This window comes from Brachypodium distachyon, chromosome 2 (assembly GCF_000005505.3).
Source record: "Brachypodium distachyon strain Bd21 chromosome 2, Brachypodium_distachyon_v3.0, whole genome shotgun sequence".
NCBI classification, from domain to species: Eukaryota; Viridiplantae; Streptophyta; class Magnoliopsida; order Poales; family Poaceae; genus Brachypodium; species Brachypodium distachyon.
This window is the reverse complement of record NC_016132.3, coordinates 37,823,582-37,945,202: the sequence shown is the minus strand read 5'-3', so window position 1 is coordinate 37,945,202 and position 121,621 is coordinate 37,823,582. Positions and strand designations below refer to the sequence as shown.

The 121,621-nt window shown below is 43.7% G+C and overlaps 17 protein-coding genes, 3 long non-coding RNA genes and 2 other non-coding genes across 32 annotated transcripts in view; 12 read left to right on the top strand and 10 right to left on the bottom strand.

Moving 5' to 3' along the window:
• Positions 1–1,176: 1,176 nt before the first annotated feature.
• Positions 1,177–6,008, bottom strand: LOC100828894 (floral homeotic protein APETALA 2). 2 transcript variants are annotated; one of them, XM_010233483.3, is made up of 11 exons: positions 5,694–6,008; positions 5,022–5,592; positions 4,871–4,896; positions 4,708–4,738; positions 4,462–4,549; positions 4,181–4,326; positions 3,810–3,854; positions 3,567–3,670; positions 3,313–3,440; positions 2,859–2,969; positions 1,177–1,924 (listed from the first exon to the last, which is right to left on the bottom strand). In XM_010233483.3, exons 2-11 carry the CDS (start codon positions 5,567–5,569, stop codon positions 1,670–1,672), a joined length of 1,482 nt encoding a protein of 493 aa, XP_010231785.1. In that variant the 5' UTR covers positions 5,570–5,592; positions 5,694–6,008; the 3' UTR covers positions 1,177–1,669. The 2 variants fall into 2 exon arrangements, with proteins under 2 accessions (XP_010231785.1, XP_014755092.1); XM_014899606.2 differs by lacking the exon at positions 3,810–3,854 and having other exon boundaries at positions 5,022–6,008.
• Positions 1,700–1,792, top strand: MIR172D (microRNA MIR172d). The gene has a single exon (NR_126828.1). It is a non-coding gene; the product is annotated as a microRNA MIR172d (primary transcript).
• A 6,806-nt stretch (positions 6,009–12,814) lies between the features above and the next one.
• On the bottom strand, positions 12,815–19,414 carry LOC106866170. Its single transcript, XR_002962800.1, has 3 exons — positions 17,519–19,414; positions 13,741–13,802; positions 12,815–13,479 (listed from the first exon to the last, which is right to left on the bottom strand). It is a non-coding gene; the product is annotated as an uncharacterized LOC106866170 (long non-coding RNA).
• A 15,541-nt stretch (positions 19,415–34,955) lies between these two features.
• Positions 34,956–44,214, bottom strand: LOC100845893 (protein FAR1-RELATED SEQUENCE 5). Its single transcript, XM_024458870.1, has 5 exons — positions 43,783–44,214; positions 41,412–43,528; positions 40,617–41,324; positions 35,376–35,731; positions 34,956–35,276 (listed from the first exon to the last, which is right to left on the bottom strand). The coding sequence occupies exons 2-3, from the start codon at positions 43,524–43,526 to the stop codon at positions 41,298–41,300; spliced, it is 2,142 nt and encodes a 713-aa protein (XP_024314638.1). The 5' UTR covers positions 43,527–43,528; positions 43,783–44,214; the 3' UTR covers positions 34,956–35,276; positions 35,376–35,731; positions 40,617–41,297.
• Positions 39,039–39,609, top strand: LOC112270770. The gene is made up of 2 exons (XM_024458874.1): positions 39,039–39,368; positions 39,450–39,609. The coding sequence occupies exons 1-2, from the start codon at positions 39,039–39,041 to the stop codon at positions 39,606–39,608; spliced, it is 489 nt and encodes a 162-aa protein (XP_024314642.1). The 3' UTR covers position 39,609.
• A 2,194-nt stretch (positions 44,215–46,408) lies between the features above and the next one.
• LOC100845584 (transcription factor IIIA) lies at positions 46,409–49,820 on the bottom strand. 5 transcript variants are annotated; one of them, XM_014899840.2, is made up of 8 exons: positions 49,390–49,515; positions 49,131–49,293; positions 48,769–48,903; positions 48,163–48,305; positions 47,511–47,790; positions 47,175–47,410; positions 46,946–47,089; positions 46,409–46,820 (listed from the first exon to the last, which is right to left on the bottom strand). In XM_014899840.2, the coding sequence occupies exons 4-8, from the start codon at positions 48,250–48,252 to the stop codon at positions 46,668–46,670; spliced, it is 903 nt and encodes a 300-aa protein (XP_014755326.1). In that variant the 5' UTR covers positions 48,253–48,305; positions 48,769–48,903; positions 49,131–49,293; positions 49,390–49,515; the 3' UTR covers positions 46,409–46,667. The 5 variants fall into 5 exon arrangements, with proteins under 5 accessions (XP_014755326.1, XP_003566649.1, XP_014755327.1 ...); XM_003566601.4 differs by lacking the exons at positions 48,163–48,305; positions 48,769–48,903 and adding an exon at positions 49,699–49,820 and having other exon boundaries at positions 49,131–49,274; positions 49,390–49,551; XM_014899841.2 differs by lacking the exon at positions 48,769–48,903 and having other exon boundaries at positions 49,390–49,516.
• Positions 49,821–49,999: 179 nt separating this feature from the next.
• LOC100845282 (thylakoid membrane protein TERC, chloroplastic) lies at positions 50,000–55,410 on the top strand. 2 transcript variants are annotated; one of them, XM_010233481.3, is made up of 14 exons: positions 50,000–50,308; positions 50,598–50,713; positions 50,849–50,925; positions 51,472–51,559; positions 51,643–51,723; positions 51,807–51,863; positions 52,313–52,394; positions 52,590–52,639; positions 52,910–52,966; positions 53,054–53,132; positions 53,334–53,392; positions 53,710–53,767; positions 53,873–54,008; positions 54,855–55,410. In XM_010233481.3, the coding sequence occupies exons 1-13, from the start codon at positions 50,071–50,073 to the stop codon at positions 53,977–53,979; spliced, it is 1,149 nt and encodes a 382-aa protein (XP_010231783.1). In that variant the 5' UTR covers positions 50,000–50,070; the 3' UTR covers positions 53,980–54,008; positions 54,855–55,410. The 2 variants fall into 2 exon arrangements, with proteins under 2 accessions (XP_010231783.1, XP_003566648.1); XM_003566600.4 differs by having other exon boundaries at positions 50,002–50,308; positions 54,900–55,410.
• Positions 55,411–55,455: 45 nt separating this feature from the next.
• On the bottom strand, positions 55,456–57,920 carry LOC100828595. The gene is made up of 4 exons (XM_003568982.3): positions 57,779–57,920; positions 56,988–57,082; positions 56,599–56,813; positions 55,456–56,097 (listed from the first exon to the last, which is right to left on the bottom strand). The coding sequence occupies exons 2-4, from the start codon at positions 57,075–57,077 to the stop codon at positions 55,815–55,817; spliced, it is 588 nt and encodes a 195-aa protein (XP_003569030.1). The 5' UTR covers positions 57,078–57,082; positions 57,779–57,920; the 3' UTR covers positions 55,456–55,814.
• Positions 57,921–58,674: 754 nt separating this feature from the next.
• TRNAE-CUC lies at positions 58,675–58,747 on the bottom strand. The gene has a single exon. It is a non-coding gene; the product is annotated as a tRNA-Glu (tRNA).
• Positions 58,748–58,895: 148 nt separating this feature from the next.
• Positions 58,896–65,459, top strand: LOC100828290 (ribonuclease II, chloroplastic/mitochondrial). Of its 2 annotated transcripts, XM_003568981.4 has the most exons (14): positions 58,896–59,234; positions 59,956–60,115; positions 60,260–60,373; positions 60,450–60,527; positions 60,598–60,726; positions 61,213–61,431; positions 61,563–61,745; positions 61,826–61,888; positions 62,002–62,108; positions 62,181–62,330; positions 62,459–62,618; positions 63,059–63,454; positions 63,662–63,886; positions 64,604–65,459. In XM_003568981.4, the coding sequence occupies exons 1-14, from the start codon at positions 58,996–58,998 to the stop codon at positions 64,730–64,732; spliced, it is 2,352 nt and encodes a 783-aa protein (XP_003569029.1). In that variant the 5' UTR covers positions 58,896–58,995; the 3' UTR covers positions 64,733–65,459. The 2 variants fall into 2 exon arrangements, with proteins under 2 accessions (XP_003569029.1, XP_010231782.1); XM_010233480.3 differs by lacking the exon at positions 58,896–59,234 and having other exon boundaries at positions 59,974–60,115; positions 60,208–60,373.
• Positions 65,460–69,010: 3,551 nt separating this feature from the next.
• LOC100827675 (kinesin-like protein KIN-5A) lies at positions 69,011–75,434 on the top strand. 3 transcript variants are annotated; one of them, XM_014899103.2, is made up of 23 exons: positions 69,011–69,289; positions 69,946–70,164; positions 70,255–70,384; positions 70,511–70,672; positions 70,759–71,247; positions 71,349–71,446; positions 71,535–71,691; positions 71,779–71,848; positions 71,932–72,008; positions 72,114–72,167; positions 72,253–72,333; positions 72,427–72,538; positions 72,756–72,842; positions 72,920–73,095; positions 73,189–73,350; positions 73,441–73,548; positions 73,634–73,792; positions 73,869–73,952; positions 74,098–74,303; positions 74,386–74,487; positions 74,567–74,676; positions 74,747–74,898; positions 74,997–75,434. In XM_014899103.2, the coding sequence occupies exons 2-23, from the start codon at positions 69,998–70,000 to the stop codon at positions 75,234–75,236; spliced, it is 3,183 nt and encodes a 1,060-aa protein (XP_014754589.1). In that variant the 5' UTR covers positions 69,011–69,289; positions 69,946–69,997; the 3' UTR covers positions 75,237–75,434. The 3 variants fall into 3 exon arrangements, with proteins under 3 accessions (XP_014754589.1, XP_014754588.1, XP_010231780.1); XM_014899102.2 differs by having other exon boundaries at positions 69,011–69,293; XM_010233478.3 differs by having other exon boundaries at positions 69,011–69,293; positions 69,890–70,164.
• A 9-nt stretch (positions 75,435–75,443) lies between these two features.
• Positions 75,444–81,024, bottom strand: LOC100827985. The gene is made up of 3 exons (XM_010233479.3): positions 80,866–81,024; positions 76,663–80,740; positions 75,444–75,805 (listed from the first exon to the last, which is right to left on the bottom strand). Exon 2 carries the CDS (start codon positions 80,722–80,724, stop codon positions 76,702–76,704), a length of 4,023 nt encoding a protein of 1,340 aa, XP_010231781.1. The 5' UTR covers positions 80,725–80,740; positions 80,866–81,024; the 3' UTR covers positions 75,444–75,805; positions 76,663–76,701.
• Positions 81,025–82,662: 1,638 nt separating this feature from the next.
• LOC100844974 (protein SENSITIVITY TO RED LIGHT REDUCED 1) lies at positions 82,663–83,911 on the top strand. The gene has a single exon (XM_003566599.4). It carries the CDS (start codon positions 82,783–82,785, stop codon positions 83,641–83,643), a length of 861 nt encoding a protein of 286 aa, XP_003566647.1. The 5' UTR covers positions 82,663–82,782; the 3' UTR covers positions 83,644–83,911.
• Positions 83,912–89,523: 5,612 nt separating this feature from the next.
• Positions 89,524–93,411, top strand: LOC100844667 (WEB family protein At5g16730, chloroplastic). The gene is made up of 3 exons (XM_010233477.3): positions 89,524–89,744; positions 90,175–90,493; positions 90,593–93,411. Exons 1-3 carry the CDS (start codon positions 89,722–89,724, stop codon positions 93,086–93,088), a joined length of 2,838 nt encoding a protein of 945 aa, XP_010231779.1. The 5' UTR covers positions 89,524–89,721; the 3' UTR covers positions 93,089–93,411.
• LOC112270907 lies at positions 93,317–99,828 on the bottom strand. Its single transcript, XR_002963510.1, has 4 exons — positions 99,479–99,828; positions 96,844–97,015; positions 94,720–95,077; positions 93,317–94,607 (listed from the first exon to the last, which is right to left on the bottom strand). It is a non-coding gene; the product is annotated as an uncharacterized LOC112270907 (long non-coding RNA).
• LOC100844363 (kinase-interacting protein 1) lies at positions 94,722–99,112 on the top strand. The gene is made up of 2 exons (XM_014898136.2): positions 94,722–94,856; positions 95,708–99,112. Exons 1-2 carry the CDS (start codon positions 94,763–94,765, stop codon positions 98,869–98,871), a joined length of 3,258 nt encoding a protein of 1,085 aa, XP_014753622.2. The 5' UTR covers positions 94,722–94,762; the 3' UTR covers positions 98,872–99,112.
• A 9-nt stretch (positions 99,829–99,837) lies between the features above and the next one.
• On the top strand, positions 99,838–101,815 carry LOC100827376 (glycine-rich protein A3). 2 transcript variants are annotated; one of them, XM_003568978.4, is made up of 3 exons: positions 99,838–99,955; positions 100,729–101,045; positions 101,299–101,805. In XM_003568978.4, exons 2-3 carry the CDS (start codon positions 100,772–100,774, stop codon positions 101,574–101,576), a joined length of 552 nt encoding a protein of 183 aa, XP_003569026.1. In that variant the 5' UTR covers positions 99,838–99,955; positions 100,729–100,771; the 3' UTR covers positions 101,577–101,805. The 2 variants fall into 2 exon arrangements, with proteins under 2 accessions (XP_003569026.1, XP_014753621.1); XM_014898135.2 differs by lacking the exon at positions 99,838–99,955 and adding an exon at positions 99,974–100,102 and having other exon boundaries at positions 101,299–101,815.
• Positions 101,816–102,486: 671 nt separating this feature from the next.
• LOC100826544 (glycine-rich protein A3) lies at positions 102,487–104,838 on the top strand. The gene is made up of 3 exons (XM_003568975.3): positions 102,487–102,645; positions 103,554–103,923; positions 104,269–104,838. The coding sequence occupies exons 2-3, from the start codon at positions 103,590–103,592 to the stop codon at positions 104,571–104,573; spliced, it is 639 nt and encodes a 212-aa protein (XP_003569023.1). The 5' UTR covers positions 102,487–102,645; positions 103,554–103,589; the 3' UTR covers positions 104,574–104,838.
• A 272-nt stretch (positions 104,839–105,110) lies between these two features.
• On the bottom strand, positions 105,111–106,580 carry LOC100844064 (UPF0014 membrane protein STAR2). The gene is made up of 2 exons (XM_003566596.4): positions 105,880–106,580; positions 105,111–105,776 (listed from the first exon to the last, which is right to left on the bottom strand). The coding sequence occupies exons 1-2, from the start codon at positions 106,426–106,428 to the stop codon at positions 105,465–105,467; spliced, it is 861 nt and encodes a 286-aa protein (XP_003566644.1). The 5' UTR covers positions 106,429–106,580; the 3' UTR covers positions 105,111–105,464.
• A 282-nt stretch (positions 106,581–106,862) lies between these two features.
• Positions 106,863–109,859, bottom strand: LOC100826856. The gene is made up of 2 exons (XR_001406201.2): positions 109,696–109,859; positions 106,863–107,300 (listed from the first exon to the last, which is right to left on the bottom strand). It is a non-coding gene; the product is annotated as an uncharacterized LOC100826856 (long non-coding RNA).
• A 6,452-nt stretch (positions 109,860–116,311) lies between these two features.
• LOC100843761 (UPF0481 protein At3g47200) lies at positions 116,312–118,758 on the top strand. Its single transcript, XM_014898466.2, has 3 exons — positions 116,312–116,766; positions 117,257–117,603; positions 117,762–118,758. Exons 1-3 carry the CDS (start codon positions 116,520–116,522, stop codon positions 118,620–118,622), a joined length of 1,455 nt encoding a protein of 484 aa, XP_014753952.1. The 5' UTR covers positions 116,312–116,519; the 3' UTR covers positions 118,623–118,758.
• Positions 118,759–121,074: 2,316 nt separating this feature from the next.
• The window catches only part of LOC100843453 (UPF0481 protein At3g47200), a 1,999-nt gene continuing 1,452 nt past the window's right edge, over positions 121,075–121,621 (top strand). The window contains exon 1 of the mRNA XM_010235070.3: positions 121,075–121,621. This exon is cut by the window's right edge and continues 131 nt beyond it. Within this exon, the coding sequence (XP_010233372.1) occupies positions 121,153–121,621 (469 nt within the window). The 5' untranslated portion in view covers positions 121,075–121,152.

The window sequence follows — 121,621 nt, the reverse complement described above, 5'->3', positions numbered from 1 at the left end:
GAAAGGTCAAAGGGTACTCTAAGGGTCACCATGTTGCACCTCTAGCGCCAAGTAATTTTTTTAATTTATAGCCGATTAGGGATATAGGAATTAGGAACCCAAATTTCTTAGAATAATGCGATATGAAAAGCAACTAAAAATAGCTCCGTCTTGAATATATTTTCCGTCCTCCAAATATATCAAAATTTCATGTCAAACAGCTTATGTGGAGACCAAAAACAGCTTGGGTCGCTGATCTTGCAAGTGATTCCCTCAGTAGACATGAATTTCCATGTCGATTAGATCTCATCTTGCTTCCCTAGTAAAGTTGACAAAAAAACAAATGCCAACTTGGTGTTCCCGTTTGTTCATTGGTAAACACCTTTTTAGAGGCATCTGGAAGCAAAAACAAAGGTTAACCATGGGATTGGAGGATGCCACTAGAGATCTAGCACCATGCATGCATCTTGAGCAATAGAAATTAAGTTGGGTGATACCAAGGCTTGTATGAAAAACCAGGGTTTTCACAGTTCCCTGCGGAATCGAACTGTTTCTTATGAAGTTCCATTTTTCACGGTTCTTGATGGCTTGATGCAGTCCCATTTTTTGGAGGGAATCTATCTATCTTTATACATCTCTTTCAGGAAAAAAAAATCTACTGTAAGTCTTATCTGGTAGGTAATCTTAGTACCATGTATGATGGCTGTAAGAAAATTTGGCCTTTCCGGCTGATATTTTGGTCGTCCGGTGATCCGATCGATGCCGACAGATTCCGTCGGGTATATCTCACCATCCCCAACAGAAAAGGTCAGGCTGAAAAATCCCAACGGCGTCTCTTTGGATTTAACAGCGGACAAGGTCATGTGACAGAATCTGCAACAAATTGTGTCTGAAACTGTTCTGAATTTATCGAAGAAATTGCGCAACGAGCTGTCTGAATTAAAAGCTCCAGTGTTCCTATTTTTGTTCCATGCATGTAATTTTGATTGATGTACACCTGAATTGATTGATCATGGTACCAAACCCCAAGGGGGAAGCTAAAGCACACTCTTCTTCATGTCCTCCTACCTTTCGATCAGCCATCCATTTCACGATGGTATTTTTCCAATGGGAATTAACACCTTTTTCTTTTGAGGAATTGTCATTCTATTAATACATCAAAGTAAATAGGCTGAGACAATCTAATACAGAGAGAGAGAGATAAAATCATGTATGATTGCATATGTGAGTTGAACTACAAGCATTATATATTCTTGCAACAGTGAAAGAACAAACAACAGTACGACCCAGTGTGGTAGTTGGCTCCGAAGCAATGAGAAGAGCCAACTGACAGCCAAGAAAAGGAAGTGGAATAATTCCCAAAGTAAAGGTTCCACTTATCTCATGGTATCTGTACTGTTGAATTTGTATGGCAATTTCTCTATCAAATTTTTTATAAAGTAATCTCAGATGGTGAGATGGTGGTGAGGTTAGCAAGTGTCCGACAGCGAGAATTACCGGACTGGATGACGACACAGAAAGCCATGGAGAGAAGGAACATATTTCGCTTGGGAAGCAATGGAAAATACAGCCATGAACCCAATCCACTACAAGAAACCGCCCCGGCGCAAGACCGAAAACCGCTGAAACGCCGGAGGGGTGAAAAAGGGCACCGGCTTCCTGGTAAAAAATTTACAGTGTTGCTTCACTTTCAGCGGTGGTGGTAGCTTGAAGACGATGATGGAGCCATCGGGTCAAACCGGAATGAGGCCGGTGTGGCGGCGGGGGCAGCTGTCGTGGTGGCAGTTTTGGAGAATCCTGATGATGCTGCAGCGGACGATGACGATGATGACGAGAAGAGGGGCAATGGCAGTGTGGGAGGAGGGTGGCTCACCCTCCATGCCCAACTTGGAACACCCCCAATGCCCACCTCTGGCCTCCTGATGTGTTGTTCTCTGGCTGCACCCTACATAAATGAAGAGCAATTTTAGCATGCTGATTATGTAGGATAAACTCTCATTAATAAAACTGGTGTATTTTCTCTGTAAAATTTGATACTATTTATTTATTTTTGTAAAATTGGTCTCCATTCATGTCGCTTCAATCGACATAAAGGTGAAGTAGACATGCCCAGCTGAACCTTTTTTGTACACGAAAAATAATAATAAGAAAACGACATTTGTGAAGATATTCCTGAAGTTTACCAGGTGAGAAGTCATGAGAGCAAAATTTTGAAAAAGAAAAGGGAATGGCAAACATTGTTTTTTCTTCTCCAAAACAAATGGAAAATTTAGTACTCCCTCCGATCCTAAGTTGTTGTCGAAATATTACATGTATCTAGATGCTCTTTAAGAATAGATACATCCATATTTAGGCAAATTTGAGTCAAGAATTTAGGATCAGAGGGAGTACTATTCATATTATCAAACTATTATGAGGTTTCAACTTGCTAGCTTTGTTTTGTGCCGTACTCATGCTAATATAATAGGATTTTCTTGTGAATAAATAAATAAGCTCTTACTAGAGCACTAAAACGTTCTTAGCCACAGGAAGGAATATTGACCAAACTGTTTGAGTAGGTCAGCTCAGAGTTGTCAACCCTCTAGGGTGTTCCTTTTGGAGGAAATGATCATGCAGTTTTATAATCCTAATACTAATAATAATGCTACCCCAATTAGACAGTTTCTGAAAACTCTAGATCCTATATGTGAACCTTGTGCTAGGCATTAATGTCTCCGAAATCGACAGGGAACAGGTGGACCGTGGAGTCTAAGGAAATGACATGCAACTGATTCAAGAATTAGCTAGTTAAACTGACAGCCACACAAAACAAATGCAAGTAATTAATGAGGCTAAGTACAAGGCCAACTTTGCTAATGTACAATTTAGTATCAGCTCACCTCATTATTTAAGAATATGGGGTATGATTGGCCAGGCCAGATTGGTGGATGTTCTGCCAGAAGGGGGTACTGACGATGAGGGAGCGCGGCCAGCTCAGAGGGAGCATCAATCTGTACAACAGGCACAAGTTTTTCAGTTAAAATGTGAACTAAAAATCTTCTCGAGGTAAACATGTTACTATGTGGTGAAAATAATCTGGGCGGTGGGACAGACGACGGCGAAACTTAAATTTGGATAATAGCTGCAGGTTAATTGTGCCGTATGAAGTACACTAGGAGAGAGACTTATTAGAGACAAATAGGGCATCATACTGCAGTCACTAGCATGGTGACAGCGAAATATTCAATTATCAATTCACATAGTGCATCAGGTTTCTAGCCATACAAATCCACAAGTGAAAATTTGACTGATTGCGCAATCTTTAGAGAAAAAAGGAAAATTGTATAAACTTGCCTTGGCTCTCTTCACCTCAGAGCCTTGAAGTGATCCATGGTGGAGTTGCAGGCCATGGCTGTTCTTATCTCTTTTGGGACTCTGGGAAGCAGGTTGAGATATGCTCAAGTTGAGGTCGACATCTGCGCCTGCCCAATCGTTGTTAACCAAATTCAAGTTCATCAGCCAATCACCAAATGGAAAATTATAGATCTAGACATGAATAGGGGGGGAAACAAAAAGATTCAACCAAAATTTCTCAGCATGTTAATTACCTTCAGAAGTGACTTCAGTCAACAACTCCCCCTCATATGTGCTAGGCTCAAAGTTGGTCACAGCTTCTCTACCATTGCATTTGATCGCCGCCTTGTCGTAAGCCCTGATGTTCCCAAACAAGAAAGGAAAAAAGGAAGAAAAGAGAGGAGATTCGAGTCGGTACTTCGTCGAATGAAGAAAAAAGAAGAGAAAACAAAACTTTTTTTTTGCATCAATTGCAGATTGAATCCAAGCTCAAGAACCTTGCAGCCTCTACTTCATTGTCGAATAGCCCAAGATATATGTACCTGCACCCAAGCATGGCTTTTTGAGGAACTCACCTATCCACTGCCTACTACTTTTGTTTTCATCTATGCATCGCATTAACCTTAGCTAATACTACTTTAAACTCACTAACAATGAATCATGGGAGTTTTGCTTGATCTAATCAATCAACACACTCTTTTATACTAGATTCAGATCAGATTGGACAGGCAAAGTCACATCCAAACTTGAACATATACATCTCAAACAAACAAAAAAAGAAAAAGAAACTTACACATGTAACCGCATGAATTTTCGACAAATCAAGAAGTAAAAAAGCTTAGTAGAAACAGAAGAGAAGTGTTCTCACTTCTTGCCGAGGAACTGGCCCATGCGCGCCTCCCACCGGCCGCACTTGTGCAAGGTGACGCCTCTGTACTTGGAGCTGCCACGCGAGAAGCCAGTGCTCTGCCGCCGCAGCACGTGGACGAACTCCTCCTTTGACAGTCCCTTCATCTTCCAGATCGAGCATGGACCAAATACAAAAACAACAGAGTCAGAATTCCATCTGTTTCATCAGTTACAACAGGTAATAATGCACTTCTGAAGCTAACTGAACGAACACTTGGTATATATTATGCATATAATCACCTGCTTCATGTCGTCCTCGTAGTCGCTGAGGTTGAAGTTTATGTCGGCATCGACGCCGCGGAACTTGATCGCCGCTCGATCATACGCCCTGCGAAAACGTCTCAGAAGATCAACTTGTTTGGCCCGATGGGATGAAATGAACAAGGTGGAATATACACAAGTTTCAGAGTTTCAGACTTTTACGATACAGGATCCAGATGATGATCACAACAACTAGTTCTATACATATGTGCTGAAATTAATTACCTTGCAGCGGCATGAGCAGTGTCGAATCCACCTGCACGTGTCGATTTGGATCGAAAAGAATCCATGGATTAGAACACGTTTTGGTTCCAGATCAGTGACAGTAATTACTTTCAGAAAAATTCAGTAGAGGGAGGAAGTGACCAAATTTGGGTTGTTTGCTCACCTAAGTACACTTGCTTGCCGCAATCCCTGCATTATTACGGATGAACAGGAGCAGATTTGTGAGAATTTAAGAACTGATTTGTCGATAAGTACTGGAACAGAATTGATTGATAGGAAGGAGGAAGGAAGGATTAATTGGTGGCTGTACGGACCAGATATGGGATTCCCAGCGGCCGGTGCGGCGGTAGAAGGTGACGCCGCGGTACTGCGAGCTCCGGGAGCGCGGGCCGCGGCGGCTCTTCTTGGCCGGCGGCGGCTGCGCGGCCGGCGGCGGCGGAGGAGGAGGACCCGGCGGCGGGGCGTGGGCGTGCTGCAGGAACCTGACGTCGACCGGCTGCGGCGGCGGCGGGCGGAAGAAGCCGAGCTCCGCCCAATGCTGCTGCGGCGGCGGGCCGCTGCCGGCGGCCATGGCGGATGGGAACAGCTCGCGCGTGACGAGCTGCTGTTGCAGCGGCGGCCATGGCGGCGACGGCGTGGCCTCTTCTTCTTCGTCCTCGTCGCCCACGTCGTTCTCGCCCTCGGCCCGCAGGATGCTGAACTCGAGCGCGGCCCGCATCGGCGGCGGGGGGGTCGAGCTCGACCCCTCCTCCGCCGCCGCGGATGTCTCCCCGTTCAGCACCGACGACTCCGACGTCCCGGACTCGCTCCTCGCCGCCGCCGCCATCGGGAGCTTCTCCTCCACGTTCAGATCCAGCTCCATCGATCTCTCCCAATCAACGACACCTATATTATATATACGTACCAAACTCAAAACAATCTCAATCTCGAGCTTGCTGGCTGGATCGATCGATGTGCTGTGCTTCTAGTCTTTGAGGAAGAAGAACCAGAGGAGGTAGAGGTAGAAGCAGGAGAGTGCCGACTCGTTCTTCCGGTACATTTATCCACCTCCACGATCGCCGCCGCAGCCAGCTCCCTCAGTGCTCCTCCCAATCCTCCACCATCGGCGACCGATAATCGTCGCCGGCGAATACAATCCGGCCGAAAGGCGGCAGCTTTCGTGCTGGGGTGGAAGGATATTTGTATATGGCCGGGGAGGTTAGGGGGGTCCGGCGAGCGGCGGGGGGAGAGGACCGGAGCCGGGGAAGAAGGAGAAGAAGTAGTGGAGCGGGGCAGGGCAGAGAGGGAGAGAAAAGGAGGCCTGTATATATAGTATGCAGGGTCGCCGGAAGTAGCCGGTGAGAGCCGGTGATCCTTAAAAACCTTTCCTCATTTGGCTGTCCTTTACTCCTTTTTTGTTTTTCCGTCTATTACTACTAGTGGTATGCTATTATCTCTCTCTTTTGGTATTTTGGGTTTTTGCCCAAAATAAGGAGACATGAAACCTAAGAAAGAGTCAACTATCCTTTCAACTTCAATTTTACTGCTAGTAATAATGCTTTCTTAGTTTTCCACCGCTCTCTGGGCTGGAATGCTGGATAACTACTCCTTCCGTTCCAAAACACAACTCATATAGATTTTTCTCATTTGTTCCAAAACACATCTCATTTTTTTCTTGGTACCCGCACCCGGCCAATAACTACTCACATCCATTTATTATTAATCCGATATGAGTGGTCAGACACTAGAAACGAGAACTGTCTTGGTCCAAGTGCATAAATCTATATGAGTTGTGTTTTGAAATGGAGAAAGTAGTTAGCTATAGTCAAATTCATAAAGTTAATGTGCTATAAATGTATCTAGTGCGTGACGGAAACTTGTACAGTGCAGGTTGACTGGGGGCGTAGTAACGGAATGGCCACGTCGTGTCTCTATGGTCGAGCGCTGGTAGATGCATGGTTGGAAAGATAAGGCAAAACAAAATAGCAGTCGAAATGACTGCGGAAAAGCAACTATATATATGTGAATGCCCATGCGTCATGAACTCATGGCTCATAGATGGCGGTTTCTTAGACCGTGTGCTTTATTTTGTCTCCTAGTTTTCTGTCGCTCGGTAGTTTGGATAACAGCTCTCCGTCAAACTCATAAACTTGAAAGTGCTCTTGATGTATCTCGAAGTTGCATGGTCGGAAGTGTTAGATCTTTTGTAGAATTTTAATGATTGAAGGTTAAACTTATTGTTGATAAGTAAATTCAAATAAGGAAAGCTAGTGTTCGGGAGAATCCTTTTTTCAGAAGAAATCAGATAACATATCATCACGTCTTGAGTCATGCCGCAGGGTCCATTTGGACTCTTTGCTCTTACATATTAGTAATTTTCGAATTCTTATAATTTCGAAACTTGTAAGGACCGGGGAAGGTAAAGGGTAATTGACCGCAACTTGTGTTGCTTGAGAGTAAGTAGTGTCTATATGGTGATACTAAACGCTCGTAAGTATTAGAGAAGATAAGATGAAACCAATCGATAATCGAAAAGATCAATTACAAAAAAAATTACTATGCAAACCTTTTGCAATAAGACTACAAAATTTCCAAAACAGAATAATCACTCGCATGATGTGAGGTGAATGCATGCATAGATGGATCAGAGGCGCTCCCGGCCCGGCCATTGGAATTTACAAAACCATGGACAATATTTTTTTTTGACAAAACAGCCGCATCGAGCTATTTATTGCCAATAAAAAGGTAAAGGGTTGAGAGAATCAACCCAAAAGAGTACAATTATGAAACACTGGAAACAAACACTAGACAAGGGGAGAGTACAAGTCGAAAACCATGGACAATACTAGTAGATCAAACAATTAGGGCTTGTTCGTTTGCATGATTACTCCTTGGATTGAGGGGGATTGGGAGGGATTAGAAAGAAAATGAACTACAATCCCTGCTAATCCCTCTGATTTTGTGGGGATGGGACATAAACGAATGGGGCCTTAATAGTGCCCCACAACAGAATTGATACGCATATAGGCCAGTATATGTGTATCAATTCTGTGCACCCTCGATCGATCGTGTTCACACAACATTGGAAGTTCCAAAATTTTCTTTTGGAGAAACTAAAGAACTACGAGCAGCAGTGACGTGGACGTCTCCTAGCTGTGCAATCTCTTGCATTTTCTAATCAATCAATCCTATATAAGTTGTTGGCCAGGCAGCACACACATATAATATAAGTAGGAGTACTATTTACTAATTGGACCACGAAGGATCGGAGGAGCTGGCAATGCAAAAACCTAGCTAGATCATGATCGCACGGACCACATGGCAGCCACTTGATGCAATTTGGACGGACGAACAGCTCATCATCATCATCATCATGGATCGATGGATGGATTGATCCGACGTTGTATCCTCGGAGCTGACTCTGTCTAGCTATAGGGTTTGGATCCGGCCGTTGGATTTCATGCTCTGATCCACATCAGGACTGGTCGTTTCTTCATTTCTTTACCTGTTCTTTTGCAGGTAGAAAATTAAAAAAAAAACACATCCATTGCTTTTTTTTCTAGTGCGATGGATGATTAATAACTTCCGTTGCTCGATCGCTTTGCGCTGGCAATCTATTCTACAAATTAATGGATATGTGTAGAGTGAATATCATAATTTTGAGGTGGAACGAACTCACTGTAGTGTGAGATCGATCGTTCGAAAGGGCGGCCTGCCTCTATATGCATGTGCAGATCAGATCCTATAGCTAGCTAGAGTTAATCTGGAATTAGGGCACGTGATAATTGCGCACGAAATATAAAGAGGCACAACCAATCGATCGAATAGGAAACAGCAGCAACCATTGCTCACACGTTGCTCTCCATCCACCTTAATTAGCTTAGCTAGCTACCTACCTAGAGTATATAAACATCGGCATCCAATAATAAATCTCTCTTCAGCCGAGCTGGAAACAAGCTTAAGGTGAACTCTTTGCTACCACACCATTATTACATTGATCCATTTCCCCTTCTTAATTTACGGTCATTTCTGCTTTATATACTCTCTCCGTTACATAATTCTTGTCTCAAATTTGTCCAAATATGGATGTATCTATTCCTAAAAGCGTCTAGATACATGTAATATTTCGACAAGAATTATGAAACGGATGAAGTATATCCCTTTTGTTCTTTTTCGAAAATAAAGACGTTCTACATTTTTTTGTCCTAAAGCAAAGCATGGACCAGCTTAAAAACGACACCAAGACCTTATCACCAATGCATAACACGGAGCTGTGCACAAAAGTACACGTAAGTACGCTATACGGACAATATTGCAATTCATCGCATGTGTGAGCTAGCTAGCCCGTCGTGAACGGCGAGAAAACGAAAGTTAATTTATTCATATTTGTTTCGCCAATCAAAAATATTTCTGACAGGGATATGTAGCATGAATATGATTATTTTACGTACTCCTATGTGTATATATATATGATTTAGACGCGTGGAGACTTGACATGCAACCGCTTGGAATTAATTAGTTGGGTGACGACTAATTTCAATTAATTCGTTCGATTATCAGCGTACAGTGCGAACAGTTGGGCGTTGGATAGGGGTAAGTAACGACTTGCCGTTTTGGTCCCGTCCGGCTACGCACGAATGTTGATGCACGTACGAGCCCGTCGAAGATGAAAATTATCACAGGCTCACTCCATTCCTAAACTTTTGTCGCGACCATCATTCAAAAAGAAAGAAAACGACCTTCACATATGTATCACGGTCTTTTGGTTAGTTTAGTTAATTGTTAGGTATTCCCTCCGATCCTAAATTGTTGTCGAAATATTACATATATCTAGACGCTTTTTAAGAATAGATATATTCATATTTGGACAAATTTAAATCAAGAATTTAGGATCAGAGGAAGTCAATTATGACGAGTCGACGACACAAGCATTAATTTTGAACGAGTCAAGCAATAAGAAAGAAAACTCCATATATATATAGCAACGCACCAAATCATTCAGCTACTATACACAAAAAGCTCCGATATAGATATATACATCGTGCTAAAAAAAAGCATCCTGTAAAACTTTGGTATCTTTTTGGGTGCATCATATCGCCAGCATAGAAAAGGAGAAAAGATGCAAGAAGAACCAGAGCTAGTGAGTGTTGTCCCATCAGGCCTTCTTCCTCCAACAGTAATACAGTACAGCCACTATACTAGATGGATATGGAGTACAAGTATGTTGCCATATATGTGCCCCAATAATTGAGGTAGGTTGTCCTAATCATACCACACGTTACCATTTTTGGAGGGAGGGTTTGACCCCACCAGGGATGCACCCAACAAAGTCCACGTCAGCATGCAGCAGTCCACTGAAAAGACAGGCAGTGTAGTACTCCTAGCTCTGCCACGTATCTTATAATTTAACTTTGAGCAATAATTAATTAAAATCAACGGTTGAGTTATGTGACAAAAAAATGTATTTATCATTGCACTATGACGTCTGTTTGCTTTGAAATGTTAGCTTTAATTTCCTCTAACCCTTGAAAAGCTTTAATTTCCTCTAACCCTTGACATCTGCTTGTACACATACGAATCCTACAAAATGAAAGTTTACACCGGATATGTCGCCTTGTTCAATATTCCACCGAGTGTGGCCCTGGATTTGCTCAATAATTTTACCTTAACTTGGTTGGACCATTTTTTTGGGGCATCAACTTGGTGGACCATGTACGTAGTACGACGTCTGTGTACAAGCAGGACATAATGGCAATTCAACGGTTAAATCATATAGCTAGGCGCATCAAATGTCCACTTAATTGAGCCGGATGGAGGCCCACCGGCCACTAGTGGTACCTTCATCGTCACCTTCCTTTTCGGGGTACTTACGGGCTGTTTGGATTAGCACTGATGCATGTATGTCAATATTTGGCACGCCAAGGTTTCCACGGCTGCTACTTGGTTCAGCACCCGCACGTTGGCGAGCCAACCCCGCGTCCGCAGATTTACGCCCAGGGGAGCCAAATCGCTGGCAAGAAATGGACGGCGAGAACGCCCGTCAAGTCGCTGGCGAGCCGGTGTGTTGGGGCCGAAACCAAACAGGCCCTTAGCTTATACATATGGCCGGGTCATGCTGCTGTCAAGAAAAAAAACATATGGGTCATTCCTTAATTACACAATTAACTAGGCAACACATCGTGAAAACACAAAGAAAATATATACTCTCTCCGTCTCATGTCAAGTGATTTTTTATTATATGTATATAGACGTTTTTTAGACATAGATACATCAATATTTAGACAAATTTGAATAACTTAATATGGGACGGAGAGAATATACAGACAGAGTACACGTCTTGCTATGAATTTGATAATTATTTCGAAACTCCAGCAACAACAATAATCTTGGCAAAATGACACCATGCATAAAGTTGATTAAAACATAAATTCTTTTAGCAATGGAAGGATAAACACTTTGAGAAGACAGATAGACAGACAGACATGGTACCTAGCTAGCTCGAGATCGTGACCAAGGTTGATCGATCTTATTACCCAAAATGTCTTACATGTACTTGATCAAGAGATCAATCAATTTCCCTTTCATCCTGTCTTTCATTGTCCAATACACATCCCATCTTTTCTCATACGCTTTTGGAATTTTTCCCAACCTTTTTCTTGCCATATGCGATATCTCACCCTTTCCTTCTTTCGGACAGTCCTTACCAGTGCCCGTACGCCACGTCACGTCGAATTGGATCATGTCGCAGGCCGGCGTGTGACGTGTCCCTCTCACCAGCCAATGGCCGGTCGACAGGTCACCTCACCGGCTACAGTGGCGTGGACAGCAACAGTGAGCAGCTGCCAATTATTCATTCACTGCTCGAACGAAATGATGTAATAATTAACTGACTTTGCTGATAATTATCGATCCCCCCACTTATGTGGGAAAAAAGATTATTATCTTTAGAGAAGATTATTATCTTTAGAGAAGATTATTATTATTATTATTATAGTGCTGTTGTACTACTGATGCTGCTGCAGCTAGCTAACGTTGTACTGCAGGAATCTGGTCCATCGGGGGAAGGAAGAAGCCATGGATTGCGTACAAATGAAAAATAAAATAAAATAGAATCTAGGACATCGGGCACATGCATGCGCCCAATTCCGATGGAGATATTTTTGATTTCTGACTGGCCGGCCGGCTGGCTCTTGAGATCTCCAACAGACAAGAAGAGGGCAGCAGGCAGAAGATTGGATCAAGGGGGAGATGTGGCCCACCAGCAGGGTCTCAAATCTGGCATATGGTTGGCGTGCCAGACAGGTGGGCCCAGGGTCTCAAGGCCGAATTTTCTGTAAATTGCGTATATATAGGAGTAAATGCCATCTTGAATATTCGGAATTTTTGAATCTCTCTGTGGCATTTACTAAAAAAAACGTACAAACTGATGACATAAATTAGTGAGCTCTCTGTCGTGCAATACCGCATGGCTTTTCGCGTGCCCCATTAAGCTATACTCGTACTCCTCTGGAGGCTGTCTCAAAAGACGGTCCATAGTAAAGTCTGATAAATGTCTCAGCTTAGTTTGCAATTTGATATATCTCATGCCTTACTAACATATATCGTGTTTATATTGATCATAGAACGAATGAAGAGGCAAAAAATGGAGATATGCAAAAGTAGCTTGAACAATAAATTCAAAACACAAATCTACATAGAAGCTACTACCATAAGAAAAATATGTTCTACGGACGTTGCACTTTGGTCCCATAAATGTAGCTCGTTGTCTGTGAAGAACATTATGAATGACTGGTCCATTATGATCTCCCATTTGGTGAGAGAAGGTTGTAACTATGCTGTAACCTTGTACATTCTCCCTCCACGTCTCCTTGTAAAGTTCTCCGCTCTTTTAATGAAAGTTGTGCAGGCTGGCTTTCGTCCGCCGTAGTTCGGGTCAAAAAAATAAGAAAAATATGTACGCCTATAGATTTCTGAATCTTCCTCTTCTTGTGAGAAAACATAACTTTTGCCCCTAGGAAAATAAAACAAATTAATTGTGCTAAAAAAAGTCAACTAACATAACTGATCTGTTTTTTATAGAAAATGTAAGCAATAGAGTAGTCAAAAATAAGTCTAGTCAACGCAAAAATGTTCAAATCTTCCAACTTTTTGTGAGAAAATATAATTACATTGCCCATAGACAAATAAACAAGTTAAGTATTTTGAAAGGCCAACTCACATAACTGATCCCATTTTTAGTTTACAAACAATAATTGCCTTAATTGCCTTGGGTTCCTGTTACACACATGCAGGATCGATCGATCCACTTGAGCAATTAATACTGGTGTACGTGATCTGCATCACTAGTATTGTACAGGTACATTATCAGAGGATCAGCAGGGGTTTAAATTCACTGGGAACAGCAGTAATGATGCTTAGAACTTGCTGGTGTGATCGATCGATCGAATAGCTATAGCTGGTGATGAGACATCTGAATCTACAAATCGATCCCCCATTGATCAATTTTGTTATGTCCTGTTTGTTTCGATCTGCATTGCTGCAGCGCCATAATTCCCACATCTAATGCCCGGCCTGTTTGTTCTTCAGCTAATCTGTCGGACCAACAGGTAAATTATTAATTCCGGAGAGATATAGAGAGAGATCTCTTGAGGAGGTCCATATTGATATCCAACCAAATGTGTCTAGGTTTTCTTGAGCTTTCAAGAGGCGTCGCACTCACAGCAGCTAGCCATGCTTCTCCCTTAGCTCCAGCTGGCATGCAGGACCACCGCACCATTGGCCTAGCTCGCCGGCCTGTAAATTGTGGCACGTTTATATAGTTAGTTTCCATGGCGTGTCGATGGCCGGCTCATCCACCACCTCTGACAATATGCCGCCGCTGTCGGTGCACGTCTCATGTCGACGAATAAACCGATAACCAATCGAAATAATTTCCGAAAGAAATGGTTTTGAAATTTTTAGCCTTCTTTGTCGAAGTCGACATATATGTAGGAACCTTAACTTGTTAATGGCGAGGTTCGAAAGAGAAAGAAAAAAAGAACTCACGATGGATACCTCTGGGCTGTACTTGCTCTCCCCGTCGTCGTAATCAGCGTCTTCCTCTTCCAGCTGACAACCTGACATTGACGTGTAATTGTAAACGACCAACCGTAAACGGCACCATGAAAATTAAATTCAGTTTTGTACGGTAAATGAGTGCACGAAGTACATACAAGAATAGATAAACATGCATGATTTTTTTTTAAAAGGGTTACGAGAGGAAACAAAAGCTATATATATACAGCTTTCAATCAAGCACGCAGCGGCCAGAGATGTGACCATCTAGTTTCTTATCCGGCCCCATCCAACAGTATTGCTACGTGCTTCTGGATCGATCTCGTTAGGCAACACCTACTGTATATGCTACTGTAGCATCTTTACTTTTTGGTTAGTTAGACTTTACAAAAGGAAATTAAAAAATAAATCTAGAGATCGATTTCATCATAAATTAGTGAGCACTCGAACTGATCGATCCCATATGCATTCATCATTTTGTTTTTGTGTACGTTTTGTACAAAATTTAAGTTAATTAGACCATATTTGATATTTAAATATATATATGCTTTTAGTATAGATCACATGATACCACTTTTAATTATATCATAATAACCTCATACTAGTCGTCCAATTATTGGTCAAATTTTATCATAAGATCCATGCCTTAAAATTAAATCGGCCATGAGACAGTAATTTTTATTTAGTTTTACTTAATATACAAAAAATATACTACTATGGTCAAAGTGCAGCCTCGTGGAATGTGTCAAAATTGTAAGCTGACATGTGCATATATTAAGTAGGGTACCTATATGTTAATTAATTTCAGGAAGGACTGATGGAGAGATATACTTATAAAACAAAGGGAAAAAGAAAAGGAATGGATGAAAAGCGAAGAGCGTGCAAACCATCAATGAGCAAAAACCCTGTAGAGATAACAAAAGATATAAAGGATACAGGCTCTTTGATTATTATACAAATTTGTTCTGTGGCTGTTAATATCTGTGGTCGACGTGTACGTACAATACAGTGTCCGTGTTTTCGTCGTCAGACTTTATCAAATCAATTTAAATTAGCGTCCGAAATGGGAAATGGGGTCAATCCATCGATATGGACGGTACGAACGTAGGCATCGAGCAGCAGTGCATACGATGGATATGATCATGTCATATCATCGACCAAAGCATCAAAATTAAGTCAGTCAGAAAAATGAATTATTGCATTATATATTTGGGGGAGGCATGCATGTCAAATCAAGCTTGTGCACGTACCGGTTTGGGAAACCATAATTATGTGCTACCTCCTTTCCCAAGTATTAGAAGTTCTTAACCTTGTCAAACGTACTTTCAAATTTGATCAAGTTATAGAAAAACTATCAATATTTATAACTATAAGGTTCATTAATTCTGTCATTGTATATATTTTCACAGTATACTCCAAACCCGGACAAAGTTCATACAAAAAAATTATTAACATCTAATACATACCAACCAGTACCAGTAAATCAACCATGAAAATATTTTCTTAAATATTTTTTTGACCGGAATATTTTCTTAAATATTAATTTCATATTATATATGCTATCATTTTTATCAAATAAATATTGTCAACCTTTAGTTTTTTAACTTAAAACCTTATAACATACTCCCTCCCTTCCTAAATATAGAAGTTCTAACATTGTCCTAAGTCAAACTTATTTATGTTTGATCAAGTTTATTCATAGAAAAATCTAATAAGATTTGCAATATCAAATGAGTATACTATGAAAATTTACATAATGACATGTTTAATAGAACTAATTTGGAGATCTAGATGTTGGTAGATTTTTGTACAAACTTGACTTGCGGAAAGGTCGAACATGTTATATTTAAGAACAAAGGGAGTACCTAAATGCAAAGCTCGAACATGTTATATTTAAGAACAGAGAAAGTACATAAATGCGAACGAGAAAGCAAGAGTGTTAATATTACACATGCGTAGCTAAGCCAGTCGTATCATGTTTTTTGTGGACAGGAGCAAATCACCGGAGGGCAGGATAGGTATGAATCTCTCTCACTGTCAGAAGTGAAGCGATGGGAGGGGAGGGGAGAAGAGACACTGACAGGGAACCCTAGCTAGGAGGTGGCTAGCTTGGTCCAGGAATGATGAAAAGATCAGCATGGGGATCACCCAAGACAGACAGGGCATCCAATGAAAACAGCAGAGAGACACACACACATAGCCATCCATTATCCATATCCATCAGTGCTAGCTGGAGTGCTCTTTATTATTACCCCAGCGTTTCCATTGCCTGCCGGATGTGGTAAACCTTAAACCTACCACTTTAGTTTTATGCTTCATTCTCTCCTTTTTCTGGTCGACCTCGTATCGTAGCATGTATGATGCCGTGTTTGACAATCAAATGCAGCACCCTACCGTACCGGCTGTTGCCGGTCAGGCGTAGTAGTACGTTGTCATGTACGTGCGCATGCAATTATTCCGGGCTCGACCAATTGGCAGGACGCCTACATGGGACCAACTGTACTGCATATTAGTGCAAGCAATCCTCGGAATTAAGCGCAGTTACTGATTCTGGAAATGCGATTAGTGGAAAAGATGAACGGTCCTAGCTTAATAATTAGCTAGCTAGCTAGGTCTTCCGAATATCTTCCAAACGCATGCAGGGATAAAGTGAAAAGGCCACTAGACCATGACACCATATGACTTGGTAAATTCTATATGATGGCAAAATAACCACATGTTTTGCTGAAAAGATGTTTTTGGATGTTGCAAAACAAAAATGTACTCCGTCCGTCCGCCGATCCATAATAAGCTTCTGGTATTCAGTACAAAGTTATATGGGTCAGAGGGAGTAGACATTTTGGTCTTAATTTGTGTGTGTTACTTGATTAGAGTTCTTAGAAAAAGTTCCTATGCTATCAGTACAAAGTTATATGGAACGACACGGGGAGTTCTGTTTGGTGCAACCCAACGAGGAAAAGGAAGCTATATGCATTTCCTTTTCTGTAGGATTGCAATCTTTCTACTCCTTTCTTTTCTTCCAAAGGCCCCCTTAAAATCGAAGACTTCCTGGTATTTTCTGGAGAAAACAGACTATTCATCTTTTGTGTGAAATTCATGCAACAATATATCTAAACTGGTCCATGCGTGCACTACGGTTGAAAAGTCTGGTTCAAGAGGCGAACACCCATGGAAGGAACATGGACCATCTAAAAGACTAAAACCAGAAGCAGATCTTGAGAGACATTTCTCAGTCCGATCTTACAAACTTATTATAAAATCCAATTCAACTATAGATACCATGCTTCTCGGAATTTGCTATAAATTAATTAGGTTCAAAGGTAGTACAATCATCCATGCAGAGTCCTTTACGCATCCCCACGAACATACTAGTGCCAATTCTCTATTTCCAACACTCTGCAATTTGCACTAGATTTATAACCATATATATAAGCATCGAGGCTAGGCACACTGACCAAGCTGCACATACGTGCTGCGGAATCTTGTTTACTTATATGTGCTTATCTAGTAATGGAGTAGGAGTACAGTTTATGCAAAGCATGGAAACTACATATTTATATACCCCCTCAGTTTCCTTATGCAAGATTCAAGATTATTCAAGTTTCGCAAGTGACTAGACCAATATACATCATACATGCATGTAGATAATATGACAATTTTGTGTCGCGTAATCAATATTTTATAGTACTATTAATCAAATTATTGGCCAAATTTGAATCTTGAAATATGCGGACACCTTACATAAATAAACGTTCAAGAAGGGGACTTAGCTACTTACACTTTTACGTCGCCAAGTTGGCCGTCGGTTGTTTCCTGGCACAAACTGGAGGTACTGCTGGGTTTATAATCAACATCTCTGATTGGTACAAGGATTATGTGCAACGCACACCACCAATCATGCATGTAGGAGAACGAGGATATACAATATTTTTATTTTTCCCAGTCCCCCTCCATGTATGTTGCAAATCAAATATTACAAGTTGCGCGCCAATCAAACAATACCCAGAAACAAAGAGATATCAGAATCTTTCCAGAAAGATAAATATAAATATATACACAATACAAAAATTACTTAAAAATTATATGGTTGGCAACATGAGACAAAGGAAAAGGGGCAATACAAAAGGGGGGAAGTGGGCAAGTTGCTATTCTTGGGATGCTCTGGACAACACAACCTAGGAGGAGCTCGGTCAGTAGTCGTCGCCTGCATATATGGCTTCTGTGGCGCCCGTTTTTTCCTCCTCTGAGTTCGTTATCTTAATCACCACTATATTCTTCTGATAGGTTAAGAAAAGGAGGAGGGAAACTTTGGCATCGCTTTCAGGGTTCTGGGTAGCTAATTAAACACACACAAACAGGTTTCATTTGGCCCTTGAGGTGCACCAGGAGGCAGGGGACCTAGCAGTGCAGTTGTCTCATGGCCCACCGGTGGACCAGTGGCTGATTTACTTGGTTGGGTGTTGTGTGTAATGACCTGTAGGTCCAACTCCTAAAGAGCCAGAGCCCAGAAACCTATGACTCTGTGACAGGTAAGCTAATTAACCACTTCGGAGTATATCTATCAGTACTCCTGGTGTGATACTCTTACTACTGTTTGATGATGATTATAAGGTTGATTACTATTGCTAACAAATAGGAGTACCTTTATTCATTTTGGACAGTCTGTAATACCGTTAAATGTTATAATTATATGCTCAAAACAAATTGCAAGTGCTTTCGATAAGAAACCTGCAGAATCTAAACAGTTTTCTGTATACTTATGATATACCGAGTTCAACAGGAAGAGAAGACTATATATATAATCTTATATGTGAAACAAAGAAAAAGGAATAGAAGAGTATTGGTAGTAGTTTATACTCCCTCCGATCCATAATAAGTGTCACAGATTTTGTGCTAACTTAGTACAAAGTTGTACTAACATTGAGACACTTATTATGAATCGGAGGAGTACTAGTTTACAGCATGCTATTGTCTGCCGACAACCTAGAATAACAAGTCCAGGTAACCGTGAAGCTACAAGCTTGGGAGTACTTTTCTTTTTCTTCTAAGCTCTTATGGGGCTCACAGTCATTGATTGCGGCGGTCTAGAATGAACTCACAAATAGAAAGCAGAAGGAAAAGAAAACTCAACTCAGAAAGAAATTAAGCCTTTGCAAGGTTGTTGAGTGCCAGACAGGGGAGCTCGAATATAGGTAGTGACACCGGTAATGGACACGAACTCTACTGGGGAAGACATGATGATGGCTATATGCAGAAACAGGAGACATATAAGATCTGGTTCGTATGCGTTGCCTGTCGTGCTGAAAACTCAACACTTATGAAATATATGATATACGTGTTATGATAGAAATTCCAGGAATCTTGCTAAAGTTGGGGAGTGCTTTTAGGCCCTGTCTGGAGCACAGGAATTTCACAAGGATTCGAGGAAAATGGTACAATTCCCAGGCTCCAAACAGGGCCTCAGTTTCAACTTACGTACACATCTAGATTTCTTGACCGGAATCTAGAAAATTCAGTGTCCAAGATAACAATGTGAATGTATGTAACATGGCCAGAAGTTGTTTCAACAAAAAGGATCTAATTCTCATATATGAACTAACCATCTGCTAATATAGCACATAAACTTTACAATAAATGAAATATCGCATGAGGCATGGGGCATCTGGATTCTGGAACTTACAGTGTATGCTTGTCATGTGATTTCTGCGAGCACTCTCCTTTGCCGCCCACAGGCAACAGGTGTTAGATGCAATTACTGCGGTAGTAACCAGGAAGAATTCTGTGATGGTAGTGCTGACACAGTGGGATGCAAACACGAAAGGGCCACCACTGGGATGGCCCCCTTTTCATCCACATATACCAGATTAGATTGGAGGCCCAACAGGTCAACAGAAAAAAAAAACTTACATTAATACTTATGAATTAGCCCCCACACTAATACATCAATCACAAACTTTCCCTAGATAAGCTAAGGTTGCCATACCAATCAGTAGTTAATTGTAAGTGCTTCATCTTGAGAACTCATTAATAGAACCAGAACTAATTAATAGAATCAGAATGACCTCGAACGATATACTGGTACTATACTAGAACCAAAAAAGCCTAGACTTTAGTATCTACTTGCACAAACACCTGTCGAAAATAGTAGGTATAGCTTAAATGCCAACTTGGGTAGTTAAAAGAGGATATGTATATAGCTTAAAATCTTGCCCAACATTTTGGTGCTGCATCAAAGGCACCACCACTTGCTTAAGGGGTCACAGGGTGCTGCAACTTGCAGGGTAGTTGCCTTTAGGATAAGGTGAGGGGAAAGCATGAATGCAGCAGCTGGGAGATACAACTGATGCATCAGGGAGGTGTACTTGACTGGCTACTTGCAACACCTACTCTTGTGGAAAAACAAGTTATAACCTATGCATGCCTCATTGGCTCCTCCTCTTCGACAGCGACCCAATCTATCTAATTGGTTCACATTTCGCTATCAAACACATTTGTTTGCTAGGTAGGTAGGCTCTCATCTCGTGCCTCCTTCCAAATCTTGGACAGTACAACTGTAACAGCCAACATGACTGCCAAACAACTAGCTAGCTAGACAACCCATGTTTGACTCCTAGGTTAGAAACATGGCAAAACTTTTGTCTTCTTTCATTTGTGCTACCTCGCTATGTTTAGGTAAATTACATTAGCTGGCTCATCAGTGAACAGATTAAACAAGTAGACTACTGGGCCTAGTGCTTCAGATCAGTCAATTAGACAATGCACCATTCGAAGAATCCGCTTTCCTGGGGAGCAACGTGCACTGTCTCTGGACAGAATCCAGTCTTGATGCATCCTAGTGTCCTTAGATAACTATTATGTTCCGATGCGTAGTAAAGTTCCATTGTCCTCAAATGAATGACAGCAACCAGCTGAGAAATTATTCAAGTATCAAATCACCAAATACAGAAATGCATCAGCACATATGGTAAACATTTTCTGCTTTTTGCATGCCTACTGGGGAATAAGTTATAATGGTCATCTCAGTGTCCTCACAGATGCTAATTATTTCTCCTACTGCTGAAAATGTGTCCTATCAGTAATCAGGTGTGTGTACAAATTTGATGCTTCTAGACGCGTACCCAATTTGGCCAATCATGATAAACAAATCCGTCGCAATAACCGGTCATAGCAGCCCATCAAAATCACACGAAAGGAAGCATAAGGCTTTTGGTTTAATTTGCCAGCAATCAACACCTAGCAAAGTGATCCTTCCTGTCTACCAAGTAGACAGTTCAGTCGCTTCGCCTCAATTGGTTGGTTTGTTCCCCTAGAACCTAGTTCTGTCTTTAAGCTCTCAAAAGTAAACACCGTTAATTCCTTTAGCAGACACTAATCCTTTAGCATATGCTATGAATAGTAGCAGCAGCACGATGTGGGACATATTTTCTCGCATGAGTGGTTTTGTTTCTGTCGGAAGGATTAAACAAGTCATATGATTAACTCCATGTCAGGAGGATTTTACAAAGGAAAGGAGCCCACAAGGTGGCAAATGTATTATTATCTCTGTGGAAATGAAAACAGAAATGCAATGGGGCAGTGATGTGGCGCACACATCATACGAGATTATAGGGGTATATAAAATGGTATTGCAAGACGTGGAAGATTGCTATCCGTTCTTGTAAAGTCCACTACTCCCAGACCAAACGGGTCAGACCATTTATTTTTCCACAAGAAACACCCATTTCTGTCTATGATACTAAATGTCCAATCAGGGATTCTACAAGATTTTATACTTTATTAGGTTCTCTAGTACAAATGGATCAGGGAAGCAGAGTCATGCCTACAAAAGTGCAGCAAAATTATTAGTATTACTTTACGCACAAAAGGTAACTTACATAAAACATGGGCTAATTTGTTGTGCCGTATTTTCCGGGACTGGTGACAACAGTTCATCTGATTGCAAGGATGGAATCCTGCAAATTTCAGGTGTTGCAATGTTATTTCATAGAGATGGTTTCATATTGAGAATACATCCACTATGATCTGGTAAACTACAGATCAAGAAGCAACCTTTGCTCTTCTTTTCCACAAGAATTTCAGAAGGCAGTAATTATGTTAGTAAACTAGGGCACATGACAACATTACTACATTAGTTTTGAGACTTTGAACTAATGATATCGAAAGCAAATTCATGATGTTCATCTGTTTCAAAAGCTTTTGATCCAAACAACAGGAAGACAAATTAATCATGATTTGTTGGAGAATTCTTTATGTTGGTAAGAGTAGCCTTTAGTAAGAAAGGGTATTTTGGCAGCATTTAGTACTCGATATATGCAGGAATTGAACATGGTGACATACAGTTTACTTCTTCACTCCAACCAGCCAGAATAAGCGGGGCTGCTTCCCTTATTCTTGATTCACGCAGAACGCATACCTCAATAGAGACATTGTCAACTTCATGTAGAAAACCATGTGAACCATAAGTCATAACTAACATGTAGCACATCATTTCAATGCAACATGCAAGCAAAGGTGATAAACAAGGATTCGGTTGATAAATTAATGGAATTAGATGGCCCAAAATGAACTGTTTAAATACAAATAGCAGCAGTCAATTGTACCATCAGTTGCTTTTTCACTAAATAACAAACTTATTGCATGTCTCACCAGTCTGTCTTGCATATGCATATCCTGCACACCCGAAATGCCATATTTACTACTCCCTCCGTCCAACAAAGGATGTCTCAACTTTGACTAAATTTGCATGCATCTATACACTAAGTCATGTCTAGATACATCCAATTTTTGACAAACTTGAGACATCTTTTGTTGGACGGAGGGAGTAAATTAATTGAAAGTTGAACAATTTACGGAGAAGTTGATCACAAATCAATAATTAGCCTGTAAGCAAACGATAAGATGTAGCAGTCAGATCCATCACCTATGTTAGTCTTTTCTTCGGAGTGAACAATATGCAATAATAAAGGCCCACTGGTCGATTGAAGGACTTGACCGACTAAAAGTCCAAGACGAGTAAATGGCAGTTGACTGACGCATAATGCTTAGTGTTTGCACAGAAATTCTTATGCAATGATGTAAAACACAAGAGCTGCCAATTGCATATCCATTACGAAAAAGAGCTGCCAAATTATTAACGGACTTTAGCTAACAGAATAGGAGAAGGCACATTTCCAGTGGAGTGAGAATATAGCTTAACTGATGGAAGCACATGACCAAACAGATGTTTCATAATCCCATGGGGAAATGCAGCAAGGATTAAGTTGCCCACTAGAATATAGGGACTGGAATAAGCATTAAAAAAATATTGTTTAACTGTCACCTAGAATTAATCTGCAAATTTATGCTACCATTCTAATTCTTGCTGTCATCGATCAAGTCCAAATTGAATCAATCAAACGACCAAGAACCATCCTTAATACTTTGACGTTATTGGGTGCAATTTGATATGTGCTATGGACAAATTAATCCTGTGGGAGTTCAACAGCAGTATTAAGTCTGTTTTACAACATTCGAATGCAGGCTCATATCTATATTCACGAATAACATCAAAATAACAAGATCAGTACTAGATAGAGGAGAAAAATGCTGACAAAGTGACAACCATGATAGCAGAACATACTAGAGAATAAAGACATACCCTGCAATGTCAGGAGGGTTCAGACGCATCCAAGGAGCTTCAACAGCAATGAGTGATTGTGCTCAACAAGATCCTGAAGCCGCATATAAACCTTCTCAGGCCAATTTGAAATCAACATTGTCGAGACCATGCATCCTGAAAGTTTCTGGGGTGTCATCATGCAATTATCAATTACGCGCTGGAAGGTTGAATGCAGTAGCTTGTTCTAAGATGAGTCAACTGATACTACAAAATTGAAACCCAGAAAAGCATAAATCAGCACTAACTATTACAAAATTCCTCTAAGATTCGAATGGCATGCCCCACATCTCAAAACATCAATCTCCACCAGAACTCCTCAGAATATCAAAATTATAAAACCCACTGATTACATATTTACCATGGTTCAGTTTACCAGGACAAAATAGCAAACAGAAGGTACAGTTCCTACATCCAAAGAAGATACCTATACTTTTTTCTCAATAATTTTCTCTTTAACATGGAGCCCTTCTTTTCACCTCGCAGAATTCATGAGCTTCTTAGCCAAGTTTGGCCGTATAACTGGACCATCTCAAAATTCTTCAATGTCCTCCAGTTTCTGGAACAAAGGGATCAGGAGGAATAACTTCCCAGTGACTAAAAGCAACAAGCCGCATTGCCTGCACCTGAGGTTCTATTCGTAAGCTTCCCAGAGAATTCAGAGCTCTCAGCAAACGGCAAATTTGCATGCACCGTAAACAATGAAGTTGCTTCTTGCATCTCTTCTTTCAGCACCTTTGCTCGGCAATCACCAAGAACACTACAGACTGCACCTAACCGCTCCGTAGGTGTGGTCAATTACCCGACTCAGAGAAGCACATGGGTTCGACAAGTCCTGGCTTGCTCTGAAGCACAGCTGCTCGGCATGCTTCCTTGACTGCATCACTTACTTGCCCGTGAGGGAAATTATTGTACTGGTAAGATTGATTGACAGCATCTGAGTTGTCAGCAAATATGTAGGGCCCAATCATCACCAAAAAGCCATGTATGATGTATCCATGGAAATCTGAAAGCCCAAGACAATGTTGTTCCTTGGTGTCTCAAATCAGAGCATCTATGGATGATCCACTATTACCAATGTCACTGTAATTTTCTTAACCAGACACAGTCAAAAGTCACAATCCCCAATTTCTCCAAGACATGACATATAGTATCTCACAACTTGTGGCAGGGACAAGGATGATCCCTCTGACAGGTTAAGAAACCTAAGCCCTTTAGAAAGAGCTCCCAGATCTGCCGAGTGCTCAATTATGACCTTAAGCATCAGGGACGCCTTGAACATCATGCTCGAGAAAGGCCAACAGTTCTTCGTGTCTGAGTTTCTTCAGCATGTGATTCTCGGCCCTTGACAGCGGCCACATTCCCAGCAGCAGCTACGCTGACAAATGGCATCCCTCCTCAGCCCCAGCATCTCATACCAACTCAGAACTCCTGCCACATGCTTGTGCATTGCATTCCCCTCTCACGGGATCATACCGCGACGACAACACAAACAAATCCTGCGCTGCAACGAAGGACCCCGCTGAAGAAACACTCTGTCAACAACAACAAATATGGGTCCTGGTTGCAGTTGAGCAGCTCTCAATCCGCCCCCTCCAGGACTGGGACTCTGGGAGGCAAGGTGCCCTAGGGCTGGTAACCTTATCGGCCTCGGACGGCAATGGCGGCGCAATCGGCAGTAAACCCCTGGTGCGAGCTCCCCCTCGGGCATAAGCCTTGCCACTCTGAATGCCTGGGCACCAGCACCGATGGGGAACGGGGTGTACTCGATCGACAGGCATTGTCATCACCACCTCTGCGGGACGCGAGGGAGGATGAGCGCCCGCCGAGTCGGCGAGCCCGCGCGGCGGCGGAGACCTCGGAGCGGAAGCCGATGTGGCCGCGGGCGGGGCGGGGGAGTCGATCGGGTGCAGTGCACAGCGGTGGCCGCTGTGCCGGAGGCGGACTTCGTCGTGGTTTGGCTCGCCGATGCTCCTCCTCGAGCTCGAGGTTGTCCATGGTGCGGAGGCTACCGGCAATCATCGGGGTTCGTCGGCCGCCGCCGCCGCACTGCCATCAAATCTTCGCTTTCGGTTTGGAATGATGGGCCGGCCTTTCGAAATTAGGGCCCTTCTATGCTATACAGCTCCGTAGGTGTGGGCCGGCCTATTGTCATTGGCAATTCCTTCAACGTTTTCTTTTTCTCTCTTCAAGTTACAGCCTTTCTTTCCATCTCAAAAAAAGAAGAAAAATAGAGGTGAACAAGACTTTGAATTCTTAGAGATTCTAAAAAAAAGAGTTTCAATTATTAGAGAGCACACACAGATCATCGTAAGGATGCATTTGCAAACTGATGTTATGTATTATCTGCTCATGAGCTGACTTTGGAACGAGAAGATATGGTTTTTCTTTTCGTTCCTTAAAATTGGCAATGAGAATTCGGACTTAAATTTGACCAACATTTCATGACTCAACAGTTCATCTTCTTTTCTATAAAAAATAACAGCACATCTAAAACGAAAGGAAACATTTATGAATCAAAATCAGCATCAAACCTGCTCGAGCTTAACCAAATCATCTGAAATCGATAACCTGTCGCCAAACAAATCACCGCTACAGAACACATAGGGGCACTCGAATGAACTTTCGGCTTCTCTCTCCCAGCGCTCGAAGTTTAGCCTTGCTATTCTCTCTCTTGAGATAAGACATACTTGGTGTTTAAAAAAAAGAAAAAAAAAGAATAGGCATTAATTGGGCGAGGCACGATAGAAACAACGAAAAAAATTGAAACAAGGCACATTGGAAAAATCCCAAACCCGAAAAATGAAACAAGGCACATTACAGAACAAACAGACCGCGAGACAAAATATGTGCCGAGATGGACAAAAAAACAGACCGTGCAATAATCCAATGGACAAAAAAACTGTGTGTTTACAAATTACAAATCAGACATCTGACAATTAGCAAAAGTGAAATTCAAATATGATATACGGAGTATGAGGCTTGCACTTTAAAATTTATAATCACGGCATTGATGGTTATAATGATCAATATATGTCATCAATCTTATGGTCAACACGATAACTTCATACCAATCCTTCATGGAATGCGTCAACTAGAATACACTCAATCAAGCATAAGTATCAACTCTAATTGATCAGCAATTTGCAGTTCAACCTCAGATATCTTTTGCTAGGGCCAAGAAAGATCGTGTGGAAGATGATTCGTAGTCTTTTCGTTTAGTCTCTTGGAGTAACTGTTGGAGCCAATAAAATATTTGGTTTTCTCCAAAATCTCACTCAAAGTCCTATTGCAATTGGGTGTTTGATGAATATAACTGAACCGTGGAAGGAAAGTGATTTGGACATTGTGATTTGTGATCGGCTGATCGCTCAGAGAAGTGTAGCACATGTCTATTTATATATTTGTGCAGAGATAACACAATATGTATGTAATGATCCAGACGTAGCGCATGCATGAGTTTCTCCAGGGATACCATTTCTGAAGCTGGGTTAAGGGTGACATCCAGTAGCCATGCTCCCCTGATCCCACGAACTTCGCAGTCTCAGGCTTGCAACACCTTTTCTGCCGATTGGAGTAATATCTCAATATCTCATACAAAGTAATTTGATTCCATGAGTACATTATGTGTAGCGTGTGTAGATTACTCTGCAGTAATCTGTACATCAGCGCCTCAGCAGGACTACATGAGAAAACCAAAGAGTTCCGGGTGCGTGTGGGTTCGAAAAGGTCGTTGTGTATTTGCTGGCAGGTAAAAGTACTTGTTGCATGCAAGAACACACAAAATTCACCTATGTACCTACACTTACACTCACCACCATGCATGTCTCATGCCAATTATGTGGAATGTCCACACAACTAAATATATATACCGGCCATTCTCCTTTCACCAAGCTGCATATCAAGCTCGCTAGTCTCCCCAAGTCAATTATTTCTGTGTGTAAAACTTACTGATGTTCATTCCGTTCCATAATTCTTGTCGAAATATTACATGTATGTAGACACTTTTTAGAAATAAATACATCTATTTTTTGGCAAATTTGAGACAAGAATTATGTAAGGAGGAAGTAGAAGATAGTCACCGGAGATGGAACCAATGATCCAACTCGGTTGTGGTAGATGAGACTTTGGAGGGGAACAAATAATCTGGCCGTGCCCGGCTTTTAGCAATACGGGCTAAATGGAATGCATCGCCAACCCTATGCAAGGACGACAAGCTGTCACAGGTCACAGCAAATCACATCAGGCCTCGACAGTGGAAAATTGTCTCTCGACTTACTGATCGAAGAACAACTTGCTCTGGTTGTGCAGAATAGGTCTGGAGGGAGAAAAAGATGGAGAAAATGGCTGGACTGTGGGACAGGTGAAAACATTTCTAACAATTTGCAATTTGATTGCGCCGAGTGGTTTTGAAGGATACATGCAAAAGCGCACTCTGTGTATGCAAATTGTACAGTTTAATATTTACTTTTTCTGTAAAGTAACTTGGATATCATGGTATTGTTTTACATACGCTCTTTCCTGGAGATGAACCATGAATGCCATCTGTATCCATAAGTGGAGAGCATGGCTGAGGTCTCCGACTACAAGGTTTCACATTTGGGATCGGCATCGGGGAAGGAAAACGATACAGTCGATGGTAGTAGATTAGTAGTGTATTTGAGCGACCGAGAATGGGTGTCTCGAGATGGAACGCAGATCCATCTATCATTTCTCTATACCGTCGGATCAATATCTCCTTAAACTTGTATAACTACTTTTGATCGACAAACCCAACGCTAGCATCTAGTAGATATGATCTTGGATTTATTCCGCACTGCTCGTAAGAAAATTTTGTTTTCCATGTAGCGAACCCATCACCACCAAGCCTTCTCAACTACTCTGCGCACAGGACCATCGATCGTACGATCCCGTGTCTTTTGGTCATCCAATCTCACAGTTTTTTTTTTTTGAGCGAAATCTCACAGGTAAATGAGCCGTCGTTCTGAAGGCAGGTATTTCGAGAAAAAAATCTAATCATATCTAACATGCCGAAGGGTCAGCATCTTATCGATCAAGCCATCTTTAATCTTTAATCAAGCACAGTGGATTTTCCTTATTGGTATCGTATTTCTATGTTATTATTATTGAATGATTAGGCAAAATTGGATAGTCCGTCGGCTCAAAGTAGCAAATGCAATTAGTAGCAGAGGATTACTTGAGCAGGATGTGGGGTAATATGGTTTGGTACACTTGGGCAGGATTTATGCACTTGCTCTACCAACTTCATGGCATTAGAGAATTAATTAACAAGCAGCAGCTACATTCAGAAACTCGTGATGGTTCAAAGAAGCTTTATATAAATTCAGATACGATATCTCTCTCTCTATAATTTGTTTGACAATGATGACTTGAGAGGCTTGCCAATGATCAGCGTCATCAGTCTTGCCAACATCACAATGAGTTGATACCAATCCTTCATGAAATGCCTCACCATTTGTGCCGACTCCAATTGATCCAACATACTTTCAGGCTTTCACCAAAAAAGTTTGATGTTGGGGATACGCACAGCTGATCAAGCAACAACAATTTGCAGTTCAAGCGCTGATATGCTTGCCTGTACAAACAAGATCGTGTAGACCATGATTCAGATGGATGAGTCTTTTTATTTAATCTCTTGGAGTATCTTTTGGAGCCAAAAAAATATTTGGTTTTCTCCAAAATCTCATTCGACGTCCTATTACAATAAATTGGGAGTTTGATCGATGAATAATTGAATTGCTGAAGGAAAGTGATTTGGACATTGTGATCGGCTGATCGCTCAGGGTAAGTGTATGCACATGTCTATTTATATGTTTGTGCAGAGATCACACAATATGTATGTAACGATCCAGACATAGTGCATGCATGAGTTTCTCCAGCGATACATTTCTGAATCTGGGTTCAGAAGGTGAAAAAAGAGCACACATATGAATGTGAGATAGGTGCAAAATGGTTTCATAGCAGTGTTTGTTTGTGCAACACAAAGCGAATTCTTTTTTCAGGATCTACCCAACAGATTAGCTGCAAATTAACATAGGCTCCATTTTATTGATATCATCCATTCCATGCCAGTAGCCCTGATCCCACGAACTTTGCAGGCATGCATGAACACGCAAAATTCACCTACATACCTACACATACACTTACCACCATACATGTCTCATGCCTATTATGTGGAATGTCCACACGACTAAATATATATAACGGCCATTCTCCTTGCACCAAGCTGCAGATCAAGCTCGCTAGGCTCCCCAAGTCAATTCTTTCTGTGTGTAAACCTTATTGATGTTCATTAATTACATGGCAGCTCAAAGTGTTCAAGCAGTAGAAGATAGTTACCAGAGATCGATGGAAACAACGATCCAACTCGCTTGTGGTAGATGAGACTTTGGAGGGGAACAAATAATCTGGCCGTGCCCGGCTTTTAGCAGTACAGGCTAAACGAAATGCATTGCCAACCCTATGCAAGGACGACAAGCTCTCACAGGTCACAGCAAATCACACCAGGGCTCGACAGTAGAAATTTGTCTCTCGACTTATGGATCTTGCAAGAACAACAACTTTCTCTGATTGTGCACAACAGGTCTGGAGGGAGAAAAACACGGAGAAAATGGCTGGACCGTATCAGGAGCAACAGGTGTAAACATTTCTAACAATTTGATCGGGAGCCAAGTGGTTTTGAAGGATACATGCAAAAGCGCACTCTGTGCATGCAAATTGTACAATTATTTAATGTTTACTTTTTCTCTAGAGTAACTTGGATATATATCATGACACTGTTTTACATATGCTCTTTCCCTGAGATGAACCATGAATGCGATAAGCATGCCCGAGGTCTCCACCTAACAAGGTTTCACTCTCTGGCCGGCAGGCTGCCACATCCTCGATCCACTTGATGGAAAGAGATCTCAAACCTCAACGAAGGGGGAAAAAAGAGCAAGCAGAGTAGGCGGGTCGGCGACTGGCGTTATCAAGTAAACGCCTTCGGCCATTACCTTTGTTCTTTCTTCTAGGGAAGGCCAACACCTTCGTGTGTCAAGGTGCCTTCCTAGCACTGAAGCCCTCTTTGCCTACCCACGCTGCCTCAGGCCAGGCCATTTCATCCGGAGTAACAAACAACCCATAAGACATCCGGTCCAGGGTTCAAGCGTAATAATTAAGGGTGCGTTCGGTTTCCTACCAAAATTTGGTTAGCTAACATTTTGATTAAGGTTTTGGTTCTCTATATTCTGATCAATGTTGTAAGAAAAAGCTAGTATTGGCTGGAGAACATGGACATTACCAAAGTATTGGCTTCCATGCAAACATGAGCCAATTTTTTTTTTGTCATGACTAAAGAAATTGGCATGGTTAGTTTTGGTTAGCATCCAAACACAACAACCTGGCGCCATGTAACTGTTACAGGCTTACATCGATCAGATACTCGATCCAGCTTATCTGGGTTACATTAGACAGCGCGTGGTGTTGATAGCTCAAACATGCAATGCACCGCTAATCTAATCAAGGCACACGAATGGCTCGATCTACACAACAAACAGAGAAACTCTAGCCACTGAAGAATTGACCACATCCACGAATTCATTTACAGAACAACTAGAGCTACCAAAAATTTTGACAATCAAGAGCTACCAAATTTTTTGACGATCAAGAGGTACCAAAATTAATCCTCAACATTTCAGTCATACTAACAAACTCGGAAATGACAATAAAATTCTAGTCGAAACGCCTCAATGAGAATATGCTCAATCAGCATATGTGCCGACTCCAGTTGATCCAATAGAATTTCAGGCTTTTACTAAGGAAGTTTAATATTGGAGATGTATTGATCAGGCAACAACAATTTGCAGTTCAGGTTGTGACAGCTATGCTAGGACAAGCAAGATCGTGTAGAAGATGATTCACATGGATGAGTCTTTTTGTTTAGTCTCTTGGAGTAACTGTTCGTGCCAATAAAATATTTGGTTTTCTCCAAAATCTCATCGGCTATTGCAACTGGGAGTTTGATAAATAATTGAACCGTGGAAGAAAAGTGATTTGGACATTGTGATCGGCTGACCGCCCAGGGAAGTGTATGCATAGCATGTCTATTTATATATTATAACTTTTACAATGGTTGACGATTTTAGGAACCGTCCAATCTACTTGATCCAACGGTGGAGTACTAAGAAGTACTGGAAAGTACTAAAATAAAAGTACTGGAAAGTACAAATATTAGTGATTTTTTTTTAACTTAATCAGAAGATTGCCTAATTATTCTGTGGGCCAACACTCTGTTGCCGTTCGCGGTGAACACGTCGAAAGATACTACCCCCGTCTCCCTCTCCCAGTCTCTCACCCCCGTCTCCCTCTCCCAGTCTCTCACCCTCGTCGCTCTCTCGATGCAGTCTCTCACCCTCGTCGCTCTCTCGATGCAGCCACCGCCCGGCACTGCAGGTCCGCCCACTCCCCGGCCTCCCCCGTCCCGCCGACGTGGCCTTTGGCCCGACCCGCCACAGCGTGCATGCCCCCCATCGTCCCCACCCCCGGGCTCCCCCATCCCGGCCCCACGCCCCCGTTCCTCTCCCCGGCCTCCCCCGTCCCGCCGGCGTGGCCTCTGGCCCGACCCGGCACCGCGCCCCCGCTCCTCTCCGTCGCCCCCACCCCCGGGCTCCACCCGTCTCGGTGGCGCGGCCCGCCTCCGCCCCCACCGCCGGACTCCCCTGTCCCGGCCCCATGCCCCTGTTCCTCCACCTTAGGCCGACAGCTCCTCGTCTCCTCCCTCTCCTCGCGCCCCGTCGCCGCCGACCGGGCCGGTTGGCCGGATCCGCGCCGTCGATTGTTAAGCATAAGGTATGACCTATTGATCCCGAGACTTGGTAGTCTTGCTTTTCTATGAATATTAATGGTTATGATTCCGTCGATTTCTAAAGTCTCAGACAGTTGTGTGCCACAGATTGGATGTGATTCTGATTTCTGCCTTACAAAAAGACCTAGATGGCTCAGTTATCTTGTGCTGATCAGGACTTTAAGTACAAGGTTTCAAGCTTGCTAACTAACCAGTCAGGATTGATTGAATTATTAGCCCTTAAAAGTCACCAAAGATGAATTTGTTAATTAGTTAATTATGTTTCTTAGAACATGATTTCTTTTTTCTGTTTTTGCAGGGCTTAGAACATGATTTCGCCTTCAATGTTTCATTATAACTATGGTGGGATTCAGGCTAAAACGCAAAATGTAACATCTGAGGGCGAATCAGATGGTGATAATGATATCGTCATTGTGTCAAACTGAAACATAGCAGAATACCTGCCCAAAGCTACATAGGTCAGGCATTTTTTCAACTCAAAGCCACGTAACATTTGTTTTCTCTCTTTCATGACTGGGACGTTCTCCTCTTTGCACCAAATGTTGAGTAAGTATTCTGCAATTGTTTAGTACAACATTTGGCATAACCTTGTCTAAACAATCCAGGATCACTTTGTCTTGATCGTATCGGAGTTCATATATATTCCATGGAAATACACGAAAGAAGGAGTAACTAAACGAGAAGCTATAAGGTATGATACTTCATGCACTCCATCTATAACAATTAAGTACACTCATAAACTGAGAACTCATACAAGGAACAATTAAGGAAGCATGCATGTACTACTGTCACCCATAACTTATCTTATAATTAAGTACACTCATAAAGTGAAGAACATATCGTTTCAAATTGTCACTCCTTATGAACCTCATAGTTCCTTGTATGGGCTCTTTGTATGGCGTCCTGGTTGGGTTTTCCTGCATGCTCTGCCCTCTACACGTTCAGCGATTGCATTTGTGGCAAATTGCTGTATCACAGCGACATGACTAGTAGGTTTAGGTGGCGTAATCTTCCTTGGGCGTCCACGTTTCCGCTTTAGGCAGCTAGATGTCTCGGATTTGCTAGCATCATGCAGAGGGTTATCTTTTTTGCTGGCAGCATCTGGAGGGCTGTTCTCCTTGTTGTTGGCAGCATCTGGAGGGCTTTTCTCCTTGTTGTTGGCAGCATCTAGAGGGCTAATCTCCTGGACATCATTGTCTGCAGCATTGGGTTGAACAAGCTTTGCAATGCTTGCTTCGTAGGCCATCTTCTGTAGAGCAGAAAGTGGTGCGTTAGTTGTATTGTGCAAACGTGACAGATTAAATATTGATGAACCGAATTGCCGGTTGTGTAGCACTAACCGTTATGGGATTCTTATAGGATTCTAGCTGAAGCCGGTTACGATCTGAATGCAGCAGACTTGAACATATTTTCCAGCTAAAAATATGTATCTGTGACTAAATATGATAGCAGCACATATGTTAGTGTAGCAAAATTAGTAACTAGAAGAGTGGAAACAAAATTAGTGTTTTGCTCACCTGTGTGAAATCTTCGCCATCTTTTCCCCATCCCATGACAACATGTATTTTAGTGTGTATGCACCACAAGAATGGCTGCAATGTGAAGTTTAAGCTCAGTAATCTTTAGTAGTTCAGAAATAATTTGTAATGCAACACGTACCCGTCTGTCTGTTGTGGTATGTTGGTATAGCATACTTTATTCCATTGAGAAATGTTGATGGGCACTGGTACTTGTACTAAGCCGCACTTGACTGCATCTTCGATGCACGTCTGAATAGACTCCGTTAGGCTAGTTTCCTTGGCCTCGTCACGAAGGTGTGGTATAGAGTTGAGGACCTGAATCTCTTCCTTATCGAAATTCAATACCAGTAGAAGCCAGTGGGAATCATGTACATTCAATGGGATTTGTACCTGCGGTGAAATTTATGTTGTCTGAGGTTAGGTAAGAATTCGGATATGCACAATAAAAATATAGTTTTGTAGGATCGACGAGATGAAATGCTGCATGTAGTTTCAGATTATGAAATAGGAAAGCGGAACACACATACCTTTCGGTGTCCTACAAGTTTCTTTACTATGCGATCAAGCCAATTGGTATCTCGTCCGCGAGTAATACCCCCACTTTGCCCTAACAACTTCCTCGTTTCTTTTGGGTATACGACTGATGTAGTATCAGTTTCTACATTGCTAATGTATGCGTGTGCATGAATAACCTGCAAAAGTTGCAATCATGTAATATGCCACCAGTTGGTATAGTCATAGGAATTTGCAATGTTAGGGGATTGGCTCATCGAAAATGAATCCGCGGGTGACATTAGGCCTTAGTAGATGAACTTGAAGGACAGTCTCTCCAACATCAACTACTTCAGCCGGGGGCAACTTTGGCGGATGAAAGCCGCGACCTCTATGTCTTGTTCTGTCAACATGTAGTCATTGTCGAATACAGGCATGCATGGTGGGGTGAGTTTGTTGGTGACATCTTTCTCCGGGTGCTTGTTGATTTCCATGTGATCATCACGGGGTGTTGTAGCAGTAGTCCTAGATGGTTCAAAATGAGGAGTTGGTGCAACCTTGCCATTAATAACGTCGTCTTGTTCCTATAAGAATGATTGATCATAAATTTGTTCATATTAGCACGGAATATATGCCTACAATTCTCACTTGGACAAATGCAGCCGTAGACGTTGGTTGCGTGTTGCCATGAACCATTTTCCTAAATCTCTGGACCATGAAATACATGTGATGAGTATATATCCAGGATGTTACATGGGAAGATGCATTTTAAACCGATGTTAGTAGTATCAGATACATGGAATTCTCTTTTGACCTCGATGAGTTTACCCTCCACCTTAGACAACCTTGTTTTGGTAGCATTTTGTGTCCTAATTTCTCCGACCTCCTCAGTCAAGGCAAGAATTCTGGAATCAATTTTGTGCTCCATGTCCAGTAGTTGTCTGCCTATTTTTTTCTCGATTTCTAGTCTTTGCCTGGAGATAGTTTACATTATCGCGTCCATCTGTCACATAAATATCGACATATAATGTACAAAACTAAATGAGTAAGTTGAGTGCGAGATTTTATGGTACTGAACAGAGTGTGACTTAGTTGGTCATACTTGTTGGTTGCTAATACCAAGATATCCTGGTTGTGCTTCGAAGCTGAAATCTCCATCCGCGTGTATCTTTTCATTTGCTGGCATGGTAGGTTGAGCATTGGGAATGTTCATCCGTCCATTGTCATCACAAATGTTCATCGTAACCTTGCAAAAGGTAGAATGCATCAGTCATAAGAATTAAATAAGCTAAAATGAAATAGTTGTGCATATAAAAGTACCTCTCCTCGATCTGGTCCTCCACTAACATAGGCCACCGCTCTTAGTGCTGCGTTGCCTTCATCCCATCTTGCCATCAACGGAGGGGATATAGGATCATAGGAGACCGGCCCAGCATGGACATGCTCCCAGTACCAGAACTACATAAAAGTGGTAGTTAATATACTGAACTTACTCAGGGATATTTGTCGAGTTTATGTACTGATTGTGTTTTACTGTAACAACACTTGTAGCAAAGGTAAATTTCCTTGAAGGCTTGTTCGGTCTAGGTATTGAAAATTCCGGATGGAATCGAACAAGTGAGCCAATGTGAAACATCCCCAGTTAAATTTGGGAATGTGTGCCACATCCTTAACCAAGGCCAAATATTTGCGGTCCACATAGTTGTTTGCTGTCGGTGCTAAAATAATACCAATGGCATACAGAACGAAATGGCTGATGAAGTGATCATCAGGAGTTGTGGAGGTTTTGATCAGGGTCTCAAAGGTTGTTAGCATTAGTCTATTGTCAGTCTGGTAAGCATTAAACAGTACCTTTCAGTGCGGCGTGAGATGATGTCGGTCCTGGAGCGGTGGTGCTAGAATGCGACGAGAGGTGCGATGAGAGGAAGACGCTGGAGCCCGGATCCGATCAGTGTGTTCACTCGAGGTGGGCGGCGCGAGTGCGGCAGTCAGGCTCCTGATGAGGTCGCCCGGGGTTTTCTTGGGTTCGCCAGCCAGTTTTTGTGTAGGTTAGAAGCGAACTTGTAATCCCGAAATAAATGGAAAGGATCATGCAATCCCATAGAGATGCGTTTTTTCAGGTGATTTCACTTGCCGTGATTCAGGAGATTTCAATTACCGTGATTTCTTTCCTTAAAAAAAATGACAGCTATTTCTGGAGGCAACGAGCCCACTATATCCCCACCTCTCTGTTTTGTCCTTTCGTGCTGGGCTTCAAGAGCAGGCCAGTTGGGTCATTTATTTGTCTGTGTTTTTTTTAATTCAAATCTATGTGTTTGCTGTCTTATTGCGTACCATATGTATTTAGACGTTTTTTAAAAATAGATACATTTATTTAGGCAAATTTGACTCAAAAATTTAGAGTAAGAGGGAATACAAGCCATCCGGAATCAGACATGCACAATTGATCATCCGGAACCATGACTAGGACTATTGGACATCCGGAACCATGACTAGCACTATTGGACATTCGGAACCATGACTAGCACTATTGGTCATGCGGAACCATGACCAGTAGTATTGGTCATCCGAAACCATGACCAGCACTATTGGTCATCCGAAACCATGACTCGCACTATTGGTCATCCGGAACCATCACTGGCACTAAGATTTCCCAGGTTTAGCCAAGGCTTAGCTCAGGACCCCACTACTCGTCGTATTTGGTTTGGTATTGCTACCGCACATGATTTCGAAAGTCATGATGATATTACTGAGGAACGACTTTATCAGAACATTTTTGCTTCTCACTTTGGGCAGTTAGCAATAATCTCTCTATGGACGTCCGGAAATCTGTTTCATGTAGCTTGGCAAGGAAATTTTGAATCATGGATACAGGATCCTTTACACGTAAGACCTATTGCTCATGCGATTTGGGATCCTCATTTTGGTCAACCCGCTGTGGAAGCCTTTACTCGAGGAGGTGCTGCCGGTCCAGTGAATATCGCCTATTCTGGGGTTTATCAGTGGTGGTATACAATAGGATTACGCACCAATGAAGATCTTTATACTAGAGCTCTTTTTCTATTATTTCTTTCTACGCTATCTTTAGTAGCAAGTTGGTTACATTTACAACCCAAATGGAAACCAAGTCTTTCGTGGTTCAAAAACGCGGAATCTCGTCTCAATCATCATTTGTCAAGACTTTTCGGGTCTATTGGTCATCCAGAACCATGACTAGCACTATTGGTCATCCAGAACCATCACTAGCACTATTGGACATTCGGAATCATAACTAGCACTGTTAGTGAACCAATAATTTTAAATTTTCATCGGAACTCAAAAATACACGTACTCCCTCCGTTCCATAATTCTTGTCTCAAATTTGCCCAAGAATTGATGTATCTATTCCTAAAAGGTGTCTAGATACATGTAGAATTATGGGCGTAGGAGTACATCTCTTTTTTTTTATCTTTCATAATTCTTGTCTCAAATTTTTAGCTCTGGATACACTAGTACAACGTAGGAGTACATCTCTTTTTTTTATTCGGAAAAAAAATCCTGGGAAAAAAAGAGAATCCTGGGAATACACTAGCACAACGTAGGAAAAAAAAAAGATCTACTCCAAGTCTATCACGATCAGGGGAGATTCTCACGGAGAGGATCCTGGGATTTGTTCCGCCTATTTAGCTAGGAGCAACTATGTCCGCAGTTTTGTTTCCCCACGACCTGCACGGTTGCACGATTCTGCACGTTCGATCGCAACTCGACTCCCATGGAATGCAACCACCATCGTCTGCCCTCGGCCTAGTCCCGCCGCCGTTCCCGCCCCTGCTCCACCGGCCGACACCGGCGGCCTCATCCGGTAAGCCCCTCCATCTTCTGGCATGCCAAATCCGTCCGAATCTCATACCTGACAAACAATACAAATTCAATCAAATACCTGATCAACATGCGGACTGTTGCATCTACTTAATTTCTGATTTTGATTGAAAACATACTGAAACAAATATTATTTTCATGTGATCTAACGTTGTAGGGACCATGGATTCGAAATCTTTGCTCGATGAGATGGACAAGAAGATGCACTTGGAGAGGGAGGAGATGGACAAGAAAGTCAGCAACGAACGTGCAGCCGTAGACGGGGTGATAAAGCATGAGCGGGACAAGATGGACCTCAAGATCAAGCAAATCGATGCAGAGACGGATAAGAAGTTGACGTTGGATCGTCAACAAATGGACATTAAGGTAAAGCAAGAACGTGCAGCCTTGGATCATGCATTGAAGCTAGAGCATGATAAAATGGTCAAGGAGATAAAGAAGATCCGTAAGGACATGGATCAGAAGTTGCGGCAGGTGCGGGATGAGATGGACCACACTGTACAGCTTGAGCGTGCAAAGATGGACTCTAGGAATATGCAGGCATGTGCAGACATTGATCAAAAATTGCAGCACGATCGTCAAGAGATGGATTCGAAATCTTTGCTAGAGCAAGTCCGCATGGAAGCCAAGATGATGCAGGACCGTGCGAGGATAGCTCCAAAGGTATATTTCTATTTTTAATACTTTCGTCGTCTTGTCACGGGAAGTGATACCAAAACCAGTTTATAACCATTGCAGGCTACCGCCGAGCAAATACAGCCCTCCACCTGAAGAACCAGTCTCATATTTTCTCCCGGTAAGTATGTCGAACCGATGCGATGCACATCCGAAATCATGTATGGACATCGTTATATTGTGGTAAACATTAAATAATGGAATGAATAAATGTTATATGTAGGAACTTGTAATGGAATTTAGTGCTACCGTGGATGGGGAAATTTCTTATAGTCCGAAAGGATACTTCGGAGGACGTACCGGTTACATGATTGTTAGGGAACCTGACGTTGTGGAGTGGTCGATGATGATGAACCATTTGCGTGTTCATGGTTATAAAGGGGAGGCCGATTTGTACTACCTTGAGCTTGGTTGCATACCACCTGACGGAATGGTCTTAATGTCAGGCCCAGAGCATGTAGAACAAATGATGCAGGCTCATAAAGGCAAAAAGAAGTGTCAGTTGTACATCATCAGGAATGGTTCACTGTCAGATGATTGTGATGATGGCATGAATGAAGAGGTTACTTATCTTGCAAATGTTCTACATTTTCTACTACCTTACTTCTCTGTTGATTGTAATACTTTTTATGTTTCTGCACAGGGTCAATTCGACCATTTTAATTCGTGGGAGCCCATCGATAGATGGGACGAAGGGCACACGCACAAACATGGATCAGCTCCACTAATGGAGCAACCAGCATCGAAATCTCATAAGAAGGCATTGACTTATAGCAGTGGCGATGAGGACTTGGACTCATAATCATTCCGCATTGAGAGAGAACTAGATTTTTTCTATGGTTTTTTTAGCACGATCTGAGTTTTCGACACTATCCATAGTGACATTTACTACAGCTTATGTTTTGCAGCCAGTGATTGCTTGTAATTGCTTGTTTTTATGGGCTATTTTCAGCATATGTTTTGCAACCAGTTTTCTTCATCATAACTGTGCAGCTCCCAATGTAAACCACAGGGGAGTAAATTTCCCCGCAGTTACAAAGTCTTCTTATTTTAAATTTAGCTCAGTCCTGGAGATGAATCTGCTTGCGTGAAAACAATTGAGCAAACCACAAAGAGCTCACTGATAGATCAATGGGAAAATCCAACATGATAATCATATAATTTTCTTTGATGTTGCACTTCGGGGCATACAAAAGCGACTAAATCAACCTTAATGTCACTTGTATCAAATGAACCTATTTATTTCTTGGAGGGAATTCTGCTTAAACCAAAATCACGAAAAGTCTCAAAACCAGCGTGAAATCCTGCGGTGTATGATGCACTTTTCAGGATACCCCGCAGTAAAAAAAAATCCACATTAAATATTCAGCTCCACATATCAGAGACGCTCTCCTCTTTATTATGGTGGGAGCAAATTAGAAATTTTTGCGTTAAATTAATCAAACTGCAATAGTAGAAGGAAGCCATGCTAATTTTGTCCTGATGTACTGAAAGATTTCTCACAAATTAATCATAAATTCACAACTGTCCAGATCAGACCACATATATTCAGACAACACGAGGAAAACAAATTCTTCTGATTTCTGAAACAAGAAGCTCTGTTGAGCAGATCATTTCAAATTTTCACCGGGCTCAATGAGATATCCGTTCTGGTTTTGAGAGAGAGAGAGAGTCTAAATAAACAGGAGAAACTATGTCGAGCGAGGTGAGAGAATGAGAGAATTAGTGACACGCATAATTTTCGTGCAAGAGGGAAGTGCGCCTAAGAAAAAGAAATGGAGGGAGTACTAAATAAACAGGAGAAACTAACCGTCAAACTCTCCAGGTCTGGAGCAGCTCGTCCTCTTAAGTCATCTACTATTGGAGAAAGCTTTTCTTGCTTAATATTCAATTTCTTTGATACCTGTGAGAGAATACTTGTCAACACGCAGGTATCAACATGAAAACATCATATATACAGGAAACTGCTGGTTTTGACATCAGTATAGGCACATACAAGAACATCGTAGTCATGCAATATGGCCTATTTCCTGATACAAAGACAAGACCGATACAACAAAAAGATATTAAGCTAAACTACTATTGGTTCAACATGCTTACCACGGCTTAAAAACAGGCTTTTAGAGGTAGTAGAAACAACCAGAGTTCTCCGACCGCTTTCTCATTAAGTAGCTGAAGAAGCCATATGCATCTGTGTCTCCAAACACAATGCTCAAAACTGATCAGCTATTATAATTGTCATTGGTACCAGAATAAGAATGACGGCCATTGCCCGGTTACATCGCGAACAATCAAATGTTTTAGGCTGCAGGTTTCAGTCTTGTAGATGACAGCTAACAAACAATGAAACAAGTATGGAATTCATTACCCCATGCCTAACTTGCAATCAGAACCATGCATAAATCCTACTTACAGTACAGCTAAAACATAAGAAAGATAATTAACACCATGCACAGAAGCGGACGAATTAATCCAGGGAGGAAGCCAAAAATTAATCCACGGACGCCAGCTTCTTGTCCTACACAAAAAAAATAAAAAATAAACACCATGCACTGTACTAACTAGTAATCCACATGCATAAATCAACTTTCCAATTATTTCGTACCTCTTCCCACTCGGAGCATTTACGCCGATTGTGACCCTCCTGTCGGCAGTAGCCGCATTTCACCGTTGATCTCTTCCGCTTCTGTGGCTTCAGTCTTTTCTTCGGTGCACCTCGGCCTTGCACATGCACAGGATCCAAAACCTTTTCCAATTCTCCAGAATCAACTTGCGCCGTTTGTGGCAGCACCGGACCATACCTCATGCATTCCTTGTGACCACTGGATGATTTCTTGTTGTCAACTTGTACATTCAAAACCAACTTCAGACGATCATATGCTTCAACGGACTGAGATGCCAAGAAGCATGCCGCGTGACTCAAATTCCGCAGCTCACGGTACCTCTTCAGGCTTACCGAATAATCATACATGTTGTTTTTTCTGGTCTTAGGAAATGCAGCTTTTGCACTCATCGTCCACCTGGTTGGAACACAACACTCGGGAAGTCGTTCTTCTTGTAATATTCCTAAAACATAAAGTATGTGGGAACATGGTGTGCGTAAGCATTCCAGCTTACGGCAAGAACAGGAAATCCTGTCCAAAGAACCTTCTTTCACCTCACAGTGCACTTGGAACTTCTTCTCTCTTCTATCCTTCTTAGCCACAACATACGTACTCAAATTGTCTGCATCTATTATCTCAAACATGGTACAGTTACTTGCAGCATTTGTACTCCATCTGACCAACGCAAACATTGCAGGAGTGAAAACTTGTGCAGCATGTTTCTCGAGACTTGAAGCATCAACCTCTGTAAATGGTACGGACTGCAAGGCCACAATGTCTAGGATCGACTTGTTTAGGCGTCGTGTCAAAAGGCAACGCTCATAATGTTCTAGCATTTTAAACAATGTCATGCTACCATCAAGATGGGTATGCAGAACAGAGTTTAGGCTCTCGCTCCTCTGATTACTGCTCAATCCTAAGAAACAGTGTCCCACCAGATACGAGGCACACCACAGCTTCCTCATCTGATACATCTGATGCAACCACGACTCCTCACTTGTTACTTTACTCCTTTCTAAGAAATCCATCCATTTTTTCTCATGCTCTTCTATGGGAGAGCGATCATATATAACAGATCTGAATTCTTCCTTAACCAAATCATCACCAAGATGACGTAAGATGTTCTGCTGAATGTGCCATACGCACAACCTATGAATCGTGTCAGGCCAGACCACCCTTATCGCTCTCTGCATCGCCAGGTCCCCGTCGGTGATCACAGATATCGGGTGCTTCTGGGCCATGGCAGCAGAAAAGGTCCGTAGCATCCACTCGTAGGACTCGCTTGTTTCATGAGAAATAATACCACATCCAAAAACAACAGTGCTGCGGTGGTGATTCAGCCCAACAAACGGCACAAAGAGCAGGTTGTACTTATTGGTCCTGTACGTGCTATCAAAAACAACAACATCGCCAAAAACCTCGTAGTCAAGCCTGGATTGACTATCGGCCCAAAACAATCCCTTGAGATGCCCCTCTCCATCGACCAAGTTCTTGAAGAAAAAATTTGGATCTCTCTCCTGGCGCGCCATCATGTGACAGATCACCGTTTGGGCATCACCGGTAGCGATTGTTTCCTGCTTATAGAGATGGCAGAAATTATAAATGTCCCTCATGGTACATCCAACTTCATCATATCCACCGTACTGCATCACCAGGATATCCATGATTTTATGTTTGCGGAGCCCAGATATTTCCATCTCTACAATGTCCGCTTTCTGCTCGTCGCTGATTCTTCTGTGCGAATGCAAAAGACAAGCAAGATCCCGTGGGGCAAGAGGATGGGTGTGCTCATCGATGAAATCCTTCACGAACCAACGCCCTGTTTCCTTGACTCTTGCAATGACCAATTTGGCTCGACACCCAACACGAGTGAGATTGCGTGGCCTCCTCTTCCTATCTTCTCTCTTCATGTGCTTCTCTTCACACGAACCTTCACGACTACAGACAAATTTCCTCAGAATTATCTCCTCGTTGGCTTCATCCCACTCAACATAGCTTTTCCGCACACTAAAACCTTTTTCAAGAGCATAACTGTTATAGAACTCGAAACCATCATCCTCGCTACCAAACATCCTCTCGACGATGTCAAGGTACTCATCAACCGACTCATCAACCATGTCTTTAATCACATACAAATCAAGATTATGTCGTGAAAGCGAACCAAAACAGGAACTCTAAAACGGCATTATTGCATTGGAATTATGGAATTTCAATGGATTGAGTTCATCAAGAGCAAGAAATTAACGTAATAATCGATCTTTAAGAAGATTCGGTCATGCCAGAAACCTCAGTGTGCATGAAAAAAGGGTACAAAGTGCATGATTTTTTGGATTTAATTTTACACAAAAAAAATAAAAAGGAAATAAATGTTACCTCGGCGGTGGCGGCGGCCAGGGCGGCGCCAGGCGACACTCGACGAGGGCGGGGCCGCCGGATCCGAACGGGGGTGGTCGTCGGCAACCCGGATCCGGCCAGGGGGGACGTGGGCAGCGACGCGGGCGGAGTGCGTGGCGGCTGCCCGAGGGGAGCACGCGCCGGCGCGGGCGGAACGCGCAGCGAGGGCCGTGCGGTCGGCGGGTGGAGGGGAGGCGGCGGCAGCGGCACGAGGGGAGCAAGTGGGAGGCGGCGGCGGCGCGAGGCGGACGGGAGGAGGAGGCGGCGGCGCGAGGAGGACGGGGGGAGGAGGGGGCGGCGGCGCGAGGTGGACGGGGGGAGGAGGCGGCGGCGACGCGAGGTGGACGGGGGGAGGAGCGGGCGATGCAGAGTCGAGCAGGAGTAGGTCGGGGAGACGCGGGCGAGTCAGCGCACGGGTTCAATTTTAGATCAACCCAATAATCAACGGTCCTAATTAATTCTCACGGGAGTACTGAGAAGTACTGGAAAGTACTCGCCAATCACCGTAAAATAGCTCTTTATATATTTGTGCATAGATCACAAAATATGCATGCATGTGTTTCTCCTGGGATGCATTTCTGAAGGTGGGTTCAGAAGGGTGACATCCAGTAGCCATGCTTCCTTGATCCCACGAACATTTTAGCACGCAAAATTCACAACTTGTTGCATGCATGAACACGCAAAATTCACCCACGTACCTACACTTAGACTCGCCTCCATGCATGTCTTCTCATGCCTGCTGTGTGGAATGTCCACACACAAATATATACCGGCCATTCTCCTTGCACCAATCTAGCTGCAGATCAAACTAGCTAGGCTCCCAAGTCAATTCTTTCTGTGTGTAAACCTTATTGATGTTCATTACATGGCAGCTCAATCTAGCTAGCAGAAATGGAGACAATAATCCAACTCGCATGCGGTAGAAATCTGGCATTGAGACTTTGGAGGGGAACAAACAATCTGCATGTGTCCGACTTTCAGCAGTACAAGCTAAATGAAAGGCAAAGGACAGCATATGCAATAACAACTAGCTCTCACGGGTGACTGCAAAGCACACCAGACCTTGCTAGTGCAAGATTGTTTCTTGAGTTGACGGATCGTGCAAGAATAGCAACTTTTGTTGATTCTGCACAGGAGGTTTTGGATCGAGAAGAAGACTAGCCCGAGGAATGCATCAAAGCTTGTACCTGCGCGAGCATCAGGCGTATACATTTTCACAGCTTCATTTTGTCGACTGGATTTGAAGGAAGCTTGCAAAAACACTGTGTGTAAGATTGTAAACATTTTGACAGCTTCATTTCACATACTGGCTTTGAAGGATACACGCAAAACACTATGTATATATTGTTTCTTAATTAGACTGTACAGTTTAATTAAGATTTTTTACTTTCTCTAAAGTAACTTGGATAAATTGTGGTATTATTTTACATACTCCATGCTTTTTCCCTTGAGATGAACCATGAATGCGATCTCTATATAAGTGATCTGGGATCGGCATGGAGGAACGTTGATGCTGTAGTGTATCTGAGCGACCGAGAATGTGTTGCCCGAGAACGGAGTAGTTCTAACTATTTTTATTTTCTCCAAATCTCTTAACAATGGCTTGTCTTTTTTCTTCTTCTTTGCTTCAACTTTGAATTATTATGATTGAATTTGTCAGTTAGTTACGGGTGTATCAGAACATAGAAAAAAATCCAAAAAATATGTAAGTGCTCGTATGATAAATCTTGGGACAACTTAATATTCGAAAATCTGCATGCAGGCATGCAGCTTTCATGAAAGCCAGCAAAATCTAGAGACAAGCTTGTTCCGGTAATGCTAGGGAACATGGGGCCCAATACACAAGCTAGAAACGTACTTCTACTCAATATAATACACAGTGATACGGACTGCTACACAATGAATTCACCCACGAAAATCGTTATATAGACTATGGCCTATCTGGGTTACATGAAAACAGGGTGTGGTGTTGATAGCTCAAATGTGCAAATGCATCACTAATCCATCCAGCTCCAGAGGATCCGAAATTCTCATGAATTTAGATTCAACGATTCCCTTTTTTCCACATAGGTTTGAGACTTGCAGAAGGAAAGGACAAAAGCGGACACAATAAATTGTTTCAGCAATCAATATACTTTTGTTGTAGCAAGCCTGTAATACCCACAGAATCACCGTGGACTATAATCCAGCTTTGACAAATGAATCGACGAGCAACTAAAGTGAGCAAGTCCAAATTTCAGGAGGATGGAGACCTGAATTGAATGGAATTGAGCCCTTCAACCATGAAATTTGTATCAATGGATTCGCCTATAATTTTTTTTGCTGATGATCATGGTTCCGTATCATATAACTTACATATTAATAGAGTAATTGTTAGTAAATGATTTCTCTTAACAAAACAAAATATGCCACCCTTTGTAAAAAGGAGGAGTAACATTAATACACCAAACTACATAGAATTATATAGTTCCTCCGTCCAACAAAATATGTCTCAACTTTGATTAAATTTGAATGCATCTATCTATACACTGAGTCATGTCTAAATACATACAAATTTTGACAAACTTGAGACATCTTTTGTTGGACGGAGGAGGGAGTACAAAAGTTCAGATAAGTGGCACCATGATTAAGATTCCTGTTGCACAAGAGAAAATAGCATCTTATGTATACACCTAGAGTAGGGTCGTCGCCTCTAAACAAAGGTTTGGTAACAGGAAGGACATAAAAAGAACTTGCCGACTGCAGTCTTATCTATACATACTGTTCTGGCCTATTTCTTTACTGTACCTACATACAGATAATAATCTCGCGGATATTTCAAACTACAAAAGGCTCGATCATCCAAAACTAACATAGTATATCTGTCAACCTGACAAAAGCCATCTCAGATACCCCGTTCCATCAGCATAAGTAGGCACATCACCAGGAGCAGCTACCCTTTTCCGCGTAAAAGTATCAACGGGGATGGGTTTCCTCTTGCGCCCGCCTGGATGCGGTCCAGATTCCACGAAATCGCCCTGCAAAGATTTGATTAAAAGCTTTGAACATCCTAGTGCATTTAGATTTTAGAAGTTAAGAGCGAGAAAGGCATGGTACACAAGAGGTAAACTATGTGGTATGGGAGTGATTGTTTTGTGTTTACCTCAAAGTACACATGAGCACTAGATTTTTCATGGTTGTCCCTAACATGCTTGTAAGAAAACTTCTTGCCGCACCCAGCGAATCCACATGCATAAGGTCTACTTTGCTCATGGACTGCCTTGATATGCTTGTCCAAATTGGATTTCTGAAGTCCAAAGCACTTTTTGTAATCTATCGCAGAGAAACAAATACATACAAAAAAATTCAACATGTAAGTTTGCAAATCACACCTTTGAAAATGAGCACTTGCAGTCCTCAAAGTGGCATTTAACTGTCTCAGCAACACGTGAACCTTCATGCATCCGCTGATGACGCTTGAAATTCTTCTTTAGCTGTTTAGTGTCACAGACATCACACTGAACATATCGATGGCATGATTGGTTATGGGCCTTGAGGCATTCCACATTAGTAAAAGTCTTCATGCAGCCTGGTTCGCAGCAGATAACTTCAGTGTATTCCAACTTGGCTGCACCACGAGTATTGGAAATATCAATTGACAAGATTGCAAGGGCTAAGCAAATTTTAATACAGAGCAAGAAAATTCTATGAAGAGTTAAGTTTCTCACCATGTGAATCCTCGTGCTTCTGTAGCTTGGAAGCAAATTTGAAAGCCTTCCCACAATTAACCTCTGGACAGATAAATTCTTTCTTGCTTTCACAAGGAGAGCCATCTTTATGCATTTCCTGAACATGTCTCTGCATATTGCCCCTGGTACTGAACTTACGATTGCACCCTTCCATAGGGCATATAAATAGCTTCCCTTGATGGGTAAGTAGATGGCGGTTCAGATGGTCCTTCCTGCTATAGCTGAAGGGGCAACCATCTACATGGCATGCAAATGGCCTCTGCAACATTTTGAAAGGATATACATAAGAACAATCTTATCACATATCCAAAGCAAATTTCACTTGAGATGGTATAAGTAAAATTTAAACATACATTTTCATATAAATGCCCAACAGCACAAGCATAATCTTTCATGTGCACATGCTAAACTATTTAGTTCATCATTTGAACGTAAAACCAACAAGAAGCTTACTGTGTATATCACAACGACTAAGAAAAATAAATGTAATTGGCTGACAAAGACTGCATGCAAAGACACGACAGTTTAGTAGGTTAAGAATGCTAAGTAGCATGTAGAGATCACCTTAACAAAAATAGCTAGGAAGAAAAGGCAATTCTTAGAGTGAACAGTTTGAAATGAACGAGCACACCTGAAGAAGCACGTGAATGAGGCAGTCTTGATGGAGCTTCTCAGGAGGGTCTCCCATCCCGATACTAGTCCATTCAAGGCCTTCCTGCATTTTGGAGTTCCTTGGGATCCAATGCTTCACATATTGATATCTTCATAAGTAGTCTGTGAATATCAGCAAATCAAACAACGATACATCATGCAACAAAAAACAGAGCCAGATGGCCGCTTTTACATATCAACACAAGCACATTAAAAAGGGAGTTCTGTTTCTTGCAGGAAATATTTGTTGGGTGACAAAAACAGATTGTTACCACTGCAAAAGAACATCATGAGCTCATCATTTCAGTTAATGCATGACTAAAATTCTAAAAAAGTGTATGCTAAGTAATGCAAGCATAGCTATTTTGTTCCTGCCAACTAGGCAAAACAATTTTGGTAACTGTTTGAATGTAAGGCTATAAGGTGGTAATGGTGGTAGATATATGGAAAACAGAAATACATGCAATCCTTTGACGAAGGTGGTGAATGGCAAGACATAATAACTCAGTAACTTCAAAATACTAAAGGGTACATCACATGTAAGATGAAGAACAAACAGCAAGTAGTTGACAACAGAAGAGAAAACCTGAAGAAGGGCGTGAAAAAAGGCGTTCTTGATGGAGCTTCTCAGGAGGGTCTCCCCATCCTGGTACTAGTCCATTCAAGGCCTTCTCACATTTTGGAGTTCTTTGGGATCCAATGCCTCACACATTGAGATAGCCTGTGAAAATCAGCCCAATTCAGCAAGCCTAACAACTATACAACATCCAACTAAAAGAAATGCCCATACTCATCCACCAAGTTCACTGCTGAAAGTGGGTTGCAGTCACCACTCCTAAAGAGCAGTTAAAACACTTGCAACAGAACGCATCACTTGAACCAACCAATGAGATGGTATTATGGCCATTTTAGTGAACAAATAACTAGAGTACAGAACTATGTAGATACCTCGGACGAATGGCTCTGCATATGTTGCTTCAGATGGGCCGGCTTCTTAAACCTCGCGCCACACTCCTCGCAATCATGGGTGATCTCCTTGCGCTGCACACCACCAGCAGCTTCATTGTACTCCTCCAAATCATCCACTTCATCCTACATCACGTAAGGGGCACTAGTTCAGGCCACCCGCAAATTCACAATTCCCCAGAAATCAGCGGCACAAGAGTTTTCACAACGACAAGTAATCTAAACAGAGGGAAAAAGTCACCTTATGGTGTTCCAGGACGTGCGCTCGGATCAACTGCTTCTTGGAGCGGACGACGTCGCAGAACTCGCACTTGTACCGCCGTATATCCCTCACTGGCGCCGCCGCCTCCGGCTCGGTCTCTCTCGCTCCGGCGTCACCACCATCAAAATCCCTTTCTCCCATCTGACAAACCCCCCCCCCCCCCCCCCCCCCAAAATTCGCATCAGGAACACAAACACGACGCAACCCCGATTCCAACAAGACCAGCGGCAAATCAACCGAAATCTCCGAAATTAGCGTTCCCAGCAGCATCAATCGCCGAAAATTTACCTCGAATCGTGGAGGAAATCGCTGAATTTCGCACAATCGCGAGGGGTCGAGAGGTTCGCGGCGCAAGGGAAGGGAGAGAAGAGAAACCCTCGAGACTCGGACGGGCGAATGAATGAGTGTTGAACCACTGCCACGTGCCCTCGAATTATGGCCTCAGGCCCTAATGGGCTTCCGTTTCGGATTCTATTGGGCTTCGTACTGCGAGTTTCGTCTGGGCTCTTAATAGGCTGCCGGCTCAATCTGTAGGTAGCCCATTAGCACGTGTGGTCCGTTTCCTCGGCTGTAGAGTAGACCCCAGCTGCTGTGGCTGAGGCGCGAGAAACGTTACAGGTGCAGTACAGCCCTCCCCCACCCAGCCTCTCGTCGCCGGCGATGGCCGCCACAGCCATGGTCACCGCCGCAGCACGGCCCCTCCTGCAGCAGTTCTCCGCCCCGTGGATACGTCACGGCCGCGTGGCGGCGCTTCGTCCCTGGCCGGGGCGGGCTCTCGCGTTGCTCACGGTGGTCGCCGCGTCGCGCGACGGCGGAGAGCGGGGGAAGATGAGGAGGAAGAGGAGGAAGCGGCGGGCCACGGGGTCCGACCAGGAGGACGGCGTCTCCCTCAGCTCCGGTGAGCCGCCGCGTCTCTGCCCAGGCTCCCGCTCTCCTAGTCCTAACTAGCTATGGCTCCAATTAGTATCCGCGCTTAATTAGCTTGCTCTGTTGTAATTTGGAAACCACGAGCCTAGAATTGTTCGAGAACTCGTAGAGACTTCACTTAAAGATGCTTAGAAATTGTAGGATGATTCCACTATTCAGGACATAGATGTCCTGTCAATTATAAGAGCTTTATCCACTGGGATAGTGGGCATATTGGTGGTGAGCTACTGAGCTTCCCCTTGGGAATGTTGTTTGTGCAGAAATTGAGGCAGAGAATTCCACTCCACGTGCGCCCATCGACGATGGCAGCGTGAAGCTTGCACCAGAAGCCAGCATTACCCCGAAAGACTCAGCTATTAGGAGAGTTACTCTAGTGGTTAGTACCTACATATGTTTTTCTTTTTCTTGTTGAGAAACCTACATATGGTTTTGGCAAAAAGTAATTTGTTGATATAGTAGTGGTTCAATTTTTGGTGGGTCGGTTTGGGTTTGAAAATTGTCTTTGTTGCAGGTCCTCGCTGCAGTGTTATTCGGCGTTAGCATCGCCCTAAAGGATGGGGTCGAGAAGGCGTCAGAATATTTTGCAGGGTGTGTGTTACGCATCTCGACTATTATTTGACATTGAGGCTCGTTTACAGAACCATTGGAGGTGTGGTTACTTTCTGCATTAGAATTTTCAGGACATATAAGAGCCCATTTTGGAAGCAATGCATCATTGCATTTGGCTTAACTAGATGCATGGCTATTTTATAGGCATAGACATATAGGAAAAGAGATAGTAAAAATAAGAATGCATGAAAGCACATGGATGGATAACTTTTTTTAAAGAAAAAAATAAGGGAGACCCTGACAATATAATAGGAACCTAAATTCGCATCCATGAGGACTTGAACCCAGGTGGTGGGGTTGTTGTACATCCACTCCCCCAACCAAGTGAGCTAGGCTCACTTCCTCATGGATGCATAACCTCATTCCATGATTTGTGCAAATTAGTTTGCTTAGTTGCAGGTTTTATTGTCTTTACATGCTTTCTTAGGAAAGCTTTACTTTTTAGTTTAATCATAAACCTTCACTATTTCTCGTGTCTTTTGCATTCGAGGTATATCAATGTAATCAGGTTCTGTCATGTAACAGCTATTTATTGGAACAGAGTTTGTCGGTGGACAATCTCTTTGTTTTTATTCTGGTCTTCAAGTATTTTAAAGTGCCACAGGAGTACCAGGTACATTTAATAACTAATGTGATAGGTAAAGTCCAAATATGCTTTGGGATTTTATTCTGACTTTTTGTGACACTGGAAACAAGAACCGGGTGCTTTCTTATGGTATTGCCGGAGCGGTGATCTTTCGTGCAGTGTTGATCATCATAGGAGTAGCTACCATTCAGGTTGGTTGTTCTCTCATGTTACCATTAGTTATTTTCTTCTATTTATGCAATTGTAGCAATTCTTAAGTTCCTCATTTCTGTAGAGTTTTGAAGCGGTGAACTTATTTTTTGCTTTGATCCTGCTATTCTCTTCTTACAAGGTAAAGTATTCCTTTTCATATATTTGTTTTTCTTTGGCATATGTAGTTACTTCTGATGTTATACACCAGAAACTTCCTTTATCAGAATTATAAGTTCTCGCTGGCACTTAAAAGAAGATCCACTCCTCTCTTTTTACAATCTATTCAACCAAATTACCTGCATGATTATCTTAGACAAAGTTATTCAGTATAACCCTTCCATCATTTGGCAGTTAATGACACAATGGCTTGTTCTTGTTCTTTTATCGGTCTTTTTATTTCAGTATATTGTAACAATTCAACCTAGCTCTTCCATCAGTTAGTAAGTTGCCAGACATCCAATTTTATTTTGTTGTTTAATTGGAGTGGCACTTCATTATGTCAGGAGTATGATGTTTTTAGTAACTTCAGGTATATTAATATATGCAAGTGGATACATGCGGATACTAATAGTCATGTTCTTATGCCAGCTGTTTGCTGGTGACGATGAAGAATCTGATCTGTCTGACAATTTCATTGTGAAAACATGCCAAAAGTTCATTCCTGTCACTGGTAAATAACTCCATTCAGTGATTTTCAGTTCTCCATACCTTTTGTTGTTTAAGCTATCCGCATGCTCCGTTGTCTGCTCCAGATCCTCGCTGAAATTTTGAATTATTTCTTTTCAAGGCGAACGCCTTAATGATTGGACTTAATAGTTGCTTGTTTGCATGTGTGTTCAACTCATTCTTCTGTTTCTTTTATCAGATTATTATGACGGTGATCGGTTTTTCACAAATCAAGATGATATATGGAAAGTAAGTGCAGTCCAATTTGAGCAGCATCATTCATCACAACAGCTATTGCATGAGTTTGTTACTAGATAGGATTACTTACTATGTTATCGAAGCCTGATATGTCTATGCCCTGGAACATGTAAATTTTATCCGTTCTACGTAAATGTTTTAACATTTTACTACTTCTGTATGCACTGTGTTTGAGACGAGTGGACCATCTCCAGACATTACTCTAACCTTGTAAAGAGATATCTGTTCCTGAATGTGTCATCTTCTGTTTGATGTCCACAGGCCACACCATTACTTTTGACTCTAGCAGTGATCGAACTAAGTGATATTGCTTTTGCTGTAAGTTTCTTCTCAATATTTCCTGCACAATATCTCCCTTTCCATTTTATGACCACGAACATGGGGGTTAAAATCTTCTATTTGTAGGTTGACTCAATACCAGCAGTTTTTGGTGTAACAAGAGATCCACTTATAATATTGTCATCGAATATTTTTGCTATTTCTGGTAACCCTTCTTTCTGTCCCTATTAACACACCGTACATTATTTTATTCTATTCATATAAATGGAGCCTTTTTACGAGGAAACTCCATCACTAGTGATGGATTACACTGCCAGCTTGGTATGATTTATGTATGTTTCTTCGTCACAAGGCTTCTTGTGTCCTGCACGTGAAGTGTTAAGTTGACAGAATAACTACCCTGTAGGCTTGAGATCACTCTATGTACTCATTTCAGAGAGCATGTCTGAGTTGGAGTATTTGCAGGTAAATGTCCCTTGCTTTATTAAAGTTCCTCGAGTTATTTTTACTTATTATTGAATACTTGAAGAGTATCTAATTAGCTCTGGATTCCTTTTATTATTTGTAGTTCTATATTTCTTTAGGACAAACGAACCCTTCAAATTTTCAAAATTCACCACTGAGAATAGGTCAATGGTAGTGGTAACTGGCTGTTGACTGCCGTATTGCTGCCAGATTTTTAACGCCGTGCAAATGTAGAATTCATAAATGGTCAATTGGTGAACAGATCCATGTATTTCTCTAGTATTTGCTACTTATTGCAGTTGGCAATTTCTTTTCAGCCTGCTGTTGGTGTCGTTTTGGGCTTCATTGGAACAAAGATGATCTTTGACTTCTGTGGTGAGCAATCAGAAAGCACACTACCTAGTTATTATATTCGTTGTGTTGCATAACTATGTTTAGTCTCCATTAGCAGATCATTCTGATAATACTGATTTGTGGCAGGTTATCATATACCAACCGAAGCTTCCCTTGCTATTGTTACCACATGTCTTAGTGGGGGAGTAATACTGAGTCTTAGGAAAGCATCAGCAGAGGAGCATGGCAAGTAGGCAGCTTGTTGTACAGCACATGAATGCTAGTAAGTCTAAAACCTAGAAAGAATTGTCCTTTTTCTCACTAAAGAATGTTTATGTTGCATTTGAAGAACCTGGAAACATGTAATAAACCATATATTGTAGGCTTAACTAATAATACCTTGAGTTCATAGTTGAAATACCCATGTTTCCCTTCTAGATCAGATCTAAACTTAGCACTAGAAAGAATGCGCAAGGCTGCAATCTGGAAGTGCCAAGTGCCAACCATTGATAGAACAAGAAGTGCGTCAGATGGATTTGTACTGGAATTAGGCTAGTACTTACCACGTAGTAGTTGTTACTCCCTCCGATCCATAAAAAGTGTCGCCCACTTAGTACAAAATTTGTACTAACTTAGTACAAAATGGGCAACACTTTTTATGGATCGGAGGGAGTACTTGACTACTTTGAACCAACAAAGTACTACTCCGTACCATTCTACACCTGGTACGAATTGGGAATGACCTGATTATTTTACCCAGGCCTAGGGTCCTGCTAATTGACAATGGATGAGCAACCTTGGATCTGTTAGCATCCATCATAAGCATTTTGGGCTTGGTGATCATTATTGCAAATTCCAAAACTTACTTTAAGCACACCTCAGACTGCAGTAAGCAAGAACCACACTTTTTTTTTTGAACGGGCCACACCATATACTATAACGTAACCTTAACTGATTTGCCTTCCACCCTTTGCTTTTCCAGTATAGACTTATTCTTGTTGTCATGGCATCTAAATTTAGTGTTTCATTCTTAAAATACTGATTGGGGACAAAATACTTAACCCTATGCACTGGGAACATATTTATTATCTTGCTTCCTTCCATATTGATTTTTTATTACATATTGCAGCACTGTACACTGACATCTAAGTTGGTCCCTTTCTCTTGGGCACAGTATGGCTCACTCACCAGTCGATAGACATCACTAGAGGCCCAAAGAAGCGCCCTAAGGACACTCGCAGTTTGCGTGACACAACTGCATGAGTAATGGCCTCCATTAATCCGCGGATTCAAGAGCAATTCAGCAAATTATGACCAAGATTGATGCGGAAAGCATGACATAGATGCCTGATACAAGATGTACAAGTTCCATACTTCTGAAGCTGAAGATTCTGGAGCCAGGTGATGTTAAGTTGGTGACTGACCAATGGGCGACAGCAAAAGCACATACAACTAGGAAATACACTATGTCATCCTTTTTGTTTAGAATCCTTTTGCAATGCTGTTGCTCGTTAAAGAACCACATTTTTTTTGACCTCGCAAAAAAAAGAACAACATTTTGCATATTCTGAATGTGGTAGATGTGTATATCATGTGTGTAACTAAACAACAATATGTTCTGTGTGTATGTAAATGTAAGTAACTAACATTCAATTCTTTAAGCGGTGGTTTCCCTGCATGTCAAATGTAGTTGCTTTCTACGCTTGGCACCTCAATGTACAACCATTGCATTGTGTAGAGAATGTAAAGTAACCCAGTTGCTTCCTAAGCAGCACGCAGATTCAGAATCACTGGTATCTGGAAACAACCTTCCAGAATTACAATCCCAGACAAACCGAACATAAATTGGAGCAGTAAAACAATTGATCGATCACACCATACTTTACTTCACTGAAGGAAGTAGCAAACCAGAGTGCAGTTTATTGTTCAATCCGAGATCTGATATCGGGATGAGCAATAATCTTATGTACGACTGAGAGACTGACATGACATATCTACAACTTTTTGAGCCAAACCGGCTTTCACGAAGACATAATGTATCTAAATATATCTGACTGACGCTAATTATGAAGTCCTGCGGATGACCAACTCAGACCTTTGAGCCCTCAGCATCAGCAGCATAAACCTGGCCGTATTCACCCTTATCATCATCATCCTCATCCAGATAGTCAGCCCTTGCATTGAGGGCCAGCATCTGGCAAACAAGCCAGAACAGAGCAGCATCAAGGGCCAGGAAAGCGGCACCTCCAAAGAGGCCAGTCTTTGCGGTAGGGCACTGGGTATCCATGTCATGGTGGATGTTACTGGTGCGATGATGCCCCTCCGTGATTGTCGCCCAGAGCAACATCGCAAAAGCCAGAGCTGACACTAGCCTGAATTCACAAGAACAGATAATAAAATGAATGATACAAAACAATGACTAAGAGCTTAAATTTGTGAGACAGGACTGTAATGATCCAAGAAGTCAAAACAGTTGAGCTAATAGGGGGAATGTAACAGCATGCATCTTAAACATTCCCAATCATCACAGGCAAAATTAAGCGCTGCAACATCAAGCACCAAGCAATCTCCTAGAGGATAATTCAGTTTACTGAAGAGCTAGAGTGTTGGCACTGCTCAGCATTGTTCTATGGAACTGTACACCGTCAAAAGAATCCTAGGCCCATCAAAGGCAAGACAATTCGTAGCTAAATTTGAACAGATGGATTTTGATTCAAATATATATTTCTACTATATATTAAAAGCCCAATACAAGAAAAAGAGATAGTTCATCAAGTCGGTGGTGAGGCAGTGGTGAACATACAACAAAATATTAGATACTATCTCTTCTAGTCCACATGAAACTGTTGGCCACAGAGCTTAATGAAACTTACTCAGCAACGACGAAGAATACAGACAAGCTGGTGCTCTGAAATAGTGCTCCACGAGGAACTGACTTGCCCTTGTACGGGTAAAAGATGGCAACATGTCCAATGATAGCAGCTAATACAAGTGCCACAAGGGACAGGCTTCCCATTGCAATGGTTGGGTCACTCGGGAACTTGCAGATGACAACATCCTTTCCTTTGATAGGAGTTCCATAAGGAGGCTGAATGAACGAAAGAACAAAATTCACAGTAAGTTACAATGTACAAAGAGACCCACATGACAATTTGTGAAGTCTTGATAGTATCTACGGTAAAAATTGTAAAAGAGGCCTGTAGGTCCTAAATGATCTTCTCCCTTTCGAAGGTGTACCGGATTCAGATAGAAGGAACACAACCTTTTTGTTTTCTGCAATGACACCAAGCAGGAAGGCCAAGACACCAAACAGGGAGACGGTGAGAGCGATCCGTTGAGCCGACGTAGCCATCGCTCCTGAAAAGGAAGCCCATAATACCCAATGAGATGAGACGAAATCGAAAAATAATCAATGATAAACAAGACTAGGACAGGTAACAAAGCAATGCAGGTGCCTCTTCTCTGACCATTCTGATCCATTCCAGGTCTCAGTTGAGTGTGAGACAGAAATAAAAAAAAACTACTGTAGCACTAGTACTCCCCCCGATCCAAGTTGTACTTAAATCATCGACACTTATTATGCATCAATGGGAGTATAATTTTCCTAGCCACCTAATTTAATTTACTCCCTCCGACCGGTATTAGTTGTCTCAAATTTGGCCAAATACGTATGTATCTATGAGTAAAAAGCGTTATTTTCACAAGTAATTCGGGCCGGAGGGAGTAATTTTTTAACGTGTACGCAAGCGTCCAACGAGTGACGGGAGTCTCCCCATCTGAAAAACGATTTGGGGGACAGAAAAATGAAATTGATCTACCGAGACCCTCTGCATCAGCCAATCATCAAAATTCCAGTTTCCACCCAACCTCACCCACCCCACAAAACCCATTACCAGCCACCACCAACTGAACCTGATAAACGAAATTCCCCACCGGAGACCGGACGGAGGAAGATCGATCGATCAATCCATCCAACCATGAATACGCCAGCCCCCATCAACACGAACAAAACGAGAAACCGGGTGAAGGAAGAAGCCGGAGGCGGATAGTTACCGCGGCGCCGAGGGGCGGAAACCCTAGCTCCGCCGCGCGTGGATCGGGCGATTCTCTTCTCTTCTCCCAGCGTCGTCCAGTCCCTGCGGCTGCGGGCGAGAGGTCGGAAGGAAGGAAGGAAGGTTTGTTTGTTGGTTGGTCAACTGGTAGAGATGACATTTATACGGGCGAGGTGAGGTGAGGCTGGCAGTGGGCCCGGAGTGGCGAGGCCGGTTGGGCTTTTGCGGGCCGCGGGAACAAAGATTCCAGAATCCTATTTTTCTGTTAAGAAAATGAGTGGATCTTTTTGTCGGGTGTATTCTCTCGACCGGAAAAAAAAAACAGGGTTGAGAATCTTTCTGAAAAAAAAGGAAAAACAGGGTGGATCATTTTGTCTTGTTCATTCCCTTAACTGAATCTTGTTCCACTCCGATCTTGACTCGGGTCCCTTTGTTTTTTGCTTAAAAAACAGGTTCTCAACGGATCTTGTTATGTTACTGTATGTCCTTAGCAAATACGGAGTAGTATTGTCCTGGGAAAAAAATTGTTGCGAACGGAGTGTTTCTTATTTTCTGTTGGTGAGATGAGATAAGACATGGTTCATGCACAGTCAGACAGTCTCACGCAACAATCAATGCGATTATCTCTTGCCTACAAAAAAAATTCAACATGATTATTCTCTAGCCCTAATAAAAGCACCAAGGATGATTAGCCCAGTCCCGCTAATTCAATGAAGATTTGTAGGGAATGTAAAGGATGATGGTAGTCTAACCATAACAACTTGTGTACCAAAATATCTGTGAACTCCATAACAAACACATTAGCACGTTGCACAAAAATTTCCGACGATCTCAATACGGCAGAGCTCCCAAAAAAAAACGTTATGAAATTTTTCCTTGCAGAAAAAAAAAAGAGTTTTCCGTCGCCGGGACTTGAACCCGGGTCTCTCGGGTGAGAGCCGAGTATCCTAACCACCTAGACTACGACGGATCCTGTAAACATAATCGTCATTACTCTATCGATCCTGCTAATCACTTTCCGCTCCGGACTGGGCCACAGGCCGAAACGTGACTTCGCGAAGGCCCAATTTACCACGCCAGCACTCCCGAAATGCGAAGCCTCGCTCGCCTTTCCTTCGTTCTTCCACCAAGCGGAGCAGTCTCTCTTATCGCCAACCGCCGGAGCAAGCCGCGGGAGCTCACTCTTTGATATCCCCCCGGCGAACCCCGAGCCGATCGATGAGGCCGTCGCCCATGGCGGCGCGGGCCGCAAGCGGGTGCTGCTGCTGCTCCCCGGCGGTGGCGCTGGCCTTCTCCCGCCTCCGGCCCCTCCTCAGCCGCGCCGCCGTCCGCCAGGGCCCCGCCGCCGCGGCCACCGGCGGCCGCTTCGCCCTTAGTACCACCTCCCGGGGCCGCCTTGTCGACTCCGTTCTGGAGGAGCTCCGGTCCTCCCGGAGGGCTGCTCGCTTCTCGGCAAGGTAATCTAAACGCATATGCACCCTCCGCATTGGGTGATTTTTTTTTCCGGTTTATGTCCCGAGCTCACTTCAGCTGCCTCATCTCCCTCCCCATCCCTCGCCGGCGTCGCCTGCTCCTTACACCCCCGGGCCTCCCCCCATGCTCCTCCCCGCCCACCCGTCCACCCACTGTCTCACTATTCCTGCGTTGGTCACCTACCTGGGATTCCGCGATAAATACGGTCCAGTGACGAACTGATAATGCCTGTGGTATGCTGCTCCTATTTTGTGTATGCGCTTCCCATAGCAAACCGAGCGGAGAATCAGGGAGCGAATTCGACCTCTGTGGCCAGGATCAGTCCATCAGCGTTCGAGCAACGGCCCGAGCGAATCCGTAGCATGACTTGCCTAACATGAATAGAGGTTGCAGCATTTGTTCTAGATAGATATGCTGTACGATATTTGTTCGAACACGAAATATGTACAGTCACATAACCAGAGACAGCTGATGTCGTAGTCTCCCAAGATCATTTTATATGGGGAAAGTATAACGTGACGCCACATGTTGGCAATGTACAAGGAATTTAGCTACAATCACAACTACACAGAGGAGCTTTCCTTTTTCTTCCATGTTTTTGTTCAGAGAGGTTTTATGGTGGGTTCTGCAATGTTTTGTGATAGCTGATTGTCTCATTTAATGTAATAGAGCTTACTATTCGGATTATGTCTTGTTCTTCTTCAGGATAGGATTGCATGGCACAAAGCAACTGTCAGACATCAAGATAGATAAGAGAACCTTACAAAAAGGATGGTTGCTTGAATTTCACAAAGATTCTGAGAGATCATTGCTTGCAGTTGTAGAAAGGCCCGACGGGAAGAAAAACTGGGTAGTCACTGACCAGGTATTAAAAAATAAGGATGAGTATAGTGTTTCCGACAGAGTACTTAGTCTAGTGAACTTTTTCTGGGAGTTATATTGGTACATTTTTCACAGGTGGAGAGACATTATGGATTCTCTTGTGACTTAGCTGTTTACTTCTGTACAGAATGGTATCTTATCTTCTATAAAGCCCCAGCAGGTTACATATGTTGTACCTGGTACCATGAATTTCGATTCTTCAAAAATAGCTGAATTTCTCGAGAAAGCGCAAGATCTTTTGGTGAGAAATGGTGGATGAGCTAAGTTTACAGAATATATATAATGTGCATCATGATTGATCATATGGTTTGCTACAGGACCCTACTGTTCTGGAATGTGCCTGGATGGAGCTTTCTGAGAAGGGCAAATCAGTAACAGTTGATGAGTTTGCAGATGTACGAGGTTCATTAGATTTTTTATCCTGTATCTTTCTGTATTCAAATGCGATTCTTGTCTTTTTCTCAGATAGTTTATGGTAGCAAGGAATCTTTGGAGAGCTACTGTGCACACTTCTTGTTATCACGGGATATTGTATATTTTGTGAAGGTGGAGAGCAGAGATTCTTCCATGTACCAGCCTCGCCCGTCTGCTCAGGTATATTCTCTAAATATATGTGTGATTTATTTATATCTTGTGTTACGCATTATGAATTAGCTGACAACCTTACTAATTTTGCAACAATGCCTTTTGAGAAGAATGTAAGATCACATATGTTCTATAGACAGTAAGCTTGGACTGACTAGTGTTTCCCCTCCATTAAGTTCCCTGTTGCCTCTCTAAGCCTGCCAGTTATTTTTGCACTGTTGAGCTTGACATCTGTTGGAGGGCATAATTTTGCATGGCAGGAGATCATACAAACTAGCCTATTTACCTCTGCATGCTGATTTTGCTCATCTTTTTCCTCTGATTTGCACGACTGGAGTTCCACTTTGCTAATCTGACATGTTTTGTCAGCCAAATATTTGATTTTAATGTATTTATCAAGTGCATGCTTCCATAAATTGCTCTTGTTGAATTTTCTGCAATTAGTCTCTGCATTTTGTATCAATTGATAGACTTATGTTTATCATCTGGTAGTAGGTGGATGAACTTTTACGACGGAAACTTGCTAAAGAGGCCGCCGAGAAGGAACTGGAAGAATTTGTCCACCTACTCAAGTCCGCCAAAGCATTGCCTCTGGACTCTAAGCCTCCTAAAAATTCTTGGTTGATGGAAGACAAAGTGAAACAAAAAATGGAGTCTCTTCAGGCATATGCAGTTGATGCGTGTGACGATGAACAAAGAAGAATGGCAGGAAATGTAACATATCGTGTGCCAATGCCATTCTTTTGTCTATTACTTTTAATCTAGTATCATACTTTATTGAGGGGGAATTTTGAATTTCCCCTTCTTGCTGACGCTCGTGTACATGGTTGTTAATGCAATCGCAGATTCTCAAGGCTATGGGATTCTCACGGACTTCATCAGCTGCCCTGAAGCTTCTTATAAATGTTGGATACTTCCCCGTGCATGTCAATCTCGATCTTTTTAGATATGATGTTCAAACCTCGTACAGTGAGAAAGTTCTATCTGTTGCTGATGAGCTTCTGGCCGATTGCCCTGATTCAGATAAGGTATACTTACTGTCAATTCTGAATTACTGATGCGCTTCATATGTGTATATACAATCAACATATCTGCCATTTTCTTTCAGCACATTCGAAAAGATCTTTCAACTTTGAAAGTTTATGCCATTGATGTGGATGAGGCTGATGAAGTAAGTTTCTATTTCTTTTGCCCACACATATTCCGCAAGAGACTGAATTATATAAATTCTCTGTAATTCTCACAGACAAATCCATTAAGCACTATAATTTTTTGGTAACTCAGCTTGATGATGCACTAAGTGCAACTAGACTACCTGATGGTAGGATAAAGGTCTGGATACATGTAGCTGACCCAACATGCTTTCTTCAACCCCGGAGTATCATTGACAGGTTATTGTTGCATCTCCTATCCTTGCTTTTGTATCAATTGCATCCCTAAATAAAACTGTATTTTATCCACAGGGAGGCAATGCACAGAGGAACCTCGATCTTTTTACCAACTGCCACCTATCCAATGTTCCCAGAGAGGCTTGCCATGAATGCTATGAGCTTGCAACAGGGTACAGATTGTAGATCTGTAAGCGTATCTGTGATCTTGAATCCAGATGGAAGGTAACTTTCTGCTCTTTGTCTACTATTTTCTTAGCCAGTTATCTTTTGTTTTTCTCTTCGAGAGATTATGTTTTCGTTAATAATAAGCATCTAATGAAGTTGTTTACATTTATTTGTGCTGTGCACAGTATTGCAGAATATAAGATAGAAAATTCAGTAATCAAACCTACCTACATGTTAACATATGAGAGTGCAACTGAATTGCTGTACATGAACCTGGAAGAAGAGGAAGAACTGAGGATTCTTCGAGAAGCTGCTTCAATTCGTGCACAATGGCGATGCAGCCAGGTAAGTGCCACATAGGCCTTTGCTATTTGTTGGTCTATATTCATCATTTCATGAGTATATTTTTTATTAGCATATTAAGTGCAAACACTATTGTTCTAATTTTGTAAAATAGAAAACACACCATTGCTGACAGATTAACGTTTGTAATATTGTATCGCATTCTGTTCTTGTGGCAAATTAGCTCTCCCTCATTTTGGATGATCATTCTTCGTATAGAAAAAGAACTTTACCCTCTCCAGGTTACATTCTCAGATAATAAGATAGGTTACAAATTAAATGCTAACAGTTAGCTGGACATTTTGCATCAGTCCTTGTACCAGCTAAACATTGCAGAAGGCTTTGTCTTCAGGGACTTTTTGAAGTTTTGCATTTGTACCTAACCAGCTGAACATTGTAGATGCTTATGTCGCTTGGCATCATTGACCAGCCGAAATTTGCAGGGTTCAATCGACACTGCTATGATAGAACCTCGTATCAAGGTGGCAAATCCTGATGATCCCGAACCAAACATTAATCTATATGTTGAAGACCAAACAAACCCAGCAATGCAGCTTGTATCAGAGATGATGATACTTTGTGGGGAGGCAGTGGCTTCTTTTGGTTCTGACAACGATCTTCCTTTACCATACAGAGGGCATCCCCAGAATAACACAGCTGTGTCAGCATTTGCCTATCTACCTGAAGGGCCTGCCAGGAGCTTTGCCAGTATAGCTCTGCTCCGTGCTGCTGAAATGGATTTTCGGAAACCTGTAGCACATGGTGTCCTTGGTATTCCTGGTTATGTGCAGTTCACCTCCCCTATTAGAAGATATGTTGATCTGCTAGCTCATTATCAGGTATTTATGCATCTATTACTCGTATGAATAGGTACATGATACAGTTTTCAGGAACTTTGATAGTTACAAAATTGTCCTTTGAATTGCCAACTTCCTTGTGTTATGGATGGAGTGTAGCTTATCCACTTAATTGTAGCTTATCCAAAGGACATATTCATGGTCTACTTAATTTTGAACATTGATGGGAGATGTGTATTAAAATTGCAGGTAAAGGCTTTTCTTAGAGGTGAATCTCCACCATATTCAGCTGGTGACTTAGAAGGAATGACATTTATTGCGAGCATGCATGTTAAAGTAGCTCGGAAGCTCCACAGCAACAGCTTACGTTACTGGTTGTTGGAATACTTAAGGAGACAGCCAAAGGGGAGGAAGTTTAAAGCACTGATACTTAAGTTCATTAAGGATCGTATGGCAACTTTGCTTTTGGTGGAGGTAAGTCAACATACTTCATCCCAAAACATTTTCATGGTGCAGCGGTTGCATAGCAGTACTATCTTTACTTTTGCTTGGATCATGAGCTAGAACCTTAGTACCTGTGCACATACTGTTACTTTTCCTGCCTCTAGTTTCGAAACTGGACCGGTCCACCAATTCGACGTAAAAGAAAAAAAAATACTGGAATCAGTACATGGTCGATATCTGCTGCAAGCGAACAGTCAGAACCGCCTCCCCTGGGCATCAACCAATTTTCCTTATAGTCCAAGAACCTCCATGTTCCTGTCTAGTTTCAGGCAAATCAGTATTATACTGGATCAATTATTTCTTTCTTTATTTTCTTTGTGATTCTAACTTTTGACAAGGTCAGCAAAGCATACATGTTGAATGGATAAATACATAAATGGCATGGTTTTAGCTACTATGATAGTTAGTCTGCTTACCTGCTCATTTAGAAGAAAAATTAAACTAGGCAAGTAATTGACCAAGACTACTGTATTCAAATTCTTTTTGTCCATATGTAATTTGATTATTGCAGCCAAACATGTCAAGACTGACTCAAATTTATCCTTTCAAGGGAAAGCCGACCTCCCACCATAGCCAACCGGACTTGCTAATAATTTTGGATTTTTAAGCATGTATAGATTTCTCCTCTCGCTTTCTCAATATTTTGAGCACCACTGTTCCAATTTTGTTTTCTGGGGACACTGACAGGTTGGGATCCAAGCCACAACCGTAGTTGCAGCTGGGAAAGTTGGAGATGAAGTAAGCGTGGTTGTGGAAATGGCTCATCCCCGTGATGACATCTTATCGGTTACGGAGATTGCAGAAGATACAGAGTAGTAGAGCACACCGTGGCTTTCAGATGTTCACTGCCTCACTTCTGAACCCAGATACTGTGGGGCTGCAGGTACTATATGTACCTAAGAAACAGGAAGATGCTATTTGGTTTCGCCAAGAAGCAATGTTGATTGCTTTCGGTGCATATACCAGACGAGATTCATTACCTTTGCGCTTCAAACGGAGGATCTCCACTTCAAAGACCATGCTGTTGAGTTTACTGTCAAGAATGGTTTTGATGGACAGAGCTGGCAAAGTGCAGGCATATGTTCACATTCTAAACCTTCTAGTAGTATAAGATCGTCTAATTACCATGCTAATCCCTTTTTGAGGCTGACAGTCTGGTGAAAGCACAGATCTGGACCAGTTGAACTTCCTCGGATCCCTGCGGTTTTTGGTTCAAACGCTGAGTTTTGGGGATGACTCTTGTATATAGCTGCACGTATATGATCCAGAGTTTTGATGCCCTGCTGATACCATATCTCAAATTCTCAATACATGTTCTGCTGTTATCTTGGAATTATAATTATTTGTATAGAATTGAGACGATGTGCAATTGTTTCTTCACTTTCTTCATTGTAAAATTGCCTTGACCCTCTTCGGAAGACTACTGGTTAGAATTTAAGATTATGGAATTGCAAAGGACCAAATCTAGGCTGTTCTCAGGACAGAGGGTTTGATTGTACTCCTGAATTTCTTATGGAACACACCAAGTACTGCTGGTTTTTAATGATTTGATTTGGAGATCCTTCCTCCCAGAAAAAAAAAAGACTACTAATTTCATGCTGAACACAGCATTCAGAAATCGTGGACCTCATAGCTGGATGGTTAATCGTCAATGTAACGTCGCTCAAATCTGTTGAAATTGCAGTAATACCAAAGTAAATGGCACTGTAATTTTTCTTCTACCAAGTCCAGATCCAGCTCAGATTAAACGAGACAAAACGAACAAAGGAAAAGCCGAACACTGACGCATGCAGTTGATTAAAATGGAGACCGTTGAAGTTGGTGAAATATGGGTACCAGAGAATAGCTCCGGCTTAGCCAACTATGGACCTCTTTGATTGGCATATCTTTTTTTCCTTTTTGATCGTTTGATGGGTGATGTTTTGAGCTTCAATCCAAAGATTTTTTTTTTTTATAAAGAGGATCTTCAGATTAAATGAATGAGACCACCAACATTTCAACATGTTAGGAAACACTGTCAAATACACACGCCCATCCTACCCCTGTCACCATGGGTGGTTCATAGTTGACGGGTATGTCACTCTCACTGAAAGAACATCGCCGGATAAATTGAAATAAATTCAGGTAATGTGATTACCCATGACAAGTCTAAGACTTGAACTAGATGGGCTAGTTTCACCACAACCGAACCACCACGTGAGCGACGCTTCTACATGTTGTTTTCCATACTCCATTTTCGTAGGATTCATGGATCACGCGTCCCTAGCCTTATGGCCGAATGGTGTTCCTACCTTCGTGCATGATTTGGTTGCTAGTGAATTTGCTTGTAATGTTCAGTAATTCAACCCCTTTCCATCTAAAAAAATCAGAAGAAAAAAGAAATCATTTTTATGTCTTGCATTTATCATGTTTTCTTTTAAATTCCTGCAAAATTCTTTTAGAACACCGCCCAAACAGAAGACATGTTTGTAATTTTGCGTGTTTTATACTAAGAGGGTTGTAACATTGCATCGTACATTATTCTTTCTAGAATTTCTAGAATCCAACTTTCTAGAAAGAGCATTTATATTTCTTCTCGTCTCCCATTTTAGAAGCAACATGTATCTAACCTGTCGCATAAGTTCAAATCTGAATTCAAATCACGGCTCCATAAAAAACAGATAATCCAGTTTTAAAAAAGATAATCCATTTTTATAAATAGTTGCAAATCCTAACTGGGTTATGAATCCGGTCCATTACTTGATTTTGTTTACCTGTGTCTCAAATTAGAAAATCGTGCTGTTAGAAAAATCAGAAATTATACTGAGCGAGCGATCTGGATTGGGCACCAAAATCTGAATATGTTCTGATGTCATATCGGTAGACATCACATCTGTAGTGTAGACTACCTGTGCCCCTGAATTTTGACACGTCCAGCTTTGCATCCATGTGATGTCTGAATCACATTTTGTGGGCCTGAATTGTGAGGCCCACTCTGTCATATTGTGAAAATTGCAGGTAATGAACAATGTTCAGATTTTTATTAACTCAGGTCCAAAAAAAGGTTTAAAAGAAAGTTACATTTAAAATGGGTATTGTGGGCAGAAAGTGAAAGGCACTCCAGAAAATACTTCCACCCCACTATATATAGTTGTAATTGTTTTAATTAATTAGCATGTGATTTGGAAAAAATAAATGTATCGTCATTCTGCTATATCAATAATAGGCTAAAGCCCCTAGATTCTCATGCACCGACAAAAAGCTTTCCCTATAAAACAAACATGGAGTCGCTTTTGCAGCACAAGACAAAAGGCCAGCTTGGTTCAGAAAACCCAATTATAATTAAGTACAATTAACTATATTAACTGTTCCACCGACCAGTATCTGGGGTTAAAGTGTAAAGTGAAAGTTAGCCGGGGCAACTAAAAAAACGATACTTATACACATGTATATATATGAACATCACGTGGTGATCAAGGGACCAAGTTAATTAGCCTCGTAACATGAGTGACAGTTAGACAGGAAGATTGCAGAGAATGCTAACCTCACATGGCTGCTGCATGCCTCACAGCTGCCTACAATGTTTATATATTTCTCAGTATGTCACTGACTCCAAAGTCCAAAACACCAGAAAGAGTACTCTGGTTGATCTGGATGGAAATTTTGAAGATTATGTAAGTATAACAAATATTTTTAGGGATTTCGCTAATAGTTTACATACTGAATTATGTTGGGCAAATTCTTGCTCAAAAATGAGCTGATGTAGAGAAAAATTATCCTGTCAGGTGAAAGAAGCATAGACATTGTTGACTGTTACATTCCAACCTTCAGTGTGACCCTCTACTTTAATTATCATCCATTGGCATCAAAAGAGATTTGAGATAGGCTGCTTTCACTCAACATGGACAGTTGGACACCTCAACCATATAGTTATACTTTGAAAAATCTTTCATCGCACCATATTAATGATGATTGGTAAAAGTGCAAAGGTGAGTTATTTCTTAACGTTCATATTTCAAACCGGTTATTCGTCTAAGAGAAACCTACAAAAACTACATTTCACTATACAAGGACAAATTGCAAATGTAACCTCTTTTGTCTCTGCTAAAAAATGTACTACTCATGATTTTTGAAACCATAACCTCTCTATTTACATTCTACTTTCTCCGTTTCTAAATACTCGTCGTTGTTTTAGTGCAAAAGATGAGTATTTAGGAACGGAGGGAGTAGTAAAAAAAATGAAATACAATGAGAGAAAGCTTTTATTATGGAAAAACTAAAAGATACTAATACTATGTGATGGAGTATTTCTTTTAAATACTATGAGAATTTAAATCATATCCCTCATATTTACACACGAGTCAAGTAAGTTTAGCAGTAGTTTAACGCTATTTATGTATATTTTTATCATTGCTTTTTTTGATAAAAAATATTGATGGTTGGATCTCCGTCAATTCTTGGGTGGATGGCTGCAGTGGTGGGTGGGTGCATATGCATCTTTATTTATTGTAATGTAAGAAAAAAAGTCAATTACCAGATAGTTAATGGCATTTCCTTGACTAGTCAAATACACCAAATCGGTCAAAAGTGAGGCTTGAGATCAACAGCAAGCTTCCAGCCCATTGGGAGTTGGTACACACTACAATCTACTACTGAATAAAGAATTACAGAAGGTTTGCACTTTGCAGTCTGTACATTTGGACAGATCTTAGCGTACTAAACGTAGCAATCAAATCCTACCAACACATACCAAGAGGAACAAGTTTTATTATACAGATCGGTGAAAGGAGGCCAAATGTTAAGCCCAAATTTTTGATGAACCTAGTGGAATCCGCGGCAAATTTAACTGGCCAGTTCAAGTTATCACTCCATTCTTGACTCTTAGTTTAGAGTTGTTAGAAAAGAAAAAAGGGTACACATGCAAATAATTAACAAAAGAAATATTTTAATGCACCCTTTTATTTTACTGTGGAGGCAAAAGTAAACTGAAAATCTTCAACAACAAAAAAAACTTCTGCAAGCAAACGGCCAACGGCGGTGAAAACTGGCGTTACCAGTACAAATTAACGCAGATTAACTTTATTCAGCTGGCTACTTAACCATGGCGAGAAGCTCCAGCCAGTGCGTCAGTGTGATACATTGTCTGTCTCCAGCGCAAAGGCAAAAGAGGAAGAAGAAAAGCTAGAGAGAGACAGAGGGGGAAGAGGGAGGTTGCCATTGATAGAGACCACGAGCTGTTCTCGAAGACACCGCCTCTGCTCTGCAGCAGCTGCTCCTGACTTGCTCCCCGGATCTCGGCGCTGCCATTGCCGTTGCCACTGCCCCCTCTGCTCACCTGATGTTCTTGCTCCTAGCTCTGGAGGCGCTTGGATCGCGTTGATTCGAGCTCTGTCCGTGCGTGAGTCCTATTGCTCCTGTTCCTCGATTTGTGTTTTTGGCTTTGATTCTTGATCTTGATTTGTCCAGTGTTCTTGTTTTCTGCCAGAAAGATCTAGCTTTTATGGTTTCTTCGGCTCCTCTGCTTGCCGGAGTTCTTGGATTATTTTTGTTTTCAGCTAGTTCATGATGATTCCCGTGAGGTTTTTTGTGCGAGAAAGATCTGGTTTTGGACGGCTAACCGAGTGGCTGCAGAATATAATCCTCAATAAAATGTGACTATATGTTGCTCTTATACCATTTCAGCTATTTTAGCATGCTGTTTCCTTTCACGGCACCGGAAAGATCTTGTTTTAATTTGATTTGCTAAACAGCTGCCTTAATTTGCTCCAGTAATTATCCCATCGCGATGCCATCGAGATTTGTCTCTGCGTCGCCTTTGTCTCGATTCCCGTTGTCTCCTTCTGCATTTTTCTCCTAGCGGCCGGCAAATTTGGCTCTTCTTGCTGCTCCTCTGATCTGGCCAAATTTGTTTGAAACTTACTGTCACATTCAGTTATATTTTTTTACCCTGATGGTTCTTAATTTGCTAGCAACTGCCTTTTTTGTTTTTTACAGTTCCATTGTTCGATCAATTTGCATCCGCATTTCAAGGTGTTGGTGCTTGAATGCAGAATTGGGCACTGGCAAAAGGACTAGAGATTGGATTGCTCAGAGAAATTGGAGATGGAGAAGAGGGGTGGCCCTGCATCGCAGTCGCCCAAGTCAACCGAGAAGTCTGGGAAAGACTTGAGATCCGGGGATGCTAATGGCGGCGCAAACACTAGCAGCAACGCCACCCCGAAAGGCGATAAGGAGAAGGGAGTCAATGTGCAAGTCATCCTTAGATGCAGGTGAGGAGAACTCGGTAGTTCTAGTTCAGAAGTTCAGCATCATGCTGTTTTTGTTGTGCTCAGTCAGAATGTGTAATTTGATGCGTCCAGGCCCCTGAGTGACGATGAGACAAAGTCGAATACTCCGGTGGTAATTTCGTGCAACGAGCGCCGTCGGGAGGTTGCTGCTACTCAGGTTATCGCCAATAAGCAGATCGACCGTACTTTTGCCTTCGACAAGGTACTCCGGTGATGATCATCTTCCAAAATCGCTCCCAGCCACCTGCTTTTCACTTTGCATTTGCCTATTTTTCACTTCAGTATGCAAGTTTTTACTCAAGTTAGTCAAATGGTTGGTTTTGAGTAGGTGTTTGGGCCATCATCAAAGCAGAAGGATTTGTTTGAACAGTCTATCTCACCAATAGTGTATGAGGTCCTTGAGGGCTATAATTGCACAATTTTTGCTTATGGGCAAACCGGTACGGGTAAAACCTATACAATGGAGGGAGGTGGAACTAGAAAGACCAAGGTAAATATTTTGCACTTCAGATCAATTAAACGTGTACCCTTTGGTCTTAATGTTCTTTACTATTGACCATTTCTTGTAACATCTAGAATGCTGAACTCCCAACTGATGCTGGAGTTATCCCAAGGTCTGTCAGGCAAATCTTTGACATTCTTGAGGCCCAGTGCGCGGAGTATAGCATGAAAGTCACCTTTCTTGAGCTTTACAATGAAGAGATCACTGATCTGTTGGCTCCTGAAGAACCAAAGTTCCCTGTGTTGCCTGTTTCTGAGGACAAGACAAAAAAGCCTATTGCCCTTATGGAAGATGGCAAGGGTGGTGTTTTTGTGAGAGGGCTTGAAGAAGAAATTGTGTACTCCGCTGGTGAAATCTACAAGATTCTTGACAAGGGTTCTGCAAAGAGGCGCACTGCAGAGACATTGCTGAACAAGCAAAGCAGTAGGTCACACTCCATATTCTCAATCACAATTCATATTAAGGAATTGACTCATGAGGGCGAGGAGATGATCAAAATTGGGAAGCTCAATCTTGTCGATCTAGCTGGTTCAGAAAATATATCACGCTCAGGTGCTAGAGATGTGAGTAAACTTCAAATGTCCTGTTCGTAGATTTTTATTTTTACTCGTGTCTTGTTTCTCAAATGCCAGTAAGTACTTTTGATATTGAATTGGCATTTCAGGGCAGAGCGAGAGAGGCTGGGGAGATCAACAAGAGTTTGCTGACACTCGGTCGTGTTATCAATGCTCTAGTTGAGCACTCTGGGCATGTCCCATATAGGTAACTCTAAGGACTTTCTCCTGGCTTCCTTTATTTGGGCTAAACATATCCAAAGAGGGCTTAATGTTGCTCTATCTATTTGTTTCAGAGATAGCAAACTGACAAGATTACTGCGAGATTCATTGGGGGGGAAAACAAAGACTTGCATAATTGCTACAATATCACCTTCAGTATATTGCTTGGAAGAGACGTTGAGTACACTTGATTATGCGCATCGTGCAAAAAATATCAGAAACAAGCCCGAGGTTACTGTCTTTGTTTTTATATGATCCATTCATACTGATGTTCCATTATTTCAGATAGTAACTCTCTCTTCTTACCATTAAATACAGGTGAACCAAAAGATGATGAAAACTGCTGTGATCAAGGACTTGTACTCCGAAATTGACCGCCTTAAGCAAGGTTCTTCCGCATACACTTGTTGGTGCATTGAAATGCCAAATGTCATACATCTTCTACTCACCAGCTCTCCTATATGTCTTCAGAAGTGTTTGCGGCAAGAGAGAAGAATGGTATATACATTCCAAGAGAGCGCTACCTCCAAGAGGAAGCTGAGAAAAAGGTCCATCTTAATTTTCCAATTAAACCGATATTTAGATTTGAATAGATATGCTGCACAAAGCTTTATTCAGGATCTCATGTTCTCAAATTTAACTCTGTCACTCAGGCCATGACGGAGAAAATTGAAAAACTAGGGGCTGATTTAGAGGCTAGGGATAAGGTTAGTTTGTCTATAAGCATTTCACAACAAGCAATTATGTTATTTCATGATCTGAATATATATTCTCTACAAAATATCTGGGCAGCAATTGGTTGAACTAAAAGAGCTTTATGATGCCCAAAAACATCTGAGCACAGAGTTGGGTGAAAAACTCGAAAAGACTCAGGTACCTTTGGTCTCCACTCTCCACCTCATGGATTCAGAGTCTTCCGGCAAATATATTACATATTGTCATTTCCTCCTTGTCTCTTGATTGCAGAAAGACCTGGAGGATACCAGGAATGCTCTGCATGATCTAGAAGAAAAATACAATGAAGCAAAGTCTACTATCAAAGAAAAAGAATATGTCATATTTAATCTTCTGAATTCAGGTTTGTTGAATTAACTTACTATTGCAAGCCTCTTTGTCTTAGCATGGTCTGCTCAATGTTTTTTAAAGATTGCTCGTAGACTAAACTAACTAGTTTTGTGATTTGACATTGGATAAAGCGTTTCTAGGTTCATCCATGCTTGATTTTAATTAGCTAATTGAGTGTCTTTACTGCATTTACAGACATTCACTGAGACTTACTATTGTTTTTTGCACAGAAAAATCACTAGTAGACTGCGCATATAACCTTCGTGCAGAATTAGAAAACGCAGCAGCAGATGTTTCTGGGCTATTCTCCAAAATAGGTTAGGGATCTCAACTTGATCACCCCTACTTTTTGTGACGGACTTGGACTCACATCAGTGTTCTTGAATACTGGCAGAGCGTAAAGACAAGATAGAAGATGGAAACAGGTCACTTGTGCAGAAATTTAGGTCCCAACTTACACAAGAGCTTGAGGCCTTGCATAAAACCGTCTCCTCTTCCGTTGTGCAGCAGGAGGATCACCTCAAAGAAATGGAAGATGATATGCAAGCCTTCGTATCTTCAAAAGATGAGGCAATTCAGTCTCATCAATTTTTACTTCCTAGTTTATTTTGTATGACTTCAGTGTGGGAGTGTGTATGATACGCATCAAATACCCATTTTCAGGCTGCACAAGGGCTAAAGGAGAGCATACAAAACCTGAAAGCGCTGCATGGTTCAGGTATTACATCTTTAGATAATTTAGCAGGAGAAATTGACATGAATTCTCAGACAACATTTGAGAAGTTGAACTCACAAGTACAATCACACACGAAGGCTATTGAGAACGTAAGTTCATTTCTTTGGGCCTGCTTTTGATTGAAGTAAAGATTGAAGTAAATATTGCAACATTTCTGACTGTTCTTCGTATATATATAGTGCTTTGGAGTAATTGCTTTGGGAGCAGACAACTTGTTGAATGAGCTGCAGTGTAGCCTTTCGAAACAAGAAGAGAGACTAGCGCAATTTGCAAAGAAGCAGCGGGAGGTCTGTATTTGTGTTGAAGCACTAAAACGTTTAATTTTTCTTAAGCCATCTCCTTCTAATGTGACCGTTTTGTTCTTGTGTGCAGGGACACCTAAGAGCTGTGGAAGCATCACGGTCCATATCAAAGATCACTACTGGTTTCTTCCACTCATTGGATGTTCATGCATCTCAGCTCACCAGCATTTTGGAAGAAACTCAAACTGTGCAAGATCAACAACTTCTTGATCTTGAGAAGAAATTTGAGGTAACTCCTACGATGATTGCTGCATTGACTATAAGCGGTTCGGAAGATAAGATTTTTTATCATATATTTTTAACAGGAGTGTGCAGCTAATGAAGAAAAGCAACTCCTAGAGAAGGTGGCAGAGATGCTTGCAAGTTCCAATGCAAGAAAAAAGAAGCTGGTGAGTTTTTTTTAATTGCTTCCTTAATTTGTATCATTTGTGGGCTAGAAATTTACCAGAAGAAGTTATGTGCTGACGTGACGGATATATGACTCGAGCCATTCTCAATTGCTACACATTATTTGATTATGAGCATGTATTACAGGTCCAAACAGCTGTAGGTAGCCTTCGAGAGAGTGCTGTAAACCGGACAAGTCACCTGCAGAAGGAAATTTTGACGGCCCAGGACTTGACCTCATCCGTGCGGGAAAAGTGGGGCTTTTACATGGAAGAAACCGAGAAGAATTATATTGAAGATGCCACTGCAGTGGACACTGGACGGTCTTGCTTGGCAGAAGTTCTTGTAGAATGGTAAGTATGGCATGATGATGGGATGCTTTCTAGTATGGAATATGGAGTTTCAGAGCTCAACATTTGCTATCAAAATTTGCAGCAAGGCAAAGACGGACATGGGTGCGCAACAATGGAAGAATGCTGAGGATTCTCTTTTCAGCCTTGGCAAAGGAAATGTGGCAACAGTAGATAGTATAGTCAGGTATTAGCAAAAAAAAATCCTCTCGCCTGAAGCTAGAAATAATACATAGCAAGTAATCATGGTTTGTGTACTTTACTAGGACTGGAAGAGAGGCCAACCAATTGTTGCGTTCCAAATTGTCGTCAGCAGTATCGACAACTCTTCAAGATATAGATATAGCAAACAAGGCCCTTCTTTCTTCCATTGACAGTAAGATCTTGCTCTTTGAGTTACTGTAACACAAAGCGTAAACAATATTGACAACTCCTTTTATTTTCAGGTTCGCTGAAGGTCGACCACGACGCGTGCACAAACATTGTTTCCATTATCACGCCGTGCCACGGGGAGGTAACGGAGTTGAAGGACGCACATTACCATAAGGTTGTGGAAATAACCGGAAATGCCGGAAAATGCCTAGAGGAAGAATATCTGGTGAGCAATCATGAAAAGTATTGGCAGGGGAAATATGCTATTTATCTCTGACTGTGACTGACCAAACCTGCTTTGCATCTTCTCCTTGAACATAACAGGTTGATGAGCCGTCGTGTTCGACACCGAGGAGGCGGCAGATTGACCTCCCAAGCGCCAAATCGATTGAGGAGCTCCGAACCCCGGACTATGATGAGCTTCTCAGATCATTCCGGGAGTCGAGTGCTGGATGGAAGCAGGCAAATGGAGACACAAAACATGTATCGGAGGAGGCACAAGAACCAGCATCGCCATCATCAGTCAAGAGGGATGCAAGAGTTCCCCTTGTAGCAAGAAATTAGATTCATCCAAAGCATGTACAAAGGAGCCATTTTATTTAGTTTACGTTTACCAGTTGATTTGCTGTTGATAGTGTCATCCATTTCATTAATTACTGTTTTTGGTGAAGAGACTTGTTATTGTTAGGCTGGTCATCAGTACAGAATATGTACTTACATTGCATCGCTGGATCTAATGTAATATATATATTTACATAGGCAGTGAACGAATTAAGAAAATTAGGATTTTCCTTGAAGGAATAGAAGTATAATGATCTGATAACCAAATCTCTGTTCAGTGTCTGATGACAAATCTCTGTTTAGAGACACCCTCAACTGTTGGACTGGAGCATGCAGGCTGGTACCAAATATGGAAGGAACGAAAAGGTAGTTACATAAACATTGATCTAAGAATTTTATATGAGAACTACATCTGCATCAGTACTGCACAAGGCCACTAGGGATAAAAAAAACTATGATGCCTGTTTCTTGACAAGAATGTACAAGGCCAGGAAAAAGAACTACTTGTACTGCAAAATATAGTCGAGGCGAAGGCCTGACTCAGACGTCATAACTGGCTGCCGCTCATATTCCTGCAAAAGCAAAACGGACATTGTTAGTATGTGGTAGAAATTAGAGGATTTGGATTAAGTGTTATTCGGTAGTGTGTGATATATACAAGAATCTACTAATCAAGGAACTAAAATAAAACAAAAAATCTCTTAAGATCATAATCAGCAGATTCGGATCGATGCATCCCACTTGAAAGTCGCCCAATATCTAGTTTCACGTGAGTTTCATGTGTTATTCTTTTTACTGCAAGACCATAAGGAAAAAAAAGTAAACCGCATATATATGGAGAAAAGTAAATGCCTTATGGCTAGGGCGCAATAAGGGGTTTCTGCAACTGTTCTAAACACCCTGCCTAATTATAAACTAGAGTATATTAGAGACCTTTGACAATGTTAGATAATTGCAAACAGGAAACTTCTCATTTTTCACAGAACTCAAGCCCAGAATTCCACAGAAGTGCTACAAGTAGCCTACACAAAAGGATGTAGAGGTCATCATCATATTGTGCATCTTAACCTACGAAGGAAAGGTACAGGTTGACGGTAATTGTGGAAATTAAGAAATAAACAAGAGAAACTTACGACTACAGCAACATGTGATGACTCATGATCTATTTAGTGCTATATAGTGGAACTATTATGTTAACTACAACTGAAAATATGCTCCAGCAGAAAGTGCACTTCTAGTTCGGTGTTAAGAAAAACTCAAAAAATGTCCTAACATAAATGAACAGGTTTCATACAATTAACAATCATCACAATTTTCAATTTATATTACTATAGGATAAAGAGAACGATAAAATACCACTAAACAATGAACCAATGTCTGATAAAATTAGAGATGATGCATCAAGGATAAATTCAGATGGAGCAATTACCTATGCTGATGCTCAAATATATGTCCTGCTAAGCACTATTTATTGCAAGGTCTCATCCATGAATGCTTTTGACCCCTCTCTGTCTAAGCCTTCCTGAAAATCCTTGCTGGTGGAATCCTCAGGGAGCGACATATTGTTATTCTGTTCTGTGGCTCTTGCTGAATTGCCATCAGCCATGCTGCCTGCGGTTGCACCTACTGAAGGTCTGGAGCTACCAACATCAGGCCTTGCATCAAGCTCAGGTGCTTCTTTGTCATTTGTTGATGGAATAACATCAAGATCAGGGTCACCTTCTAAACCACCGTTAGATGGATCCTGATTTGCATGATCCCCACCATCCTTATCTTCTCCTGATGCTGCCGGATCTAACTCACTCTTTTGTTTTTTCGCACTAGGGGTGCCATCATCCTCTAGATCATCGTTCCCCGCACCAGGCTCTGCAGGATCAGAGGAATCTTTCCGTGGTCTCTTCCATTTTTTCGTAGATGAGGTGCCATCATCCTCAAAATCTTCCTCCTCTCTACCCCTGTGCAGATAGGTCCACAATTTTTTGTCATTATCATACAGTACACAAGGATCACGCTCATAATGCAAGCGATCAAGTGCACCGCTGACAACTTGATTAACAGCAGCCTCTTTATTCGATTCTTCATGATTGAGGTACTGTGAATCTTTGAGAAGTGTGCAAACATCAGCTCTTGTACCAGTTCTTCCAGGCAACCTAGAAGCAGCATCTCTTACAAGACAGAGAATAGTGACATGAGGAGGGCGATCAGGTAAGAGCATGGGATGTCCCCTAGCTTTTGCTGTAGGCTTTCCACCTCCCCTTCTCAAGGGAGCAACTATAGATTTCTCCCCATCAGCAGCAGTATAGCAAAATGCTCTATCAGGAATCGAGTATCTCAAAAATTCCTCACGCTGAAAATACGCTTTTGCTTCCTCAGAGCTTGGGCTTATTGTGTTCAAACTTTTCTGGGCTCTAAGGTCCTTGAATCTTTCCTTCAAATCCAAGTTTGCAGGATTTGGTGGTGGAGGTGGTGGAAGGGATCCTATCTGCTTAAGGGTTTCCTGACCACTTTTCAGCCAATTAGCAAATGCATCAACCAACTTCACAAGCATCTTATGTGGTATACCCCATGCTTCAGCAGAAGTTTCTTCGTTAGGATCGCTATATGAAGAACCAGAAGGTAGTGGACCAACCCAGAACCAGCTTTTGTTTGACTTGTCATAGGAAACTAGTGATTTCCAGCCCTTTGCACCTAGAGGAGCTGTTCTAGATGAAAGTATCTTCAGCACTCCACGAACCAAATCCTGGAGGGGCTCCTGTGTTTCAAGTATGTTAGGATCTCCAGGATTTGATCTAATCCGATTAACAAGCTCTTGAACAGTTAGTGCCGGTACATTGCTCGGCGCAGTCTGCTCTGCAGCACTGGTATCTCCAGCCTCATTACCCTGTTGTGCTTGCTCTGTTGCACTTGGCTCTTGAGGAGTTTTGCTAGGTTCCTCATTGTTGGACCATTTTCTGCTTTCCTCCCCATCAGGCTGCTTCTCTGCCGCTGGAGTATCCTCAGTAGGAGTGACCATAGCTGCCACTGGAGTATCCTCGGTAGGAGTGACCATAGCCTTCTTAACGGCAGTTAGAAGATGTACAATGGAGAAAGAAAAGCCAGTATGGATAGTTGGCGTGATTGGTACATACTTCTTCTTAGGTTTCTCAGGCTCTACTACAACCACATTAATTTCTGGTACGACAGGAGCTGGTTCTTCTACAGTAGCTGCATCTGTAATGATATCTGGCTTCCTTTTGCCTTTCTTCTTCAAGCTACTGCTGTTCTCCGCGACGTTTGGACCAGATGGCGCATACTCACCAGGCTCATCCAGGCTTGTAACTTCAACTCTTCCTTTTTGCTTTTTGGACCCAGAGCTGCAATTTACTAGCTTTGACGTCACTCTTTCAGATCCATCAAAATCACCAATTGTATCTTGGACTGCATAACCTGTTCTACTGACCAGCCTGTCACTTTCTGGTGACCTGAATAATTCATCCGGTTTTTCATTGCGATCATGCAACTCAGAGGTGCCATGACCGCGCATATCCAGATTTGTCATTCCTTTGCGCTTTCTTTCACTCCTTGCTGCTGGAGGTCTCATCACTTCACTAATCTGTTCTGCCACCTCCACGTGCACATCGCGTAAATAATCAGGGTCTGCAACCTTTCCTCTGTGCACCCCTTTGCTCTGATTCTGATAGGGTTCAAAATCTGCAGTAGCAGCAGGATAATTTATTTTGACTGCTTTGCCAAGTTTACTTGACTTTTTGGAACCAGATGCAGGTCTTTGAAACTCAGAATGGTGAAGTTCTGGCTGTTGTTCGACAAGGTTCATGTCCACACCATCTTCAAACTGTTCTGATGAATCAGATTCTGTCTCCTCGCTTCGAGCATAGACAGCTTTGCTCCTGGAATCCTTATGGCCAACCCGGTCATACGGACTACATGGTTTACCTTTACTCTTCCCCTGTGATATCTTGCCTCTAGAATCGGACCTAAACTGTGCACCATTAAACTGTTGCTCGATACTTTTGTAGGATTTGACCTTCAGACCATGACCACCTTGAGCTTTCCTGCTCCTGTAATCACCTGTAGACTGCCCTCCCTGCCAGTCATTTAAATTATCAACATGGCTACCAGTTGGCCAATCCATCTCTTCCCTTTTGAGAGCTTTACTCTGGGCACCTTTTCCACCATAGACCCAATCTCTCTCTGAGTACTTCGCATTCCTGGCAGTCTCAGCGTATGGAGGCTCAAACGATGCCGCTAAGGTGACACCCTGGTTAGCATTGGCATTCCTGCCATGGTAGTAAGGAGAACCAGTCTGGTTATCACGGTAGTTGTTTCCATAAGGATTGCTATCATAGCCCGCAACAAATTCCTTTTTCTTTCCTGGCTTCAACAGAGGCCTCTGCGGCCGGATCCTAGGCAAATCCCTGTCATGCCCCATGTCCTCGGAATCACGGCCCCTCATGCGCAGAGTCCCTCTAGAGACCACTCCCGAATCATACCCATAAGCATTATCTTGACGAGAAAGCTCGGAGAGAGCCACTGCAGCATCACGGCCAGCCCCTCCAATGTACTCATCATCCAAACCCTTTGACCCACCCAACCGCAGCAACCCCTTCGACCTTTCCTTTCCTAGCTTCCCAGACTTCTTCAGCCCCATCTTATCTGGCTTCAGCCTTGTCAATAACTGCTCCGCAGACTCCCTGCTCTCTGAGTCAGTCTCTGACCCAGCCCTGTGATTCAAACCCCGATCTTTCTGTTCCCGCCGTGCCTTCAACGAATCCAGCGCCCTCAGCCTCTCATCAAGGCTGTACCCGCCGCAGCTCTTCCAGCAGTCCTTGATCTCCCACAGCCCCCTGACCATCGAATTGTGGTAGCTCTGCAGGCGGTAGTAATGCTTCCGTCGCTCAGCAAAGCGGGCGCCACGCCTGTACAAGACGATCCTCGGGTCGCACAGCCCACCTTTGAGCCTGTCGAAGAGCGCGGCCAGGGGGCTCCCGAAGTGGAAGTTCTCCCCCGCGAGGAGCTCGACGAGCATGCGGGCAAAGGTCTCCTGGTCCATGTCGGGCAGGAAGGCGGCAAGGCGGACACGGTCCTCCTCGGAGAGGAGGCCGTTCCACGCATCCAGCGAGAGCACGCCGCCGAGGCCGCCGGCAAGGTCGTAGAGCTCCAGCGGCACAGCGACGCTCTGGTCCCCGACCTGGCACAGCTCCGCGCCAGGCTCCCCGAGCTGCGTGATCTCCAGCTCGTCGGACCCCATCCCAGAGTCATCCTCCTCCTCCTCCTCCTCCAGTTCCTCCTGCTCCTCACCGCCATTCTCCTCCTGGCCTGAGAACCCAGCAGCCTCAGACTCCTCGGACACCGTCACCGGCGACCCCTGCTCCTCCTCATCCTCCGTGGCCTCCATCGAGCCTCCTCCCTCCTCCTCCTCCTCTTCCCCGCCGTCGTCCATCCTCGGGACCCTTGCCCCACCGCCGCCGCCGCTGTTCCTGACGATCGCCATGGCCTCACTCGCACCCCTGCGCCAAAACCACCAACCCAAAACAGATATCAAAACCCTAGCCGCCGCCGCAGCCCCCGCCCCCAATCCACTCTCACTCCACCGAAACCAAGAAAATCGAACAATAAACCAGGAAAAACTCACCGGAATCGCCGCAGTCCGCGAGAACCGAAGGAGTCGCGCGCGACGCGAAACCCTAACCCTAAGGCGGCGGGGGGCGACGGGAGAGGTGGTAGTTGTTTGTGGGGGGGAGCGGGGAGAGGGGGAGGCGGATAAATAGTCGGGCGTGGGGAGGAGGAAGACGACGGCGACGTGGCGGGCGCGCGAGCCGTCGGATCCGGTGGGGAGGGCGGGGGCGGGGAATTAGCGGGGAGGCGAGGGGGCGGAGCGCAAAAGTGTCCGGTCCGAGTGCGGGTGGGAGGAGGAGACGAGACGAGACGGGAAGGGGGAAGACGAAGAGGAAGGAAGGAGAAGAGCGGAAAGGAAAGAGAGAGCGCGCGGGCTGACGAGTGGGGCCGGGTTTCTGACAGGTGGGGGCAGGATTGTCTGACGGCGTGGGGCAGGCGGGGCAGTGGGTGGGCGGGTTTCTGGTTTTGCGCGGGAACTTAACCGGAGATCGCGGGGTGAGGTTTGAGGTTTCGCTAGCCAAGTTGCAGTAGCAGGAATAATTAACAAGGTTTTGAAAACCAACTTATTACTCACTCCGACCCATATGACTTGTCTCAAATTTGCTCAAACATGGATGTATTTATGTTTAAAAACGTCTAGATACATGTAATATTTTGACAAGTAATTCCGTCCCGAGAGAGTAATGACTTTTGGTTGTCTCACGCTACTCCCTTTGATTCATAATAAGTGTCGTTTGTTTAAGTGCAAATTTGAACCAGATCGGAGGGAGTATTAGTTTTTTCTTCGAAACAAGTCTTTTTTTTTGTTATGATGGTGAGAAATCACACTGTATCGATTGATGGGTCACAACAAAGTACAGTTGTAGTATATGAGAAGAAAAAGGAAATCAAATTTTACATCCCGCATGAAAAGAATTTAGTTTTCCGGTCAACACTACATTTGGTGTAATGTCACCGGATGTATGTTGTTGTTGTTGTTGTGCTCCTTGCTGCCTCCTTCTCTGTGTCTTCAAGTTACTCGGTGTGAGTGTTCCAACGCACTTTAGTCATGGATCCAACACACTAGTACTTTCCATCTTGTCTATAAGACCCCCGTGTTGTGTGTTGTGTTATCCTTTTTTTTTTGTCTACAACCAACAAAGATGTGTCCGTACACCACGTCCACAACTTACTATTCGAAAGGTTTTTTTTCTTCCTGGAACATCAATTCAATTAATTATGAGACTTCGCAAAGCTATTTTTTTATGGAAAGTAAGAATTAGCAGATGAAGCGTCAAAGAAAGTCACATATAGGTAGTAGTTGTGGAGGACCATGCATTAGCTGAAAGATCTCTTTGACTTGTAGCGCTACACTCTATTATTATTCAATGATGGAATTGGATTACGCCGTGCCTGTTTTGCAGCGTATATTGTACTTTTATTTTGTTTTGCGCTATCTTATCCATGTTATTGGTTTTTGTCGAGCCATGAAAATTGATCGAGTAAATCGGAGAAACCTATTTCCAATATAAATGTGCTATACATATGATAAAACTTGGCCCGATGTCCATCGCCGAACTTGATACAGCGTCCCATTCACCAAGCTAGCACTCTCTATCCTTCCAACTAAAACATCAGACGTAGTTTGTCGGATATAAAGTGTCGTACGCAAAGACATTCCGTTTTCAGATCTCGTGTTTTTTTCTCTGACTTGTTTTTGCATCGTCCCCTGGAAGTTCCATTTTCGTGAAAGACTTGAGTTCGAAAGTTTTCAAACAGAGGTTTTCGTGCTAAACAAACGGCCGAGATCAATCACCAGAAACCCCAGGGTTTCAGTCACGACTAACCCTTCCCGCCAAATCTGGACCGTTCATCACTGCAATCAGACGGCCATCAGGCCACCACAATCTATCTCGAGGCAGAGCAATCCAATCCCCAATTTTCTCCAGCCCCCATGGCGGCCGCCGCCGCCGTCGCCGACTGGACCGTCGTCCGCCGCCGCGGCCTCCGTCGAGGACGAGAGCCCCCGGTTACCACCTCCCACCCTGACGCCCCGCCGCCGCTCCCTTTGACCCCGATCCCCTGGTCGCCCTCCGACCCTTCCCTCGACTCCGCCCGCGTCTCCCGCCTCGTCGACCGCGCCCGCGCCGCCATCTCCCGCGTCGAGGCCTCCCGCCTGTACAGCCGCCTCCTCCTCCCGGACTCCCCGCTCCGCCACCGGCTCGCCTCGCTGGCCCCAACCCGCCTCTCCCTCCTCGGCGTCGGCAGCTTCGAGTCCTCCCTCGCCGCGCGGCTCCAGCTCGCGCTCGCGGCCCTCCTCCGCCGCGACCTCCTCCCGGACGCCTCCGCGGATCTCTTCGACCCCGTCCTCTCCGCCGCCGAGTGCGCCGCGGCCGCCGCGCTCGGCTTCGCCGTCCCGCGCCTCGACGACGGGTGCCGCCGCCGCGCGGCCGGGCCCACCCTATTCTACATGCCCCACTGCGAGGCGGCGCTCTACGACGCGCTCCTCGACGCCAACTGGGAGCCCCGTGCCCAGCTCCGCCGCCTCTGCGTGCTCGGCAACAGCTTCCAGCGGTACGCGCTCCAGGCGGAGGACAGCGCCTCGGGCCCCGCCGCCAAGGCCAAGCTTGTCCTCGCTGCGGAGCGGTTCGCCTGGGAGGAGAGCGTCAACGAGGCCGGCGCCGTCGATGACGAAGACGGCTTCGTCCGCGCCTTCAACGAGACGAGCTGGCATTTCTTCGAGGTGGACGACGAAGACGCCGACCGGAAGGAGATAAGTTCCAACGCTTTGTCCATGGAGAAATTATCACTGTAATACTATGACTTGTATTATATGATTGGAGATGCATTCAAAGACTCATCAGATTGAAACCTTAGCACAATTTGGTGCTTGCTTCATCTTGATTTTATAATGAACAGGAATGAAAGTATAGTTGTGTGCATTGTATCATTATAAGAATTCAGAGTTTTGGCCATTGAGTTTTGTTACTTGGAGCCACTAGTCACCACATATTTCTGTCTGTTAGCCAATGAATTAAGAGAATAAACTCCCAAATCCCAATATAGTGCTGAATGAAAGTATAGCTGTGTGCATTCTGTATTGTATCATCAAGAATTCAGGGTTCGGCCGTGGAGTTGTGTTACTTGTAGCCACTTGCCACCCCATATTTCTGTATGTTAGCCAATGAATTAAGAAAATAAACTCCCAATGTAGTGCTGCATGTGTCATTTTGTGGAAACTCCAGTGTCTCCTGAGGTTATATAACCTTTTCGTTTCCAATATCTCTTTCAGAACATATCTGTAACGCTGCGCTATGATTGATTTTGTTAGTTCAAGCATCAAGATTCATCACAAAGTACCAAACAACCAAAAAGAACCCCTAAGAACCCTCAGGATCTATTTTCTGCTTCTGTTCCTGGTAACTGCACCATTGCAATGTTCCTGACTTACCTCATATCTCCTGAGCACAGTTTATACATATGTGACTTAAGAATTAAGATCAGATTCTGCTGCGATCTTCTTCATGTTTCCGGAGCCCGTCCCTTCGAGTTGTCTGGGCTGGTTTCCTCCGTGCATTCCTCCTCCTTGTTCTGCCACTGGCTGGTTCTCAGGGCCTTCACCTTGCGTTTCTTGCTGCTGCCTTCTGCAGCTTCCCCTGGTTCAGACATCAGCACATCTCCTTCTGTTTCTCCTCTCTTGCCCAGCACCTGCATTTGCGCCTTGCGGAAAGCTTCTGCAGTCCCTTCTAGCTTCCTCTTCGAACTGGTGGAGATCTTCCACATAGAGTTACACTTAGTAGTTAATGCATCTATGCATCTGTGGCAGGAAACCAGTCTATCTGTTCGCCGCGACTTGCTACAAGTGTGCACATTTCCATTCCATGCCATATACGCTAAGCTAGAAAACCATTCTTCTGTCGCTACGATACTAATTCACTCCCGCACGGGCCTTATATGGGCCTTCCATTTCTCGTGGGCCTTGCACGTTCGCGGGCTGACCGACACAAAGCCGACCGACGGTGGGTCACACGTCAGGGAAAAAAACGTTGTGAGCAGCGTGCTGTCCGTTCTCTTCTTCTTTTCTTTTTGCCCCAACTCCAGTGCCCTTTCCCTTTTGGGATGGATGGGAAAGAAGAAAAAGACCACGCAGCAACCTTCACATGCACGCAACGCAGAAAATTCAAGGAAGGCGCGTGCACGTAATTGATTACACAGTTAATTTTAGCTCCACAGTGGAACACGGGCATGCCGGCCGTGAAAATTCTGTCGGCCAAGTATATATATCTCGGCGGTCTAGCTATATCACATCGACGTCACAGAGTTCGTCACATGCATGCCACGCACCCAATGTGGTTGTTTATATAATTATTGTCCATTATTCTTCCACTCAAGGGGCCTACTTAATTATTCACTTGCGATTTCACTAATAACTAATGGGACGGACAATTAATAATTAATATAGGATCCTTTGTTCAATACACTGTGGCGAATTAGATTTCGTTGGGACGAGATTTTGGCTGAAATTCGGTAGTATATACTCCTTACGTTTCATAATTCTTGTCTCAAATTTGTTCAAAATGGATGTATCTATTCCTACAAAGTGTCTAAATACATGTAATATTTCAACAAGAATTATGGAACGGAGGGAGTACATGGTGGTTTCATGAGAGGTAGAATTTATATCATTATATTCATCTTCCAAGTTCTTGTTGATTATCGTGGCTACATAACAACATGTTAATGAAGTACGGAGTATTTTGTTTTTGTCGAAAGATTGTCCTCACAAAATCTAGTACCCATGCGTTGAGAAAATGAGTGAGTAGTGCTCTAAATTTCTCTTAATAGTTTAGCTGTTTTCATAACCACCACTGTTTTCTTAGATATTTTTTTTCACGTAGTGGTTTCCTTTTAAAATCAGGCAACGGACGAAAAAAAAATAGTAATACTAAACAAACTTGACTAAAAAAAATCCTCTCATGATTCTACCCATGGGTCTATTACACTGTTCTCAACTTCTCGTACTCATTGTCATTGGGTATCCATGTTCATCGAGTTTGATATATGTGCTTGAGTATTCGTGCATCAATCTATACAAGCATAAACATAAGTGTAGTTAATAGTTTCAAACTTTGACGTACAGAAATCATTACTGATATTTAACGAAACCACACATGCGCATCGAGTGTATATTAATTTTGAGTGAAAAAATACGCCAAGTTGACCTTGCTTTATTGCTTGAGCTTATGGTCATATACACATGGGCATTCACCGGGTGCCCACTTGGTTGCATATGGATGTTGGCCCAAGAAAAAAAACTTACCTAAAGACCCAGCACACGTTCCATTCTGACCCCATAACTATACGAAGTGGCGGACCAAGATTTGCCTTGAGCCTAGGACCGAGCATCTAAGTTTAGGGCTGAACAGTGTATAATGTGCTAAATTAGTAGAGATCTATGATTTTCCTATAACAATACACAAAGGAATTTGGCTCCACGCTTAGGCCTATAGCCCAGGTTGCCCTGTGGAGTTGGTCCGTTCCTGACTGTACAATCGATATATTTGCCCCCTGCGTTCATTATTGCAGTTTTTCTTCAATGCTTCTGTCCGATCCATATTACTTGTCTTAATTTAATACTACAAAGTTATATTAAATCAGCTGGATCAGAGAGAGTATTTTTTTAATATACATCTTTTCTATGCCTTTTTGATGTCTGTAAACAAGAGCAGTATTACCTTTACCCTGAACCCATGGACATCCGTCGATCAGCGGCGCCAGTGATTAATCTTCCAAATCCGGACGTAGCTGGCGTACGTAGGCCGTTTCATTTCATTGGTACTGACACTCCTATACCCGGTGACCCACCGGCATGACCAGCGAGTGGGTGAGTGTGACCGTGGCAGGAACGTACGTACTACTCCTGCCTCTCTCACACACACTACACTACTGTCTGATCTGTCTCGTCGTACTCCGTTCTGTCTCTGTTGTCAAATGTCAACATCCATGCATGGTGCTAGACAAAATAAATGCAAGGATGGAATTTCTTTACTTCCGCTACGTATACTTAATTACCGGTGCTATCTTTATTTATTACCTCGTACTACGAAGAGAAAGTACTCGTATAGTACTACTCCGTACTAATCATTACACTAACATGGAGAGGGAGCATTTGATCATACAGTAGTCATTAACCCTATTTGTCAATCACCCATGAGTTAGCTTAGGCTAAGGAAAGAACGTAAGAGGATCACCCATGAGTTAGCAATATCCGCCGATCGATTGTGTTCTCCATGGCCTCGATGATCACAACTGAACAAAAATGTAATCCGCTTACGTACGTGTAGTAGATCAAAGAGTTCGTTAAACGTGCAAAAAACAAAAAGGGAATTAAACAATACTGTACATATGATGCAATTTGTCAATCACAAGTATACATGTATCTAGACTCTTTTGGGTATAAACATATTCATATTTGGGCAAATTTGAGTCGTTTAATATGAGATGGAGGGAGTAGTACTGTGTAAGTTACCTGATTCAAAATTGGACAAACTATTTTTGTTTAAACTATTAGTTGTGCTTAATTACGTCAGCTCAAGGACCTGAAGCATCACAGGACCGTCCGATCCTTGGCTGCTCCTTCCATTTCACATAACACCTCACTTAAATTTGTTCATTTGGACAAAGACATTTCTCGTTTACAATGACTGACCATTTTTATTGATTTGAGATTAAATGTGTGTGAGAGCAATTATTTATCGGTGGCCAAGAGAAAAACGAACTATATTATGAAATAAATGGAAAAAAAAATTATGTGATGTGTTTTGTGAAATAGAGTGAGTACCTAGCTAGGTCCGACCCCAATATTAATTGACCGCCCTATAAACAGATCTGCCTGCTGCTATATATGTTCTCGATCTATCTGTCCCATGGGCCATTGATTACTTATTAATCGTGTCAGTTCACCGGCCTAAAACCATTTTGATTGGCTCCTTATTAATCGATGTGTGTAGCCGTTGCCTTAAAACCATGGCATCATGGATCCATTGGCACCAAAGTACTAACCAACTATCGATCACACATTAATTTCTCGCCTTAACTTAACTTCCTTGCAACATATGCGTACGTGCGGAGCTGGCGTGCTTATCGTGCCCAGAGTGGCCCACCGACAGTGACTCAACATGTGGGTGAAAAGAGTAGTTAGTACTACTACACTGATCTGTCTCTTGCTTGTCAGCACTCAGCATGCATGCATTGCTTTGACACTAATAAACGCAAAAATGGAATTTCTTTACTTCTACTGTTACTAGGAGTATATATATGGGAGCATTTAGTAACCTTTGATTATATGGAATTAATTGAGCGTAGCATTTTTTTCTCTTCGTGTGATGCTGGTCGAGAGTATAATTAGTAAATCATCCAAAAAAGGGTTACTAATTAAACTACCGCCGCGCTATGTTATTAGGTCTCAAAAGCAAAACATATAAAAAAATACTCTCATTTTTCAGACACATATAAGTATGCAAAATTTCATTGAGAACGGAAAAGTACAATGAGTCGAAGCGAGAAACAAAGGGTTTACATGGTGGGTACATGAAAGATGAAACCTGTCCCAAAGTCTACTACTGCCATGAAGGAGCACGGGTACATGTACATGTCTATCATTCTTAATCTTTGCAGGTGCTTACATATTCCTCTTCCTCCATGTCTCCCATGCCATGAGGGATAGCATGGAGAGAACATCTCTCTGCGGTTATGAGCAGACCTACTTGAGGATTACCAGCGGGTTGCTCGGCCAGCTTTGCACCTCTATGAGGTGGATCCCATCTTTAGTCATGTACCAGCACCGTGCATGGATAGAGAGCACCCGTTAGGTTGCTCCCTAAGAGTTTTGGTCTAAAGCGTCGACAACAAAACTATACGGAGATTCCCGACGGAGAAACTTTAAGCAGGTCACCAAAGTGATCTTGCTAAACTAGCGAAAAAGAGAATGTGTAGGCAGAGCCAAATTAAGCTGCCTTGGTATTGATTATAGCGACCAAGAGATTCTGAGCTGGGACTTCAAATCAATTAAGAGCCTTCTAGATATTTAATAGTGGTCCAAGAGATTTTAGAGGGTCTTTAATCGATTAAGAGTAGGCACTTGTGAATCGACATTGCAACTTTTCAAACAACACAGTGACTTGGCATAGGGTTTCAGACATAGCATCGCCGTGGATCAACACTTAGTATCCTCACATAATCACAACTCGCATGTTGATGACTTCCGTTGAAACACTTAAAACATGTTCAATGTACGAACCATGCATGCCGCTTAGCAATTAACTCGACAACCCATTAAAAACATGCCAAATCCAGCAACACATAACTTTTTCGACTTAAAACCCTCATAAATCCTTCCCGTAAAAGACCTTCGACGCAATTTACCCCAGATCAAGAATAACACTCCCACGCTGTCCCCCCGAATGCTGCTCTCATTACGGTACCGTCCATAATGGCGCCACAAAGTCCATAACACGGTAGGGTGGTGCTCGTATCGCCATCGGTAGGTAAGCGAGAAGAAGAGGAAGACTCTCACTCTTGTGTGCAAGTAGTAGTAACCTGTCGCTCAGGGTTCGCTGATTAGCACGCACCACCAGCTAATTGTGCTTTGAGTTTATTATCTTTGGGAGGATGCACGTTAGGCAGCAGCATCATCTGCACCTTTTGCCTTTGTCCTTTGCCTGCCTTTCGCCTTTGCAGCCTTTCTGCTCGCCCCGGGTCGGTCGCGGTCTAGTGTGGGAGCGACGCCGCCCCCACTTCCTCTTCTTCCTCTTCCACCCTCTTCGGATTCGATCCCCTTCTTCTCCCACTCCCTGCTCTGCTGCGGCTCCCCACCCCTGTCCGCCTATCCGCAATGCTGCCATCTTCCAGATCAAGGTTCTGCCCTTTCCTCTTCCTCTTCTGCCTGTCAGTTCTGCCTCGTGTTCTTGGTTTCTTGTTTTATTGATTGGGTTGGTTTGGTTTGGTTTCGTTTGGCTCTATCTTCTTCTTCTTCGTCTTCGTTCTGAGGCAGCAGATCTCTCCGGCATTTTATCCCTCGCTCTATTTGCTTTTGCTCTTCTCGTGCCGTCTTGGAGGAAACGCCGGCTCTGTAGGGTTCGGTTGGAACTTGGAACTGCTCCCCTGATCCGCTTAATTCCGTCTCCCCCCCATGTTCGAGTTCTCGATTTTTGTTCGATTTTTTCCCCTCTGATCACCGCCAGTGGAATGTATCTTGTGATTTTTGGCTCTGCATTTTGTTTGCCCACTCGCGCCAGCGGGAAAGATTGGAGCTTTCAATCTCATGACAGTGTTTTTGTGTCCGCAGATCTGGGCCGAATGAGTCCCCCATCAGCAGCAGGGCCAGGCCGAGCACGCCGTCCTCCGGCCACCGCCCCTCCACGCCGTCCTCCGGCTACCGCCCCTCCACCCCCGGCTCCCGGAGGAGCACCGCAGCCACCGGCACGCCGTCCACGCCGCGCTCGCGCAACGGCAGCGGCGGCGGCCCATTCAGGTCCGAGCCCAACTCGCCTCCGTCGGCAGCGGCGGCCCGGCCTCGCCTCTCGTTCGACCGGTCCCCGAGATCCGCCGACAACAAGCCCGTCGTCGAGCGCCGGGTGCCCAAGATCGGCACCCCTCCTCCTGATGTAAGTTTCCTTTTGCCTCAAATGTGATCTTGTCGGTGGATGGAAATGGTATGCAATGTTGCCAGTTGTGATGGGAATTGTGCACCGGTGATGATGCAGAAGCAGCCAAGGAGGGAGGCCGAGCTGCAGGCGCGGCTCGAATCCGCGCAGGAGGACCTCAAGAAGGCCAAGGATCAGCTGTCCTTCATCGTCGGGGAGAAGGACCGTCTTGTCGGCGACCTGAATGAGGCTAAGAGGGTGGCTGATGAGATACACGAGAAGCTCCAGGATGCGCTCATGGCCAAGAGGTGGGCCGAGGAGGCCACGGAGATCGAGAAGTTCAGGGCGGATGAGCTCGAGCAGGCAGGCATCGACGAGGCGCAGAAGCGCGAGGAGGAGTGGCAGAGGGAGGTCGAGTGCGTGCGTGGCCAGCATGCCGCCGATTTGGAGACGCTGGTCACCACCACGGAGGAGCTGGAGAGGTTCAGGCGTGAGCTTGGGATGGCCAATGAGGCCAAGAAGGCCGCGCTTGGCCACGCAGACGATGCAATGAGGATCGCTGAGGCCAACGCGGAGAAGGTGGAGATCCTCTCCGGCGAAGTCTCCCGCTTGAAACGGTTGCTTGATTCGAGTGCAGCAAGTGAGGAGAGTAAAAATCATGAAACTGAGGCGCTTGTTAGGAATTTGGAATCTGATATTTCAGTTCTGAAAAGCAAACTAGAGGAGGCAAGTGTTCTTGAGATTAGGTTGGCCGAGATGGAAAAATTGACCGAGGAGCTTAAATCACAGTTGGCTGATGCGAAGAAAACCGAGTCGGAAGTCCATCAGCAGTTTGAAGAATGGAAGCACAAGGCAGGATCACTTGAAATGGAATTGGAGGAAGTTACTCTCTCGGAGAAGTTCAAAAGCGAATCTCTTATCTCCACGACAGAAGAATTGGACAAGACCCACTCTATTTTGCAAGATAGAGAATCAGAAATCGAAGTGCTGAAAGGAAAGACCACGGCCTTGGAAATTGAGGTGGCAAGGCTTTCAGCAGATATCAACGAATCCAACGAGCACTTGTATGCTTCTCAGCAAGAGTTGTTTGGACTGCAGACAACAATAGATGTTCTGAAAAACAAGCTTGATTCTGCAGAAGAAGTGGCTTCAGAGGCTTTAAACAATGAGAAGACCGCTAATGCAAATATTGAAATCCTGACTGAGGAGAGAATCAAGCTAATAAGCGAGTTGAAGGATGCTAGGGACAGAGAAGAGAAAGAGAGAAGGGCAGTAGAAGATCTCACTGCTGCGTTGAGTGAGGCTTCTGACAAAGCAAATGAAGAACATCAGAGATTTCTGAACAAAGAAGATGATTACGAGCATGCACTCGCCCAGATTGGTGATTTGAAGATGGCCTTAAATAGTACCAAAGAGAATTATGAGCTAATGCTTGATGAGGCAAACTACGATATCACTTCCTTGAGGAAAACCGTCGGAGTATTGGAGGCTGAGGTGATCAAGTACAGAGAAGAATGCGAAGCAAAGGAGCTTGACATTGTCGAGTCAAGTAAGCAGTCGGAGGAAGAAATTGCCTCTCTTAAAGTAGAAGCTGACAAGGTAGTAGCTTCACTGCGAGATGCAGAACATGAGCTCCAAACTGTCAATGATGAGAAAGAAAGGCTTCAAGAGAGGCTAAGTTACACAGAATCAGCAGTTTCTGAAGCTAACAGCGCTGTGCAGGAGGTAAAGGCTGAGAAAGAGGCTCTTCAGGAGCAGCTAATGAACACTGAATCATTGGTTGCTGAAGCCAATAGGACTGTCCAGGAGGTAAGGGCTGAGAAAGAGGCTCTTCAAGAGCAGCTAATGCACACTGAATCATCTGTTGCTGAAGTCAACAGGACTTTGGAGGAGGTAAAGGCTGAAAAAGAAGGTCTTCGACACAAACTGATTGACACAGAATCAGCGATTGCTGAAGCCAACAAAGCTGTACAGGAAGCAACGTCCGAGAGTTTGCAGCTAAAGGAGAGGTTACTTGATAAAGAGAACACATTGCAGAGCATATCCCAGGAGAATGAAGAATTCAGATTGCGAGAAGCTGACGCCATGAAGAAGATAGATGAGTTGTCTGCTTTGCTTGCTGAAGCCATGGTAAAGAAGCATCCTGAGGAGGAAGAGAAGCTAGTGGTTGTCGATGAGGCTCACCATTCTGCGCGTGAAAAGTTTGCTGATTTATCTGCGGTAATTGAAGATTCAGAGTTAGAGAGTGATAGAAAACCAAAGCTGGAACTCGACGCCGCCAATGGGGATTCCAATGGGGACATGACTCGAGAAGAGAAAGATGACAGTAAGGCTGAACACGAGGAAGTGAAAGCTGACTTCTCCGCAGTACAGGAGAGCGACAAAGTTGTCGAGAAGCAGTCACAGACAGACAGGAAACAAGAAACCGATTCCTCCAAAGATGAACAAGACTCCAAGGAGGATAGCAGCACCGAGCATGCAAATGGGACAGCATCAGCAGAAGTCACCAGCAAAGTGGCAATGTCTCCAACGACGAAACCGCAGCAGCAACAGAAGAAGAACAAGCCTCTTCTGAAGAAGTTTGGGAGCTTACTGAAAAAGAAAAACAGCAAGTAGCAGCAGGTGAACAGCAATACATTGTACTACTATTGGTGTTTACTCTGATTTTTTTTTTTTGGTTTGACATCTAGTAGTGTGCTTAATTTCAACGCGTAATTTTTACGGTCAACACCTGTACTTGTGGTGATTGCAGTACTTTGTGGGTGTATCTTTTTTTTTAAGCCCTGTTCTTGCCCTATGGCTGTGGTTATTATTATCTACACGATTTGTGGCCGTTTGTGTGTAACTGGATGGAGTTCCTCCTGATCAGAATGGTTACTCATTCCTGAATGTAAACTGTGCAGCTCATTCCGAGGAATGACTACTAATGTTACCAGTGACATATCCTAGCCGCCATCATGTTTGTTGGCATGATTTGTTGGCTATTCTAAATTTCTAATCATGTTTGTTGTCAGAAAGAATATTCATGTCTGTTGGGGAATGAATGGTTTGTTGGAATTTCTAACTATGTTTGTTGACAGAGAGCATACTCATGCTTGTTGCCATGTTTGCCATCCATGATTGTACTTTTAACAGCTGATGAAATGGATTGAGTTGATTGGGCTTATTGTTTATTTATTTTTTAGGTGTGGTTGTACCCACCTAATCTTGGTTGCTTAAGAAGGTGGCATCGATCAGATCAGGTGCATGAAAATGAAATGATATATTGATATGGTACAGCTAAATAGCTGTAATTTTATAATGGGTTTTGTTAGATGGGGCTGGAATTTGCCACATGCACCCATGTGGTCTATAACTGTACATTATGCCATCCTGGCTGGGTGTAAAGTGTCAAATAGGAGCAGCATTCATTTTGTCTGCACTGTCTGTTTTGTACTGCTTGGAGATTTGTGGCAAATTATTATTACTTTGCCTTAGCTAGAGAGATGTACTAGAAAATATATTGGAATGAAGATCCTTGTGTGTTCTGTTTTGGATTGCTTAAAGATTCTTGTATGCTTGAAATGTCAATCGATATGGCCATCTGCAGAGAATGACATCACCTTTTGTTTGTTTACCTATGTTTAATAAGAACTTGCTTTTTTTTTTAGCGGTAAGGACTTGCATCTTTTTTCTTGGAAGTTACTTATTTTACGGGAGTCGGGAAAATCGTTTCAGCCAGATTTTTTTTTTGAGAGGATCGTTTCAGCCAGATCTGCAAAGAGAAAGAAAAGAGTAGCACAATTTGAGTCCACGGCCCATCTCATTTCGGCCCAATAATCACACGCCGACGTGCCAGGCACGAGCAGCATGCCACCACTTCTCCACTACCACCTACTGCTCGCTTCTGTTCTTCTGCTTCCAACTATGCACAGGCATCCCTGGAAGAACAAGATTGAAAGTGCTGTATTCACCTGCTCTTCTTCTCCGTCGCTGTCGTCATTGTGTTCTTCCTCTAGAGGTTTCTCGGTCAGCAGCAGCCGCGGCGGCGGTGTTTTGCTTCATTTTTCTTCAGGGGATGACATATATTCCACAGCAAATGTAGGTAATGGACATTGTTGACCTTCCAGTTTGAGTCCTGCACTTTGATCTTGTGCTGTATGCAACAGAAATGGTGATGATCAGTAGGAGAGAGGGAAGAAGCCCATGCATTGAGAGATTTAATCTGGTGTTGTATTGGCAGAGACGGTGAGAAGGGCATTTCGGACCTGGAGGTGCTGCTAAACCGGCTGAAGAACTCTCAGGTGGAGGATGCTGCAGCGGGCGGCGAGCAACGCCTACTCGTGGTGGTGGGCGAGCCACATCCGCACCAGGCAGTCCAAATGGCTCGACAGCAACCTCCAAGGTCCGTCCTTCTTCTTCTTCTTCTTCTTCTTCGCGCCATCCGTCCAAATATGCTCTTTTAATTGGGTACTTGATATTTCAAACGTGTGTCCTGTTTGTTGGTCTCTCGGGTTCACAGATGCGGATTTTCTGTGGATATTTTAGCCTAACTGTATACAAATTCCACATCAGTGTCATACTGCCATGTTGCTTTTTTGAGGTCCAAACTTGCATAATAGTGTCCTGCAAAAGTTACCATGTAAATTAGTATGGCCAGTTCCTTCATGACTCTTGGAATCTATTTAGTACAGGACTACAGGTACAAGTGTACAACATAAGGTGGTCATGAAATTGATATATGGTTCAGCTCAGCAGAATCGTAACTATTTGACAGTGAGAATTGGTGATGTTGTTTAGTAATTACAAATCAAGAAATACTGTGTTTTCCCTGCCAGTTATAATGTTCTTAGCCTACCATGATATACAGTTGAATCCCCTAAATAAATCATATATAGTTTAAGTTCTTCACAACTACTCCATGTAGTGCAACAAAGGTTAGCATTCTATAGAAACTAAATGAGTGTAGATTTTCAAAGCAGCTAAGTACATAAATAAAGAGGACAGCCCGGAATCAATGTGATAACAGACCCACGCCATTTAAATTTGCTTCCATGTTCACACATTTTTGTTCAGAGTAAATATAATATCCCATAAAAGATATTTCTGCTGCCCATGCACTTGGATACTGATTTTGACAAAATCCTTTTACCAGCGAGCATTCTGCAAAATAGGGTTGAATTGTGTTTGCATTACAATCGAATAATTATCTAAAACTCCTGTATTCTGGGCATTGAGATTGATGCTGATGTGCAGATATGGAGGACAGGGTCAAGTGCATTCTCTTACTCCTTGGGGAGGAAGCCGATTCTTTTGCAAAGAGGGCAGAAATGTATTACAAGAGGCGGCCGGAGGTGATCAGTTCTGTGGAAGAAGCGTACCGGGCGTACAGAGCTCTTGCTGAGCGCTATGACCACATGTCAGGAGAGCTACACAAAGCAAACCACACTGTTGCTACCGCCTTCCCTGAACAGGTTCAGTATGCTATGCTAGAAGAAGACGATGACAGTCTCCCAAAGGCGTTCACGACAGTTGATCCTCGCAAAATCCACAAGTCAACAGTCGAGGGGCTAATGAATAAGAAGAAAGGAGGGAAGCCAGGACTCAAGGGTTCAGGCAAGAATTCTGCAGCTCCAGTCAGCAAGGAGAATGCGCAAACAGAGATCAGCAGGATCCAGAAAGAGATATTAGTGCTTCAGACTGAAAAAGAGTTCATCAAGAGCTCTTATGAGAGTGGAATTGCAAAGTACTGGGATCTTGAAAAGCAAATCAATGACATACAGGAAGAAGTCTGCTACTTCCAACAGGAGTTCAACGAAAGTGCAGTGATTGAAGATGACGAGGCCAGAGCTCTGATGACAGTAACTGCCCTTAAATCTTGTGAAGACACCATTGTCAAATTGCAGGAACATCAAAACTCCGCATTCAGCCAAGCAGTGGTTGAGTTGGAAAGGGTCAACATTTCCAGAGAGAAACTGAAGAATATCATGAGAGGACATGGTAAATCCCTTGTAGGTTTAGATTCTCTTTACGAGAATGTGAGAAAAAATGATGCCAGTGTTAAGATGGATGATGTGTACTACTCTATGAAGCTGGAGACAATCGAAACAGAAGGATTGGTACATAAGATCAAGCAATACTTTCAGAAAGACTCAGATGTTTCCGTGGCTGAGATTGCAGAGCAAATTGATGAACTAGTCAATAAAGTCGTGGATTTGGAACTTATGGTTTCATCACAGACTGCGAAAATAGATAGGCTGTGTCTGGAAAACACAGAGCTGGAGAAGTCCTTGCAGGAACTGGAAGAAGAGAACATAGAAGTAACAAGTGGCTCAAGTGAATTAAACGACAAGCTTGAGAAGGTACAAGATGAGCTGATGAGAGTGCAGCACCTTGAGAGCTCCTTCCATGCAGAAGAAAGTATAGTCTATTCAAATTTCGCTGAAACAGCAAGTAGTTTCTCTTGTATTACAGATATGTTGCAGTCACCTCCCGTTGAGCACCAAGCTGGTTCTGCGTCCATGCTGACTGATGAAGCAACACCATCCGCTGACACCGAATTATCTGGAGAGAGTGGGAATAGAAAATTAGAAGAGGATCTTCACATGGATAAAGCCACGATAAAGGATGACATAGATGGATTGCCTGATTGTTCCGGTAAGTTGGAGCTAGCTATCGTCAGTGATAACAGTCAGATATCTAATGGTTGCCATGACATTAAGGGGGGAAAACAAGACTGCTCAGATGATTCAGAGGATTTGTGGCATTGTGGGCTCGAAAGAAAATCTAGCTTTGAAGCTGCATCAGTAGATAAGGAAACAGCAGAAAATGCAGACAATAATGCATTTGGAGAACATAACGATACAGAAGTGGAATATGATCATGAAATTGTCAGCGACAATGGCAGTAGCATGCAACCCTATGTTGTACATTCCCATCAGCAGGCCTTATTAGATCAATTGCATCATATTTCATCTGCTGTACCAGGAGATCATGGTGTGAAGTCAGAGGATGACAAGCAGTATTCGTCAACAATGGGTCAGAGCAAATCTGAAGGCCACCCAGAACAAGAGATGAACAAAACAGAAGACTCAGAAGCCTCATGTATCATGGAAAATTCTGCCCCTGGTAATGGAAAAGTTGGTAGCATTGGAGATCAAGAGGAGAACATGTTCAAGCTGCAGCAATTGCTTATGTGTGGGCTCCAAGATAAGGAAAAGGTATTATTGACCGAGTACACTTCTATCCTCCGAAATTATAAGAATGCAAAGAGAAGGCTTACGGAAGTGGAGACAAAGAATCAGGAATGTGTGGATGAGATGAAGGCTATGCTAAGCGAACTACGCCGTGCCAATGAAATGAAGGACGACGAGATCCGATCACTACGTGAACTCTTGAACTGTTCTACTGATAAAGATGCAACACACAATGGACAAAAAATGAATAAATACACGCCCTTAAGTTTCAAGAGTGGGAATGGGACATTCAGGGGGCACCAAAGGACCCCAAGCTTTTTGCCAGTTCATCAAAGGAAACATAGTGCTACTTCCACTTCAAGGATAACCATGAAGAGTTCTAGCCTGAAAAATAGTGTAAGCCTTGAATCCCCTAGCAAAGATGCTGGAACAGATGATGCTGTTCTGGATAGCATTGATCTGGGTGACCTCAGATTAACTAACATTATTGAGATGGAGATGGCCTCACCTCTTGAAGACAAGTTCAGAAGAGACATCGATGGGCTTCTGGAGGAGAACCTAGAGTTCTGGATAAAATTCAGCACATCATTCCAAAAGATACAAGAACTTCAGACCAAGCATGCGCAGCTACAATCTGAGATTGCCAAGCTAATAAATGGGGACAAGCCCATGCAAAGCAGCGGTCGTGCAAATGATCCTGCTGCAAAAGCTTTATCTGGAGCTGTAGAAAAGCAGCTAAGAGAACTTAAGATTGAACTGCAAGTATGGTTAGAACAGAATGCTATGTTCAAAGGGGAGCTCCAGTGTAGGTTTGCTTCGCTCTGTAGCATACAAGAGGAAATCGAAGCAGCTATGGAGGTGGACGCGGACACCGTGGAGGGAGTTCAGTTCACTTCATATCAGGCTGCAAAATTCCAAGGGGAAATCCTGAACATGAAGCAGGAGAACAACAAGGTCGCTGATGAACTGCAGGCTGGCTTGGATCATATAAGAGGGCTACAAGCAGAAACCGAAAAGGTCATGGCGAAGATACTGAAGAGCACTAGCTTATCTGGGGGGCCACAAGGCAGCAGCACTTGGAGGAATGCACCCTCTAAATCAAGAGTGCCACTCCGGTCATTCCTGTTTCCATCCAAGAAAAAGAAACTGTCGCTGCTGGCATGCATGAATCCGGCATTACAGAAGCAGTACAGTGACATGGCCTTCGTCGGTAAAATTGAATAGGCACTCCTGTGTGCCCTCAACGCCAGACAGCTTCATTTGGCTAATTTCAGTTTGTTTTTTTGAAAGATCAAGCAAATGCTGGCTTTCCACGTATTAGCAGGAGACTAATTTCAGTTTTTTTAGATCAACAAAAAAACATGTGATCAGGTTAGAGTTTACAGATCAGCTATTTCTGTGGAGAGGACATGAAATGCATGCAGGTGCATACTTTTTAAATTATGGCATTGAAAATTTCTCATTAGCTACAAGCCTAAAAACAGACATATATTTTCTTTACAGCTGTAGGACTCATGAGATGAGCTGAGTGATTGGTCTGACCCTTGACAGCATGTCAGCATCGCAGCTGGGATTTAGCTTGTGCTATACTGTCATTCAGTGAGCACAACAAACATGAATTTTGAAATCACCATTTGAAGTATAGTCATGAAAAATGCATAGCCAGACCTTCTACTTCCAAATGTAAGTACGTGTGGGGATACTGCTTTTTTTTTCTTCTGACATCAGCGATCGCCGCGCCGGACGGTAGAGAGCAAGGAATGGAACAGCATCAAGGAAAACCAAACAAAATGGGGCGCACATCAAAGATAAGCATGGCAACGATTCTCACCAGCTTTAGATGATGAGCCGCCTACACGCCCCGTGCAGCTCATGCAAAGCAAGCCAACATGGTCGAAGCGCGAGCCAGCCAAGGTCCACCAGGGAGCCGCGAGTTCAGCGCCTCTGACCGGCACTCGACGCGGCCGGTCCGGCACTGCTGCGCGGGGTCGAGGCCCTGGCATTCCGTCGAACACACCGCGGGCGCACGCAGCCGCTCCCATCATTCCCGAGACACAGGGCCCCAGCACGGCAGAAGGCGCCGCGCGTGGCGCTCCAAGCCAGCTCGGATGGGGACGGCGGATCCGACGGCTCCGCGCGCGACACGGCCGGGGTGGATCACTCAGGGGTGGCGGCGCGAATCCGATTCCCCCCCCCCCCCCCTCGTATAACAAAGGGGGAGAAAGGAAGGAGAACCCAAACACAAAGTGCCCAATCAAACCCAACGGTAGATAACCTCGCATCGGCTGCTGCTCCTGCTCCGGAATTGGTACCAACTGTTCCCCTTTCCCAAATCTCCGTTCCTGCACAGCTTTGGTTTCGATTCTGTTTTCTCTTGCTCGGTTGCTTTAACTGCGGGCGATTTGGATCGATTGATCGGTCGCGGATGAACATGGTTTCTGCGGAATTCAAATCTGTAGGTTGCTGGGAAAATCAGCTCCTTGGTTTATAATTCGTGAATCATGTGAGAGATCCTAGCTTGTTCATCGATCGTCCATCCATTCGTGGGCACCAGGAAAGTTCGCGTGCGTGCATGCATAGTTTCTTCTGTTTATCGGTGGTATCCGAAACAGGCGCATACCATAATTTTCTTCTCCTTGCTTCTTCTGCCTAGTCTTTTCTCGACAAAATTGACAAAGCCCACGCAAACAACTCTAGAATATGCAATACAAGCAATATATATTTCGATCGATACTACTTTTTCGTTTAGAGGAAGAATATGCATCCCGGTTAGCTCGTTGGCACGAACAATCGCCGACCATAAGATGAACAACATCATCCGGAAATAAGTCTAACACAAAAAAATCTTTTAAAGAAGAAAAAAAGAAAAAGAAATAGTCCTCATATATTGTATATTTAAGAAATGCAACTGCAAAAAATCCATTTATAAATAAGAAAAACCCACTAAAAATCATCGGATACACCCTTAAAGTTGGTCCCTAAAAAATGTTTTGTTGAGCTACTTCAAATTATAGTGTTAACAAATGCTATGAAAGCAATTGATTGTCGTCACATGACATTTCTTCCTCACTTGTTTCGTAGAGTTAAATTTTTGCGGGTAGCTTGGCGGCACGAGTGCACGACGATGGAAGGAGGGAAGGACAAGCACAACGAGACCGACAAGGGCCTCTTCTCGAACATGATGTGTGGCGGTGGTGGCCGCTATGGGTACGCGTCGCAAGGATATGGGTACCCGCATCAGGGATACGGATACCCTCCTCAAGGGTATCCGCCACCAGGTGTGGCGGTACCCTACCCTTCACCTTGCGCTCCACAGTACGCATACCCTCCGTCCGGTGGATATCCACCTCACGCGCACGGTGGGTATCCACCCGCAGGGTACCCCGGTTCATACCAAGGTATGTATATATCTATGGCTTGCTCTAAGCTACTAAGATCAACTGTCCACAAGTATAATGTACAACTCCACTGATAAATTGCACCACCGGTTGCTCCATCTATGGATCGGCTGCAACAACTTGAGCCTCATGATATATTAACTTGAATAATTGGTTCATCGTTGTATTGTGTTAGCCGTTAGGAGTCTGAAACTTGTGTATACCGAAATTGGTGAAAATCAATTAGCTTCCTGAAGTTTTAATTGTTGAGCAGGCTACGGGAGCAGCCACGGCGGGGGACACATGGGAGTACCATTGCTAGCCGGAGGCGCCGCGGCGGCTTACGGAGCGCACAAGCTTTCTCATGGAGGTCATGGCGGACACATGGGCTATGGAGGCTATGGTGGTTTCAGCCATGGCCATGGTTACGGCCATTACGGGCACCACCACCATGGAAAGCACCACGGCAAGTATAAGCATCACGGTTACCACGGGCACCACCATGGATTCGGCAAGCACAAGCATGGACGGCTCTTCAGGAGGTGGAAGTGATCGATCGATGTGCCAGCCTACATATGCATATATGATGGTGCATGTAAAACTTTCACATAATTTGGGCAGTAAGGTTTGCTAATAAGATACACTGTACAACAGAATAAATTACCAGCCTGTTTGTTGGCTGCAGATACACGATATCCTTGCATTGGTTACGACGGATCATTTGTTTCTCCGTGGTCAATACTGATATACCTACGGAATTATGCAAATATCAGAGTCCTAACACAGACTCAGTTTGTTGTTGTACTGTACTGATAAATAATTTGGCGTGAAAAAAGAGACATGAAAGAAGAAATAAGAAGATATCCCAACAGAACAAGTGGTAAAAAAAAACTAGTCGAAAAAGATGGATGATACGAAGGCACGTTTGTTTACCTAAACTAGATGGATGATATGAAACTGAGAAGATACCCGGACGTGCTTGTTCTCAGCTTCACGTGCAAACGAAAGTAGTGCTTTTTAAAGTGTTAGAATCACCAAAAGCTGAAGTAGAAGTCCAAACAAATAGGACCGAAAAACAGCCGAAACGCAAGAGAATTAACCAACTCCTTGGCATGATGCTGTCAAAAAGAAAAGAAAAAACTCCTTGGCATGATACGTTGGGCGCCGGGTGGGCCGAATCACGTGAGCCCAATCCAGCCAGCCAGCCCGGCCCAATAGAAAAGCAAAAGGTATCAGGACACGCGTCGGGCGGTCGTCGCTTCAACGCGAAGATATGCCCCAAGTGGGACTCCTTCGCCGCGTTGCTTTCTTCCGCACAACGCGCTTCCCCCGCGCCTCCCTCGACCTCGGGCCGCATACTCCGGGGCCCGCAGGTCAGAGACGGGCTCACGGTGGTCAAATCTTATCCGCCCCACCCACTCCATACAACGGGGCCACGAATAACGGGCCTGGCCCACCATCTTCCAGGATCGATCCGGGGCACGCGTTTACCCGAGCGGCCGAACCCATTTGCCTCCTATAAAAATCATCCCCACCGGCCACAGGAAACCGATACAGGGAAACCGGAAGAGGATCATCATCGAGATCGACCGACTCTTCTTCAAAATCATCAAAAGCTCAGGTAAGCGTTTGCTCCCTCGCTCCCGTCTCGTTAGATCCCACGTTCCTCCATGTTCCTGTTTAGCTTGCACTGGATGGTGAAATTTGTGGGCGGGGGGATGGGGGATCTTTTTGGTTTCGAGGCCGTGCAAGGGGGCCGGGAAGATTGATCGATTGCGGATCTGGTTCCTTTTCTGCGGGATTACTTTTTACTGGCCGGTTGTTGTGGAATTGTGAATTCGTCTGTTTGTTCGGTAGATTGCGTGTGTAATGTTTGATTTCGGTTGATTCGATTTATTCCTGCTTGGTCGATTGGGGAATGGGGATATATAAGGTTATGGTGAATTTGTGATGCGCCTAATCTGCCTGCCTGCTTGTGCTTGGTACCTTGGGTAGCGCTAAATTGCCGCTAGTTCAATTACCTTCAAAACGTTCGTCAAAAAATTACCTTCAAAATAAATAGGAGTGCTCCTATATAAATTTCTGAATTGTTTGTCAGAACAACCAAGTCTCCGGTTGGTTATTATTATTATTATTACGCCCCTTCTTGTTTTAGGATAATTATAGGTTTCCACGTGTACCTTGTATGACCAGTTCATGATACAAGGACAGTTTGAATTGAGTTGGGTAGGCAAATAGGCGTGACAACTATTGCGTTTGATCTTGTTCCTCTCACACAACACTGATTCAGGCACACGTTTTGTAAGGAGAGAGGGAGGACTAGTTCTCAACTACTAGTTGACAAACTTGACATACACACATCAATATGGTGCTATCTGCTTAAGGGGAATGTGTTGCTGTATTGGATATATGATGATCTCACAAGAAAATTATTTTCTCTGCATATATACTGAACCTTTTCTTATGGCAAACTCCATATCTCTGTCGTATGTGTAACATTTGTCTGATTACAAATTCAATTTCACACAGTTGAGTTCTTCGATTGGATAGTTTGGTGGTGCGACAATGGGAGGAGGCAAAGACCAGCATGACGAGAGCGACAAGGGGCTCTTCTCCAACATGATGCACGGTGTCGCTGGTGGCCATGGATACCCGCCCAGTGGCCACGGGTACCCACCGCAGCAGGGATACCCTCCGCAGCAAGGCTACCCACCTCAGCAAGGTTACCCACCTCAGGGATACCCTCCTCAGCAAGGGTACCCACCTGCACCTGGAGCTTACCCACCTGCACCGGGGGCGTACCCTCCTCAGCACGGATACCCTCCACAGCAGCATGGCTACCCACAGCCAGGTGGCTATCCTCCTGCTGGTTACCCAGGCTCGTCTGCACCACACCAGGGTATGAATTAATCGCTTACTCTTCAGTTCTATGTAGTTATCATTGTATCCTGGCGAAGTATTGGTGCAATTTGTGCTAGAACACTGATGAGTTATACCTGAGATGCATTGCTGTTTGTTGTTATAAACTGTTATGTTGTACTGCCTCTTGGATGCATTTATATGTGTAGTGCTGCATCTCTACCACTTACATTGTGCACCACCTTCAGTCATGATATGGCTAGCTGCTTATGTATATCTGTACTTTGTAATGTTGCACAAGTCTGAATTTCTCCGTTCTATCGCAATGCTGAAACTCAGTATTGTTCTTGCGCATTTCATCCTCATTGGTGCTCTGTTGTTTCAGGTTATGGTGGTAGCCACAGCGGAGGTGGTGGACACATGGGAACGATGCTAGCTGGAGGTGCAGCCGCTGCTGCCGCCGCTTACGGTGCTCACAAGCTCTCTCACGGTGGTCACGGTGGACACATGGGAGGCGGGCACATGATGGGAGGAGGGCACATGGGAGGCTATGGTGTCGGGCATGGTGGCTATGGAGGCCACCATGGTGGCAAGTTCAAGCACGGGAAGCACGGCCACGGCAAGTTCAAGCACGGCAAGCATGGCAAACACGGCATGTTCGGCGGCGGCAAGTTCAAGAAGTGGAAGTAATGAGCTTTGCCATGGCTGATCAATACCTGGAACTGAAACTGTCTTGTGTAGGTGGTTGGGTAAAGCCTCTGCGATGTATCTAAGCTTAAGCTTGGGCGGTGTGGTATCTCCTGTGGAGCTTCCCTCCTCCCCTCTTTTCAAGTAATTTGGTACTCTAGTTTGCGTCTTTGTCTGGACGACAAGATGGTTTGCTAATAAGCATACAGCTAATCACTCTGCTATTCCGTGTGTTGTGCTGTTCATATATGATCTTTTCTGAGGGCTATTCTCATTTGCTTTGACGCGGCAATTGATTGATGCTCTGAAATGCAACGGACATCGTCATCTGGACGAACGCTGGTTCTGAAAAAGGTTTCAGCTACTCAGTACAGGTCTCCGTGATAAGACTGACGAGTGCTGTGACTCTTGGAATTGAGTTGGTCATGTTGAGATCAGGTGGTCTCAACCCAAAACAAACACAAGATCCAGCTTGAATGTTGCGAGTCTCGTATAAGAATTAAGAAGAATGAACAACACTTGAAGAAGAAACACGGCAAGTTGAAACATGATGAACATTTTACTGAATGCTATTCCCTTTTACTGAATGCTCTTAAAAGTTGCACTCGATGAACATTTTAGAGCATCATAGCGACAATCTTGTGATTAACTGTTCAGTGGTAGTAATGTATTTTGTAAGGAAGAACGATTTGCTTCAGAACTGTAACCTCTGCAATTAGAATGAAAGATCCTAGTAAGGTCAATAGGTCATATTAAAATCAGGTGGTCTCTGTCTCAACCCAAACAAACAGAGGATTCATCTTCATCTACGCAAGCTTCAGATCTTTATTAAAAGCTGCAACAACAGGAAGAAGCAAGGAAAGGGAAGTACTAGTAGGCATTTTGTTCTGTGATCTAGTCAGCGAAGACGGTGTCCTGGAGCTGGAAGGCCTTGGTGAAGAACTGCGGCCAGCAGAGGTAAGTGGAGAGGATGCTGCTGACGGTTGACGCCCCCATGAGCATGTTCATGACGACGATCTGCAGCTGGATGGCCTCGAGCGGCGACGCCCCGCCCATGATGAGCCCCGTCATGGCCCCCGGCAGCGCGATGAGCCCCACCGTCTTTGCGTTGTCGATCACCGGCGACAGCGCCATCACCAGCGCCCGCCTCACCTGCCCCTCCGTCGCCTGCCCCGGCGTCGCACCCAGCGCCAGCGCCGTCTCCACCTGCAAAATCCCCAAAACCAAAACTCCATCAAATCCACTTCGAATCCTGACCAAAATTTCACCAAATTCCTTTACGTGTGTGTGTTGGGGGCAGCTTAATTACGAGGGTTCTCTGGGTCTTGACGTCCTCGTGGAGCTTCTTCATGGTGACGCCGGTGACGGTCATGGCGTTGCCGACCATCATGCCGGCCACGGGGATGATGTAGCGCGGCGTGAAGGGGAACACGTTTAGAACCACCAGGACGGCCATGGTGACCGCGGTCCCGGCCAGGATCGACACCCCGGCGATGTAGCTCCCCCGGGGCACCCGCCGCGCCCGCCGCCCCGCCGTGTGCCCGGCCACGGTCACCATGAAGAGGTAGGCGAGCACGATCAGGACCGGGTTGTGCTGGGAGAAGATGAAGTGGAGCACGAAGCCGATCACGGACAGCTGCAGGAAGGACCGCGCGATGGCGTACATCATCTCGCCTTCCACCCCCAGCCGCTGCGTGAAGCTCAGGGCCACGGCCATGGCGACCACGGCCGTGGCGGCGGCGGGCTTCAGCATGCCGATGCCGAAGTCGCGCCAGAAGCCCGGCGCCCATGGGTCCACCTCCTTGGCCAGCTTCTCGAGCAACGCCCACATGGGCAAAGACGAGGAGGTTGTCGCCATGGCCGCCGAGGTTGAGCTGAGATGAGCAGAAACAGTGAGCTGAGCGAGCCTTTTGAGGAGGGTGGGCAAAGTTGGGGGTTTGAGAAAGGCGATGAATGGGCGAGGTGCTTTGCGGCGTGGCGGGCACTGGCGACCGTGTTGGGTGCTACGTGGGGGAGGAAAAGATTCATCCCAACAAGAGAGTGATAGTTATACGGTGGAAGGTGGGGCATACCTTGCAGTGACTGACTGCTGCTTTACAAGAGTTTAGCAGAGAAAGTCAAGGACAGTGCTCTGTCTTTTTCAGAAAAAGATTAGACAATTTTAGTGTTACGGAACTAAAAGTTGTGAACTGTAGGAAGATGATCCAACCAGGTTCCTGCTTGCATCCCTGTTATTAGTACTATTACTCACACGAAGTCAAATAAATAAATAAGCAGGCATGAATAATTTCATTTGCAAACTCTGGAATAAACTAGTAATTAATCATCAGAATGCAGTCGACACAGAGGCCATGAATCACGCATGCACAACTCATTCAACTTTCATAATCGTGCGACCAACTGTTCCAGAGACAGAGTCTCGAAACGGAGGGAGAAACAGAGTGGAAAGAGTCATTTGCTCGACTGATGATAACCAGACCTAAGTAATTAACAATTTTCAGCCTGCTATAAGGCGGTCATGGATGGACAGAAGCTTGACGGGATTAGTTCTTGCTGTTGCCGCTGCCGCTGGGCTTCTTGTACGAGTCCTCCACCTCCTTGGCCTTGCCCACCAGGCCCCAGATGAGCTTCTTCATGTTCGGGACTTCGTAGTTCTGGGCGATGTAGATGCCGCACCCGGTGCCCACGAGAAGGGAGAACGTGCTCTGGATGAAGCCCATTGGCGCTTATCTGCACAGGATATCAAGAAGATGTTGTAAAAAACATGATAGTTTCATCCTCTGGTACTTCTATGCAACATATTAAAGGAATTTCCCAGAAAATTTATCTATCTGAAGGTACATCTCAACTGCTAGTGAATCCAAAAGGCACCCTGCTGTTCTGAATTATTATGCAGGCAGGAGAGAACAGCAGCACTAGATGGCGATTATAACCAGCCTAGTTTTATAACCAGTTGATGTCTTATTTTTCTAGACATTTTTGGCAAACTTGGCTACTGTTTCATCTACTTTTGTAGCAAGGTTCTGACATATAGACATGGCATCACATACTATCTTCTAAATGACAGACAACTAAAGAATGGGTTCAACTTTGAGCAGAAATCATACTAAATAATTGTGTTTCCCCATGATCTTCTTCAAGTTTAAAAGTCAAGAACAAGTAATAGACCATATCCAAGCAATGAGATCAAATCATCAAAGCTCGACTTTGAGCATGGATCAACTAAATAATAGCTTTTCCCCATGATCAGAGTATACAACAACAGGCAAAGAGGTCACATCTATTAAAGTACCAGTAAGCAACAATATCAAAGCAGAAAAATCTTCCAGCTAAAATGGAATAGTATGGAATAGCAGTGGGCCTCACATGCTCTCCAACCTATACGACCTAACAAAAATCTTCCAGCTAAACAATAAACCACAACCATCTACAGAACAGAAGGAAGCTTGGCTGAAGTATGCCTATGAATTATCCCTAAAAAGAACAAGTGCCAGCGACAAACATGCCTATGAGAAGAAAAGGAATCAAGAGTCCTTCCGTACTTCTGATGCATCCATTTATCAATATCAGTAAGCAAATCGGGAAGGCAACAACTGAAGTGATCACAGTGAAAACAGAAAGTAATCTAACTATATCAGTATAACTCATTTTTAGTTTTTGAGCCTAAGGGATGGAGATCAAGTCAGTGAAGTTATATGTCCATCCTTACGTCAGTAGCCCTTTGACATACAGTTGTACTATGTAACTAACTGAGAAATATCCCTTAGTCATTAAACACCTTTCAGTTTGCTAGTCAAACTGAACCCTAATCAGGACAACACATCATCCCAATCAAGTTCGCTTAATGTCGCGAAGCGGTCTACAAAAACGAAATACTAGATCCTACAAGCTCAAAATTCCAAAACATATCAACGTGCTTATTTCCCTAGGTGATCTTAATGCAGATATTCCCCTTTTATCTCTCTGGGAGAAATAAACTACAGCATCAAAGCTACTGGACAAACAGAAGTACAAAAGTATTCAGCCATTGATAAAAGCTACCAGACTTTTAAGTAGAAATCAAAGCTCAAAAACTTCTCTAATCAATTTCACATTCTTACTGGATCAGTTGTGGTTAACCAAACTAACCTAAAAAGTTCAATAAGTTAATGATCAGAGTATATTTTTAAGTAGAATCAAAGCTCAAAACTCCTTTATTAAAGTGCACATTCTTACTGGATCAGTTGTAGTTAACGAAAGTTAACAAACCAACCTACAAAGTTATTTAAGTTCATGATCAGAGTAACTACCAAAAAACCTAACCTACATTACAGGATCAACGCACACAATTGACAAAAAGAAATAGGATAAATCTACCAGATAACCCTCACAAGGAAAGCGTTCTTCCAACACCTTGAAGCCACAATTACGGTAGTAGTATTGACTAGATTCGTAGAACCGTTGATCAAATCAGTTGAACAGTAAAAACAACATCAAGTAATCTGTATAACCAGTAAAACTACAATCCTGTCGATTCATACAGATCCTGACCACATGCATAGCAACTAAACCATCGACACAAGTTGGATTTAATTAGGTAAGCAAACTCTTAGACACAAGTAGGTAACCAGACTCTAACCTACAAAGATGTAACAGTTTGACGATAAGATTAACGCCCAGAAAACTTAATCTGCATTCTTAAACAACACAGTTCACAGGACTTTTTGACGAGCACAGTTTACAGCACTAAACTGCACAATTTACAGCACTTTATGACGAATACAGTTAACAGCAATAAACAGCACAATCTGCGAAAAACCAGATTCTAACCACACACAGCTCCCGGCTGACAAAAATTGCAAAACTGCACTAAATCCGACGAAACAAGGATGCAAATTAGGCAAGCAGATACGAAATCCAACCCACTCGCACGGCCGAACAAGCATGAAGTAATTAACCCATACCTGGAAAACTACAACCAGCAGAAACTAGTACAGATCACAAGCACCGACCAGCGATCGATCGGGCTTACCGCACTCTTGGTCCGTGCAAAAAACCTCCCGGAATCAATCAACCAACCGAGAACACAAAGAGCTAGCACAACCAAGCTCAGGAGGGGGCTGGGAAGCCGGGGAGGGAGGATTACCTAGGGAATCGAGCTCGAGCTCGCGGCGGAAGCGACGGGTGGCCGGGAGGGAAGGGTCGGAACTCGGAACCGGAGGCGATCGCGAAGGGGGATTTGGGATTTTTATTTTTTTCTGCGGATTTGGCTTCGCTTGCGGTCTTTATCATGGGTACAGTACAATCGTACAACCACAGGACTACTCGCGTCTCGCGGACTTGCTCGCCAAGAAGAACTTTTTGGGCCGTGGGCCGGTGTAGGCCTGCACGCGATGGTTCCTTAACGGGCATCTGATAACTCGTTCCAACATGGGCTTTAGTCAAGACTGGTGGGCAGCCCAGATCAGGAACTCCTTTTCCCAGCCTGCCACGAGCCCACGAGAGAGTGCTGCATTGCTGCCAAGCCAATTGAGGTCGATAGAAAAAAAAACAGAGAGGTCAGAGGCAGGAGCACATCTCAGCGCCGCCGCCGGACGCCGGCCACCGCACGGCCGCATCCACGGATCCATCCAGTTGCTCGCCTTCTCCCCAGCGCCCACTTGCCCCGCCCCGCCGCTCGCAAGGTCAGTCGGCAGACTCGCCGACCGGCGACCGTCTCCCCCGACCAGCTCCAGTGCTCTAGGCTCCAGCAGTCCACGGTACCCTTCTGTTGCCCCCCTCCCTCTCTCTCTCAAATTTGGTGTTGTTTGATGTTACCCTTCCATAATTTGTTGTTTCAAATTAGGATCTTTATTTTTAGAGGAAGAGGGCATTCGCCCCTGTTTCATTCATTCAGTGAACAAACGAAACAAATTAGTTTGTAGCAACTGTCCAAAACAGATAACAGTTTTTAGGTTTCGGCCATAAATGCCCTAATGCCATTTAGACAACACAAAACACCTTGGTAGCCTCTAACCCAGGCGGAATCATTACAATTTGAGCGAAGCAAAAGGTGGCTGAGATGCAGATCGTAGAAGATTGTGGGGACACAGTCAGCCCGCGTCTTCTTGGAGGGACATCGATGTAATCCCTTGACAAGCCGCAAGAGTCGGCATGGAGAGAGCCTTGTGTTTCTTCATCCCGGGAGTAGTCTTGGGATCTCCACCGATTTGCCCTCCAATTGTTGTAGGATATGCTCCAGAGCGCCTTGTCCTGCGCTTGAGCAGAGCGACGTCCATGATCGAAGGTGTCGTAGGGCCACGTGACAAAGTACCTGCATTGAAGACCAGGAAGAAGAGCGAAAAAATAGGTTATTTTGACACTTCCAAAGAGACCATAAGACACCTGCAGTAGTCATATTAATCACTTCAAAACGTTTGTTGTGCCCCCAAAAAGAGGTAGTGTGTTCTAGGTTGGAGCCCAGTGTAACATTAAACATCTCGCTCAAGTGAGACCAAAGTATCCGAGCAACTAGACAGTCAAAAAACAAATGTTGGGTAGTCTCCAATTCAGCACAGAACAAACAGGTGTGGTCATGGATATCTTGACGTTTCGACAGATTAAGTAGCCAGAGAAAAGTTTTACCCTAGGGGGTATATGTAACTTCCACACAGAATGAATAGAAACAGGGGAAATCCCTCTAAAATTAATCACATCATACAAAGACTTGGATGTGTAAACTCTTTTATTATCCAGCTTCCAAATAAGCTGGTCTGACTCATCAATGAAATTGATGCAGGAAACTACAGCAATTAAATCATACCGGAGTTGCATAAGATGTGGGTGAAAGCCTCTTCTAAAGGAGAGTTTTAACTCCACACCATCCCAAATATCAGCAATTGTTTTATTATGTTCATTACAGACATAGTAGATTTCCCAAAATTGAATTGCCAGGCTAGACAAACTTAACACTAACACCATTACCAACCTTCCAGATGTATCCCATTTTTGCTGCTTGGGATGCCCATAGAACCTCTTTCCAAAAAGGAGAAGCTATGGAGTCAGAGCAAGCAAAAATGTTTGGGGAAGCAGTATTATACTTTAAATCAATGATGTTTTTTCACAGCTTATGGGAGTCTAGGGAGAATCTCTTGATCCAATTAGCTAGCAGACAGATGTTCAAATCTCTCAGGCTGGGAATACCTAGACCACCAAAATCTTGCATCATGGAGACTAATTCTCAATTAGCAAGGTGGTACTTAACATGTCCATCATAGTTGTCCCAAAGGCAATGGGTCATTTGGGAGTTTATCTCTTTTATAGCCCATTTAGGGAACTTATTGACAGAGGAGGTATATGGGAATGCTTGCCAAACAAGATCTGATCAGTGTAATTCTAGCTCCATAAGAGAGCAGTCTACTCTCCATCCAGCAACACTCTTGAGAATCTTATCAATAACTGGTTGTAGATCTTCTTTCTTTAGTTTGCAAAAATGAAGGGGAACTCCTAGGTATTTCATAGGCCAGCCTTCAAGTTTGCAGCCCAGAGTTTGAGCAAAAGGTCTAACATCATCTTCTTCCAAATTGATGAAGTACAGGTCACTTTTGTGGAAGTTTATTCTCATGCCTGACAGTTGTTCAAAAAGGGATAAAAACCACTTTAGGTTTCTGGCTTTGTGTATGTCATTATCTAAGAAGAGAAGGGTGTCATCTGCATATTGCAGACTAACAACTCCCCCAGTCTGAGCAGCAGGGAACATCCCAGAAATCAGATTATTGGCAACAGCTTTGGTTAGGATTTTAGTAAACACACCTGCCACAAGGTTAAAAAGGATTGGGGAGAGAGGATCTCCCTGTCTCGGCCCTCACTACTACGAAACACAACATATGTGACGGGTCATCAATGACGGGTGAGCAAGGACCGTCACTGATGATCCATCATCAGTAACACGCACGGGACGTCCGTCAATAATGGTCCAATGTAAAAACTTGGAAAATTTACAGATACAAAGATCAGTGGCGGGCACAAATGTTGTGCCCGCCACTGATGGCCCCTGGATACGTGGGCCGGCCCAGCATATTTTGGGGTTAAGGGGTTGGTATAAAGTACCCCCACCTCTTCTCTCCATTCTCCCTCAGCCCCACCGCCACCCCTCTTCTCTCCCACGAACTCTCTCTGCTCCCTTATTCTTCTCTCCCACGAACTCCCTCTGCTCCCTTCTTCTCTCCCACGAAGGCCCCTCCTCCAACTTCATCTCCCCTGTGCCCAAGCCCCCCTCCAACTCCATCTCCCCCGAGCTCATCCTCCGTCAGCCTCTGCTCCCTTCTTCTCATCCTCCCTCAACCCCGACGCCACCATGGCTTACCGGCCGCCGCCGCCACCATGGACGGCCGCCCCGCCTCCGCCTCCTTCGGATCCGGCCGCCCCGACTCCGCCTCCTCCGGATTGCGCCGCGCGCCCCGGCTCGTCCCCGCCGATCCTGGGCGCCGCCACCGCCACGATGAAGGCCCGTTGGCCCTGCCTGGTCCGTCTCTTGCCCCTCTCTCTCCCTCTCTCTCTCTCTCTCACCTGCATCTGACTGACGGTGATGGGGAAAACATTCTGCAGGTGAAGGGGTTGGTGGGGGACGACGTGGTGACCATCCCGGCCGGGAGGACCATGCACGGGCTTTGCCTCCGGTCATGACCGCCACCGACGTGGTGGAAGGCGCCGCCTCCGGTCTCCGAGGATGGGTTTGGGGCACCGCCAGCACCTGCCGGCCCTTGGGCCGGTCGTTTTTTTTTTTAAATTTCCCCAAAATGCATCAGTGGTGGGCGTTCGTGTGTGGCCGTCACTAATGGGGTAAACATCAGTAACGGTAGTCCGCCCGTCACTGATGAACACCACATTACTGGCAGGAGGTTAGTGGCGGCCGGCCTGCCCGTTACTGATATACTTATTTGACCGTTACTGATAGCTGTTTTTGTAGTAGTGCCTCTGCTAGTTGCAAAAAAAGGGCTATCACAATCATTAATTCTGACTCCAAAAGACCCTCTAAGGAGAAGACAATCCATCCATTGAAGCCACAAAGGGGATCGAGAAGCCTCTCTGTCTGAGAACAGATCTAAGAAAGGAGATATCAACTCTGTCATAAGCCTTTTCATAGTCAAGTTTTAGGATAAGACCAGGGGAGGAGCTTGTGTGAGCCTCATGAATAATCTCATGAGCAGCCACCACACTATCCAAGATATATCTCCTATTTAAGAAGGTAGTTTGGTTAGGACTCATAATCCTGTTAGCACAAGGGCTAATCCTATTTGTACAAGCTTTGGAAAGATTTCGAAACTACAGTTGGTGAGGACAATGGGTCTGTACTTCTTGACACTGGTAACATCATTCTCTTTAGGAATTAGGGTCTCTTTGGAGTTTGGATTGAAGGAATTTCAAAGGACTCTCGTAGGATTTTAGTCCATAGGAATTTTTCCTACATAAATGCCTCTTTGGTTCAAAGGAATTGATGTTCTAAAATTCCTATGGATTGCTTTCCTACGCCCAATCATATAGGAATTCTAGCAAGGGGTTATACCTCTTGGAAACTTTCTTATGTGTATATGACAACTATGACATCTACTGCTCTATGCAAAATTCCTACATTTTTCACGTGGTGCAACCGAACAACATCTTCTATTGAATCGTGTGTTTTTTATTCCTATAGGATTCAGGATGTCTTAGGTTTGGGGAAATTGGCCAGTGGACACCGTTATTTTGTGGCCTTTGTCCAAACACATCGCTCAATTATGGATTTGCTGGGTACCATTACAATTCTGTGGCCATTTGCTGAAACACACCGCTGGGTCCAAAAACGGAAACTTGACTTTTTCTGCGTGTTGAATTATCATCTTACCCGTTCTCTAATAATTAGCTCTCTCTCCCGTGTTGTTTCACTATAGTTCTGCTATTCGGTGTTGCGAAGACATTGTCGAACGGTTTAGGCTTGTGCTGTGTTGTGTGACTACGTACTACTCATGGATCATACTCATTGATTTTTTTTGAAAGTATAATCAACGAATTTTTAATTGCTCTGCTTTTGCTTAATTCCGTACTCCATGTGCATCGAATTACGCATGAACAGTCCTGTGATTCTTGTTTGCTTTTACTTTATGTTGGTAGGTATCTCTGTCTTTTCCCTTCGAAAGCTAGATACAATGAGAAGTATATATTTTGAATATTATTGAAGGATTTTTTGTTGACAACTGTTTCTAGTGTCTCAGTTTGTCTCAAAGAAAGTTAGATCATAATCATTGAGGGTCCCGATCCAGTTGCTGACAAATCAAAGCGTAGTACTAAAACATAAAAAAGGTCAACTTTCCGTTTTTTGACCGGCAGTGTGTTTCAGCTAATGGCCACATAATTGTAATGGTACCCAGCAAATCCACAATCGGACGGTGTGTTTGGGCAAAGACCACAAAATAACAGTGTCCCCTGACCAATTTCCCCTTTAGGTTTCCGTGATCCAAACAGGCCCTTAATTTTACAAGACAAGATGAGTAGGAGAAAGATGACTCGTTTTCCCCAACACAAAGCATCATATCTGAGGCAGAGGCTGAAGTAGACTCTGGTACTTCAACTAGAGCAAGCGATAATTCCCTCGTGTGCATTCTTGAAAAAAAAAGATAATTCCCTCGTGTGTCAGCTCAACTCAGCCAGAGCGTTGTTGAACATGACCCCGGTAAGAGAATACCTATTGCGGATTTGGATCCAGACATTAGATGCTGCTAGAAGGGAATACATTAGTATGGATCCTTCCAACCAATTGATCATACATATGAGCGTACCAAGGTAGGAAGAGGATTTAGAAGCTTTCATGATAATTGTTATAAGGAGTCAATGACCATAAGGGTTAGTTGGAAATATAGCATTGTAAGAATGCAGGCTTTTGTTTTTACTGCTTTTTCTTTAAGAAACCAAGAGCCGAATAAAATATGGTATTGAAGTATTCACTAAGAATGAGTTTAAACTTGGAAGGATGGACCTAAAGTTCTTCATCAGCATGGTGGTAAACATGATGGTGCTCATAACAAACCTAGTTATGAGGCTTTCAGAAATCAGGGGCAAAATCTGCCACATGTGTTTGATAGGGATACTAAGAAGCAAAAAAAGAAAGAATATAAATTCATCTGTTTATTATATTGGTGTTGTAAATTTTTTTGCTTCTACAAGCTCTTTTCGTGATCATGATGAGTCTTCTACAAGCTCCTGTTTTCGTGGTCATGTTAGACTCATCCTAGAGGTATGTTTTTTAAATTTCTAATTTCTTTGAAAGTTTAGTTTCTTCTAGTCTGGAGATGTAATTATGGGAGTCTAGGATCAATCAACCCTTTGGTACTAATCTTGTGTACAATCTATTATTGCATAAGTTGTCTTTTGTTACGTATTACCTTAGTACTTGGACCATTGAATATTTGTGTCCAAATTATTATCAATTGTCTTGGAATTTTTTTGGGTCCAAACTATTTTGGCCTGGGCCGTGAGCAATTCCTGGCTCCACCGGCAATCCCTGGAAGTTAAGGATCATGGAATCTTTAGGTTATTAACTGATTTCTTTTGGTAAAGCCAGCTGAATGCGTGCTAGCTAGGGAACCGGCCACTGTTGTCTGCAAAAGCACACTAGCTGACACAACCATGCATACATGCAAGGCAATTAATATTATCCACTAAATTTTATCCATTTGCATCTTTGGATCTCGCTAGCCTAGGGATCAAGGCAACTACTCGGTACTTTAAACCTTAATCATGTTGCTTTAACCTAGACCGGCATAGAGTTAAGGTATCACATGAAATAATCATGTGATCGATGTAGCGAGCGCAAGAAAGGTATGCGGATGGGAAGCTGTTAGGTTCTCCTATAAATACTCGTGCATGTTGTGCTGGCAATATATATGCATCTACCAGAATTTAGTACCACGAAGCGCGTAGCTATAGTAGCTATAGGTGTATATCGTGGGTTACAGGATGTGGGTGGTGGAGATGGAGAAGGAGCTCTCGGACGCTGAGACGTTGGCGAAGGCGTCGAAATGGGCGAAGCACTGCATCTTCCTGGTGCCGCCGCGCTTCAAGCCGATGGTGAATGGCCGCCGCGAAAGCACTTTGTACAAGCCGCAGACGGTGGCTCTGGGCCCATTCCACCACGACGATGAGGACCTGAAGCCCATGGAGGAGCACAAGCTGAGGGCCGTCCGCTACCTTCTGGAACGCGCAGGTAAAGGTGGCAATCTCGTCCACGGGTAAGGCCGTCAATGCTTACCCGACCAGAATGGCAGTAGAGTATGGAACAACGTCGTTTTCGAATTAGTCAAATTAGTCATGTGTTGGGTATGGATACATGTTCATATATATACCCTTGCGTTGCCCTATGCGTCACCGGGTTAACATTGTAATGATGTTTATATATATGACAAACTAAATTATGAAAATGCATTATTATTTTATAATGTGAATTATGAACCACTTCAGTATGTCAAGCCGTAACTATATGTGTGTATTATATATTCTTTCGCATGTACTATGTTCTTATATATTTCAACTAGGTTAAATACGATGGACATGCATACACGATGGGTACAGATATGGGTATGATATATACATATTGTAATGTCGTGGGTAGGTAATGGTACGGTCATGGGTATAGATATGAGTATTATAATGGTTCGCCCGTCAAAACCCGACCCAATAGCCACCTTCACGTGTAGAAAAGACGCTGGGCGCGCTTTTTGCGGCCGTGGAGTCGCTGGGTGAGGAGCTGGAGACCGCGTACATGGACCTTGGCTGCGAGTGGTGTGGCGAGAACAACAGGGGGAAGTTCCTGAAGATGATGATCACGGACGGCTGCTTCCTGCGGGAGGTGATGAGGGCGGCCAGTGCCACCTCAAAGAATTCTCCTCTTCTTGCGAAGTACGAGCACGATGATCCCGTCTTCAGCTGGCATGGCATCGAGCACATCAAGGCATTCATCCAGCGCGACATGCTCATGGTCGAGAACCAGCTGCCTCTAAGGTTGATCCAGAAGATCGTCGCCGTGGAAGGCATTACATCTCCGGTATGTTAAGTTTACTTCAAGTCGATCGACCCTACACACAGTTGTTAAAAATGTTTTGAATTAAAGGAGTGTCTATTTATCAATCAACTTGGAAATAGCAAAACATTTAAATTAACCTCATACATATTTTGCTACCGTCCTTGGATGAGCATTTGCAGGAGCCGACTTCGATCAATTCCATGGTGCTCGACTTCCTGTTGGGGAAAGAAGCCCCGCCCTTCACCGGCAGCCTGGGATACCACCCGCTTGACATCTACAGAAAGAGCCGGCTCAAGGCTTTCTTGCAAATGCCTCTTGTTGCTGCTTCAGGCTTGTGTGTAGCTGCGGCTCCTCGCACGGAGAGAAGCCCAATGGCGGAGGAAGAGACAAACACAATCCGTCCTCGGAGCGCCCATCTGAGGTCCCTGTTCATTAAACCTCACCAGAAGAGGACCGCTGTTCCCCGCTCCGCGTGGAAGCTATCGGAAGCCGGCATCCGGTTCGTGCGCAGCAAGACGAGATGCCTTGATGACATCCATTTCCACAATGGCACGCTGGAGATGCCCAGGGTGGTGCTGGACGATGAAGCCCCCTACAGGTTCCACAACATGATGGTGTTCGAGGCGATGCACGCCGGCACCGAGAACCATGTGACGGCGTACGCGCTGTTCGTCAAGGACCTCATCGACTCTGCTGACGACGTGCGCCTGCTGGTAAGGAAGAAGATCCTCAAGCACGACCTCGCTGACAATGACGACGGCGTGGTCAGGATCTTCAACGGCCTCACCAGGGACGTGACCAAGCACGGGAAAAGCTTGTTGTGCGGCGTACGGGACGACGTGGAAACTCATTACGGCAGCAACCGCGTGCGCGTCTTCGGGTACAAGTCCATTGCTTACTTCAAAAAGGACTACTTACGCAGCCCATGGACGCTCCTTGCACTCATCACCGCCGTCGTGCTCCTTGTGGCAACCATCGTGCAGGCCGTGTATGCAGTCCTAGGGTATGATCCTAACAAGGATAAGGTCAAGAGGCAGTGATCGAGAAGGGTGTTTGTGTTTCTGTTGGATGTACTAGCTAAATCGTTGTCTCGTCAAATTGTATCTTTCTTTGTTGCACGATCTCGCTCGATCATGTGTTGGCGGAACATAGTGAGTATGATTTTTCTTCCTCTTCTGCGGATTTGGTTTCGTTTGCGCTCTTATCATGGGTCCACATGTTAGAGCTTGTTTTTTCTTATCATGGGCGGTTGCCCGCCTAACTGCCGCCTCCCGCCCTGCCCCGGCCTGTGCGCGCCATCTTCTACCATGCTAGCTCTTTTTGGTTTGTCGGGGAAGAACCTACGAGGAAGAAGAAATATGGAGAAAAAAATACGGTTCTTTTTGGTTTGTCCCTTGGCTTATGTTTTTGTTAGAGGGAAGGATCGGCCTTCTGCCACGTTGGCGCCACGCTTGCCCCGACAAGTGGGCCAGCCTTGCCAGTTTCGGTGTCAAAAGGCCTGAACCGAGTATTCAATGCGATTAGTTACTCATTACCACAAAAGTGGTTGTTTTTAGTCACGATTACGAAAAGTGATACCAACTTCAAACCCTAGCCACTAATGATGTGGTTGTTCAGTGGTAATTTACTCTTTACTGGTCTTGTAAACTATACTGGTCGCTTGACTTTTTTTTTTATTTGCTTTTTCTTTGTTCTAAGTCTTGTAAACTGGTAACACGAGTGCTTATCTCGTCTCTTCGAGGCTTTATTAATTTAAAGAAAGACAAAAGTTAATGTAGTTCGTTTAAAGTAGGAAGTACGACGTGTATATATATTTGGATGTGGATGAAGTAACCCATGTGTTCACTTTATGTAAAAAAAAAGTCTATGCGAATCTTAAGAAAAACTTACATATGCATGTTACAATATACTGAACTTGTCACTTTTGCCAGTTTCTTTAATGGAAATTTGATGGGGAAACTGGTGTTAGTTATACGGTGGTTCCTCCCCCTGGCCGGGCCCCCAGCACCCACTGGCCCGCACCCCCGGCCGCTAGGTCAGTCGTCAGATTCGCCGACCGGCGACTGTCTTGCCTGACTCCATGTCTCACCAATTTCTCCAATCTCCCGTGCTTTAGGCTCCAGCACTCCGCTGTCCACCCCAAATCCTGAAATCCCCTATCCGTAGCCCCCTGCCCCCTCTCTCTCCCTCTCAAACTTGCTACTGTTGTTTGTTGTTACCCTTCCATAATTTGTCGCTTCAAATTAATTTTACGGGAGAACAACATGTGTAAGAGAAAGCGATAATATCCTCGTGTTGTAGCTCAACTCAGCCCAGACGATGTTGAACCTGATCTTGGTAAGAGAATACATGTTCAGGATTTGGATCCAGACATTAGATATATATACTGCTAGAAGGGAATACATTAGTATCGGTCCTTGCCAACCAATTAATTGAGCATATAAAGGGTAGGAAGTGGGTTTAGAAGCTTTCATGATTGATAATTGCTACAGGGAGTCAGGGATCATAAGGATTGGTTGGAAATATAGCATTGATATGAATGCAGCATTTTGTTTTTACTGCTTTCTGTTCAAGCCTCCAAGAGCTGAAAAATATGGCATTTAAAACTTGGAAGGATGGACCTAAAGTTCATGATCAGCATGATGGTAAACATGAGAGTACATATAACAAAGCTAGGCAACATTATCAGGCTTTCAAAAACCAAAGGGAAAATCTGCCACGTGTGTTACCAAGAAGTTAATTAGAAGAAGAATACAAAGCTCGTCTCTTTATTATATTGGTTGTTGCTAAATTTTGCTTATAGAAGCTTTTGCTTTCCGTGGTCACGACGAGTCTTCTACAAGCTCTGTTTTTCGCGGTCATGTTGGAGTCGTCCTAGAGGTATGTTTTAGCTTCTTCGAGTATTGGAGTTGTAATCATGGGAGTCTCGGATCAATCAATCCTTTGATTTGGTAGTATATTTTGTCTTTTGTTATGTATTGCGTTATATAGTACTTTAACAATTGAATATTCGTGTCCAAATTATCATCAATTATTGGAAATATTTTGGTCCAAACTATTTTGGCGTGGGGCTAGCGTGAGCAATTTCTGGCTCCGCCAGCCATCCTTGGAAGTTAAGGATAAAGGAAGTTTTAGGTTATTAACTAATTTCTTTTGGTAAAGCCAGTGGAATGCGTGCTAGCTAGAGAGAACCGGGCGTTGCTGTGTGCAAAAGCACACTAACTGACAGCCTGACACAACGCCATACAGTAATTAAGTACTAGCATTATCCACTAATTAATCCATTTGCATCTTTGGATCTCGCTAACCTAGGAAACAAGGCAAGTAACTCGGTACTTTAGACTTTAATTATGTTGCTTTTACTCTTTTAGCCTAGGCCGGCCTAAGGTTAAGGCACGTACCACATGAAATAATCACGTGATGATCGATATAGAGAGAGAGAGCAAGAAAGGTATATATGCAGATGATGGGAAGCTGCTATCTTCTCCTATAAAGACTCAATTAGCATGTTGTACCAGCAATCTGCATCTACTAGAATTTAGAACCACAAAGCGCAAGAGAAGTTGCAGGATGTGGGTGGTAGACATGGAGAAGAAGATCTCGGACGCTCAGAGGTCATCGAAGGCGTCGAAATGGGCGAAGCACTCCATCTTCCTGGTGCCGCCGCGCTTCAAGCCGATGATGGTGGACGGCCGCCGCGATAGCACCGTGTTCAAGCCGCAGACGGTGGCTCTGGGCCCGTTCCACCATGACGACGAAGAGCTGAAGCCCATGGAGGAGCACAAGCTGAGGGCCGTCGGCTACCTCCTGGGACGCGCGGGCAAGACGCTGGACGCGCTCGTCGCGGCCGTGGAGGAGCTGCGCGAGGAGCTGGAGGACGCGTACATGGACCTCGGCGGCGAGTGGCGCGGCGAGAACAACAGGGGGAAGTTCTTGGGGATGATGATCGCGGACGGCTGCTTCCTGCTGGAGGTGATGAGGGCGGCCGATGCCAACCCGAGGCGTTCTTCCATCCTTAACGTGAAGTACGAGCACGGCG

Bases quoted from the DNA above. Each gene is read 5' to 3' on its own strand.
- LOC100828894 (XM_010233483.3), bottom strand. From the start codon at position 5,569: ATGGAGCTGGATCTGAACGTGGAGGAGAAGCTCCCGATGGCGGCGGCG. The intron at 4,327-4,461 runs GTGATTATATGC...TCGATCTGGAAG, and splicing joins ACGAGGACGACATGAAGCAG to ATGAAGGGACTGTCAAAGGA. The intron at 1,925-2,858 runs GTGAGCTGATAC...TCATTTATGTAG, and splicing joins CCATATTCTTAAATAATGAG to GGTGCAGCCAGAGAACAACA.
- LOC112270770 (XM_024458874.1), top strand. From the start codon at position 39,039: ATGGAATTTAGTGCTACCGTGGATGGGGAAATTTCTTATAGTCCGAAA. The intron at 39,369-39,449 runs GTTACTTATCTT...GTTTCTGCACAG, and splicing joins ATGATGGCATGAATGAAGAG to GGTCAATTCGACCATTTTAA.
- LOC100845893 (XM_024458870.1), bottom strand. From the start codon at position 43,526: ATGGTTGATGAGTCGGTTGATGAGTACCTTGACATCGTCGAGAGGATG. The intron at 41,325-41,411 runs GTACGAAATAAT...TTTTTTGTGTAG, and splicing joins AATGCTCCGAGTGGGAAGAG to GACAAGAAGCTGGCGTCCGT.
- LOC100845584 (XM_003566601.4), bottom strand. From the start codon at position 49,551: ATGGGAGAAAGGGATTTTGATGGTGGTGACGCCGGAGCGAGAGAGACC. The intron at 49,275-49,389 runs GTGACTTTTTCC...TACGTGATGTAG, and splicing joins ACGTCCTGGAACACCATAAG to GATGAAGTGGATGATTTGGA. The intron at 47,090-47,174 runs GTGTGATTTGCA...TTTGGACTTCAG, and splicing joins GCAAGTGCTCATTTTCAAAG to AAATCCAATTTGGACAAGCA.
- LOC100845282 (XM_010233481.3), top strand. From the start codon at position 50,071: ATGGCCGCCACAGCCATGGTCACCGCCGCAGCACGGCCCCTCCTGCAG. The intron at 50,309-50,597 runs GTGAGCCGCCGC...TTGTTTGTGCAG, and splicing joins CGGCGTCTCCCTCAGCTCCG to AAATTGAGGCAGAGAATTCC. The intron at 50,926-51,471 runs GTGTGTGTTACG...GTCATGTAACAG, and splicing joins GCGTCAGAATATTTTGCAGG to CTATTTATTGGAACAGAGTT.
- LOC100828595 (XM_003568982.3), bottom strand. From the start codon at position 57,077: ATGGCTACGTCGGCTCAACGGATCGCTCTCACCGTCTCCCTGTTTGGT. The intron at 56,814-56,987 runs GTTGTGTTCCTT...TCGTTCATTCAG, and splicing joins TCATTGCAGAAAACAAAAAG to CCTCCTTATGGAACTCCTAT. The intron at 56,098-56,598 runs GTAAGTTTCATT...TTGTGAATTCAG, and splicing joins GTATTCTTCGTCGTTGCTGA to GCTAGTGTCAGCTCTGGCTT.
- LOC100828290 (XM_003568981.4), top strand. From the start codon at position 58,996: ATGAGGCCGTCGCCCATGGCGGCGCGGGCCGCAAGCGGGTGCTGCTGC. The intron at 60,374-60,449 runs GTGAGAAATGGT...GGTTTGCTACAG, and splicing joins AGAAAGCGCAAGATCTTTTG to GACCCTACTGTTCTGGAATG. The intron at 61,432-61,562 runs GTAACATATCGT...ATGCAATCGCAG, and splicing joins AAAGAAGAATGGCAGGAAAT to ATTCTCAAGGCTATGGGATT.
- LOC100827675 (XM_014899103.2), top strand. From the start codon at position 69,998: ATGGAGAAGAGGGGTGGCCCTGCATCGCAGTCGCCCAAGTCAACCGAG. The intron at 70,385-70,510 runs GTACTCCGGTGA...GGTTTTGAGTAG, and splicing joins GTACTTTTGCCTTCGACAAG to GTGTTTGGGCCATCATCAAA. The intron at 73,096-73,188 runs GCAATTCAGTCT...ACCCATTTTCAG, and splicing joins TCGTATCTTCAAAAGATGAG to GCTGCACAAGGGCTAAAGGA.
- LOC100827985 (XM_010233479.3), bottom strand. From the start codon at position 80,724: ATGGCGATCGTCAGGAACAGCGGCGGCGGCGGTGGGGCAAGGGTCCCG.
- LOC100844974 (XM_003566599.4), top strand. From the start codon at position 82,783: ATGGCGGCCGCCGCCGCCGTCGCCGACTGGACCGTCGTCCGCCGCCGC.
- LOC100844667 (XM_010233477.3), top strand. From the start codon at position 89,722: ATGCTGCCATCTTCCAGATCAAG. The intron at 89,745-90,174 runs GTTCTGCCCTTT...TTGTGTCCGCAG, and splicing joins CTGCCATCTTCCAGATCAAG to ATCTGGGCCGAATGAGTCCC. The intron at 90,494-90,592 runs GTAAGTTTCCTT...GTGATGATGCAG, and splicing joins TCGGCACCCCTCCTCCTGAT to AAGCAGCCAAGGAGGGAGGC.
- LOC100844363 (XM_014898136.2), top strand. From the start codon at position 94,763: ATGCTGCAGCGGGCGGCGAGCAACGCCTACTCGTGGTGGTGGGCGAGC. The intron at 94,857-95,707 runs GTCCGTCCTTCT...GCTGATGTGCAG, and splicing joins GCTCGACAGCAACCTCCAAG to ATATGGAGGACAGGGTCAAG.
- LOC100827376 (XM_014898135.2), top strand. From the start codon at position 100,772: ATGGAAGGAGGGAAGGACAAGCACAACGAGACCGACAAGGGCCTCTTC. The intron at 101,046-101,298 runs GTATGTATATAT...ATTGTTGAGCAG, and splicing joins GTACCCCGGTTCATACCAAG to GCTACGGGAGCAGCCACGGC.
- LOC100826544 (XM_003568975.3), top strand. From the start codon at position 103,590: ATGGGAGGAGGCAAAGACCAGCATGACGAGAGCGACAAGGGGCTCTTC. The intron at 103,924-104,268 runs GTATGAATTAAT...CTGTTGTTTCAG, and splicing joins CTCGTCTGCACCACACCAGG to GTTATGGTGGTAGCCACAGC.
- LOC100844064 (XM_003566596.4), bottom strand. From the start codon at position 106,428: ATGGCGACAACCTCCTCGTCTTTGCCCATGTGGGCGTTGCTCGAGAAG. The intron at 105,777-105,879 runs GTAATTAAGCTG...GGGATTTTGCAG, and splicing joins TCAAGACCCAGAGAACCCTC to GTGGAGACGGCGCTGGCGCT.
- LOC100843761 (XM_014898466.2), top strand. From the start codon at position 116,520: ATGTGGGTGGTGGAGATGGAGAAGGAGCTCTCGGACGCTGAGACGTTG. The intron at 116,767-117,256 runs GTAAAGGTGGCA...CTTCACGTGTAG, and splicing joins CTACCTTCTGGAACGCGCAG to AAAAGACGCTGGGCGCGCTT. The intron at 117,604-117,761 runs GTATGTTAAGTT...GAGCATTTGCAG, and splicing joins TGGAAGGCATTACATCTCCG to GAGCCGACTTCGATCAATTC.